General features: G+C 40.0%; 1 protein-coding gene across 1 annotated transcript; it reads right to left on the reverse strand.

Annotated features, from left to right (window-relative positions):
• Window positions 1–36664: 36664 nt before the first annotated feature.
• Window positions 36665–119610, reverse strand: FSHR (follicle stimulating hormone receptor; the record flags this gene model as incomplete). The annotated part of the gene is made up of 10 exons (XM_080342281.1): window positions 36665–37892; window positions 43860–44045; window positions 48939–49013; window positions 49130–49198; window positions 52604–52681; window positions 54666–54737; window positions 62554–62628; window positions 63017–63091; window positions 88356–88427; window positions 119426–119610. 10 exons carry the CDS (start codon window positions 119608–119610, stop codon window positions 36665–36667), a joined length of 2115 nt encoding a protein of 704 aa, XP_080198407.1.
• Window positions 119611–144179: the final 24569 nt, after the last annotated feature.

Genomic DNA, 144179 nt, shown 5'->3' on the forward strand with positions numbered 1-144179 from the left:
TGAGGTCCCAGATCATGCAAGAAAACATCATGCTTTAGCTCATCTGTTAGAGGAAAATAGAGCATGAAAGTTGCTATGCCATTATTCTTTCTACCTTGCTTGGGTACCTACCTCACATTATTTTTAACCTCTTATTACCCTTATCTGAACCTCTGATCTTTATGTGAGTCCTCTGATTTTTTCTACCTCTCACATGTCCCATTTCTTCCCTGTCCCCATCCCATATCACCTTTCCCTTCCCTCATCCCTTCCTGCAAGCATTTGCATGTATCTGTCACTTTCTCTTTGCAAGTCTTCTTCTCAGATCCCATGTCCTAAAGATAAAAATACTATAATAAAACCCTTTTAGTCAGAGTCAGGCAGCAGCAACATTTTTTTTTTCTTTTCCAGGTTCCTTTCATCTCTCCAATCCTATACTGGCTGGGTGTAGGTCAGATTTGGGTGGTACTGCATGTCCCCCCCAAGCTACCCAGTGGATGTGAAACCTGGCAGGTTAGACAGCCTTTCAGTTACTTGGCCTACATATGCACTGTGCAATTTGTTTGGTCTGTGAGCATTAGGCTCTATTGTTATCTCTGAGCAGAGCTTAACTCTTCACTGGATGCTGTTGTAAAAGGTGCTGTCTCCTATTGTACTGCAGATGCCATTAACTGAAGTAATTGTTGTTTGACTCCATTGTGTGGGAAGTGCGAGAGTTCAAGGAAGCCGCCCCAAGATGACGGGACTGTCATGGTAACAGATGGAAAGGATAGTGTCTGACGGTCTAATCATGCAGCGCACAAGGTAAGTAATGAGCAGAGCCGTGTGGCACAACACGGCACCATCCCACGCTGCTGCGATGGTGAGCATCTGCAGCGAGTGATGCCGAGGAGGCTAAACGAGAAGAAAAATAAACGTGAAGGTATGGGGGATAGATACTTAGAGTTCATAGGAAAGATTATCCTGAAGAATACTAATATTCACCTGGCAGAGTGGAAATCTTAACAAACAGAGCAATTATGTCTTGAGAAGAATTTAGACATCTTCAGATAGAAGCCTCTGGATAAACAGTGGCCTGAGTATAGGTGAATGCCATTCTCATGCCCTTCCTTAAATTTCTTAATTAGTACTGTAAAGGTATCTTAATCTTAAAGTAATCAGATATGATCTTACAATTTTAAATAATTCTAAAAAAGGTAAAAATGATGTCTGTTGGCTACTGTCCAAAAGATAGTCAGACTTTTTCTCATTTGCTGGTCTAAAACCCCCAGCTCATCTCTGCTTGCATTTTCTAGCATTTCCTGGGCATCCAAACTCTAATTAGCCTGTCTAATGCTACACTGACACAGTCTGACTTCTTACTGTATGCTAAACTGATTTTTATTCTTATCCTATTATACCTATGACAACAATATGATAGATAAACCGTCTGCATCTATACCTCTACCTATCGGTTCTTACATGCTAAATAATATTCTTAGGCCTGTGATTAAAAGTTAGCTCTATACTGCTGAGTAACCAGACCACTTTGGACATTATCACAACATGTTTTGAGACTTGGATTGGTATTAGCAGGACAGTGCAGTGGTCTATCTTCCTGACAGTCCTTTCAGCTGTGCTCTGATGTCTCCAGGTGGACCTCAAAACCCTTCCTTTTACTAAGCTGAATTAACACCTAAGCATGCTGAATACTGACTTTTAAACAGAAGAGGCTGTCCCCCTTAACTTGGTTAATGCATCTTGCCTGTCTCTTTTAACTGGTGTTTTGTTGTAGTCCTACCAGGCTTAGTCAGTGGGCTGTGTTTGGTCTTGTGAGCTTCTGGAGAGACTTTCACTGTGGTGACTGTGGTTCAAATAAAGGTACTGGCTAGAATAGATTTACCATTCCCATGGAAAGACAGCAGCTCATGATGAAGCCAAAATCTGCAGATTCAAGTGAAATGGGCAGGTAACACAGACCCATCAAAGAGTATCTGAGCCAACTGCAATGGCAATAGAGTTTGTTCTTTAAATGTTGTGGGGATATCTGTTGCCCTAGGTGGAGCCTTACTATAAACCACTAGCTTTACTGATATGGAAAGAGTGTTTAGAAACTACATCCAGCCCTTTACCAATGTGTTAAATTAGTTCAAATTAAACCAATTAACTCAAGCAATAAAATCAGAGGTAGTTACATTCAGACAATATTCCTGACTGTTCATGAAAATGGAGTGAAATAAAAATTTAATTATTTTAGCTTTTAGAAGTTAGGCAAAATAAATCCTACTTAATAGCTTTTTCAAACTAGATGATAGCAGATAATAAGAGCTATGGGACAGCAGACTTGATAGTGATTGTGAGCAATAAAACCCAGAATAGTAGGCCCAAACCTCCTTCTCTGCATGTCAAAAGGAGCAAGTTTCTTTACCAAACCTGTTACTATGCAAGGACTGTGCACAACTGAGGTGCAAGATAGGGGAGACAAAGAATCATACTCCCGAGCAAATTTAAATTCTTCTAAAATGAATTCCCTATTTACATGTATCAGTTTGTAACCTCAGTTTCATGATCTTGATCTGAGTATTTATCAATAGAAGAGCGGATGACTGAACATGACTTTGAGACCAAAATCTGTGACTGTGATATTGCTGACACTGAGGTATTCTTCCTTCTACAGCTGGCTGGAGCATCAACTCCTGACTAAGCAATGTCACCATGTTGTTGCATTGGCTAGTTTAGTCCTGAGGAATAGAAGCTGCTCTCCATTATTTTGTGCTTGCAACACATACAGAAGGACACTGAAATTAAAGCCAGTATGCAATGAGCATGCAATGAATAGAATTGCTTGGGTGCCTCATAGTATCAGACAGTTTAAAGAGAGCAATTTTGTCACTTAAAATAAAGCTGTTCTCAGTTCTTCTTTCACTATCTTCCCTCTCCACCTGTGGCTTAAGTTTTTATTATTTTATCCTGTTCTTTTTCTTTCCTAACATTTTTCTCCTCTTTATCTTCCTTCTCCCCTTATGTCTCATTCCTTGTTCTTTATTGTTTTCTTTCGCTCTTCTCAGTCTTGATTTACAGTTCTTCTTTGGTTATCACATGTACTAATTCCCTACCTTTGTCCCCTATAGCTTATTTCTAGGTTAACTACTCCTTTCCACTGCACATCTGTTCCTTTGTGTCTCTACCTTCTCCTTTTTGTCCATGAGATATTAATGGACATCAGCCACCATCTACCTCTGCATGAAGGTCTCCAGTAAACATATTAGAAGAAAAGGAGCATATAAAGGACCACAGGTTCCTCCTTTGTTTTCTGGTCAATTAACTAGCTACTCTGGTGGGATGGAGATATGCAGGCAGAGTGACTGGGAGGAAGCCAGCTTAGAAAACCCTCCTCGGGACATCCCTGGAGACTGGGAAGCAGTGCTGTCTGCTTCTTTCTGCTTCTGTATTCTCCTGTAAGCATGTGCTTTTGGCCACTGTCAGAGGTAATGAGCTGGATGGCCTTTTGGTTGGCCCCAGCACGGCCAGACTTGGGGCTACCTGCGGATGGGCGGTAGAGTTGTGATGGTGAGAGTGCTCAGGCAAGGGCATCCTCTCCACTGGTGGGGTCCCGAGCTCTCAGTGAATCATCTTACTTCTTCCTCAGTGGCAGAAAGGGACTCTCATGTCAAGTTCTGACCTCCTGGAGATTTGAACAAGCATTGTCAGCCACAAACATACAGGCAAAATTTCACATAGGTAGGTGAATCTTGCAGCTCTTTTCAGACTAGAGGGACAATTCTGCCTGTCCACAATGAAATAACAGAAAAGGAAAAAGAAAAATGAATAGCACAATCCTCTAATCAGATTCCAATCATCTAAACTCAATCTCCCTCTGCTTGCTCTTGCTGATCACTTGCAAAACAGCTTTCCCCCATCAGTGACCCTAGGCCTGGGCTTGGATGTGCCCATTCCCCCTGATCAGGTCCAGCCTCAGCAGCTATGGGCAAACAGATAGAGAGGAAGATGCACATGATACTTCACTTTGGTTTACTTAACTCTTTATCAGAGCACTATGAAACACTTGGCTTCTTTACTCATGCTTTCCTCTGCTGGCCCTGGGAGTCAGAGACGTGCCACTGGTCACAGTGCAGCATCCGTAACTGAGTTTTGTTACAGGAGCAGCCCATGGTGAGTAAACTTGCAGGTCATGGATGCAGACGTGAGGCTGTATGGCATCAGCTGATGAACTAGTTCATGTAATAAGAAACCAGCAGCAGAAAAAATAGGAAACAGAATATGCTAGTGATTATTTTAAAGGAAGTCCATGGTATATTAGAAGGAAAATATTAGATTTACCAAATCTTGGTTCTAACCTACTAAAGCCCATACTGGCTCCATTTTAAATGCTGCCCAAAGCAAATTTCAGGGAGTGCTGAGCTATCTGCAAAAGAGACAACCATCAGCTACACAGACAGCAGCAGGTACCTTTGTCCCGAGCACCTTGATTGTTATAGACCCAGACATCTTTGACAAAAAAATCAGGCACCAGGATGAACACAGTGATCAGGCTGTGAACAGCAACCCTTCCTCTGGCAGGTCTGGTTGGCCACTGCCCACTGCAGCCTCCATGTATCCCCTCCAGGCTTTGTGGTTCTCAGTGAGAAATGGACACAAAAGCAACTTGTGACATCCCAGTTGGCTTATGAATACTCTTATTCTAATCACCCTGTGCATGTCTTCCTTTCAAAGAACAGTGCCATGTGCCCATGTGCCACCCCGTTGTTCCCACAGCTGCCTGGGCTGCATTTTGAGGTTTCTCTGCTGGCAGGGGGTTTGCTGGCCTGTCCTCTAATGGTGCAGAGCTACGGTCATCTTCCCATGCCCTCCATCACCTTGCTGACTGCCAGCACCTGAGTTCAGGCTTGAGAACTATGTGCTGAATATAGGAGATAGGAACTGGACTTTTGTTGAAAAGGGGATTATTATTATTATTTTTTTCCTAATGATTTATTTTAATCAGGAGGTTCTGGCAAATGTTTAGTCTAGAAACTAAAACTGCTTTCCTTCCAGAGGTAAGACAAACATTGGGTACTTAAAAATAAGCTTACAGGCACTGCAGTGATAATCTGATTTTAGAACTCAGGAGTCACTATACTGAGAATGATAGACAGGTAAGAAAATAGCTTGACTGTAGCTTTCTGTTCCAGCTGGCAAAAAGGATTCACTTACTTGCAACAGGAATTTCCAATAAATCTATATTTAGTAGCCTTCATAGTTTATCACTTGATGAAATTACTTTCCTTCGTGAATGTGCAATAAAGTCTGACAATGATATATGTAAGGACATTAAATTTTCAATGGCCATGTTATGAACAAAGGTGATCTAACAAAAAATAATATACTTTAAGGAGCAGACAGCAGAGCCTTGTCTCTGATCTCATTGACAAGGCTTAACAGTGGTAGACCTCTCTTTACATTAGTAAAATCATTCATTTATATGGATATATGAGAGAGGAGATCTTTCTTCCACAGGTCTGCTTCTTGTCTCCCACACATCCATTCAAATAGATGATTTTACTAATGTAAAGTATATTATATTTTGTCAGATCACCTTTGTTCATGAGGTCTAGTTCAGTGTAAAGCCAGGGATAGAAATTCGTTAATGAAAAAAGAGAACCAATTATGTGTGTGACACAGGCTGAAAAAATTACTATTATCCTGCCCAGAAAAAATATTCCCCTCAGTAGACTATGATTTCCCCTATGCCATTTCCCATTTATTTTTGGAAAGCTAAAATTGTGCTGTTTCTCATACAGAGAAAAAGTCTTCATGCTGGTAGTCAAGTCTCTGCGGGTTCCTGATGGTTATTATCTACTCCTCTGACATGGTTAAAGATCCAATTCTATTTTCAAAGGTAAGAAAAAGACTAGTATTTGCTTGAGGATTATGGTTTAAAGTGATCAGTGTGCTCACACGTGTTTTCTTATGACTGGATACTTTGCATATTCTCTTATGGCCTCCACTTTACCAGGGAAAACTGTCTGTTCTTGCATGGAGCTTTGCTTTTCTTTCTCTAACTGTGTGTGTTTATTGAATTTCATTTCAGGAGGACCCCTTACAGAAAGGTTTTTCGTATCCTATTTAAAAGGTGCTGCCCTTTTATCACTCGACTAAAGCTGAAATCCAATTTGAGCCCTCCTGTGTGCCACTCTTTATTTATGGTATCATTACAGTTTGTTTCAGAAGAGCAAACCCTCTGCAAAGCTTTCAGGATACTTATCTAGCAAACACTGTCACTTAGCTACGGCTGGAGTCCAATCTGAGGCCTTAAATTCTAGCCTCACATAAAGATAATGCTTTTAATCAGAAAAGTGAGACAAGTTGTAAGAGCTTGTTCGCAGTATCTGTCAGCAGGGAACTGGAGTGAAATCAGGACAAAGTCTAAGTGTCTGTTTCCAAAGATGTTCCTTTCTTGAGCTACGAATGCTTGTTAACAGCAGGACTAGATAAATGAAGGAAGAGGGAGGGCAAGCCCACACTGCTCTAGCCCTGGTTACTGCTGCACCTGTGCTCACACCATACAGAAAATGTGAGGTAGTGGGTTCTCAGCTACAGAGAGGCGAGTAGCAAAGTGCTGATGCGGTGTGGAACCTCTGCCTTGCTCTCTAGCAGTGGCTTGCACAGCTGTGTTGCAGGTTCACTACAGAAGAGGTGGAAGCTGATGGGCCAGCAAAGCTACTACAAAGTGTTGGAACATCAAGGCTGATCAGCTGCTGTGGGTGTATGGGCCACATTGTTTTCCCTCTTCTTGGAGGCCACCACAAAAATTTTGCAGAACAGGTGTCAGTTGAAGGAATTTGGAAACAGTTGATTAATCTGGCCTGCTGATTGCCTTACAATTGCACCTGACATTTCTAAGGTAGTATTCTTAGTTCACTTTCAACGTTTCCTCTTCTGTTAAGGAACAAATAAGAACTGACAGAATTGCTCATTGTGTTAATGCATGAGGTGATTTACACATATGAGAGTAAATTCCTGACTGGTACAGATCAGCCACTTTTGGTGGTAATTTCAACTGTGGTAATTTCTGCAAACTCAGAGTAGTATACTGGTGATGTATGAAAAAGAAAATTTCTTAAACAGCTCAATGCCCCACCCAAATCTCTGAAGTAAATATAAAAGCATAGCAACGTTTGTGAGCCTGATTAAATTCTACTGAAGTTAAACATTTCTTTACCATCTCCCTGTAAATTAGCGTATAGGAAAGCACCATCCTCACAGTTTAAAAGGAGCAACATTCTGGGACAAGATAAGGATAATTTTAGCAGTTATAGTTTTAAATATAAAAGATTTCATTAATCTTAAAATCTTGTTTTAGCTTTTTATAAAAATATCAATATTAATCTGCTTTGAATAAAACAAAAATCAAAAGACATGCTATTCTTAAAACGTAGCTACGCTTTAGGTATGTATTCTGCAGCATGGATCTAAAATAATTAAAATACATTTCTGAACCTCGCCGCCTTAATTTTCGTAGTAGTTTTTAGTGATATAAAAAAATAGCCGAAGTGCTTATAACCCATACTGCATTAAGGACACTCAATTTTTAAGACCTTATGTGTTCAAAATTTATACACTTCCCAGATGCAAAGAGCTGGAGTTTTTCTGTCAGCTAGAACTCTGCTATATATTGACACCAGGTACAAAAGTCTCTGCAGAAGACAATATCAATTACAAATGACACCAATAAACACTTCACACCTAATCACAGAAACAGTGTCTAGTGGGAAATGCCCCTCTCCCAGCAGATCTGGGAAAAGAGGTAATCAGCAAAGTAGGGCACAAATCGCATATATAGCTTTTCAAAAACCCCGTTTCTGGTCAAAGTGTTGAGACACTGTGCGATAAGACATCTTCTTGGGAGTTTACACGAGGCTGAATATGGCTCTTGGTCCGCATCTGCACGAGAGGTAGAAACTGAACTGAATTTGTGAAGACACTGAAGAAAATTCATTGTGTGCCTGGATGCTCTCACTCAAGAGTTTTAAGTGGCTTTAGATCTCTGTAGTTTATGCCTTGGAGAATTAAAGTGTAGTGAATTAAAGACTCTGCTGCACAAACCCAAGTGATTCATGTTGGGAAGTTTTAACCGATTAGCAGTCTGTTCCCTCCTCTAGCTGGAGACTTCTTCCAGCAGGGTCATAACTTGGCCTGCCTTCAGCCTCTCCACAGTGCCGCAGTTATCACTCTGTCTTATTAATTGCCTGTGCAATCAATTGCAGTTTGGATTACCTCTCGAGTCAATGAACTGTGGCACTAGGAATTAGACCTTCCCAGTCTTCTGCACTCTTGCTTTGGTGACAGGAATAAGTGGGGAGGACAGGCAGGTGGAAAAGGCAGTGTCCTCTGTCACACCAGCTAAATCTTCCAGAGTCTATGTGTTAGGACCCTGAAGCCATCTTAGCAGCTTCTTGCAGTCTGAATGTTCTTTGAATTATGTTCATCGCCTCCTGCCTGCAGCAAATTTGCCTTGACATTCCCGAGTACCTTTGTGGTTAAATAGACCCCTGAAAAGGGGTTTCTGCCCTAATGAGGTGAACAAGAGAGGGAGGATGCTGAGCGTTCCTGCCACCTAGGGTTACCCCAGGAATAGTCGAGTGGGAGTTCGAAGGCACTTTTGCTGTTTGCCTCATTAAATTGCCTGGTTTTCTTACTGAAGACATAAGCTTGAGACTGTTGCTATAGGCAGGGATGCTGACTGATAAAAGGTCTATAATACCCACTTCAAGAAAGAATATGCCAGTGTGAGACAGGTGTAGAAGGAGCAGAACCCCATAGGGATGTAAATTCAGAAATGGCTTAACACTGTATATTGAAGGAAACAAAATAAAAGGGAATGAGGGCGTGCATATACTTGTATTTAATTATCTCAGTGGCTCCCCTGCCTGCAGTGCCAGAGGAGGGGATGCTGTGGCTGCAGCCCCCTTCGGTGCCTGCTGAGGTTTCAACGGAGGGACCCATGCTGGCCATGGCAATAGGGCTGAGGGGCAGAAGGCAGGACAGGTCTCTGCCTCTTCTGCAGGTCAGGAACAGGAAAGCAACCATCAAGGTCACAAGATGGCCCTGAGTTAATTCTTATTTGAATTATTAGTGAAACAAACCCATACCCTCCCCTTTTAATGCAACACTTCCATGTGATGGAGAACCCAATTTACCTTTGGTAAATTGGTCCAGTGATTAAGTGCAAAAACATTGTTTAAAAACTACACTAGGTTTCGAATCTCATTTTTTCTAGCTTCAAGTTCTAGCCATTTGATCTTTGATGAATCTGACTGCTAGGTAATGGACTGAGACCTGCTCAAATTCTTTTTCACCAGGTAGGAATTTTAGGACGTATCCAAGTAGCCTCTCAGACCTGATGGCATAAATAGCTTGAGCCCTGGAATTAGTTGTTTTGAAATGTGCTTTCAAATCCCCCAGTCATTCTCAGGAAATTTATTGGAATTTTTTCTAAGTTTGCAGGTTTTTTGAGTGACAGACGCAGAATTTCCATCACAGATGGGTGAGTTTCATATGCAGGAAAAATCTAAACTCCCCACTTTTATCAATACTCTTTAATTATGCACCTAATGACTACATTTGTCCAGGCCCACTGTGCTGTGCTAAGAACTCACACTGAACTGATTATCTGCAAATCTGTCCTGCTGAAGATAATGTTTGTTTACTGTAGAGATCCAGGGGAGGATTTAAACTGCTGCTGCCTGAAAATGCAAATACTTTCTATAGGTGGCTGTGCAAAAGCATGCAAGATGCCATTCCTCTCAGTCAGGGAGCCAGGCTATCTGGCCCAGCTAATATTCTGCAGTGAATTGCTCATGTTTTAGCATGTGAAGACAAGGAGGCTGTTTTTTGCAAGTATGACGCATCCCACGCTTGGTCTGTGGACACAAGAAAGAATTTAAATAGACTCATAAGCGCCAAGGGAACAGAAAAAGACACAACACAGTAACCGGCACCACTCTCACTTGATTTCCCACAATGGCTTTGTTATCAGGACTAGGTGCACTTGTCAAATTTCCTCTCTCTTGCAGAAAAAAATGAGAAAAGTTAACAACAATACATCCCTGAGGATTGCATGCCCAAAGCTAATCTCTGCAGCTCATCCCAAGGCTCTGCAGAACTGCCTGAGGAACACCAGTTTGTGAAAGCAGAATAGTCATCATACAGTTTATTTATAACAGCAGCGAGACCTGGAGGAACAGTGATTGGGGGAAGGTGGAGCTCTCCATGGGGGTTCATATATTAAAGAATGAATATTTAGTCTTCCAGGCCTCCATTGATACTGCAAGTTTGCATCATGATAAGGTGGCTTGCCCATAACCTGCAGATATCAGAGGAGTAGCAGGTTGTATCCTGGAGGTTGTAATGTCTAACATCCTAGGGAAACGATGTGATTAACGGGGCTGGAGGCAACTCATATGTGCTGCAGCAGTGAATTGCACAAACAGTATTCAGCAAAACTAGCATGGTTAGTAATTTCATTGTAATAGGTTCATGTCACCATGCTATATGGAGATACAGAAGAACTTTCTGTGGTAAATATGCTCCGGAGGAGGAGAGGACCTCTGGGCTTAAGAATCATAGGATGTAGACCAGAGACAAGAACATGCAGGAGGAAGTACATTTAAGAAGGATTTTCAGCATGATTCTATACACCATTGCTTTTAAGTGTCTGTTCAATGAGAGAGGGAGTGTTTTATTTGTGTATGTTGGCCCTGCAGAGCTGTGGGTGACAGCACACCGGAGGGGGTGACAAGGGAGTGTATGCAGTGGGAGGGCTGGAAAGCATGGGAGTTGGGTTGGGTTTAAGACAGCTGCCCATCCTCTAGGGAGGTACCTGACTAAAGTGACCCCAAAGATTTTAAACCAGCATGCAAATGAGAGTTAATTAAGGAGCACCAACACTGTATGTCTGCTCAAGTCATATTACTTAAACTCAAGGTTACAGCAATGTAAAGAACCAAAGCACTGAGGCATTTAAAGAAAAACAATTATTTAACAGATTTTATACCAACATGAGAAGCTCAGGCAATAAACAAGAGGAACTGCACACACCCATTTGTGAAAAGAAATTGGATATCATCAGGAGTAGCGAGAGCTGGTTGGAAGACCAAGATAGCAGGACAGTCCAAATCACTGGCCATAGTCTCTGCAGGAATTTAAATTGGGAAGCCGGGCTGTGTGTATTTTGGATGCTGTGGTAGGCTGGGGGGAACTCTTTGCATCAAAGTTTTAATTTGCACCCCACAGTGATTTATTTCTGAAAGGCTAAGAGCTCTTATATGCTGATGGTCACAGGACTACCTACAGAAGGACTGGGAGGTGGTAGTTGAATGGAAGAGAAAAAGTGAAGGAGAAAGACCTTTGTCGGTCACCAAGAACATTGCCTTATAATCTAGGTGAGGTAAGCAGAGGGAATAAATAGAGGAGATAAGATTTTTGGAGCACACCTGTACTTTAACCTTAGAGTTTCTGAAAATGGAAGGTAGTTTTCTGAGAACAGAAGAAAAAAGTGTTCTATGTATCACCAAGAAAACCCTGTATTATATATTATTCTGTTGGATAAGGTTACTCGGTTACTGTAGAAGAAAGTAAAAAGTGTTGTTGAAATGTGAGTGATCAAACTCAATTGCATTTGCTGATCCTAATTGGAAGACAGATGTATCCAGCAATCTCTCTCGCTTCCTCTCTGCTCTAAAAAAGGATAATTCTCCAAAGACAAAATTATAATGAGAAAAACTGAAACAGCAGAGTACAAACAGTAGTAGAAAACTCTTCAAGAAAGGTTTATTAAATTTTAAGCCCCTGCAATTCAGCAATTGGGAAAAAACAGGCTACAACCTGCTGCAGATTAGAAGCGAGAACAGCGATTATATGTGAAACATGTATAAATGTTCATGCACATCCCCATATAGCAAACTGGAATGTAAGCCTCCTAAACTTATCAGAAAATTCAGAAAATTTGTAAAATAGGTGAAGACAGTGCTGAACAGCCTAAACCTCCTTGTTTTAAAGGGATTTTTTAAATGTATGAGGAACAGGTGAAACCTTAGCATTGGTACATGGAGGGTCATAGACAAGGATGATAAAATTACCAGCCTTGATACTAAAAAACTGGAATTTTTGTCACAATGATGCTGTTGAAGCCATGATATTTTGAAGATTTAGGTAAAGTAAATTTTGCAGGGAGTGATAAACTCTTTTATCAGACTTGCTGTCAGTATGATCAAAACTATCCATTAGCCTAATAAAGATATTATGTCTCCCTGAAAGCTTTGCCTCAGGTTGGTTCAATAATTGTTTGTTCTGTGGTCAGAAAGAAGCAGAATGATCGTTTCATGTCTAAGTGTGGTAATAAACACTTTCTCTTCTGTTCTTAATTAGGGAGGATGTTAAACAGCAACTATTGAATTTAAACATTTTAAAATCTCAGGACTATAGTACTTGTATCCAGAAGCATTGAAAGGATTGCCTGAGGATATTTATGAACTGCTTGCATTGATTTCTAGCAAGTCTTGGGGCACAAGGGCTGAAAAATGCCAGAGCTAATATTATGCCACAATTTAAAAGGGTAGACTGAATGACCCACCCAATTATAGACCAATTAATCTAGCAACTCTCTGGAGGAGACATCATGTAAAAACAGAAGAGGATCCATAAGTAATGAATTAAAAATAATAGCAGAAGTGTTGCTATAGGTTAATGAAAAATCAGTATACTCAGCTTAATGATGTCAACACAATATATTTTGATTTCTGCAAAACAGTTGAAATCTGCCATTGTGATGAAAACATTAGCAGTCTGCAAATATCATGATGGGCCCTTACTAGGTAGATCATATGCCAATTAATCCACTAACTTGCAAAATGTAACGGTGAATGGAAAACTGGTATCAAAAGGAGGGGTCTCCACAAGAACTCACTCCAGTACCAGTTTAACACTTTAGCAACTACCAATCTAGTACTATTCAGCAATTTAATGAATGATTTGAGATAATCATAATTTGCAGAGCTTGCAGTAGTGGGAAACCAGTAGAATGGTCAATAACGTTGGAGGGAAGACTAGCAGGCATACCAGATGATGTGTCTAGGTGTTGTGTTAAGAGGGTTAATTTAGCAGAAATTAAGCTCCCTTGCATCCCAGCTTGTCTTCAATGTCTCACTGTGATGCCTGGTGCAGCTGAGCTGAACACCTGAGGGATGCCAAATTACATCAAATGACCTCAAGTCACCACTACAAGTCCTATCATGCTCAACAGCCAGTCCAGTATTACGTTGAATTCACATGATTTACAGATTCACTAACAGTGCAGGATAGTCGTGGCCATTGAATTTATGTGCCTCCACAGATTCATGAATAGTATAATATATACTTGAAGTCTGAGCACATCCAATGAGAAATTCTCACAACTAGATCTACAAATAATGAGGCTTATTAAAGCAATAGGTACATGTTCTTTCAGATTGCCATTGATAATATACACTGTATGCAGAAACACACTCTAATAGCAAAAATACACGTTAGTTGCAACAAATACGTATTCGTACCAAATATATCTAAGTTCTAAGATGACTATATAGTGCTACTACTGTAATTACAAATACAAGCTTGAAATCTAAGTGTCCTGGGGAAACACTTGGTATAATTAAGTGCACAAATCTTACCTGAAAGTGTCCTGATCCTCGAAGTCTGTTATGCTATTCCCTTGACTTCTTAGTGATGGTGTCTTCCCCCACTTTTCCCTATTGTTAGGGTATCTTATACTATTTTCTACGTTTTGGTGGAGCTTGACTGACTCTAGTCATACATACCTCTGTTGTTGATTTGTGTAAAAACTCTAACTTCCATTTTTAAGGTAAAAACTTCTCTGCACTTGCTCACGAGTAATAGGGGTGTGCTGGAAGTGTATAACTTTTGAGATGGAGGTGTGATTTGGTATTATAATGATATTACAATGAGCAAAGTTCATCCGCAGGGCAAATGTTGACGCATATTCTGGCTCAAAACTAACATTTTGGATGGAATTGAATGTTTGTATTTTTTAATTGACAGCAGCTATACCATCTAGTTCCTGTACCTGCTTTGCCCACAGGGCCTGGCCATGGTATCTCCACACTGCTCCACTCCCCTGTACTCCTCAATGCCAGCACACTGAGCTCCCCCCATACTCTACCATTCAGGCCAGGTGGGAGCGTATCCTTGGTAATTAGTTTCAATAATTTGCCCCCTTGGTAATCATTCCATGCTAGGGAGGAAGTATGACAGGCACCTCAATAACAGTGTTGCATCTTCCAATGAAATAACACTGAGATCTCGTCAGGACTTGTGGTGGAAGGTGCGTTGAACACGTGTGCCAGCCAGGCTGCTGGGGCAGAGCAGGTGGATGTGGTGCTTATGTGCAGAGAGGAGAGTCTGTTACGTGTGGATGGGGATGCAGCAGCAGTTCTCTGTGGAGCTGCAGCAATGTGGTTAACACTGCACTGCACCGCATCCTGTCCTGATATCCTGACTGCAAAGCACTGAGATACTGGAGAGGGTTCGGAAAAGAGCAACTAGATCACATGTAAGTCTGAAAACATGCCCTGAAGGTAGTAAACCTGCAGTGCAAGTGAGCTTCTAATCAGAAGGGCCCAATCAACTGCCATTAAACTTTTTTAAAAAAGAGGGATTAAAGTGTGGGTTTTAAAAATGATTTATTTTTAATTTTTCTTTTTATTAGGGTGTGTCTAGTTTATCTAAGCTAAAGATATGAACTGTTCTTTGCATAGGTCTACCCAAAGGAGAAGATGATGCTGGAAAAGCCAGCTTTGTAATGCAGCAGGGAGAAAGAACAAGAATACAGATGGGAGAGATATTAAGAATGGGCATAAATATATAAATAAGAACCCATGTAGGCATCTTATGTTGGGGTCACTACACTGCTTGGACTTCTAACCACACTCAGTTACCTTTCCAGTGGACTCAGCATGAGTGCAACAGAACTGTAAGTTTGCTGCAGATGATGCTGGGTGAGCCTGTGCCATGCAGACACCCCTATCAGAATTGCCTTTCCTGGCCTTAAAATCTCAGAGGTGAGGGATGTCTCACTGGTTTGAATGAGCTGGGGCTTCAGCCTGAAGAGGTGAGTAAGCTCAGTTGGCAAAATAGTGGGAATCTGCTGGAAGGTTTGGGTTTAAGGGTGTCTGTACAGTGAAGGGTTGGGCTCTTCCGAAGAAGCAGTTCATTTGTACTGCTGTTTGCAATGGCAGAATCAATTCAATTGTTTTTTTCCTCCAGAATTCTAATGATCCTGTACAGATTTGACTTTGACATTATGGGAAAGTGGTTCTTTCTTATGAACACAAGTGCTCAGCTTGGAAATCTCAAACCACCTTTACAATCTCCATCTCTGCAATAAAAGTCTCCGGATGGCAAAACTGCAGAGCACCCATCTAGATTTTATGAAATCAAACCCTTAGGCGAAACTCATTAAAAAAAGCAGTTGGAAAGGCATGATTTTATTTTGAAGTACTTTCTGTTTTGCTATGCATTAAAATATATTTTACTCTAATCTATTCCTATTTTTGCAAGTAGAATCTAAAAGGAGATAATATCATGCAAAGAGTGCAGTGACCCGATACATTTACTATTACCTTTTACTCATAGAAGCCAAATGAAATGAGAGTGTTTTCAATTCCATGTAAATAAATATGTATTTTAATAACAGTTAATGTCAGTTCATAAAGGGAAGCACACTAGGAGGGCTTTTTAAGAGAAGATTACACTCTTGGTGCAAAATCCTTTCCTAGAAAGTGATTGAAAAGATAAATGAACTTACAAAATATCATCTCCAACACAGGAAAATCTCAGTTCCATTTTGTTCTTCCTCCCTTAGGAAAGTGAAAAGGCATTATTAGGGCATATCAATCAATTTTGGTAGCACCTTTATTGCCTAGTGTTATCACTGTGTACATACGGATAATTTCTCCGTATATTTTTGTTACATAGTACATCTTACCAGTCTCTGCTTCCTCCATGTAGAAGTTATCACAAAAAGTGCAGGTTTTGAATAATGTATGTGCACAAAGCACTCAGTGATGCTTTAACATTATCCACCACTAGCAGAATCTGCAAGAAATATAAAGAGAAGGTCCCTTTCTTTTGGGTAACATAACCACATAACATTAGTCCTAGTCAGTACTTCTCATTGGCTTTGCCTTCAAATTGTGTAAGTCTCTTTCAGGAGAAACATGTCATGCAGTGGTGCACAAAGAGAAAAGTACAGGTGTAACTAGAAATTAAAAAAACCCTGTACTTTATCACAGATCTGCTATCAGACACCTGTTTGAGCCAGAGTTCAGTACTGTTTGGATCTTGGGTTTTACCTCAGTTCATGACAGATGTAAAGTCAAGGTCTAAAGTATGAGTGGTTGTCCCAGCATCTCCTTCAGCGCCCACATTTAATGCTTACTTAACCTGAAATAACCTTGAGTGAGTCAATGCTACCATACAGGAAGGTGGGACTGCAAGGAACCAGCTGTGTCTTTACGACTGGTCCTTCACCAATGCAGACAACTATATTTTAGGCACTTTATTATAGAGAAATACTGAACACCTTTTGCATGTACCGTTCCTTTTCTCACCAGCTACAAAACTAACTGCAGAAATGTGGTAAGAGACTAAAATCTCCAAATGCAGTGCACCATAGGACAGTTGAGGATGCTTTCAGTGTCCCAAGTCTTGCAAAAGTGAAGTTTTAGTTGGAAAAACTCCCAGATTGTCATGAAGTAGCCCAGACCAAGAAAAAGATGTAAAACAAGGAAGCTAAAAGCAGTTAGCTGGGAAACAATGGTCATCGCAAGCTGATCTGGAGAAACTTCACCCCTGCTCTGAAAGCAAAAGGAACTTTTAGGCTAATGGACCACTATGGTGATGCACAAACCCCTTGGTTGACAGATAGGGGCTGTGACCAGTGAGACACCTTGGTATGGACCACTACCATAAATGACCACAGCTCAGACTCAATTATGGTATAAATGGAGCCACCAGACACCCTTATTGAGCTTGTCTTCCTTGGAACAGGGGGTCTGCAATTGGAGACTCTCCTCCTTAGTCTGGCCATCTAAGGAACATTCCCTGGAGGCTGAGACAGCATGCTGATCAGGTAAGCAATCATCTGGGTACCCTCAAGAGTTCTCAATTTGAAATAGAGTGGGAAGATGCACATTCTGAATCATCACTCTAGAGTTTTGGGATTTGATCCCCTTGAGTCTGAGTCAGCTGTGTAGTAATTGAGTGTAGCCAGTATCCAAACCTGTGTTGTGAAATGTTACCAAAGTGCTGAATAATTTTGGATAAACCACATTCGTAGTTGATTTTCTGCTAAACAGTTCTAGTTAGAGTCAAGTCTGTTTGGAACTTGTTGCCTAAATTGACTTTTGGGGTGCCTCTGTGACATGAATTTAAGCCTGAACGGATGAGGGAAATGCACCAGCTGGACAGCTGGGGGATTTTAGTATCACTGAGCACATGCTACACCATCTATGGTGGACAAGCTCTTGTGCTTCAGAAGAAGGTGGAAAAAGCCCAGCTCTTCAGGAGCAAAAGACTCCCACATCCCATGTCCTAGTACTCTCAGAGTTGTGGCATGTGTAAGTGCAAGACAGAGGAAGCATGGGCAAGCACTGTTAACAAGCAAGCTCTGATCATCTCCCAGCCCTGCAGATACGGGGAAATTGGAGGTCTCAGGATTGATACAAAAATCCTATGTTTTAATCCCTTCTTTGTACAATCCCTTCCATAAATTTATCATCCTTATTTTTAAACAATTGGAGGTCAAAGCTCCCCCTATCTGCTTCAGTTTCATTTTTTGGTTAATCAGAACGAGTTCTCCAATTTCCATTCTAAATTTGTTCTTAATTCACTCATATCCATTTGATTTCATATCAGTATTATTCTTAATTATTCTTTTCTTGGTATGTAGTTTCAAATCCATTTATAAATAGTCATGATAATGGTGATGTCACCATGAAAACTCTACTGTCGAAGAACGGAATTGGGACAGCCCACATCTTTTGGCAATGAGTAGTAACTGTTGACTGACTGTGACTACTTCTGGAACTTAGATTTTTTGGCTAGTACTGCTGAAACACTCAAATCATCTCAACACAAACCTCCTGCAAGTTAGAGGTGAGAAGATTATATAAATAGGGCCAGGATTAGCATTTTGGAGACCTGGGCTACATGCATAATCACAGTATCACAGTAGTTTTGGGACTGGAAGGGACCTCAAAAGATCATCTAGTCTAATCCCCCTGCTGGAGCAGGAACGCCTAGGTGAGGTCGCACAGGAACATGTCCAGGTGGGTTTTGAATGTCTCCAGAGAAGGAGACTCCACAACCCCCCTGGGCAGCCTGTTCCAGTGCTCTGGCACCCTTACTGAGAAGAAGTTTCTTCTCATATTTAAGTGGAACCTCTTGTGTTCCAGCTTGATCCCATTACCCCTTGTCCTATCATTGTTTGCCACCGAGAAGAGCCTGGCTCCATCCTCGTGGCACTCACCCCTAATATATTTATAAACATTAATAAGGTCACCCCTCAGTCTCCTCTTCTCCAAACTAAAGAGACCCAGCTCCCTCAGCCTTTCTTCATAAGGGAGGTGCTCCACTCCCTTAATCATCTTTGTTGCCCTATGCTGGACCCTCTCCAGCAGTTCCCTGTCCTTCTTGAACTGAGGGGCCCAGAGCTGGACACACTATTCCAGATGTGGTCTCACCAGGGCAGAGTAGAGGGGAAGGAGGACCTCTCTGGACCTGCTAACCACCCCCCTTCTAATACACCCCAGGATGCCATTGGCCTTCCTGGCCACAAGGGCACAGTGCTGGCTCATGGTCATTCTGTTGTCCACCATAATATCTGCATTAGCATTTTAGAGCAGAGCCAGAATGTGTTCTGAAATTAATTTCCTGACCATCAATCCTCACTCCACTTTTGGTTACCACTGTGGAGTAGTCTTGGACCATGTGGACTTTTAAGAGCAAATTAGAGACATGCACCTAATGCCCTCTTCTAATATGGGTGGACTACCATGGGACCAGACTAGAAACAAATAATAGCAGAGAATATCCATGTGAGTGTTGTGAACTGCATGTAAATATCATGGACCTCTGGTCTTTAAATATTCCTACTTTCAATTCCACTCCCCCTGCGCCGTGCTACCCGATAAGCCTGGGGTGTCCTGCATGACCACAGCAAGGGGTTTCAAGGATCTGTGCCCCACTCTTGCCATCTGTAAGACAGGGCTAACTTGTGTTTTTTCTTGAGGTTGTTAGAATTATCAGTGACTTCTGCTTCACACTTGCAACAGTGATCATAGAAATTCTTATATCCTCTTCCTTTTTGTGACAGCAGAAATTTGCCGTTGCTGTTAATTAGCAACCAGCTGAGCAGAGGAAGGAAGAAAATTGCTGACAATTAATTTACTGACAAAACGATGATTTTTAAGAATTAAAACCAATTAAATGCTTGGTTTAACTTTATTAACTCTTTTTTTTAAATGAAACAGTTTGTTTCAATATTTTATATTACTTGTAAAAATTTCCACAAGGCATGTTATTTTTCATATGAAATTAATACAATTTTTGTTTTTAAATGTAAACCTTGTTGTATAACAGAAGTGTATATCCAGAGCATTTCTTTTTAGGTCATATATATATATATATATATATATATATATATATATATATATATATATATTTACTTCAGCCAGTATGTATATTTTCTAGAGTTTTTCTTTATTGTTTTTCAGATACAAGTGTAAATTCTGACCTAACCTGAAACAAATTTCTTAAAAGTTTTCAGATCAATCAGGAAATCAAGAAGAAGAAAAAAAGTCTATTTCCCAAGCTATCCAACAAAACACTGAAAACCAGCCAAATAAGCAACGAGAGAGATTGCTTTAAACAGAAAAAATCCCCACATAACCTCAGTATTCTGCGTGAGCCTCCTGTGGTTACACTACATCACTGGAGTGCAGCTTTGCATCCTAGAACAACAGTCCTTGGTGCACTAATACATCATTAATGTGTCTGCTTTTGCCTCTGAGCTGGCAGAGCATCTCTGCTTGAGACCATGAGATGTGCCCACTGGGGGAAGAGGGTTTGCAGCTTAATGCAACCCTGGCTTGGGTGAGTATCTGTCCTTCCCCAGAAGTCACTGTAAGCAACCGGGTCTCACATGCAGATGTGCTGAATACATTCACACTTCTAAAGCATTCATCTTTGCACTGACTTAGACTTAGTTAACAACTTTAATGAACTGTCTTAGCACAGTTTGACAATAGTTCCAAATTAGGCCTTCCCCCCCCCCACCTTTCTGTCTCCTGGTGTTATGAAGCAAAGACTATGTCTAAATTTTTTTTTTTTATTCTTATGTTTGCAACTTGAAATTATTAAATTCAGTAACTCCTCTCTACCCAGCAGTGAGAAAGACTTTCCACCAAACTCAAAAGTCATGTGAAAATCAACTGGTTTCTGGTTCCTGACTAGCTCCAGCAGGACTGTTTTTGAGATCTATTAGAGACTGCAAATCTTCAGCAGAAATTGAAAATGGAATAATTTAGCTGCCTCCAGAGCAGCACAAATTTCTGATGTCAGAATCTCATTGATTTGTTTCAAGATCATCAATAAAAGTCACATGGAAAGTATCTTAGGCTTGCATTTGTCTGAGCTTGCATGCAGGAGTTGGTGGAAATAGTCTTGATGCCAGTCCCTGTTAGATATTTTTTTATGTACCAGATTCTTTATTTCCTTGTAGTTTTTAGGCTCTCAGTGAGCTGAATGTAAAAGGCTGCCCAGATCTGGAAACCACAATTGCCCAACCTGCCTACAGGAATGGACACACTGATTAATCGTAGGGAGACAATTACTTAATACAAGATTTGATGCCATAGAGCATATATTCCAATAAGGACAGGCCAGTCACTTCAGATTCTAGAAGAAATGCAATAATATAATGTGTAGCAATATTTCCAAAATAAGACAATTTTTTTTCCTGTGACCCTCCAATCAAACGGATCATAGAGAAGAGAGATGTTTTTCAAAATTGTTTGGGCTTAGTATAGCCAGGGGGGACAGTGCTGGGTGGAGCTGGATGACTCTCACTGCTATACTGCTTTGTGCCAGCATCAGTTATTTTTGTGCTTGTCCTTGAGGCAGCAAAACAGCTGAGGAGCCTTAAGGTAGCCCTGAGAAGAATATAATCTTTTAGTAACCTGGAAAGCATTATGTGCATACCTAATGGACAACTGGATTGTTTTGTCCTGATTTACACCAGGATTTAGGCAATGAGTTGCATAGATTTATTCCTTTGCAGGGTTAAGATTAACCCCCTACACTGATCATGTTGCCAGTGTGATATTCTGTATGTTCATATGATAAATCCTGTGTATCATGAAAGCTTCAATGATGAAGGATGTGAGGTAGGATGTCTTCATTGCTCTCACAAGATCAGTGTCAAAGGAAGAAAATATTAAGGGATAAACCCACACATGCTAAAAGTACATGAACAAAGCACACTTTACGTTGCAGGTATTTCTTCTCTCATTTAATGAAATGTGGCCACTGCTATTGCAATGAATCATTAGTCTATTGTAGGAAAGGCAACAAAATACAGTCATTCCATTTTGCACCCACATTTTCCTATTACACAACAAAAGCAAGTTCATTCCTCAAAAAGCTGGTATGCTCTGTAACACTGCTTCTGAGAAGAAAGAAGTATTTCCCAGGGCAGAGCCTCTTCTTACAGTTCTGGAGATGACTACAGCTCTGATGGGAGAAACCAGTCCATGGGAGCCCCCTCTTCCTCAGGGACTGACTTTTCCTTCTGTGGCCGTATTTTGCTGCTGCAGGCAACCTGGCTGCACATTTTTCTTGGAGCCTGATGGTTCATTGTTGTGGATCTGGTATATTTGGTGCAAAAGAGATATTCTCCTGGCACCTTTCCCTTCTGGGTGTCAAAATGCACTGAAGAGTTGTGTAATTTGTTTTGCAGTGTATCTCCATTTTGGAACATATTATTACTTTTAATCTAGCAGTGTGGTGGGTGTTTGGGGTTCATGCTGAGCAGAATGCTTGCATACATGCTCTCCCTGAGATTTCACACAAATATGTCAACCTTTCCAAGAATAGCTCCGGGAACATGGTGGTGTTTAAAGTTTCATTTTGTGGGAGTTTTCCTGATGGTGGTTTAGTTTTCAGCTTTTTTTTTCAAATTTTTCAAAGAAAACATCTCTTTATATCATTATCATTCATAAATAAAGTGTGAACTTGCCAGGGCAATATATGACACTAAAATGCTTGGTATTTTACTAGATAACAGTGGTACAGCTAGCAATTCAGAAATGTTATTTCTTTGATTATTACTTTTTCAAAATATAAACTTGTTTTCTTATTAAAGAAGATATGATACCAATTTCTCAGCATAATCGCTATATCTGATATCATTAAATCAATCAAGAGTAAATCTTCAGTGAACATCATCACTGCAGCCCTTTTAAACTGTTTACAAAACTCGTAACCTGGGCATCCACTTTTGTCCAAGGACATATGAAAAAATACTTATTTCCTTGGTCTTCTGAAGGCAACTCTGAGGATCATCTTCCTCCAGAGGAGGAACTTAAGCTGTAGAGCATTTTGTAGGAGACACTGACAACCTCAGAGAGCTGGCACCTAGACAGGAGTCATTGCCCCAGTATATCGCACTTGATCCCTCTATGCACATCATTGTCTTTTTATTGACATAAGTAGTTTCTTGTCCGCTAAATAGAAAAATCTGGAAATACATTAAAAAATCCTTGAAAACATACTGTAAATATTTACCAATGCACACAGAGAGAAGTGAAAGCACATCTATTACAGAGCTGGAAATAAACTAATCTATTTTTCTGAATTTCCTTCTTCATGAAATTCTTATTTGAGAGGGAGGAGAAAGAGCACAAAATCACGTATTTGCAGCAGCAGGTGACAGATGATATATCAAGACAAATGTCTGCTTTTTTGCTGCAAGCAAATCTCTTCTGTAAGACTCCCATAAAGGTTCACTCGTGTGCAGCACTATCTCCAGCTTCTCACCTGGTGTTAAGTGCATCCTCACTCCTATCAGCCTCAACAGCATGGACAGTAGAAATGAAATCTGGGGGTCTTTAGCATAGCACTGGAGAAACTACAGCCCCAGTTGTGGTCAGTGATCTGGGTCTGCCTGTTTATGGCTTGGTTTTTTTTTTTTTTCCCTATGCATCTTTCAGATGTTGTTGACATGCAGAGAGCAGCCAGTGATGAGCACTGTGCTGGTAGATGGGATAAAATCAGTATCACCTGCCTGTGCTGAGGTCCTCTGATGGGCTAGCAGGGCTGGCCATGAGTCAGGGCCAACCCCATGAGCATCCCCTGCAGTCCCCTCTCAGCCTTCCATGTCAAAATTGAATATACACTGTAGATACTGGGCATCTCAGTGCTTTCATGCAGGTGGGACCACAAAACTTCTCTTGCATACCCCATTCTCTCTCTAATGAGTTATGTCCCATGAGTGAGGAGCACAAGAGCAACATGAAGAACCTCACAGGCACCAGGGTGGAAGGAGCTGGACTCTCTTATCCCTACCTGCATTTTTATCATGCTTTTTGAGATAAGCTTTCTGCTGTTGTCCTTAAGGAAGGAGTATTTCTCAGTATAGGCATGATGTAATGCTCCTTTTTCACCTCAGAAAGAAAATAGACATTACAGTCTGTACTTCAATAATATCTGTGCAGTTAAATAGCTCATTCAGCAGCTGTGTGTGGGAGCACGCTGCAGTGTCAGTCTTGGGGCAACTAATTTTTCAGGTGCAGCAGTGCTGAGGAGGAGACTCCCTGGCAGAGGGTTGACCTTGGATGGGGGGAGCAGCCAGCAGACAGTGCCGTGCCTCAGGCTGCTTTGCCTGCTGTTTGCCATCTGGGAGCGGTGGCTGACCCAGGCAAAACCTCCCCCCAAAGCGTACTGTCAACTGAGGCAGAACCACACGCTGTGGCCCTGGGTTCCTGTGCTGGCCCAGCCTTGTGAGGCTCATTGCTTCTGCCTTGGGCTGTGTGGTTCTCTCCTGAACCCGAAGATGCAGCAGGAGGGAGCTGTTGTCCCTGGCAGCTTGTGCCCTCTGCGGGGCATTTCAGACATTTCCCAAGGATGAAGCGGGTTGCAAATAGGTGGAGGGTGCCCTTCTCACCACCTTGTGACACTGAGGTACACGAAACACGGGCTGGAAATGTCAGCATCTCTCTGGGCAATGGGCATCACTGATAAGGTAAAATTTACCTTGATGTTCAGCAGCTTGAAACATTCTCATTGGCATCAGTGGCACGTTTTCTGTACACCAGGGCATGGATGAGCTGCCCATGCACCCTGATATTTCCAAGCAGGCTGGACATGCCCTTTGAGGTGCTGCTCGCACACCTCTCTGGGACTGTGGACCTCTGCTGTTTATGTATGGATTGCACTACGAGTCTGACGTTGCCACAGGGCAGGCCCATCATTTGTATGCCAGTGTTCCTGGCTGCAAGCTCTGCTGTATTCCCATAGGCAAAATGTCTGATTTTGAGATTGTTCAGAAGTTTTCAGTCACTCAGAAACTTCTGTCAGCTCCTGCTGCTCAGCCCTGGTTTTCACGTCCTTCTCTGAGCCCAAGCCTCCAGCATAAAAGCCCATTGTATTGCCACAAAGCAAGACCAGAATTTATTAGTATTTTTATTATTTTACTAGCATGAAATGACTGTTGTGAAAGCCCATCACAATAAATTCCTCTGGGATGCGATGGCCTGAATCTGATCAAAGACGTTAGTGAAGCAGAGTGATGTACATGTATGCCAGGAGTGATGCCGTCCCTGAGGACTGAAGTGGAGGAGAACAAGAGGTGACCAGCAGTGTCCTGACAGCAGCCAGCATGTGAGCGTTGCTATGGAAAAGTGATAGTGTTTTCTTTTTTTTTTAATTTTTATTTTTCAAGTGCCATACCTAAAAGCTTTGTAAGGTCAGAAGTTCTCCAGCATAATGAGCACATTTTTCTGAGGTGTGAAAGCATGAGATCTCCTAATCCATAGTGTTTTTTTTCCAACTGAACTGGTTAGCAACCAAAGAACTCCCTCCAGGTTCATGGTACCTTACTTTCCAAGAAGGAAAAATAAGACAGAGCTCAAAAAGGATCCCTGGCCTGAGCAGCTGCATAACCCACTAGGTCTTACTTCACAACCATCTCTAATGTGTCAGGACCTTAAGCCTCCGCAGAAAAATTTATTCTGTTTGTTCAAAACGGTTCAATGGTCAAGAGAAGCTCGACGGAACTTATAGAATGTATGTTGCAATGTGAAGACTATTGCCCTCGAAACTGAAAGCAATAAGTCAGGTGTATTTTTTTTTTTTTAAAGTACCATGTGCACATTTTCATTAGGCTACAGGAAAATCTCACATTCTTCTACTAGATATGCCAGAAAAAGCTAAGAGCAGAACAATTTTGGTCAAATTACTCTAAGGAAAGAAGCTTGGAGGAAGAGGATAACAGTTTCTTCACCCTCAGTCATGGCAAGAGAAAGGGTTAACCAAGCAGTCCAGAAAAGCTTGGTGAAGCTGCAGGTGTGGGAAAGGAGAGAGCAGAAAGCAATACTCACTGTTCCAAGAAGAAAGCCTGAATTCCATTCCTGGCAGATGCATGGGTCAAGTCTAGCAAGCAGAGTGATGATGTTATAAATAACGCTGAAAGGTACAACAGAAACAGATATCAAGCAGCCATGGTAGCTAATGTCATTCCATTCATATGCTAAGCACTGGATGCTGTAGAAATCCAGGACAGCTGCTTTCTACTTTCAGAGAAAAGGGAAGCTTCTGAATTATTAATATGGATGGGTTGAGACTGGATATTCTATGCAACTGCGAGTTAATCACATTAAAGGGAATGGCTAAGAAACTGTGATAAAACATCACAAGTGCAAAAATAGCACATGGTCACAAAACCATGGTGCTGGGCTAGCGCAAGTGCGTTGCACAAGCTCACCCTGTCCTGTGTCCCCACCAAGGCCAGCTGGCAAGACCCATTGAGCAGCAGGGACAGACCAGTGCCAGATCCACATCTCTGCCTGCAGGGCTTTCCTGGTAGAGAGAAAATATGCAAAGATCTGGGGAATGTGCAAAGGGGAAAAATGCATGTTCACAGCAATTGCCCAGCAATTGGCATTTCTGCTTTCTGGAGCGGCTGCTTGGTGCTAGGAGCTTGGCTGGGCCACCTGTGGAGCACAGGGCACACACATCCAGCCCATCTGGCCAGCTTGATTGTTTCTGATAGGGCTTTTAAAGCACAGAAGCTTTTTTTATGCTGGTATTGCTCTTATTAGCTGGTAAATGTCAGCCAATATCCTGTAAATAATGTGACAATCGGTTTTCTTAACTGCTAACATCTCTACCTCTAAACCTAGTTCTTCTGCAGGTTTTAGTCTGTTTTTGCAAAAGTGCACCCAAATCAGGACACAAATGCTTTCAGGGATCCTTTGGGCTTGGCTAAGGCTGCTTTTTCCAGTTCTTCATTTGATTCTCTCAAACAAATTGTCCCATCCGTCAGCCTCTTGCACACCCTCGACAATGCTGACCAAGATCAGGCTTCCTGTACTGAGTCCCGCAAACCTTCCCGCTAAGTTGTTGATGTGCTTGAGGAGTGCAGGCTGTTCCCATTAGACGTGAAACATCTGCCCTAGAGCTGCGCTCTTAGAAAGGGAAAGAAAAACAGAGTGTGTTTGTGTGTGCAGGGGAAGAGGGGAGGGAAATGCATGTGTAGAAGGGAGGAAGACAATGTTGAAATGCTTCCTCTGATGAAAAGTCATCTCTGAAGTAAATGAAAACTGTCAGTATCTCTTTCACAGTGCCTCTCGTTTTTAAAGAGAATTTTATTGATTGCAATATTTTTCTGTTTCAGACATTACTTTGTAACTCCCTAACTGGTGTCCCTTACAGGCAAGAAAAGTGCTGAGGCAAGAGTGAGATGGAAAGCATTGGTTCGAAGAGGTGTAATAGGGAGGGAAAGAGCAGAAGCAGAAGCAGATAAGGGGACGTATGCTTTGAGAGGTGGTGGAGGAAAACAGGTAACTTGATTACAGAAGAGAAATGTGGTGCAGCTTAGGGAATGGGGAAAGAGGCACGACAAAACAGATCTGTAATGATGGCAGAGCTGTAGGCACACAGATGCTGCCTGCTCCTTGTAACTGGCTGCTTTCTCCTGCTCTGAGCAAGTGCATGCTTTAACTTTTAAAATGCTACACATAGACAATATGTAGGCTTGGGATGGAAGTGGAGGTGCTATTCTCCCTCCTCCCAAAAAGCCAGGGTCAGCCCTCAAGAAGCTGTGAGGTTCAACTTGCTCCTGCAGATCCCACAGATCACACCGTTGGGTAGTTACTGGTGTTCAAGCATCTTATTTTTGTGTCCTGGCTCTTAACAAGTAGCAAGAACAATGCGGTAGCAAAGCACAACATAAGTTTATTTCCCCAGCTCCATTCTTGCTCCCTTGCTCGTCATACATATTTACATCAAACCTGCTGGGAAATTTTGCACCAGGAGGAAGGAGCTCTGTGAAATGCCAGCTGGCTGCCCGCTCTCCTCTATGCAGCCCCCACTCTCTGCTCTGCTTTTACATCCCCGCAGTAGGTGGGACAATATATGCTCAATTATTTCACATGCTTTTCTCTGCAATTTACTCTCGTGTGGCACATGATCAAAAGCAATTCTGCAAAAGCGCTGAGGGCTTGCTCTCGTTTTGCAGCTCCTAACGTGCTGCCTGGGGAAAGTATGCCTTGCATATACATGTGTAAGTTTGTCACGCTGTACAGCTCCAATGACCTCCAAGGAGTTAAGAAGAGGCTCGAGACACTCCACAGACACTGCTGTCATTGTTGATTTTGATGCTATTGCCCAGGAAGTAACGAGGGATGGAGTCCCAGCACGCCTGTTGCTGCAGACATGAGGTTAGAAAAGAGTTTACTCTCTTGCTAGTAGAAACATTTGTACTCTTTGTAGGCACAGGAACACCATGACAGTTGGCAAATGGAATGCTCATTGCAGACACGCTTTCTGGCAGTAGGAAGGGCTTGGTTAGAAATGGACCAGTTTCATGAAAACTGAAGGCAAAGATGGAGATAAATCCTGGAAGTGATGAGGCAGTGGGATATTTGCTTTAAACAATGGTGAAGGTGATGTTGGTGACGAAACAAGTTTTCTTATTGTATGTGCATAAATTTGGCTATAATTCAGCAGAGGATCTCATTTGGTTTGTTTCTAGGTAAGAATACAGATAAATCCCTGCCAGAAGTGATGGCCAGCCCAGCTCCTTGGCTTTTGAGAGGACAGAAGATTTTGTGGGGTCTCTCCTGCCCTCTCGCTGCCTTTCAGCCCTTAAACTACCCCCTGCAGAGGGGAGGGTGCTTGCTTGGAGACGCTGGGAGCTGGGACACCCAGTTTGAATGCATCTTCCCTTTGCTCAGGCTTGCTTTCCTCTGATTTTTTCCATACTGCTAGAGGAGACAGAATCTCAGGTGCTTCTGTAGCCTGTTTGTCTCCTTTTTGGGACTTTGAGCTCAAAAAAGAATGTCCCAATCTCAGGTAATAAGCAGGAGTCTTCTGTCTTCTGGGGAAGAATTTTATGATTTTTTTTTTTTTTTTTTTTAATAGAATGTAGTTCTGGTGCTATTTTGTGATGCAGACCCTCAGAGCCAAAAGGGCATATAAACAAATGTGTGTTAGGAATGGCTGGGGGTGATGGGGCAGGTGTGGGCAATTTTTCACAGGCGAAAGGCAAGCATTCCCTCCTCAACATGCAATTCACTGCAGTGCAGAGGGCCAGCACAACACTTAACACATCATGTCAGCCCTGCTCTAAAGGTCATTTATTGTGGAAATAGTCCTTGTGGTGGTTCTCTGAAAAGGGATGAATATTAGCATTGGTGCAGAGTGTTGCTTGCAGAAGACCCAGCTTAGAAAAATTAAATAACGTTTTTTTATGAGGCTTCTCAGTGCAATTCTTTTCAGTCTCCTCATAAGAATAATTTGTATAGTCTTATTATAAGTAAGAGAAATCTCATTCTTCCTGTTTTCCCCCTCCTTCCTCGACACTGTTTCTTCAGAGTTTGCCAACATTAAAAAATGGATAAAGCCTTTGAAAGCCTCGCTAGGACTGTCTCAGACAGCCATCTTCTCTTTGCTGCATGAAGAGCACAGGACATGGAACATTATGCTCCAATACCACCCGGTTTCTGCATGCAACCTTAAGAAAATTGCTCTATTTCTGACATATAGCAAAAATTCTTGTTAAGTGCTCCATCTTGTTTTCCTGGCTCCATCCATTCGTCTCTCCATCTCTCGCTTCCTCCTTTTCTCCCTCCTTCCCCCCCACTTTACTTTCATTTGTGATTCTTCCCACTCTGCTAGCAGTGAGTGCTTCTCCAGGCTTCCCTTTGAAAGCCTTTTTATTCATCTGGTCTTTCGGGGAGAGAGGGACAGGTGGAAAACCATGAGGGTAAGAAGGGCATTGCTGGGGCCTCATCTTTGTGTAAGTAAGTATTATTAGTAATTAAAATAGGACAGAGGATCATATTGTCTCGTGCAAAAGTAAACCCTTTCCCTGAAAGAGTTTTCTGATACTAAAGCAATGCTAAAACTCAGGCCTTCAAAGGAAGTCTCCCTGTGAATGTCCATGAATCCTGGCTACCTAATTCCTTAGGAAGATCTCTCTTTACATTCTTCACTATTGTAAACATGAAACTGTTAATTGGAACTTTGCAAGAGTGAGGAAAGTCCAAAAACTCGATGAGGAAGAAAACATGCTTTGTGCGCACAGCCTCAGCTCACTCACAGCCTTAAGCATCACCATCTGTGTCTGCTAGGCAAGAGGACGCCAGACAGAGCACTGGCTTTGTCTCTCGCATATTGGAAAAGTGACACAGAATCTTTAATTATGAAAGAAGTAACCAGAAGCCACCTGGGCTACAACTCGTATGGGACCCCTCACAGAAATAAAATAAATACGTTTGTTAATGAATTATTCCTAAAGTGGAAACAAACTAAAAGATTCCTGTATTTTCCAGAAATTAGGTCAGACCTAATTAGTTGCATAGTTAGTTGCCTGATTACTTAACTAGTTAATTGTTATTGACCTTTTTAAACTTGTGGTGACCAATGCATGCATGCCTCACAGGAGAGGTTCCACAGTGCTTTACTGACTGCAGCTCTGATGTGGCAAGTTCTGGGACACAGCTTAGCAATGGTGATGCTACGTGGTATACGGAGGTTTACTTGAAGCAAGAAGGAAAGAGGCCAAATTGTAATTGCATATATTGTGATTTGGCTGCCCTTCAAGGGCTCTTCGAGGTCTCTGAGCAACGATGAGGCTGTTCTGAACACAGGTTGCTTGTTTCCTCCCCAGTTTCACAAGACTTTACAGATGACTCTCTTCATAGACAAAAGCAGATCTCCTGCTGGCACTGGTGAACATCAAAACAGGACTAGCATCTACAATCAGGGCAGGCAAAATGAGAAGTCACTTTGGAGGGGCTGAGAAGGACAATGCTTGTGTGGTTCACACAGGTGCACAAGGGACAGCAGGACCAAGACAAAGACACTGCCATGCTGGTACCTTCATTAGCAGTGTGCTGTAGGACAGCACTGAAGCTGAGCATTAGTTATGACAGTGTCAAATGCATGGAAAAATTCTATAGGCAGAATGATACCATGAGGTAAACAACACCTTTAATGTGAAAAAGTAGAATACTGACTTGTTGAAAGCTTTTCCAGTGACTAATGAGGGTTTCAGTTGTGACTCCAGTGGAGTCATGCAAAAAGATGACACCGTCCATGGGAGGAAGGAAAACTGATACTAAAAGTGGTGGTGTGGGCAGTGGCAGTTGTTGAAGGAGGACAGAACAAGTCATCCAGGAGAAAGGTAATGTTGGGTAGCAGGAGATGCTGAAGTCACTGGAAAAAAACCCCTAACCTTGGTGAAATCAATGTAGTGCAAATGCAGTGCCTGGATATGCTGCTTCTAGAAGAAAGTCTAGTTCAACTAATTTGTTTTTATTTAAAATTTTATGTAAAAATTAGATTTTTTTTTTCCCCCAAAAAAGTCCAGGGAAGATGCAGAAGGCATGGAGAGGGATCTGTACATTTCATTCTGATTTATTGAAGTCAGCTGGCTCAAACATTGACTGTTTCAAAACAGAATGTTCTAAGCTTGGGAAAGGGCCAGTTATCCTCACAGCAGTCACTCAAACAAGTAACTAAAATAGGAGATAGAAACTGGAAGGCAGCGTAAGAAGACATGGGCACCCTAGTACACAGAGAGCAACAAGCAGACTTCTGATCTTCCAACTGCTGGTTCATCAAGAAATATTTCTAAGGGATGGGGAATCTGTTCATATATGACTGCAGGTAAAAGCAGAGGATTTCTAAGCACAGGCAGCATGAACCATTATCAGGGAAAGGACCGAGATGGGGCAAAGCTGAGGCAATGAAGAAACAAGAATATATATGTCCAATGGGCACATGCCTGTCTGTGCAGAGTAGGCAAGAAAAGAAGAAGAAACTGGGAGAATATAAAGGTAATTAGGCATTTGTAGCTCAGAACCAACACACAGAATTGCAACACAAAGGTGACTGGTGATGGTGCAGTGTGGACCTTGGATGTCCCCTGAAGAAGCTGCTGTCTCTTTTTCTGGAGATGGCATACGCATACTATTTCTATCAGTGTTCTGCTTTTTTGCTTTAACATAGTTCTTTAACAATGAAATAAAAACCTGTGACTTGAACTTCCTTTTGAGTTTCTCCTGCCACAGGATTTTGCCATGGAAATTTCCATTGCTTGTTACCTGGGAACTGTACTTCAGCAAAAATGGCCCTTTTAATGCAGAATTTTTTCTCTGGATATTTCAATGACTCAACAAAAAGGCCTATATTGCTCCGTCCCGCCCTGCAATCTTCCACCCACTTATAAAGACAGCATATGCCCATCTGTGCTCTGCTCTCATTGTGATCTTGCTAATTTTTCCTGTTCTTTTTTGGTGTGGGTAAATTTTGCTGCAGGTGTCCTGGCTGGGGCAACAAAGATCCAGGTAACACATGGCAAAGCCTGTATGAGACAGAAAAAAGAAAATACGATATTTTAGTTACAACAAGGTTAAGTGAAGCATTCATCTGATGTGTTGGATCTGGAAACATATTTTTGCCTCGCCCAGCATCATTTCTCTTGGAAAACCAATGCTTTACATCAGGTTTTTGATGGGTTTGGGGGGAGGGTGGGTATGGGGGGCAAAGAGTCCTCTGTAGTTTCTTAATGATTGAAATCCATTCCTGAGTACTTTCATCCCTAATTACAGGTCACCTACTGGCTCAAGAACAACTGTTAATGAAGAGTTTAATTATCCAGATGACAACTATAAAATCTTGCTCCTGTGCTTGAATATTTTAAAGTAACAAGGCCCAGATTTTTGAATATGTGCTTGCAACCAATACTTAGACCAAAAACTCACTCTGAAGAAGAATGTGTATATGTGATTCACATTTGCATGCACAATGGGAGATTACACATACCCATATTAAAGATGCAAATCTGTGAGGAAGTTTCTATGTGCTTAATTGACCATTTGAACCAGACCCACCTTTCTTTTCTTTTTTTTTTTTTCATTCAGGGAGGGGGAGGGATAGTTAAATTATTCCTTGAGGATAAATCATTTTGCATTATTAACTCTTCTTAACAACAAAGCTGCATAAATTAAATGTAAGATTATCTACTGTGTCCTCAGTGGAATGATTAGGATGGAATCAACAGGAAAGAAATGTGGTCAAATGATTTGAAGACTTGCTAAATGAGATGCAAAGCCTCATCTTGCATTCTTAACAAGCTCAAATGTAGATCTGCCTTCTAATGAGCAAAACCTGCTTGGCATATCTGTGCAACGCCAGAGCAATGTTGTAAAGAACATGACTTGGGGTTAATTTTCTCTTCTGAGTCAGGTTTTTACTTGTATTGATACTTTTGACCAGCTGCTCCCATTACTTTTACCTGTGGTGGCAATTTTCATGAACTGGCCTTTGTTCCACCAAGCCAAAGTGGCCCCATTTCTCACTTCCCATCACAACACCAGATAGGTATTTCTCGGGGAGGTCAGGTATGGGTTCCCCACAGGTACACGCCTGAAGGAGTGATGCAGATGAAGAAGTTATTATGTCCACAAAGACAGCAAATTCTGCCAGCAGAGTCTCTTTATGTCACTCTGATGGTGTCACTGTAAGGGTGAAGACAGCTGTAACTCTTTAACTGGGCATTTTTGGGGCTTGGTGGAGATCAAAATGCAAGGGCCATGTAAGGGTAGGGAGGGAAACCAGAAGGCATTACAAAATTGTTAAGTGTCAGATTGTCTCTGGAGTGAGCAAGCAATGGGCTGGCTCCAAGTTAGAATAACTCCAGGGTTTTTCCTGTGAGTCAGGGCTGTGCTTTGACTTGGTTTCCTTGTTACCTGTGGCCTTTCTCTCCCCCACACGTGTACACACACAGACACACACTTCTTTGTCTGAACAGAAAACTCAACAAAAGAGAGCTTCCAAGGCCTGCTATAAAAAAAGAAGACAATTAGGGTGCATCACATAAGAAGAGCCATTTATATATATATTAAAAAGGAGAAAAACTATAAAAGTTCTGTCAGTGGTTTATATCTTATTTAATTAGAAATATGAATTGATAGAACAGCTTGGTTAAAACAAAGACAGGTCAGTGCTGCTACATTACCTGTTTAAGAGGTTTCAAACATAGCATTCTGTGCTTTGTTAACTCTCCAGGAGGCTACAGGAGGTTTTTCTTTGCAGAGTCTCTCATCAGTCGAGTTTCATCTGTAGGTCACAGTGACCTGACTGTGGAGGCTGTGCCGCATAAATGGAGCTCTCCAGATAAGCAGTAACATTTATTGCATACTTCGTCAGCATATCTCTGGCCATACACTTGTTCTCAAGGCACTTTGTTTTGATATTGGCTTTATTAGAATAGATTTCAGAAAGGGTAACGTAAAATAGTTTAAAGATTACACACACAAACATGTTGTTTGGTGCTGAGAAAATCCACACCAGACACAGGCAGCCTTTGTTACACTACAAGCATGAATAAAATGTATCCTGTATTTTTTTTGTCTTATACTGTTTTCTTCAAAGAAAAAACACTGCTTTAAAAAATTGCTATAAATAGACTGATGTCCCACACAGGGAAAGATACAGGTCCTACAATGCCCCTCACAACTTGGAAAATGCTTGAAATTAAAATCCAAAGAAGAGTGAAAGCCAAGGAGATCTGAGGACTACAAGAAGGGGTTTTTGTTTGTTTTTGCATCAACATGGTCAGCCCCCCAGCTTTGCAGCTGCTGCCACCAGTGCTCCTGTGCAGCACGTGTGGGCAGGGTGACGTGTGCCTCACGGACTTCTGTGCTGTCCTCCTGCCAGGGATGAGGTGAAGTGTAAGCTGTACTTGTTCTTCAATTATCACTCCTTGCCTCCTCTGGAGGAAGAGCCATGGGCTACATGGCTTCATCCCCTGGACCCTGGTCTGACTCTGGCTACAAGACACAACCCTGCAAGATCTCCTTTCATGGGTATTTATTTGTCAAGCATATTTAACTGGGTCCTGATTCTGTGAATGTCTGGGCAACAATTTAGCATGATGTAGATGAGCTGGACCAAACTCATGTCCATGACTTAGGTGTGAGAGAACTTACAAGACTGGCTTCTAGGCTATGCCTGAACTTTTCTGAACTGCCAGGTCTCATCCTATTGCCTTTGCAAATGGTCAGGACCCAGGCAAGAACGGGATTTGGCCTATTTATCAGCCAAAATGGGCTAGTATTTGCCACAAAATGCCCCTCATTTTTGGCTCAAGAAGAGAATCGAGCTTTTTTAAATGCAACTAGAATATTTGTCATTTTGGAACATCATCTTTCAGACACTTCCATCAGGATGTATTTTAATGTCTGTACATCAGTACACTGTATATGACATAAAACATTTGTGAAGAAGTGATTCCTCTGAGCAGTCAGAACAGCTTCCCAGAGACGAACTGTGTCTCCTGTTTTGCTGTTTCATTATTCCTTCTTCTGGATCTCGGAGGGAGTGTTACTTGTGTTGAGCGATGAAATTTCCGCCCCAAAACCCTGTTTTATGCACTAGAAAGCTGGTACTTCCTTCCCTGGTTAGGACAAAATGAATAATCATCTCCTGGAGTTATTCACATTAGACTCAGATGTTGAAATGTGAAGCTGATGGCAGGAGAAATTAGGGGTAGAAGCTTCAAGAATTATTGCTGAAGTTTTAGGAGTTGCAGGCAGGAAATATTCAAAGCACATCACAATTAAATGTGAAGACTGCAGAGATTTATAAAATCTCATGGGGCAAACCTGTGAACTGTTTGTGAGGTGGGAATGAAGCCCAGGCTCCTGTCTTGCTGTTTTCTTTATGCTCACATAAGGATTTTTTTTCTTTTTTGTTATTTCAGCATATGCAGTGTATGGTTTTTTTCAGGTCTTTCAATCTAGACCATCTTCTGATGGCATGCACATGAAGGTTTTTTTTTAGAAGGGAAGGGGAAAGACAACTTTTGGGATTTTGGAAAACCTTTTGTTCATGTTTTCAAAAGCCATATCTGGATCCGTTGTTCCTTACATAGCCCAGACAAAGCCATGCACTATTACTGCTGTATAGCAAACCTGCCTCATGTATCACGTTACGGCAGCCCGTTGGCCCATCTTCCCATACCCAAAGGACCCAGGCACACAAAAGCGATTTTGACTCATCTTTGTGAGACCAACTTGAGAAAACACCCCTATTATTTTTAAGGGTTTCTCCTGCTCTTGGTCTTGCTATTTCTCACCTTGAAAACAGACCCCAAAACAAACTCCTTGTTCTAAACCCAGATTAAATCTGGTTCTTGGAGCCTGCCAGTCTAGATGAACACAAATCCTATGCAAAATTACACTTTTGTGCAGAGTAGGACAGGTCCATGCAGTGTGGAACAGCAAATATCAGCATAGCTGGAGTTGTCTCCTGCCCCTCTGCTGTGGTCAACAGAAATGGAAACAACACAAGATATTCTCATTCCTGGTACGTCTGTCCTGAAGGGGGGCTTTAAGTTGGCCTTCTGTCTCCTGTAACCCCAGGGGATATGATTAATGAAAAGAGCTGATTATCTGTCATTGCTATAACATGCTTCACAGACAAAAAAATTAATTCTACTTATTTTTGTTTTCGACTGTATATAACCACTACTTAGTTCTCAATAAGCAGCTAACATCTTCCTAGAATAAAGGGAATCTCTGTCTGTATGGTGGGAATTACCAGTTTATGATCTTATTCATTTCTTGAGACAATTCGACAAGGACACTTTGGCTCATACTGAAGTTTTGTTCTTTGTCCTTCAAGAAATGATGAAGATGATGTATCATCTCTGATGGATGTTCATTGAACAAAAATAACAAAGCAGAAACATTTTTTTTTCTCATAAAAATAAGTTTCCATATTATGCTAAAGTCATTATTCAAATTCACAGTTGAAAGTGATTATCACACTGCCTCAGACACAAATTCATGCAAGAATTTCAGTTCAAGTGATTCAGAGGAACCGATGAATAAATAGTCCCATCACTGTTTTTTGATGCAGGAGGGCAATGGCCATTTCTTGTGTGGAAATTATGAGCCGATGAGGACGTCTCTGTTCTGTAAATCTGGGCTTGCATTTCGCAGCAACCAAACTTGCTCAACAGAATGAAGAAATCCCTGCGGAAAGTCTTGGTGAAAATGGCATAGAGGAAAGGGTTAGCACAGGAATTGATAGGGTAAAACAAAACCAGAAGGATCTTGGATTTGGACACTGTGATGAGAGGAACCTTGAGTGAGGCTGATATTGCAAAAAAAGATATTGGTGCCATGCAGAGGAAGTCCGTAAAGATCAGTATGGCCATGCGCTTCGCAATCTTGGTGTCGCTGTTTGAAGAGATGACATTAGGGTTTCTTACAGTAAAGTAGATGCAGATGTAGCAGCCACATATGACCACAAATGCGAGTACATTCAACACTAAAAGAAATATAACATAAGCCTGAGAAAATGGTGTTTCTATATCCATGGGCAAACAGATGCTGACCTTCATGTAGCTACTGACACCAAATATAGGAAGAAGTGCCACTGTGAAAGCAAACATCCAGCCAAAAATCATTATAATCACAGCATGATGAAATCGAACCTTGCGGTCCAGTTGCATGGCATAGGTGATGGTGTGCCACCTTTCCAGAGTTATCACAGTCAACGTGTAGACTGAGAGTTCACTTGCAAACACTGTAAAAAATCCTGCAGCATTGCATCCTGCCCCAGTTTGCCAGTCTATGGCATAGTTATAATACTGGCTTTTGGTCTGGATATCTACAGATGCAATAAACATGAGATATATACCTATGCAGAGGTCTGCAAATGCAAGATTGCACATTAGAAAACGAGGTACGGTGAATTTGTATTGACTGCTTATTAAAATAATTAGGACAACAATGTTCCCAGTGATAGCTAAAATGCTGATAAACCATATCAGGACTCTCAGAATGTTGTATCCCATGATATCTTCACATGGATTGAAAGCATCGGGTTTAGGTGAACAAGCTACATTAACTATTTCATTGCATAAACCATAGTCAAATTCGCTGTCTGCTGGGTCAAATCCTATGCCGTAGTTGGAAGTATAATCGTCAGCTGCAGATCGTCTATGCATCTTGTTGCCAGGCTGCTCATCGAGGTCTTGCTTGGCCTGAGATATGCTACATATTGGATGTAATTCAGTGCTGAAATAGTAAAAAGAGTAGCGTTGGAAACTAAGAGACGTGGCACAAGGCATACAATAAACACAAAATCATTCCGTTTCCATTAACAGCTCAATTTTTCTGTTTAGATTAATACATGGACTGCCTCACAGCTTGAAATTAATAGTCTGGCTGGTCCCTATTTGTAAAATTTTACATGAAAGTGTAAATGATTTGGAAACGTCATAAAATGTGATGGAAAGGAAAGCCTGATGTTTACTTCATTAGTAATAATGACACAGTCATCCACCTGGACATGTGCAGTCTGTAAGAATCTGTCCTTATGTCAACAGAATTTCTCACATAACCTGTCAGTGATAAGCTGATTCTTGCATGGAAGAAACATGTGATGATGAATTCCTACATAAGAGTGAACTTTGAAGAATGAGTCAATTCAGCTGTGCCTGTAAGGAGTCTGTATAATCATAGTAATGCAACTGTCCCTTAGTATTACTCTCAAATTCCTTTTTTCCTGAAGTTTTTGGCAGTCAGTGTGCCATATTCAATCTTGTAACTCCTTCAGGGCACAGAACAGCTCCAGTTTGTGCCATCCATTTTGAGTATCTCATATCATATTGCTAACTAGCCATTAACACAAATAAACAGCATAAACAAGTTCATGCAGTCTTCCAGTTAATTTCTAGAAGCCAGATGCCAACACATACACAAACACAAGACATGGTAGAACATTTTGCTTAAAAGCTGTTTTTCAAAGAAAATACATTTGAAACCAAGTGAAGTGAAGCAAAGCCAAAACAAATGAAATCACACCACACTGAACCAACCCAGTATTTCTGTAGAATCAGTAGTTGCTTTTGTTTCTTTCAGAAAGTATTTTTTAAACATTTTGCATATTTTAGAAAAGGTAGATAAAGGATATAAATGAAAAGAGTTTAAAGAGAAAATGTCTTTGAAAGTGAAATTAGTATTTTTTGCCAGTTTTGTGTTTATTTCCTAGAGGATTAACTCTATGCCCTTCTTCATGCATATACCAAAGTAAGAAACAGATGTTTTGGCTGAGGAGGATGATCAGCTCCATCAAATCAATAGATATCAAGGTGTGTTAACAAAATATAAATGATCAGACTTTATGAACTGCTTCTCCTAGGTCTCCTTTGAAAACTGGTGTCCCGGAAACTTGCATCTATAGCTTTACATAAACTGGATCCAAACCTAGTCCAAATTAGGGAATGAAACAGTTGACAATGTGTTGCAAAACCAGCATGGTTCAGCTCTGTCTACTTTCATCTGCAGCCTGGAGAGGAATTTAGTTGTATAACTTCTAGGATGGGACCCCAGCTTATCTTCCACCCTGACTTGTAGTGCAGTTGAGAGAAGAGCTTTCTAGGCAAGTTAGGCTGAAATTGTTAAACAATTGGCAGCAACTTAAAAGGGAAAATTCTTTCTCGTAACCTAGTTTTACCCTTTGACTTTGTGCACTCACTACATCTTCCAAAAATCGAGTTTAAAAGGTCTGCAAGAAAGGAAAACTAATGAAGGCCCAGCACCAGAAGGTGAGGGACATTTCCTATGAGGTTCTGAGCATCCTCTGCTATTATCAATATTTTTTATCTTGCCTGTCAACTGAGGCAGAAAACTGATTTTCTGTGAGGTCATATATGCTCTATGGAGGTCACAATAGCAATAACAAGGCATTACATTTTACTCCCCTGTGTTCTGCTCGCATAAGGATGAGTGAGGGGTCCAGTGTATTGATCGATATATCAACACTTTTCTAACTGAAAGGGAATATATGCTTCCAAGGAGCAATAATAGGAGTATAAGTCTCTTAATTTTGAGTGCAACAGACACATGAAGGCACTGAAAGCTATTGTAATTGGTGATTCTTCTTTAATGAACTGAGAGAAATATTTTTATCTGGTCATTTCTCAGCCATGAGTTAAAAATAAACCTTTTCCCAAATTATGGATGCGCTGCCTGGAGCTAAATCTGTCCCCTGATAAGACTGCTATGTAAGCCAAATTAGATGTTTCCGATTATTACAATTTATTCATTCTTAAATTATTTTACAGCCAGCAGCCCCAAATAAATTCAGGTTCCCACAGAGTTGGCTGGTCTGTTTTTCTCTGAGGATGGGTGGTGAGGAGTCTTCTGGCTGGTTACCTGTACCACGAGCAGATAAGATGGACAGTTGCAAACTCCAGAAGGAAAGAAAAGCCATCCTTTGGTACTGACTGCTTACCAGTTCTTTGCCTTGGGATATTTGCCCTTAGGGTTGTATAGTACATTCAGAACAACAAGTTAAAATATTTTTGGCAATGAATGCTTGCTTCCTTTTGAGAGAGTAGGTAGCATAGTTCATTTATTCAGTGTGTTTGTAACCCTCTGTTACCATTTAAAAGTGCTTTGCTGAAGTAAATCCTCTAAAAAACAAACTAGAGAAGGGACAATTTGAAGAATATCATTAAAATAGGCAGAGTGTTCTGAAAAAATTAGACAAAAATTACTACCTTCGTACAAGGGGTTATTTTATGTTCTTTGTCTGGCTCTGGTGACAGCAAGATCTCATGTGTTGAGAAACAGGCTCAGCAGGATAAACAGTCCTGACGTAGGTTCTGTATCGAGTCCTATCTCAAATCAATCATCCTCACTGAAAAGTGACTTCAGGTGAGTTGTGAGCAACTCATATTATGTTCTCATGAGACAAGGCCCAAACACAACTCCTGCTGATGCCACTTTTTTTTTTTAAAAATAGGATTTCAAGTGACAGCTCCTCCAAAGAATAATGACCGACTGGAAGGACAGAGTCGTATCAATGTCATTCTTTTAGGCAGAAAGTGATCTTTATGTCAAAGAAAGCCAAAAGCTTGCTGGAGTTCATAATGGTCTCTGTCAAGGTGAAGGTTTTAACATCTAGCCTCTGCCCTACCCACACTTCAAGGATATTATTTTCCAGTCACAGAAAAACGTGAGTGAAGTTCAATATACTGTATTGGGCTTGTCCTAAGAAATAAGTTTATCATCTGTAAGGCCAGCACCACAATATTCCAGTGTAATAAAACTACAGATCAATATTTATCATATAATCCTTCTTGGAATGGGAAACCAAACATTGTCTAAGCTTCAGTTTATGTCTCAGTCTGGCAGAGCTGTGGTTGATGCAACATCCTCCAAAATTTAGGAAGCACTGTTGCTGTAACAGGCTTAAGCTTCCTATTATCACAACAGAGACTGTTTGCTGAAGCAGATGGATTTGAGAGAGTTTATTGAGCATGATCCACTGTGTCAACTTATTTCACCTAAGGTTTTCAAGTGCTGCAAAAGTCTCCAAGAGGCGAAATCTTACATAAGCAGGGCAGCCAGATAGGGCCCACACATCCTTCTATTAATTCCTTCCCAAATTTCCAACGTGAACGTAAACCGCTGCTGTGATACTTAGAAATGCAATTCTGAGAGTGAGAAGACATACTTTTCATCATCCCTGGATTACCTGGAAGTATTCTGAGACCCAAACAGGCATGGGAGAATGGCCCTCTCCTGTGGACGTGCATGGCAGGTGAGGTCACATCAGGCTTACCACCACAAGGAATGCCTGCTGCTCTGAACCGAGCACAGCTCTCACAGCTCTCACCAAAGAGATAATGCACATCGTGTGATCAAGCACTGCAAAGTATTAATAACTCTTAAACAACCTGAGAAGTCTTCAATGCACATACAGCTTGTGCCAGCTGTCAAGAAAATTGCTTTGAAATGAAAGTGGGTGTAGCTACTGTATGTGTGACTAATCTCTGCTGAAGTATATGGTAATGCATTTGATATTCAAACTGAACTAAAATGCATCCATTTTCTTGCTTTAAGCTAGAGGGAGGACATTACTCTCCCACTAATTGCAGTACAAGACACATGACTGTATGAAAGAAATTGCCATTTTTAATTATGTTTTAAAGCAGTTAACAGGAAGAGTTGATATAGATAATAGATTCTAATAATTTTGCATTTATGCTTAATATTTTTAAAAGATGTGTCTGGTAAGTATTAAAGAAATTATAAATACATCCAAATTTGTTCTGTTGACCAGGATGATACAGTTCACATGCACATGTATTTCAGTAGTCATACATCATGTATCATAAAGAAGAGTATCTCCAGCTTGCATTCTATTTCCTAGCCTTGCATCACACCTGATACTATAGGGGACTGTGAAATTGTGACCAGACTTGCTCCAGAAGCAGCCCCACTGCCGTGTGGTGAACTAGCCCAGCTCGCTGGCCCTTGGTACTTGAGTTATGTGAGCTCTACACAGTTAATTGACATTTCTTTTCAAATTTGCACTTGTCCAGGCAGTGGAAAGAGCTAGCAGTGTCCTCCTTAGGTTCTTACCTGCTAGAGCAGAGGCATCCAAAAGTAGGGCTATACTAAGGGGCAGGGGAGTCCTGTGGGCTTTGGTTCCCTGAGCCAAGTATGACGTGAAAGTTATTTAAAGTCCAAATTAGGTGACTAGATACTAAGAGCTTACAAAACAGTCAGGGCCATTTCCTCTTTTACTTTTCCTTCAATAGCAACTCTTTATCTGTTTTTGAAAAGTCCAGTTGCCTAATTTCTGGGATTTGGGTCTTGATTTGGCCCAAGGAGCTCAGAAGCCAAGTACCTTCAAAAATACAAACCATAATGGTCCATTTGCAGATTCAGAGCTAAGCATGCTCCCATTGGACTCTTAAGCAAACACCACTTTTCCACCAGTGCTACCAAGCACTGCACCTGCATAAGCCTGCAGAAGTATGTGAAAATGTCTCTGGCTGATAAACTGTCCTATCAAAACTTTTAGCATTTTGGATCAAAAAGGGACAATGGGGGATGTATTCTGTCAGATACTTTCCTGCACTTTCCACCATCAGACTTGCACTCTTTCCGCAGTTAATTTTGCAAACTCATGTAGGTGCTATTTATTAGCTATCAGCACAAGCAAGATCAGTTATCTTTCATAGCCTGGTAACAATACAATGCTAAAAGTAACATAAATGGCTATTATAACTATTCAAATTGAAGTAGTTTATGCTTTCTCTGCATAGTTCTACTTTTATTTGAAGTTTTAGGCAATTTCTGAAGACAATGTCTTGAATTATAACAATGATCTGCATTTTTTTTTCTGCCATGGCAAATTCCAAGTCTTTGAGGACATCCAGTAAATGAAGAACTTCAAACAATAACCGGGGTTTCCGCAGGTACCAGTTCCTCATGTTTTCCAGTGTCACAAGTTCAGAAGGTTCATTAGCTAGTTCATGTGTACATTTAAAGTCTATCTGAGCAGCCCAAAATACCCAATGAGAATCACTGATACCTGAAATCTCACAGCAACTTGCTAATGAAAAATAAATACAAGCATGAAAATTTATTTTGGGAGTCTAAAAAGACAGTCCACCCTCCCACCCCCTGCTGTTTATTTGGGTAAAAGGGTTAACCATTTCAGAAATCATGTCCAAAAACTTTTGTGTATGTAGACTGCACAGACAACGTGTCCGTAGTGCTTGGTTGGACAGTGTTCCAACATCAGTGTGGCTTTGTGAGAAAAGAGTTTAAGATCACTCAGCGGTCCTGTTACCCTCCTGAATTGACAGCCAAGGATTAACCAGCTTCTCTGCAAACACAGCTTTCCCTCCAGCTACCTCCTGAAAGTTATCAGACTTTTCCTGTTGAAAGTCTTCAGTGTGGCTTCAGGATGATCCAGCATGACAGGTCCAAATGAAAGATGGACCTATGACAGGTAGGGGCTAGAGCTGGAGCTGGGAAAATTGCTGATGCTAACACAGTTATCAAAATATATTACTCCTGTGTGGCATGCATAAACCTGTATGTGTTATAAATTTATTTATTTATATCCATTTACTTACTTGCACTGAAGAGACCTTTTTCTATGCAGATTTTGAGGAACTTTAATTTACTATCAACTGTTGAGAAGCAGCAAAAAGAAAAAGAAATGAAATCACTTACTTTTGTCTTCTCCAGTTTGTAAATGCACAGCAATGGCTAGGATATGTGAAGTTTGCCTCAATCAGAGATCTAAATTTGCTTAAATCAGGAAGCTTTTTTAAATTGTATGTAGACCTTGCTCTTAGCTTCTTAATGAATTCTAATCCATGACTTGGCAGGAAACTGATTCTCGTCCTTGAAATATCCCTTTAAGAAAACATATGAAAATCTCAGTTAAAAGAAACTTCACTGCTGCCAGATGGTGGACATGTGTTTTAGACTGTCCTGCTTCTTTTCAGAGTAGTGACTGGACAGAGATCAGCTGGAAATCTATGCTGAAAAGAGGTTTCAGGGATAAATTAGGTGTTCCTCCAGGAAACCTGATGTAATATTAATTGCAAACAACAATCAAGTGATGTTAGTTTGGTCAGAGAGAAAAGAAAAAAATCCCATAATTCTCTGGGTAAGAATTAACAGGGACATAAACCATTAGTGCCATATGATTCTAGGTTTAGTATTACCCGGTAATGCAACAGTCATCCCAGAACACCATTACTACAGAACACTGTTACTGCTAAAAAGGCTGATGAAATCACAACAGAACTTTACTATGTGAACATCACATCATGGAAAGGCTGCGGTGGAAAAGGCAGAGAGAAGCTCACAGGGCAGGTACAGATGAGAGGAGAGGTTTAGGATATCAGGTTTTGTACTCATTAGGAAGAAAAAGATTAAAGAGAGACAGGGGTGACATGGTTCAAACTGTGAGGAACAAAAATAACAAAACATTTCCAGAGGTAAAAAAACCAAAGAGAGCACGGACTGAAGTGAAGAAAGGGGCAAGATTACAGGAGGTTAGGAGAGAAGTATTTCTGTAGAAGGCAGTTACTGTGTGGGACAGGCTATCAAAGGCAACGATGGAAGCAGCAGCTACTAATGTATTAAAGAGAGCATTAGCGGGGCTTTTAAAAGGAAACACATTGTGCAAACACTAAATCTTGACTTGTATCATGCAGGTGGCGAAAGGGAAGAAGAACCAAATGTGCTTCATCACAAGGCTAAGAGATATTTAGGAACCCATCCCCATGGCTCCAAGGTGTAACAGCTGGGGCAAAATGTTCCCACATTTCCCTCACTGGGGCACAAACTGTGTCCTTCAGACTGTGAGAGCAGGAGCGCTCACTCCTTTCTCTTAAGAGCAATAGTAAAAATGAACTGCACAAAATCATCCTGTCCCCCCTTAGTTCCTGCGCTCTTATGGCCTGAGGTTTATACAGGATGCAGTGTTTGCTGAGGTTGCTCTGCTCTTTATGTGCTGACAAAATAAAGGAATTTTCCCTAATCAAGAAACAGGACTGACAATATTTGTCATTTTCTCCATGCTCCCTCCAAGGTATGGTTTCCAATTTATCTATAACAGTATGATGTCAGGACAACATGTTATTTGCTGTCTATTACCCAACATGCACAAATTGTTTTCATTATTGTATTAATACAGTACAGTGATACTATGTGAAGGGGAGACCAGGTTTTACCTATATGCAATAGAGTTGAGGGAGTTGCTGCATATCATATGCACATTTGCACCTCTGTTCTCCATTCTAAGAAACAAAATTAATACCAGGAAATGACTCTGTTTGAACTCATGGCCTTTAGCTTAGAGTGGCCCAATCTAACAATTCATAGGCAGCTAATAAAGCAGTTGGTAGTGGGTAAAGATGACCTTTGTGTCCATTCTGTGCCCATCCTGTGCCCACAGCTGAGGCTTTGCATCCAGCCTCTGGAGGAATGTACCACCTTCAAAAACTGGACTGTGAACTGTGGCAGCAGAGGAGCAAACACAGAACCCACTCTGCTACCTGACCTGGGGCCAGGACTTCTACTGGAAGGGCAAGACAGACCTATGGAGTCAGAAATGCTTTGAACATCTACAGATCAGGCTGAGAGAAGCCATGCTGTGGTCCTGAGGTTGTTCTGGGCCTCAGCTGTTGCAGGAGCTAAAAAAAAGCAGCCAATGAAAAATTTTAGGCTACCGTTTTCTGACTTAGACACTCGAAGAGGTAATTAGGTTGCAGTGAGTAACCTTGGTTGTTCCGTGGACTGACTATTGACCTTAGCATACTGCCTAATGAAAACTGTCACCTAGGGTATCTACTCATGACTGAACAACTAAAGAGCAATTTTTGGCTTAAGTCCACAGAAAGCATCACTCATGGCATCATTAAGACCCTGTGAAACTTCACAAGAGCTCATAATTCTGAAAAAGAGCATGCAAAATGTTTTATTTGGCTTGTTAGATAAAATATTAACCAAGTCCAAACTGTTATTACATTCAGTGAAAATAACAAGTAAACAGGAATAGGAACATCACTTAAAAATTGCTAAAATCTTACTGGATCTCTGGGAATCTCCAAATAATTTCATTAATATTAAATATTTTTCCATGAAAATATTTTTTTTTTTTCTTTTTGTACTCTTTATTGCACATAACAGAAGCAAATTAGGGAAAGTGCTTTGCATTTTTCTGCAGGGTTTTTTGCTATGTCTGGTAGGGATAGTTATCAATGCACCACTGACAAGGTCCTGAACAGCAAACACAGACATTGTGCAGGTGGTTTAGTAACTTACTCCACTGAGTCGCCGCATGCAGACATCAGCGCAGAGGTTCTTTGGGCCATTGCTCTCAAGTTAGAGGCTTGATAAATTAAATAAGCACGATGAACAAGATGATAAAGTGGCACTAGAAAATCAAACCAGAAAGCATTGGTGACTGGAATACATGGTCTCATACTATTATTGCTTGGATGCTAGTCATCAGCCTTGACAGCAGCCAGTGCAGGAATAAAAAAAAGGAACCTGACTTCTCTTCCAGTCACTTCCCTTTCCCACTGGGAGGCTCTGTTGGATTAATAAAAATGCTGGTCAGCTGATGGAGTTTGAAATGTACACACAGAAATGGCAAGAAATGGCTGGAGAAGCAGCAATCAGAGAGGGGCAGACTGACTGGTGAGAACAATTTTCTCCTTTTATCTAAACGGATCTCTGGCTGTGCTTCAGGGACTCAGCTGTCAAGGTGGGGATCTACTGGAGCTCTCCTGTGGCCCCTATGTGTGGGTTTCCTGTTGAAGCCAAATTGCAAGGATAGGATGGACCAGAGCCATACCTCAGCCTGCATCCAAGTCAGGACATAGCCAGGGAACTCCTAAGGACTTCAGTAAAAGCTAGTGCAAGCCACTACAGATCTGCCAGCACCAGAAAATGATTAAATGAAACAATATGGCTGAAAACAGAAGCTATGAACCTCCAGGTTGGAAATACAGTGCATTTCTGTATAGAAGGGATGTTTATAAGTGTGGGAGTAAATAGTCATTTGATTTAGTTGCCTGCTGTCAGCACTGAAATCCTTTAACTCAAAACTTGAAGTCTTTCCAAAAGAGATATTTTAATTCTGCCAAGAGTTGTAAGCCTCAGAGAGGAAATGATTTCTGAAACTGTAGCCTGTACAAGGGCTAAGGTTGCTGCTTTCTGACATTATAATTTGTGTTTGTGTTTCTTTCACATTATTGTAATATGCTGAGTTATAAAATAGAAGTTGTGTTAATTGACTCTAGAGCATTGGTTCAGGAAGACCAAGAGTTAAAACATCCTGACATTCATTCTAATAAAATATTGAAGTCTGCAACACAGATTATATTGCAACAACACTATTTGTCCCAAAAAAGATATGATTATGGGTCAATCATTTCCACAAGTGAAAGTGCATTCCTGGTGTACACTACAGTGATGGATGAGTGAGAAAGCTCTTCTTTCTTGACCTCAGTCAGGATAAAAAGGTAATTTCCCATCCATAAAATAATGGATGTATTGGTAATGGAACAGAAAACTTCTCACACAGATAAACTATCAAATGAACCTGAACTACAGCCAAAGCAATTTGATAAACCTCCAGAATATTATTGTATCAGCTACAGCTTGCAGAGAAAATGAATTTACTTTTTGCTACAGGAAACAATGCTTTTCCAAAGAAACATCAATGATATTACTGCTGAAAAGATGCTCCACTGGCAGTCTTTTCTAAAGAAAGAAGACACTTTGAAGGAGTGAGGGAAGAGCAGCAGAATGCAGTAACCCATACCATAGGTTTTCATATCACAGGTGCACTGTCCATCACAATGTGGAAAAAAGGCCTTCGGAAGAGCTCTCATCTGAACTCAAGGTTAACTCAAGCCATTTTTCTCCCTCTTTTTCAGATTTCTAGCTAACGTCTGTGTAAAAAGTTCCTACATCTCCAATGACCTGTTTTCACCCTTTGTGGGTGACTCCTAGCCCTCTGTGGACATCCAGAGTAGGTGGGAAGAGAAAAAGGCTCTAAAGAATTGGTAAGACAAAAAATTATTCCTGTGTCTCTGTTGCAGCTCTTATGTGTTGTGGTTTGTGTTCAGAAACACAAGCAGTTGTGCTCACTCACAGACATTTCCAGACTTCATGGCAAACCATGGTTTGAGGTAATGGTGACTGAGATTCATGAGCGTCCTACTGCTGAATTATCTACTGCTGAGTTCTCGCTTTCCAGCTTATCACCCACCAAAAACATCCTGCCGTAGCTGCGTGATACATCTCACACTTTTCTCTACAGGGTATGGGACATCCCAATCCCTGTCCCTGTAGGGTAGGGATTTTGGCTTTAGAATTAAGCTCTAGAGATGCAGGGGCAGATCTAGAGTAGTAAGCAACTCAGATTTAAGCACTGAGGATCCACTCACCTTCTCTTGATTTTGTTCAAACAAAAAACTAACAACATTTTTCTCTGGAAAATATGAAGCAGAATTACTCTCTTAAAGAGCTTAACTGCAGAGAGAAATGTAGATCTAAATCGCTGAACAAAAATTCTCCCCAAAATTTGAGGAAAAAGTGAAAATGTGAATCTAGACCAAAATTTCAGATATAGCTTCCGGTTTTTTTTTAATGGTCAGAAGTACGCCTCCAGTTTTGAACTCCAGGATTTGTGAGATGTTGAAATCCAGACTGGCATTCACATGTTCCTCTTTGTTCTTTTCAAGGGGATTATTAATGATAAAATAATATCTGAATATTACTTACAAAACAACAGGCCCATTGGCTCCTTGGAAGACTTCATTTGGTAATTTTTCGAGGTTGTGATTATCACTTAGATTTCTGAAAGACACAACGATATCAATGCTAAAACAAAATGAGATTAAAAAAAATAGCTTGCAACCATTACTACCTTATAATAATTGCTTTTCAGAATAGTAAACAACAGAAATAGTTACAGCTCATCCAGGTAGGTTCCATTAAATGCATGATTTTCGATTTCCCGAATCCCGTTTTTATTTAGCCACCTGCAATACAGAAAAAAAAAGAAAAAAAAAAAACCAACTTTGTTCTTATTCATGCTTCATAACTAAAATATATGTAATTCAACAAATATAATTATTAAATGGATATTAAAATGGCGAAATTTCTATGAATACCAGCTGGTAAGATCCCAATAGTTGGAGGAAGGCTTTGGAGAATACAGATGTGAATAGAACACAAGTGCTACCATCAGAGATGACAGCTAGAGTGAGTTTCTGAAGCAAGGGCAGAGCTGATGCAGAGACTGGTGCTGTTCATGTCCCCCCTGGGAAGGCTGCAGCAGAGTCAGTGAGGTTTTTCCAGGTTAATCCCAGGAGGGGTGAGACCAGAATCTTTCCTACTGGTGCTGTCAGTGCTGATTAGGTTTACTTTTTTCAAGATGCTTAACCTTTGTCAGTTATTAGAGAAAAAGACCTCTCCCTGCCTGTGGTGGTGTCACGTCCTCATCAGGGCAGGCAGAGGAGGGAGGGTGACCGTCCTCAAGTTGGGCAAGAAGGGGGTGGCAGTGATGCCAAACTGTCCAGGAAGCAGCTGATTCCTCCTGCATCTGCTACCTCGACAAATTCTGCTCCCTGTCTGCCCTGCTGCCCCAGCCTCACCTCCCTGGGATCTGTCCCCTGAGAGGAGACGTGGGTAGTGAACCTGGGAATTGAAGCTCCTGAGGCTTTCTGCCAAGTTTTTATGCAGGTGCATTAACTAATTAATGTTTAACATCTTTCTCTCTCTTCCCTTCAAAGTCCTAAAAATTTACATTTGGGTCAGTTATATTTATCATCTTTATGGTGCAATCTTTCATCTTGCTTTAGGTGTCATTTTGCAGCTCATGCCCTCTCCAACAGGCAACGGCAGGTCTGATTGATGGCAAAAATGGCATGATTTAATTAAACTGTCAGCAAAACTGGATGCTTTGTTTCTAATTCACACTGAAAACTGAGCATGCAAGTGACCCACTTATCTAAGGTCTGACGTGGTGAGATAAGGTCAGCATGGAAATCAGCTATGGGTCTGGTTGAAATGATTATGCTTTTGACCAATATAGGCAGATGTACATAGCTCCGTGTCTATAATGTCTGTCAGGTCAGATCAGGAGAACTGTCACCGTCCCTTTCACTTGCAAGCACTATTAGACAGGAGTGAGCAGGCACAGAGAGACATGTCCCTGCTTGCTGCATTTAAAACAGTTATTCTCTTACATTGATCTTATCCATCCATACCTGCCAGGCTGATACATATGCTTTTAATCACAGTATTAGCACTCACTGCATTCTCTCAATGAACATGATGCTAATGCAATGAGATACTAAGGTCATAAAATCAGAATCACTGATTTTCAGAGCCATACAGGGTAGACTTTACACTCCTGACAACTGGTTATTCACATTCAAGTAGTAAGAAGAGCAAACAAAATTTTACCTAAATCCCAAGACCTCATTATATTTTATATAGACAAGTTTCTATTGAGACAAATTGTCCCCTCACTTCAACCAGCATCCTTACTGACAATGGAGGCAGGGGTCCAGAGCTTGGACATATGGGCTTTTTACTCCCTATTTGGTGGCTGTAGTGGTATTTTTAAAACACGTTTTAAAATTCATGTGGCGCAGGATGCCACTGCCCCTGAAGTACTATTTACACCCTATTTGGGGGCAGAAAAGCTCTATCTTAGGTTCTAAGTGGCATGTTGACCTGGAAGCAAGGAGAATTTCTTCTATAAATTTGTAGCACCTCTTTACCAAATGTATCCACAGTCTTGAGCAGATCCCATGCATAGTGTAAGATCAGATCCAACCGAAATTACTGACTTAAACGTTCTTGGAGCCTGCCACAGCGAAACCTGCTAAAATTAGATGTCCCCAGAATGTGGAAGTTCAGTGGGTCCTAGGCATTTTTAATGCCATCTTAGCATGCCAGATTTCATAAAATTATTTTGCTGTAACAGTAACTTACATTGCATTGCATAGTGACTCCAGGTTTTTATAGGAAGGCAGAAAATTTGCATCTAAAATGAGGCAAGGTCATCATAGCACAAGGAAAGCCTCATCAGAGACTCTCAAAGAGCACAAGCAGGGCCCTTTTCCCAAGGGAGAACTGCAGCAGAGTCAGGGCATTGCCTGACCAGGTGAGTGGTGGCCAGGTCTGCTTGCTCCTGCACACTCAGGTGGGCACACAGAGCCCACAGCCATTGGGCTGTTGCAAGGCAAAGCAGCTGGAAGAGGACACAATCCCCTCACAGGCCAATTTTACTAGCAAACCAGCAGCCTTAAGTCCTCAGAGAAGACTACCCTTCGACACCCAGGCAGTAATCATGTAAGCAATGGCTTACATCCTAGGGAGAAAGGGAAGCCAATTCCATGCTGCTCAAGTAGCACAGAGAGGTCAAATCACAGTAAAAATCAGGTATTTATCTCACCCCTCAGTGGTATTATGGAAACAAGCTCTGAAAATACAAAGTCCCACCTGAGTAGCAAATACTGGGATCACAGGAGAAAAGGTAAACTAGTCCATTTAGGGTATCATGACTTGAACATATAAACTGAGAAAACTGTGTGTGTGTTTGAAACTTCAGGGAACTTGACAGAGGTTGTGCATAACTGGTGGAGACAAAGGCGAGATAACAGCTAAATGACTTGTTACTGGCCTCTTTTCAAAGAATGATGGTCTGACCTTACTACCACGAAAATAATGTGAGTCCAATCAGTCAATCAGATCTCATTTGACTGCTTCAGCATGCGAGGTAAACTGCACACACTCTCTGTGAAATTTTTCCAGTCTGGGCACTGGGTAGATGAAATGAAGGCAGCTTGTTAGCAAGCAAACAGCACATTTTGATATAGCAACAGAAAGGATCAAAAAAAGCCAGATAGTCCATTAAAAAACATGACTGTTCAAGTCAAATGTAGTCATCCAACCACGCAGCTTGAAACTGCATTGTGAACCAGCCTGTATCAATGCATTAACATTGTGTACAAATATACCACATTTCCACAAGATCTACATATATTTTGCCTGAGTAATAAACATCTTCGAATCATGTGTCTAACTGTAAATATTTATGAGTCATGCCACCCTTTTGAATACAATTTCTATTGCATGGAACTGTTGTTGTAGGTGGAATATGTTTAACCTTGGCATCAGTAATTACTAAATTTTCTCTATGCTGTGCTTCTAAAATAAAGACCAGGATCTGAATACAGCAACAAAAAAACCCACAAAAGCTTTCATTTTTTCATGGCCAGAAAACAAAATACAGAGATTTCAGGAGAAGTCTGAAATCTCAAACTGAATTTGTAAGTGTATAAAATAGTCCCCATCTCCTGGTTTCCTTGACCCTAATCTGGAGAAGAAGTGACCTAACGAGGAAAATAATGGATTTGCTGTGTCTTACTCACAGAATCACACTTTCAGAACTCAGGCCCATGAATGAATTTCGTTCGATTGTACGTATATTGATGTTGTCTTGAATATCTCTGAAAAATAGAATATGACAGAAATTACATCTTCTTGTACATCTATGATTCTTTCAATTCAATATGTTATTTCAAATACAATATTTTTCCTAATAGACAGTCCAAGGAAATATTGTATGCAGAGGTTGACTACTTAAGTTTTTAAGACGTTTTGTCTGCAGAGCACAAATGTTATAATAAAGGTGGGACCATCCCCATACTTCCCTCCCAAATAAGCTGAAGCTATTAAAATGCATAAAAGCACAGATCTTAGAAACCTGAGGTAGATTAAATAGTTCCTCCAGCAAATATACTACCCAGAAAATGCAAACTGAGGAGTTTTGAGGCCATCCCTTCTCACAGCCTCCGAACCAGAAGAAGGAAAATCCATTAGCCTTTTTGGCCTGATTCAGCAGGGTACCTACCAGCCCATGAATAATTCCCCTGCTGATGTCAATGGGGTTGCTTATAAGCTTTGTATGTGCTTAAGAACTTAAGACACGGGACTCTTGTCAATGTGGTTTGTTGAACTGACAAGTTCAGTCTTTCAGCAGTTTTGACTGATATGAGAAAAGGAACGGCAGATATACATTCTGTTGCTTGCTCAAAATAGACCTCAAAGAAGTTAAACAGTATTACTCATAATTTAGACTCAGGATATGGTTGCTTTCATGCTGTTTCTGTTGGAAAGCACAGAACAAAATTAATTATCTGCAAAGCTTGAAATTAGGCTTGGTTCCAAAATTATCTCATGCTGAGAGTTGAATATGGCTACAACTCTGTATTAGCTGACACACAGAGGTCTCATTCTGCACAAGACCCATCAAGACCAATCTTTGAGTATTGGCACAACAGGAATTTTCTTATTGGCCTTGGTGGGGTCAGGATTTGAAACAAGGTCTAGTTTTGGACTTAAGCAGTATAAAGGGCTAGTTATTCTTACAGAAAAGTGAGGCATTTCACCTGAAAAAACCCAAACCTCTTGCTCATCAGGACACGGTAATTCAAATCTAGTTAAGACTGATGATGAACTTACAAGTATACAGGGGAAGGCTCTGTAGCTCTGTATCTGTTGCATTTGCTTGATAGTTTCAGGGAGCCCTGAAATGCAGTCCTCAAAATTACAGTTGTTAAATCTATTACAGCAATTTATTCCTTATGTTATAGGTATGCATGCTATATTCACGCTTCCCTCTCTATGTTTTCTATGCATTTTTATTCATATCAATGGCCTTTGCTAAGACAATTGCAGGATTAAAGTTTCTGCACCTTGAAATCTTCTAATCAAAATTTGAGCACGCAGAACTTTGCCTGTGCATTAACAAATTCTCTTGTTCAATGGTAGGAAAGAAATAGTTGCTTATCTCCTGAGTTTTCTGCTTATCCTAATAACTGGTTGACAAATTTCTGTCCAGATTTTTTTCAGAAAAGAAAATCCAAACTTTTGCTGACATGCATTTTTTAAAGAAAAATGGAGCTTTTACAGGAAAAAAAGTGCCTATTTTCACACAAGGTTTTACTTTTTTTTTTTTCCCTATTACCATTGACATTTTCCATAGAAAAATATATTTTGTTCTCTGGACAGTTTCTCATAAGCATGGCAGAGATATTTCCACAGGTCCGAGATCAGCAATTCTTGCCATGCAAGCCAGAGAACTGTCAGCAGGTGGGAACAAATTTTCACTACCACCAGCCTGGTTTGGATTTCAACTGGTGAGAGAGGAGTAAAAGTCTGTTTATCCATCCCCTGGGCCATCCAGGCACACACTTAGAGGAAGAGCGGTCTGTAAAGTGCAACCTATAACACTTTGTAGAAATAAGACCCGGGGAGAACTGAGATCTTTCAGGCCACATTATAATGGATGCCTACAAAATTACAACCCAAAATGCTACCATGAAGCTAATAAGTGAACACAAGGGGAATCAAATCTTGAAAGGTGTTGTTGAAGCTGGAAAACATTCAAAGGGATCTTTTAAAAAGTGAAAAGTGGACATTAAAACTTACAGTAAGACTTTCTGGAAAGAGTGCACCTTAAGAACAGCAGGTAAAAACCGAAGGCCAGTGTTTGATATTAACCTAAGGTGTAGAGAACAGATGAAGATTATTCACTCTTCCCCAGGAACAAAACAATAATTAATAAAGAGGAAAGAACATTGGACTTAAAATGGTAGCCACAAAAGGCAAAGTTTAGCCACATACAGGGGTTTTGCTCATGGTAAACTTGGCATTGTAATGTAACAAGGGTTTTTGGCAAATCATGAGCCCCACTGAAACCAAGGGAGAAATCCTGCCCTGGATAATTGCACAGTCCCTCCTGATGATCTCAGGAAACTGTCAATATTAATTTCACAACCACATCCTAAGAAATCAACTGCACAGACACAGAATAATTATTTTCATAGTAGCTCTTTTAAGACAAAAGTATCAACTCACCACAATTTCAACTTTCTACTGCAATAAAGGATACATTAATTCCATTGGAAATAACATTATTTCATGAAAATAAGGGAGAATTAGGAAGCTTTATTCCCCAGCACCTCCCATAGCAAGGAAGCAGATACATGGAAACATTTCAGCATCTTGCATGACTAGAAATGGGCCCAAGTCTCTGTGTTTATCATCTGCTTCCAGCCTCTCACCACGTTGAACATCACTGGCTTCTGCATTGCAGTTCCTGTCCGTGAAACACCGTCCCCGGAATGATAACTCTGAAAGATAACTCTGTGCCTACAACCAGAGGGGAAACAGGGCCATGGGTATCCACAGAGCCGCATTGTGTCCAATTTTAGCAAATGTTGTTACCCAGAGCAGTAACAAAGGCAGGACAAGCGTGATGCTGCCATGCAGCAGGAGGCAGCTGGTGGCTGCTGATGTCTGGGAGGGCTGAGCGCAGGAGGCAGGCAGAGTTGGGTCAGGCTGATGCTACCAAACAAAGACAAAATTTGGATCCTTGAAAGGATAGTTATCTCTTTGTATTTTTAATATGTTGGATGGTAGAGAAGGTAACATTTCATTGAGAGCGTTGGAAAAACCTTAGTAGTACATGGAAAATATTTTTTATCCTGACACTTAAACAGAACAATGTTCTTTCACTACTGGATGTGATTTCTTTTTTCAAGATTAATTCCTGAATAATTGAATGATGAAGAAAAGCACTGTCTGAGACTGGAAAAAAGAACAGGATTCATTTGATGTTTATTATGAGCCTAGATTATTTCAGGAGAGTTGTAACCTTTCGAGTTTCACAAAGTGAACTGAAGCTAAACACCTATACATGACAACCAGATCCTAAATTTGGGCACTGAGGGTGACACAGAAGTCATTCACTTGCATAGGTATTGCTCTGATCTCCCTGAGGTGGTATCTGGATATCCTCAATGTACACATTGCAAAGCCAGCTTGTCATCTGTCTCATATGCACAAAAAAAAGTAAAGTATAGTGAACATTCAAGAAGCCAAGTTGGGAAAGTTGCTGAAATGTCATGGCTGTTTCATCTCAGGAGTCAGAGTAGTCCGACATTGCATTAGTTTAAAAATAACAGTTATCACATATGACCAAGAAAGCTCTACAAAAACACATTTCAAAAATATTACATATAGTTAAATAGAAAGCATGATTAATGAAGTAGGTGGATTTCACAAGGCCCTTATTATTTAAAGTACTTCTGCACTTGTATTTCGTGAAAGGAGAATTAGAAGCAACAAACGAAGAACCTGTAACTCCCTCCTTACAGTATTTTAAAGTACACTCTCTAAATTACTGGAGATGTACAGGAATTTAGTTGAAAGCTGCCTTTAATTTTAAATGAGTCATATGCTAAAAATTTATGTAATTATTTCTACAAGCCACTTGTTAAACAGGAGTTATGCTATGCTTTTGCCTTAGTAGAAGCGAACTGCTGCCATGTCTTGTGTCGTTATTGCAGGACGGAGGAGAAGATATGAGAAGCTTTCCTTTCTACAGTACTTTGCCAAGAAAATCTCCAGCATCGTGCCGCAGTAATGAAAGATGACGATACTCTAATATATGATACTCAAATACTGCCTCCAATGCAACTTACTCCCAATGTATCAAAATAACACACTAGTTAGAAGGGCTTTCACCATACATGTATGAAGAAACATATCCAGGATCTTTGGTTGATGCCATAGTCCAGTCCTTATCTTTTCAGTAATCCAAAAGTGTTCAGTGCTCAATTTGTACCGGTGTCATCTGAGCAGTATGAGATGAAGAGCAAAGTATCTTTGACAAATTATTACATTTTGAAGTAAATCTACAGGTGGCACAAAGCACTGATTGCACAGAGATACAGAACAGTGATTAGGAGCAGGAGAGGATGTTCTTTTAATTAATTGCAGAAAAAGAACTAAAAAGATATTTAGTTAGACTGCAGCCTAGATCCTCCCTCTCTTTTTATTCAACCAGCAAATCTCCAGAGGACTTTAAGTGGATAATCTTGTTAGGATGTAGATAATCCAATTTACTGAATATCTTTCCTGCAGGACAGTTTTGTCAATATATTTACCATATAACATATACATCCTTAGTAGCCTCAGTTTAAACAAGTGTCCTCTTTAATCTGTGTTATAACTGAGTCCCCCCTTGCCATGCATAAACAGCTCAGTAAGAACCTGTTTTTCAGACCGCTGATGGCTGCTTTCCAAAGCATTAATTGTCTTTCTGAAAAGGCTTACTGCAGTCAGCACTTAAGAAACCAGAGCACCCTGATCAGCAGAGAAAAAAAAAATCTTTCAGGAACTAATTCCTAGAAGATTCTGGCTGCTTATCTCCAGATATAGCAACAAGCCTGCTCTTTTTAATGCCAAATTGGTTGGAACTACTCTGACAAAACTGGGAACACAGTTGACCTCATCAACTTATTGTGGGATTTGCTAAATTGCAAACCCGAAGTGGGCAGAGATAAATACAACATAACTCAGGAAGCATTATTTTTGTATCCCTTAATCATGCTGGTTACTTTATACTGCATGTGAGCCTGACTTCACCCAGAGATTCCTCTGACTCACATGTACCAGCCTTGCAGGCTAAACTGAGACTATAATCCACAATGCTAACTCCTGGGGCAAAATCTTTAACTGTGAGGCTGCCATGCAAAAGGAAGGAAAAGAGCATTGCTTCTTTTTATTGAAGAGGCAACTCCATGCAAAGGGTCCGATAGATACTCTGTGGACTTGGGTGCATTTGCCGCAAATACAGATTTGGGTTTAGGAAGCATACCAGGAACACGTGTGTCAGATCCTCCACAAAATAAGACCAGGTAGGTGCAAGCATCTGCAAGACTCTGGAGTTGGGCTCTGTGCTCCACATGCAAACTATTTTGCAGGTAAACTACATGCTTTTGTGACCTAAATTTCCCTTCCCCTCCAACAATCCAACTGTATGCCCTCAAAATTGATCTGAAAAGAGTGCTAAATTTAAATCTTTCTATTTTAAGGTGAGATTGCTTAATGCAAGATGTCGACACATCCACTGTTAAAAAGAACCAAAGGACACAGATTACACATGAGAACTAATTCTGGAAAGAAAATAGGTTTGAAAAGCCATTATGACATTATTAAACAGACAATGCCACAGCTCTTCTTAATGAGAACCAGATAAATAATCTTGTACCCATGAAAAGGTCAATAAGTTACCATTTTGAAGCAGTCGGTGTCTTTGGCATATATCCAGGAAGACCAATTAACAATTTTTTTCACTGCTTCTAAAAGACTGGTAAGAAATTTAAGGTTGTATTTTTCTAGAAGATTTAGAGCATTTCAGCATTGCATTTTTTAGCATTTTTCTCTCAGTGTTTTTGCCATACTAGTAATGATGATGCAGGAGACAAAGGGAGTAGGCTAAGTGTGGAATCTGTACTCAAGCTGGCAGAGATAAAAGCCTATTAATGTTCGGCAGCTAGTGTCTGTAATGAGCCTTTGAAGTTGATGAGAGGACTGACAAGGCTAGCCAGAGCTTCTTGCTTGCCTATAAATGAGACCTAGTAGCTATGCAACTATTTTTGAAGCAGCACAGAGAAATCCTTGCAAGCAACATGTTGCAAAGGTCATTAAACTGATGGGCTGTGGTGTCTGGGCTCAATCTCAGGCATTAACATCAATTCAGTTTTCTCTCTCTCTCTCTTTTTTTTTTTTTTTTTTTAACTGCCAGTAAATATATATTTTGCTGTGAGACTTTCTGAACTCCAGCAGTTCTGTCACAGCCATGACACTGTTGTGAGGAAGCAAACGGTGCATCTTATGTGCTGGCAGACTTCTACTACACCTTGAAACTTCAGAACTAAATGAGCCCTATAATGGGCAGGTTCTTGAGTCCCCTTGCTTTGGCATGCTGGTTGCAGCTGGGTCTTACGATGCCTCTTTACACGGAGATATTGGTGTGCCTGTGCCAGCTGTTCAGCCTGGTAGTTCAGACTCGGAAGAGCTACAGAGGTCTATGGCAGCGTCTGCAGCAGAAGATTGGGCTAAGGACCTCTCTGAGTACAGGCCTCCATCTCCAGCTCTGCTGCCTTGATGTGGACTATTTGGGAAGCTGGCATGGATCCCAGCTGGGGAGAAGGTACACCACATGGGCGACAGCAATATATCCCAGTGGGACCAGCATCAGGTTTGCTTTTCCACTCACACGCGACTCTGTGTATGGTTGGACAGAATCTCCTAATCTTTTGTGTTAAAAGCTATTTATGAAATCACTTGCTATTCCTTTCTAACTTCCAGCAGGTAATGGGAGAATTAGTCTGTGATGTACAGAGGTTTGTTAGTTTCCCTTCACGGTCTTAAAATTTTTATCATTTCTCAAATAGTTGTTAATAGCATTTCTATTTACAGAAACACTTAACCTCTTTTCTAAATTATTTTAAACCCTAGTCCCACATGTTTACAATATTTTACTTCTATATTGTGTAAAAAAACAAACAAAAAAAAACCCCCAAAACACAACAACCAAAAAACAAACACAAACCCCATCAATCTGTTAACTTCCCTCGGTATCTTGCCTTATGTTTTCACTAACTGACCCTTCCTCATATTTCACATGAAGGTGAATATCAGGACTGGGTTATTTTTACCAGCTCCCATTTTGCAGCCTTCCATCAAAGTTTCTGCTTTCTCATTAGATTAAGTCATATTCTTTCAAACAGCATAACTCTCTGCCTTTTAAAGGGGGATTTCTAAAAGGGGAAGCACCAGTGAGTGGAACAAGGGGATGGAGAAAGTGGCAATCTTTCCTACAAAAATGTGCCAAGAGGGAGCATGAAGGTACAACTGAGTGACCTGAGCACAATGTCATTTGGCATCACACCTGGCTGAGTGCTACTTGGAAGGGTCCTACAGGGAGCTCTGGCTCCTGACCCCCATGGTGTGAATCAATGTAGCTCAACTGAAGCCAAAGGTGTTGCACTGATTTATACCCCGAGCTATACTACCTCAAATCTTGTCCTTAGCATGAAAGACACATTCATCTGCTCAGATGCTCAAAGTCATGAAGCTTGCACCTGATGTACTACTTACAGTCAAGCAAGTTTTTGTTTGTTGGTTGGTTGGTTTCATTTTGTTTTTCAAAAAACAACAGCACAGAAAGCATGCAGCATAAATCCATTAGTGGAGTAAACACCAAAGATGAACTTTATCAGTTTAAATTAGAGAAAAGCTTTAGCACAAGAATGAATCTGACAGAAGTGTCCACAAATAAAATTTGAGAAAATTTCCTAGCCACCAAATTATTGAGTTTCTGGAAAAGCCTCCCCTGGAAAAAAGAAAGAAAGCAGAAAACAATGGAGAGCATGAAAAATTTCAATAAAGCACTTAATTACTGGGATTCATTGAGTCGAGCCAGTAAGAAACTGGATACAGTAGTCTGGGGAGTCTCCTCCTGTCCTGTGTGCCCACAAGATAGAATACCTTAAAAAGTACTCAATATATATTTTCCTCTGATTTCAATCAGTGAGTAGAAATAGCTAAAGAGGAGAGGGGAATGGTTAGTTTGACAAGCAATCCTCCATATTTCTATTTTGTTGCTTCTATATGTAGAGCTGCTGCAGCTGAATTTTTATGCAGGTAGCATGTCTGAATATGTGAGCCAACATGTATGGGAGCATGTAATAGCAAATGTTCAAAAGAGGGAGCATCCACTAAAGTAATGAGAAAAACCTCCACTATTTCAGATATTTAAAGTAGGGATTTACCCTTTCCTTGCAACCTATAGTTTGTGTGTCCCACGTTTAAAAAAATCACTGAAATTAGTTTGCTTATCATGTGTTCACAATTCTTCTTGCTGTTCTTCAATTTTGTATGAGATAAATGTGCCCTCATTCTTTCTAACCATCTGTACACCTGACAACTGTACTACCCATAACAGCTTGTTCCGGGGATTTTACATGGAACAAACAAATGCTGTGTTTTTGTTCATAGGTAGCCAGAATTACTCAAAGACAGCAGTCGCCACTGAATGACTCAGGCTTGAAACCAAAGGAAAAAGGCATATGGTATCTTTCTCATGACAGTGCAAATTTAAAACTTTATTTCCCTTCTGCCAAGAGAAAAGTCTGTGTTTCAGTTATGGACATAAAAAATTAATCAAGGTGCCTGGTGAATTTGATAAAGTAGACACTAGTAAAAATACTGGAAAGAACGATAATCCTACTGCAACTCTGGCCACTTATTCCAGTTCAATGAGGGTTTAAATTACAATGGTTTGTGTAGTGCTAAATACAACTTATCTCTTAAATTCCAAACCTTAAATCTCAAATCTTAAAGTTCAAATTAAAACTGACACTTCTTGGCATTTTTGAGCTCAGAACCTGCCAGATGCTAGTGATTTTCAGAGACCTTAAATGCTCATTAGCTTACTGGGAGCTATGCTTATTAGACCACTGACCTGATTTCACCCCATCTTTAAGAAATATCTAACCAGACAATTAAGCACTTACTCTTACGTACTCAAATGTAGAAATTATGATCATGGTTCTTGGATGAGTAAGGCTTCTTGTCTAAGTAAGGAAAACAAGGTTAGGTATATGTGCTCAGGTGAACGGACACACAAAAGTTAAGCTAATATGCTGCTGGGTGTATATGTCATTGTTCAGCAAAGAACACTGTAGGAGCTTATTTAAGCTATGGCCATTAAGAACGATTACTGTTCAACAGAGTTCATTGGACTTCATTGATGTATTATGAAGAGGGGAGATTATTAGTCATGTTAAGATCAGGCAGGCACTAAAAGATGTGAAAATATTTTCGGGTAACAGTTTATTTCAAGGATGGATTCAATTATCACTGAATTGTGACAGCAACACCATGGGAGCAGATGTGGCAACCACAGTTGTGCAAGTAGCATTTTTGATGAGGCTGGCTAATGAAATAGAATCATACTATACACCCAAATGTTGGTATTCTAAGCTTTTAATCATCTCACAACAAGTGTTAATGAAAATCATTGCTATAGCACTGCCATTGCTAAAGAAAAGAGTTTTTGGGTGCTTAATATAATGTGTATGAAGTATAACAGGAAGCAGAGCCACAGCAAAGAGAGATCTTGTCCCAAAGCTTTGAGGAGGAATTTCAACCTAAAGTTGTTTTTAAAGTCAGAAAAAAAAGGCCCAGCTCCTTTTCTCAACACTCAGTGTCAACCTTTTGCTTAGAAAGGCTCAAGGATCTTATGCGTGTGTGAATACTCCATGTAGGGTATTATCTTCAGCTTTCCTGAGGTCTGTGCATTGTTCTGGGGATGAAAATATGGATTCACAATGTACAACTAGCAGGGGGAGCGAGGGCATTATCCTGCTTTATGACCAGAAGTGGTCAGTACAGGTTGAACAGAAATATGCCTGCATCATTTAAAATTACTGTAGTACTTGCAAAGAACAAAAGATCTCACAAATATCTGAGGCTCGGAAGGTGTTGGAAGGCATCTTGATCAATGTACACAAGGTTGTTGGCCTTCTCAATTCTTCTGCAAAGAAAAAATGAAACATCAGCAAAGTATATCAATATATTGATCTTAATGTATCTGTGGTTGCCCCATGATGCAGTGGTACTATATGCTGATATTTTCTTCTTGACAGCAGATCTGCATTATTTCAAATAGCAGTCTACCACTGACCAGCAGACACCACCACCTTTTGATATCAGCAATGGTTTGAAGATAAATTTCAGGCTGAGCAGGGAAAGAAAGAGACAGTTAGGTAAGAAGAAGAAAAAGACAAAGGAAGATTTCAAATGTTTCTTTATCACCATGAATTCTTCAGAGCTTACCTGAACCAAACAGTAAAACCTTTGATACTAGCCTATAATGAACCTTTATAATTGTCTTCTTTGAATTTAGATTGCTCGTTACTTACATTTCATGTAGTTTGGGAAGGCTGGAAAACACATTTGCTTCTATGACCTCCAAGGCATCATTCTGTGAGATCTCTCTGAAAAATAGTTTGAAAGTGATAGAATCATAGAATGGTTTGGCTTGGAAGGGAACTTAAAGATCACCTAGTTCGAACCCCACCTGCCATTGACCTGGCCTTCAACACTTCCAGGGATGGAGCATGGACAACGTCTCTGGGAAACCTATTCCAGTGCCTCATCACCAAGTCAAGATATTTCAAGACATGGTGAAGCACAGAATGGACAAGTGAAAAATTCACAAGGGTCTTCTTCCTAGATTACTGATGAGTTTTAAAAACAAGGTGGATGTCAGGGAAGAGAACAGAGGTTCAGTCCTGCACCTCCTGCTGTCACCATTCCCTGTGTATTAGAAGGCAGCACCCGTCCATCATTGGCTATTGGATCTCTGACATCACTAATTACTGACAAAGTTAAATTAAAGCTTTTAATTCAGTGAAGAAAAGAGGACGTGAAAAGTGACTGAAATAGAGAAGAGAGCTAAAAAATTACCAAGAAACATGACACAACTTCAGCAGTAGGACATGATGTTGTCTTGACCTGACATAAATTACAGAAATTAAAATTTAGTCACCAGCAGACACATCCTTATTAGCAGGAGCTGGAGACCACAGGTATTAAAAAGTCTACCTTGGAGAAAACCTTATTTAATCTCTTTTGTATACAATTAATGTCCACTTCCAGCCATAGAACTGCAGAATAAAAATGACCATTTTTCTCTTATCAACAGAATGCATCTCCTGCTGGTCCAGAATATATATTTTTTTCCTCCCTTAATCTGCGAGATGGCAAAGAGATGGCTCAGGCTCTTGTGTAATGCAGAACTCAGGAGTTCTCTTGGTGAATCAGAGGGTAATTACTGCAGTGCAACCTGCCCTGATTATATCCCTTATGCTGGCAGTGTCCAGGAAAGTTGAGGTAAAGACAGCTGTGCCAGAAGAATTAGAAATTGTGCAAAAATTCTATTTCCCAGGCTGAGGTCAGCTGTAGGAAATAAAATTTATAATATAGATATAACTCAGTGATAATGTAATGGTCTATTGGATTTTATTGGCAAAGTAATTCTGCACATCTTTGAAATGAAACCTTGGATAAATAGTCAGATTACAAACTGGCCAGCACTTGTTGCTGGATATCTTGTTCTTTTGAAATTATATTGATTGCAAATAGATTCTAACAGGCCTGAGGTAAAATAATAGATTGTAATGATAGGTACAGAGCTAAAAAATAACCACAAAAATTATTACAAGCAATATAAAATGTCTTCTACTTCCTTCTCACAACTGAATCATACCTGACAAATTACCTGTCAATTTAAGATACACAAAAGCCTTGCAAAAGAAGTTAAGTTACTCATCTGACCTTTTCCGCTTTAAAAAATGCCTCAGTGGTTTGATATTTTTTAATTTTAATAAGAAGCTCTCCCTCCTGTTTCCTCAAAGTTTTTTACAGAAGAAACTCAGCTCTCCTTTGGTCTGAGAGCTCTACACTCACTGGAAAAAAAGAAAATAAAAGTACCTGACATTTGACAATAAGTAGGTAGGGTGCAATGAGATCTGGGTGTGTTTAGCAGTGCTGAAGCACCAGCTCACAAGTGGACATGTTTCTCTTCATTATTTAGGTTTCCCCAGCAACAAAATACTTTGACTGAGACTGGGATTCCTTCATGCCATGCAAGGTACATGGTCATTGCAAAGGATGTTTCAAAGACTTTTTATGGTCTTCCTGTTAAAAATAATCCATTATCAGATACACAGTAGAAGCAACAACTCCCTACACTGTACTTATAGGACAGTACAATTCATTTGCTTAACTACAGTCTAGAAGATGGGAGGCATCTCAGACTTTTAAAATTCAGATTAGTTTTGCTTGTGCTCTCTTTGGATGGTCAGCAGTATATTTGCCATTCCCCACAATTTAAAAAGCAGCTGTCTAGGAAAAAAAATCACAGGAAGAGCAAAACTTCTAATATCAACAAATCCATTTAGCTAGAAGAGATTTCATGCCACTGAACAGCTTAGAGGAAAGTGTTGCAGATTTGTTGGCCTTATATGGGTAAAAAAAAGTTTATTAAGAAACCATAATACAGTAGTGACCTCACCTGACAAATAGGGTAATCATTTTTTATGATCCAATCTGCTATCTAACTTTGACTCAACTTAGTTGATACTTCTCTTTCAATGGAATGATTAAAACTGAGTGTTTCTGCATCAGTAAAGTGTTTTGGCTTCCTAAGATTGGGGTGGGTTATGGGCTTTGTTTTGGTTTGGAAAATGGAAGATACTGATTCGATTAAAGTAGGGCACGAGCTGGCTACGGCACTTGGGAAGGCTTGAAGAACACATATTTAAGAAAGGAACGAAAGAGAGGTGGGAAGATATGAATCTCTAAATGATTTTTAAAAGAATTAAATGACACTTGTAGGAGGGGAGTGTTTCTGCAATTTGGGGAAATGCTTGGCTTTCATTCTAATATTCCTATTCACAGGTACAAAAGCTACAGAATTATTTTTTTTTTTGTCTATTTCAAATGATTTTTGCAGTCTTCCAGCTCAGGCAAACAACTGCTACAGCCATTGTGGTTATAGACAAGTGAAGGGAACAAAAGAGAAACTCATCAATGGCAGAAGGCAGGAATCCTGCTGGTTTTGTGCTTTTTCTTCTGTGTTCAGGGGACAGCAGGGGATGAGGGAAAAGGACAAGACCCTCTCTCCCCAGCAATGAATTGTGCATCCTCTGCCACACTCTCCAGGAAATCCTGTTAGTGATGACCTTACTTATCACTGTTCTTCACAAATGAATCCCAGTTTACAGCACTAAAGTGTTGTTTTCTGACAGAAGGCCGTCGCTATTCTTGTCCTTTGGGGTGTACACATACCTGTTACAAGCTGTCATTCAGGTAAGAAGGATAAATTAAAAAAAAAATAGTTCAGTTCAGATCAGTCACAGACTGTGAACAGTGGGTAAGCACTAGTCGGCATTTTGGTTGCACAGTTTGCACAAACAATTTATTCATACCTGGCAAAAAAATGCACACCCTGCTCATGGGAAACCAAAAGAACATAAGCTTGGATACAGCTGTCTCTGGTATTAAAAGTACCAACCACTGCTGCTCACATCAAACAACCAACTCGTCAGACTCAGATCCTCTGTAGAGGACAACAAATAATATATGCAGCAGCAGGTACAAACAGAAAAAAGGAGATTGCTGGCTAGTATTTGTGCAAGTGATTTGTCTTACAGTATAAATACACACAGACAGATGATTGCTCATAATGTGTGTCTTATTATATGTCATCACGAGACAAGATGGGACTGTTATTACATTGTTTGTTTGCAATGAATGATACTATTAGCTTTACTGCTAGCTTTCACAGCAAATACAGATCACAATTTAGGCATCATTTCTGATGCATGTAAGCCTTTGAATAGATGATATGCAAAACAATCAAGGACAATTTCTTAAAGAAAAGCAAACCTCCAAAGCCCCAAACCACCCAGTGATTGCAAAGTGCTTGGGCATCTGCTAAACTTAGTTTCCACTCCCTGCACAGCTCTATTGAAGTGAACAGTGATCCTCAAAAGCGTTAATTGTTTACTCAAACGCAACCTAAAAGAGGAAAATCTATTCAGTAAGAATGTTTTATATATGCATAAAGGATGATTGGTTTTATTTTTCTTCAAAAAGAATGTGAGACTTCAAGGTGTGACAACATTACACCACTAAGGAAATTCCTCTAATTAGCCACTAACGTAACAAACTAATTGTTATTACTTAATCACAAGCATCTCACTACAGTGCAGCATTTCCGTGTGCAAGAGGCAGAGCCAGTGACAGCAGTGAGAGACAGAAAACAAAGAGAAGGAAGGTGCTGCCTAGTGGCAGTACAGTCTCAGCTCAGCTCAGCCTGCAAAGCTGCCCTTAGGCAGGGCTGGGAGTACATCTTCATGACATCTGTGACAGAGCTCAGCTTGAAGTGTAGGAAGTATTCCTCTTCAAACCAGCTGCACTCAAAGCTCGACCCATAAAAATCAATATACATTGAAATGGCCTTTTAAACAATTCTATTAGCAAGGAATTTATAGTTCATGGCAGTTTCTTTGAAGTCCGCTAAAGAAAAAGTCTCTTAGACTAATCAAAGTCTTATAGCAAAAGCAAGACTATATTAAACTCACAAACTAATGGTCTTGCAGCCAAGTGGTCTCACATTTCAAAATAATGAAAGAATAAAAAACTGGACATTTATATGTCTTTTATGATAAGATTTCCTTTCAGGATCAGAGCAGGGAACACAGACAGGGACAGGGTCACAGAATCACAGAATGTTAGGGATTGCTACAAAAATGTATCTATTTAAAACAAATATGTGTGTATGTATGTGCGAATATATACGGATACAGAAGTTTAATATAGATGAGTAAGTGGCAACTTGTGTCGAAGAAAAGCAAAGTATTCTCATTGCAGAAGACCACCTTAGAGGCAGATTACTAATTGTAATACTAGCAGCAGGACTGGCACAGAGTAACTGGTGCCCAACTGGTGAGCTTGGCTCTATGACAACTACAGCAAATGTGGGATTTATGGTTTTCTGGATTTTGTCTCCCTATGGCAGACTAGCAGAGGGGGCTGTCTGGTTTGTTGAGGTTTCTCAGGCACCTTTTTGGTGCATGCACCTTGCCCACAGACATAGCACCTGGTGTAAAGGGGGAATTTCATTGCCCTCCTCTGTAGCACTGGATGTGAACCCTCCTTGCAAACTCCTGCATCTTTCCTTAGATTCCCTTCCAGAGTAGGTACGTACGTAAGCTATACACTTGATACATCATAATTGGGCTTTTTGGCCTTTTATGATGAGCCTTTGGGACATTTTTTTTGTGGCATAAGTATTCTGTGGATTCCTGTGAACGATTTTCGCTCTATAGGTACCTACAATTAGCAGTGATACTGGAGGTGTCAGGTACTGATTCCCAGAGCAGCTGGCCTTGCTGGGCTCTCTGCAGTGCAACAAATCATTTCCATTGCTTTGCATTGATTTAAGGGAAAAAGTAAGAGGGAAAAAAAAAAAAAAAAAAGAGCAAAAATTTTTATCTTCCTGCCGCTTTCTTTAAATATAAATGCTCTTTAGAAAAATTTGCCCGGTCAGTTTTACTTGATAGTTTGACGGATGCCACAATTTAGGTCAAGCTTAAGAAGGAATTAGCAGTGGTGTGGTGTCACACAGGTAATCCTGCCCAACATTCATTGGGTGAACATCCCTGGGAACAGCCTGTGATGTGTCTGTGAACCGAAAAATTTAACACCTGGCTACCTCGGTCTCCACGTTGTAGATGGAGGAGCTCTTATTTCTTTCAATCTGATCAGAAACAAGCCAGTTTGAAATCACATTTTGAAAACTTCCCTCTAGAGTGACAGCCAAATGCTACTACATTGATTTAAGCAGGTTACAAAAGAAAAGCTATTTTTCTTAAAAGTATTAGAGACTTCTGACCTTTTTAAAGATAGATATTTGACACTTTCTCCTGCCACTTCCCTTGTGAACATGAAAAACATGTCTCCCTGCCATGATTTATTGAACACCAGGGAGTTACAGGCTAATATATCTTAGCAGTTATTGACATTTCAAAGATGAATTCAAACACTGCCTCTTCTCATCATCTCTTTACTTTGCTGAAGATATATACACACGTTGTACTGACCTGACTAAATAAGTGGGATAGTCATTTAACCAATTGAGTATTAACGATGATTTCACACTTAGAGAAAAATAATGTATATGTAAGTCTTTGAAGGAGATTATCAGGAGGCACCAATACTGTGTTTTCCTGCCTTCTCCACAGGGCATGACACCGTATTCTCAAATAAATCAGTGCAAGCATGGGAAAAATAAAATGTAATTTTTCACAGAGCAGACAGAAGCAAAGGAGATTTTACTTCTATTGGTGCTTTAGCAGGATGCCAGAAATCCAGATGAAAGTCTGTTGAGAGTTTGGTTGCATCAAATTAATTGTCCATCTAACAGTTTTAAACTGGTCTCTCTAATCAGAAAAAGTGTGCTATTCATTTGCAGAATTGGAATATTATAAGAATTGGGTCTGATAGCAGAAGCTACATCATTATAAGAATTGATTTTATAATAAGTACAGTTTGGGGGGATAGATATCTTCTCATACTCTGGCACTAAGGGATGTATCATACTAGTTTTAGTTTATTGCCAGAAAAGTTGAAAATGTGGGAAGCTTTGTAGAGTCAAACAAGCAAGGACTGAATGTTTGGAGGAAATGGCAGCTTTCTGCAGAAATGCTGGCTTCATGTAGGCAACCCAGAGAGATGGGTTTTTAATTCAGTGCCTTCCAGTCACTGGGGCAGATATACCCTCTGCCCCCTGCATTCAGGCATCGTGACGTTTTACCTTTGACTATGAAAGCTTCTAGGGAAGGCAGAAAAATGTCTCTAAAATAAAGACACACAGCCTAGCAATGTCATTTCTTTCTCAGACATGAGGGGTTCCAGAAGATCTTGAGATCATGCTGGCAGACAAAGATGGTTGTTCAGCCAAGTGGGGGACCTGCCGGTTCAAAGATGCTGACATAAGCTTCATGCCCACCTTGTAACTCCTTACATGGAAATGGGCTAGAAGCATTTATTTCCACTTATCTTTTATTAGTTCTCTCTTGGCTTTGATAGCCAGCTAACGATTAATAGTTTTATTCATATGAACTAGGGAGATGAGATTACATTTGGGATAATCGCTCAGACTGCCGGAGTAAATGGGAACCCTCAGTTCAGAGGAGACTGAATCCTGCCTGACCTGGATATTCTTCGTGGGGCAAAATGTGATTCAAACAAATTTCTGGGGAAAATGAATAGGCAAACTGTCTTGGAGTGGGAGAATGTATGTCTTCCAGGACCCAAAGTCTAGTGACAGACTTTGCAAAAAGTCCATCTTGAAGCAGATGCTTCCAGACACTTCAACAGACAGTTATGGAATACTTTAAGAAAGCCCACATGGGCAAGAGTTGCCTCTGGCGGACAGTTCATTACTAACCCAAATGTGTTACAAAAACAGGAAGATCCAGAATAACAAGTGCCTCAGATATGCATGATTAAACTATTTAGGTAAGAAGGAAAATTGTGAGAAAACCCCTCTCACTCCTCAGTTCTTGCATTAAAAATGTTCCCAGGTTTATTAGAGGACTCTGAGAATTCACCAGAGCAAATCTTGCAGTATGTTACACGCACTTCAGTGAAAATAAATCCCCATGATTTGACCCATCATGAGAAAAAAATTAACATTGCCTAATGTTAAACACAATTACTAATAAAGACACCATCTTCCAGCTAACACCATCCAATACATCTTTCAAATGTCCTCCTGAAGGGATTTAAGCTTCTGTTATTTAACGTTACCTTCTTTGTGTGAAATATCTTTTTCCAGCACAAATATTTCTTTCTGTCTTCTTTTCTGTTTGCATTCATTCTTCCCTTCCATAACAACTACTTACTATTCTTGTGGTTTGTGTATAATTGAGGCCTTGACCCTACAAATTCTGATACTTGAGCTTTGACTCTTTTCTCAGCCAAGACCCCATTGCATAAATATTTCGTGACTGAGGTCCTCAGATATAACCTACCTGGGAAAGGAATCTTCTTTTATGTTTCTGAAGTTGAAACCAAACCTCTGCCTTGTAGCAGACTGCTAGAGAAAACACAAGCACTAGCAAGAAGATATTGAGCCAAGACCCTTACAAAACAAGCGTGCAACAAGAGTTATTTATATGATTGCAATGCTATGCTATTATAAACAGAAAAACTTACCACTAAGCCCAAATCTGCAGGTTCTATGTTGGAGGATGCATAGATGACATACTACAGAAACATGGGAATGACATACAATCCCTAATCCTTTTGCCAAGGGGCTAATGGCAACAATGAGGAGTTTGATTCAATATATGTAGAATCTCATTTGACAAATAATTGAACAGATCTCCACTATGAAACCCTGGAAAATCACATGCTTCTACCTGAGTTTCCCTGAGAAAAATAACCCTCTTGATCTGCAAATTCTGCAAGACTGTACACAGATAAGAAAGTCTTAATGGGGTGAATGGAACATGTCCTAATACTTAGGCCAAAATCTAATTCATTAATATGTTTCTATGCTTGTGTGTGCATGCACACAGTATTGTAATAAAAGCAATGAAAACAATAGGCCCATGGCCACATGATGGTGCTTAGTCACTAACATCAATGAACAGCAGCCTTTCTGCACATCAACTCCATTTACAAGGAAATTGCTCAAGTACTCCAAGAAGGGCTTCTGCCAGAACTGTGCTGTGTAACACAGGCTTGTAGAAACACTACACAAACCCAGGTTTCCCACTATCATCTACTGTTACAGTGCTTTTATATGAAAGGCCTCAGGCTGGAGCCAGCCCTTTGATGGAGAGGCTTCAGTACTGATTCCCCCAGAGGAGTCTCCGTAGGAATGAGGCAAAACCCTTGAGAACCCGAAGGCAATTCCTGGCCACATGGGAACAACCTGTTTTTCCCACATAAGAGCACTTTGATCTCCCTGGGAGCCTGTTTCCTCCATGCTATCCTGGGTCATATCTAACTGGGGACATAGGAAGAAGCTGGAGCTAGACAAGGTGCAAAAAACATTATCTGAAGTAGTTCTTCATCAAGGGAAAAGAGGAATCTTCATCCCCAGCCACACCACTTGAAGAAGGAGGCTGAACAAGAAACGTGGTTTGAATAAAAAAACATGATGTTTTATTTAGAAGTTACTCTGTCTATTCCTTTGCTCTACTGCATTGCATATACTTACGATATTCTTCTGTCTGGCCTCCTCTATTGATGTAAATAAAATGGAACAGACAGTGTTTTTACAGCACACAAGGCTAGCAAAACCTTTTTTGTTTCCAGTAAAACACTTGGAAAAATACTACTGATAAGGGGCGGGAGGTAAAAAATGCTGAAGAGATCCCAAACCACAAAAATCATCATTTGGAAAAGTCATGTTGATGAAATACACCTAAAAATTTTTTAGAAATAAAATTAAATCCATCATTTCTCACTACTACCATTACTTTATTTGAGACTGAAAGAGATCTCAGACTTTGCAGCAGAAAGCATGGAAATCCATTGGTTTTATTTCATATATTAGATCTTCAATTCCATTAACATTCTACATTTTAGAGGAGTGTATATTATCTTGTAATTTTAAATAAGTATTGTCACTAGAAAGCACACAGCTCAATATGCAAAAGGACACAGAAGTACACAAACTTGAAGGCAGTCCCACAAGAGCAATTTAGGTTTCAGATTTACAGTTTTGTGTATATGTTAAATACTGAATTTAAAATTAAAAGACCTGCTATACTCTTTCTTCTGTCAGACTGAAAACAAAACATGTGGTTTTGGATTATTTTAATGGGAAAACGAAGACACAAATATAACGCATAGTGTGGAACAATATCAGAGCTCCCTCTGAAAGATGTTCTGTCTTGAACTTCCTGAAACCCCTAAGGTTTTGGCCTGGAGTACTGGACAGGAGTGTGTTTTTCTTACATACAGAAAGGTACACCATAGAGAAAGCAACCAGCAGTGCTAGCACACACCTCATTTTTCTACACAAAAGTAACAAGGTTTCAGTATACTCTTGGTATGATCTCTGCAGGCTCTGCAGGACAGCTGTGGTTAAGAAATTCCCCAGGTGAATCCCTTGTGCCCCATGGGAGCCTTTGGTGAGGACAGATTAGGCAGCAGCTAGGTAGTAGTGCTTTTAATTTGTGTTTCCCCTGGGGGATGAATTACTAGTAGCATTAAGTGAGTGCTGCAAAATAGCAGGCTCAGGACTTGTCTCTACAGGAGTAACACAAAGCCCCAGACCAGATGCTATGGTTTTATTGCTGGAGTAACTTTATTCTGATTTAGTTAATCCTAATCCATTTAAGCACTTTTTTTTTTTTCTTCTTTTTTCCTTTAAATGGTACTTTGTAATTTCTAATCAATTTTATATCTTTTTTTTCAGTTAAACTAACACAACTCTGTAAGCATGCAAGTCCCAAGAAGGCATAGGGAGCATACTCCATTTATTTATGAGACCTGTTAAAAGAGATTCATGCTACACAGTGGCTGCATTTCTGCTCCCTTTTTTCTTTGTGTGCTGCTAAGTGCAATTTAAGGACATTCTTCCAGTGAAGACTGAGAGGAGCAGAGAAACTCACGTTCACACAGATATGACCTGAATTCAACACACTCCTATCTCTCATCTAGTCCTGTGACTCTCCTAGATACATTTTGCCTCATCATTCAACCGTGCAGAAAGCCAGCAACAAGATGCATACTCTTATATCCTCCTCCTCCTTAAAGACGTGTAGATAGAGAATCATTAGGAGAGCTGAGATTTTTGCGTGACATGACTAGTTAGTAGGGTGCCAAAGGAGGAGAAGGAAGAACCCTATTAAACAGGGAAGAGTGCCGTTCAATGCCCCTAAGGAGGGTCACATTTAGTTAAAAATAAGGTGAAAAAACTCTATTAGAAGTGACTGGCAAGATCTTCCATTTATCCACAGATGAGGCTGGGGGCAGCCTCAGCTGGAGCAACCATGAGACGGTGGAGTTCAGAATCCTGGTGGAAGAAGGAGGACAGTAAGTAGGATTGCAGCCATGGACTTCAGCAGGGTGAACTTTGGCCTCTTCGGTGTCCTACTTGGAAGAATCCCATGAGATAGGGCTCTAGAACATAGGAGGGTCCAAGAGAGCTGGCTAATATTCGAACATCACTTCCTCCAAGCTCAAGACTGATGCATCCCTATGAGCAAGAAGTCAAGTAAAGGAAGTAGCAGGCCAGCATGGATGAATAAAGAGCTCCTGCTGAAACTCAGGTGGAAGAACAATTTTTATTTAGTGTGGAAAAAGGGAAGACCACCTGGGAGGAATATAAGGAGACTGTTAAAATATACAGGAATGTGGTGAGGAAGGGTAAGTGTCACTTGGAATTAAATCTGTCCAGGGATGTCAAGAACAACAAGAATGGCTTCTTCAAATACATCAGCAGGAAAAGGAAGGTTAGGGAAAATGTAGGTCCACTGCTCAATGAAGTGGGTGCCCTGGTGACAGATGATACAGAGGAGGCAGAGTTACTGAATGCCTTCTTCACTTCCATCTTTACCACTAAGACTGGCCCTCAGGTATCTCAGACCCTGGAGGTAAGAGAGAAAGTCTGCCAAAAGGAAGACTTCTCCTTGGTTGAGGAGGATCAGATTAGAGATTATTTAGGGAAACTGGACATCTGCAAATCCATGGGCCTTGATGGGATGCACCCATGAGTGCTGAGAGAGCTGGCAGATGTTTTTGCTAATCTGCTCTGCATCATCTTTGAAAGGTTGTGGAGAACAGGAGAGGTGCCTGAGGACTAGAAGAAAGACAACATCACCTCAGTCTTCAAAAAAGGCAAGAAATACAATCAAGGAAACTACAGGCCAGTCAGCTTCACCTCCAACCCTGGAAAGGTGATGGAACAGCTCATTTTGGATGTCAACTCCAAGCATGTGGAGGAAAAGAAGGTTATCAGCAGTAGACAGCATGGGTTCACCAAGGGAAAATAATGTTTTACGAATCTGATAGCCTTCTATGATGGTATGATTGGCTGGGTAGATGAGGCAAGACCAATGACTGTTGCCTACCCAGTAAGGCTTTTGATACCATCTCTTGCAACGTCTTCATAAGTAAGCTTGGAAAATGTGGGTTGGATGAGTGCAGAGTGAGATGGATCATGAACTGGCTGGATGGCAGAGCTCAGAGGGTTGTGATCAATAGTGCAGAGTCTAGTTGGAGGCCTCTAGTTAGTGGGGTTCACCTGGGGTCAGTACTGGGTCCAGTCTTGTTCAGCCTGTTCATCAATGACCCGAATGAAGAGACTAAGTGCACCTTCAGCAAGTTTGCTACCAAAGTTACCAAAGTGGGAGGAAGGGCTGACACACCAGAAGGCTGTGCTGCCATTCAGTAAGACCTGGACAGGCTGGAGGATTGGGTAGAGAACCTGATGAAATTCAGCAAGGGCAAGCTTAGAAATAACCTCAGGCACCAGTACAATTTAGGGGTAGACCTGCTGGAAAGCAGCACTGCAGAGAGGGACTTGGGAGTTCTGGTTTACAACAGGTTGGCCATGAGTCAACAATGTGCCCTTGTGACCAAGAAGGTCAATGGTATCCTGGGGTGCATCAGGAAAAATGTGACCAGCAGGTCAAGGGACTCTGCTCTGGTGAGGCCACATATGGAGTACTGTGTCCAGTTCTGGGCTTCCCAGTTTAATGAAGACAAGGAATTACTGGAGAGAGTTCAGCGGATAGCTATGAGGATAATTAGGGGTCTGGAGCATCTTTCTTATGAGGAAAGACTGAGAGAGCTGAGTCTGAGAAGAGAGGGCTGAGAGGGGATCTTATGCTTACAAATGTCTCAAGGGCAGGTGTCAAGAGGATGGGACCAGCCTCTGTTTAGTGGTGCTCAATGATAGGATGAGAGGCAACAGGTACAGACTGAAGCATAAGAGGTTCCATCTGAATATGAGGAGAAAATTCTTTATTTTGAGGGTTCCAGAACACTGGAACAGGCTGCCCAGAGATGTTGTGGAGTCTCCTTCTCTGGAGACATTCAAAACCCTCCTGGATGTGTTTCTGTGTGATCTAGGTGAACCTGCTTTAGCAGTGGGGTTGTACTAGATGATCTCAAGAGGTTTCTTCCAACCCAAACCATTCTGTAATTCTGTGAGGCACAGCAAAGCCAAAGCCATCCAGCCTTCCTATAGTGCCCCACAATGGAGCATCGTCACCCACTTAGACATCAGCTCCATTGCAGAGCCATTTTAAAGTCTGGCCAAAAGAGGCTGCTGCCAAAAGCCAGCTGTAGTTGCTCTAGCTTGCAATGAATCACCATCTCCTGAGGGCACAGGCTGAGATCACAGTCTCATGATATGCAAGCCATCAACCTACCTGTGTGAAAATAAACCTTTCAACACACATGTGTGGACAGGATATGAACAAGTGACCTAGAAATTTGAGGTGTTTCAACCCTCCTCCTCAGTCATTCTTCTGCCACATGAAGCTTGTTGTGACATATTTTGTGTGGGTCGTATGGTGGGGGATGTGGAGAACAACCCAAAGTCTACTTTGTCATTTAGTCCTAAAATTATGCATAATTCACCCAACAGAGAAATAAAAGAACAAAATGACTATGAAAGAGGAAAATGTGGTAGCAAGGGTAAAACTTTTTTGCTACATATTGTATCTTCATTTGAATTCCAGAATAAATCTGAATGAATTATATTTTTTAATTTGTTTAACTATGCTAATAGTCACCATGCACTAGTGGTTTTAGCAGTGTTTTCTCTTTATGTGTATGACTCAAGAATTACCATAGCAACTTGCTTCCTAATTAGCCTACAGTTACTAACAATCAATACGATCAGACAAGGTCAGTGCTGGAGTAAACTCTATAGCTTATTTGAAAAGGCTCCTGAGAGTCAATAATGGCAAGAAGAAGAGGAGCAGGCTCCTGGACAATCTTCTCTAAAGGATGGTAACTGTTCTGCAATTACTCACTCTTCTATGAACAAAAGAGGCCACGGCAAATGAGAGCTTTGCCACTCACCCAGATTGCAGAAAGCTTTCAGCCTACTAACAAATTCACAAAACGTGGAGAACAGAAGCATCCTTAGATCTGCATATAAAAAGAGACCTTACTCTCACATTTCTGGGACTGATGTTGACTACACACCGTCACAATCAAGAATAAATATGTTATAGTTTTTATCAATGTAGCTACATCTACAATCAATCTTGCTGTGTGGGAGTGATCCCTGAAACCTCAAATAAGGTGAGACTGGACAGTTCATGGGAGATGCTCCCTGGGATTTAAGCCTGTGCAGCGCTTAGCTGAGATCCCATTAGGAAGTCCTCCCTCCAGAGACCTGAGCAATTGCCCATTGGTGGCACTAATTTCCCCTCATTTTTACAGCCTGTTCCATTAACCTGTTATCTATTACCCTGAAAGCACAGTGCATGGCAGCACAGTAGGATGAAGACATAATGTGCTATTCAGAGGTACTCTGAATCCTGGCAATACGAAACAGGCTCTGGTACTCATCAGTAGCAACAGATGAAAGCTCATGAAAAGCCGCTTGCTAGCACGTTTAAGTCTGCTACCAAGTAACACAGGCAAAACCAAGCTTATTTTAAAATAAACAGTGTGCGTTGTCGATTATGCCCAAGCACGTGGCTGTCACATATGAACTGTGTTCTATTTACTTGCCTCTGTAAAAATGTACTGCCTCTTGTGTCTCTCCCCTGTTCCCTGCTGGAGGTTACGTGTCCACTAGACCTGTGCTTTCGACCTCTGCTCATCCCAGCTCGCAGTGCCGGGTGCCCAAACAGCGGGCTGGGCTTGGGGAATGGAGGAATCACGACACAGTACACAGGGAAAATGTAATGATGAGACAGTCTGGATAGTGCCGTACGATGGCACTTCAGGCCTAGAGGTTTGAAGCAATATGTCTAGATCTTCCTCTGTACAAAATGCCCCAAAGAAGGAAAAAATGAATTTCAAACTCAAAAAAGACATTTTCTATCAGAATATGAACTAGGACAAATAACTTAAAGCAGAAAAAATGCAAAGGAAATTGGTTAGATGGAAGGGAATGAAGAAGACTTTATACCCACTCTTCCCTGACATTCAGTGCCTTTGGAGGAGGTTTGGAGTTCCTCAGTGACTTATTTTGAGTTGCAGTAAGCTCTGACCAGACCTCCTGCAAAACCCCATTCACCACCTCTGGGCTGCTCCCTGCTCCCCAACACAGTCTCAGAGTGGCACATATTCTTCTCTGGCCTGCAAACCTGCTGCCACTTGTAGCACCTCACAGTTGCTCCCCTCTGAACATGCTCATTAGCCCACAAAGGCAGTACCCAGTCCCACTTCCTCCAGGGAGCTCTAATGCTGCCAGTTTTCCTAAAGAGCATTAGCTAATTGCCAACAGAAGTAATAAATAAGGAAATCCTTTTCACCATATTGTGCTTGCCCCTTCTCACAGCACAGATGGGAAAAGCCAAAATCTTAAAAATCCAGCACACAAGCATTAAAAACATGGAAAATAAAGCTGGGAAACATTTCATCATAAAATCTTATTCAAAATAAAAGATAAGATTGATGAAAGGATTAGGCATGTCTAATGAGAACCTTCACTTCGTAATTACAGTAGAAAGGATGAACGTTTCCAGATACAGATTTAAATCTTTATGTTCTTGAGCAGACAAGCAAGACAACAAATGATCCTTCCAAATAACAAAGACTAGTTTAATTCAGTCCACAAGTGAAATTCTGCATTATTCCTTGTTTTATTGGAAAAACTTAACAGCACAAAGGCAACACTGAGAGACCATTCTAAGAGTTTGTGTTGAACAGGCTGTTATTTATTAGGTGCATTCCTCCTCAGAGGAGGAGAACACCCTATGAGACGGACAAAATAAATTCTCCATATTGATTAGCTGTTCCATAACTGTTCCAGAAATGTTCACTTGAATGTCCTCCTTCAACAACTGGAACCAGCAGCTCTCATGGATGAGGTCCTGAACCAGGAGAGCCACCAACCTGTCCCTCTTCTCAGCTTCTAATCCTTTGCTGACTGCATTGGCAAATGCACAGACACCAACAGTTTTTCAGCAGTCTGCATTTATCTCACAATCACTTGTTATTTCCATCTGTGGTGTTGGCTCCCCAAGCACTTGAAACATTTTATGGCTTAGTATCTGTCTTCCATTCTAAATTCAAGCAATTTAAGTCTTTTCCAGACTACTCTATATGTATATACACACATATGCATGTATGCATGTATGTATATGCACATACACATTCTACCATGCAGTAAGCAGTTAACTCACAGAGGGTACACCACTCTTATTTGCTAAGAATCAAGCACATATCTGGAGCTCTTCATCAAAAACATGTTCCTGCTTGAGAAATCAAAACAATTACTGACATTATTTTGTGACCAAATTGTTCTTGGCTTGATCACAAAACAAACAATGGGCACAACAAATCTCTAGTTTTACACCTGGGATGGATTTGGGCCAGCAGTGTCTTTGATAGAAAAATCAAAATGCAGCTCACTAATAATGATAAAATGCTAAACTGCCTCTCCACTGAGCAAAGCAGCCATCAAAATAATGATTAAATCCACATCAATCATTTCGCATAATAAAAATAAAGGCCATGGAGTAATAATGTCAGAGAATCAACATCTCCTGCTTAGAAAATAAATGTCTTGACTTCATCTCAACATTTGTTTCCCATAAATGCTGAGGTTTGTACTAGCATTTGTATAGAGACAGGAAACAATTCTTCATTGCAACATGCCAATTCCACTAACATTATTTCTAAAATAAACAGAAAAGCTGAATAAAATTAATATGGGAAGGTGTTTCTGAAATCCTCCTGAAATTGAATTACCATTTCCAATCTGGTGCCAGCCTTCCTCCTTCTAACAAACAATATTTAGTAGCAGCAACAATAAATATTGAAGAAAATCCCATTTAGAGCAAATCGGGCACAATTTCAAGTAGGTCATACATTTTGCACTCAGTCACTGGTACAGATAGATATACACAGAAGATTAATAGAAAAAAAAAATCCTATAAAACCCCATTTTCTCAAGAAAAAAAGAACTTTCCCTTCTAATTATTATTATTATTATTATTATTATTTTTCCTCCATATTAAAGCAAAGGCAGAAGATAGATGTATTCAATGCCCCTTGGGATATGCTGTCACCTGAATTCCCACCGACTCACACCAGCACAGCACCACAGTGCATCGGGAGACGCGGACCCTAACTAGCCTGCTTGGCAGGTGGTGGAGGTGAAGGTGTTATATATTTGAGCTGAACAACCAAGTGAAGTGCAAGCACTGTAATTCTGAATGCATGTGTTTCCTCTCAGAATTGTTTTGTTATTCGATTTTACACAAGAAAGCAGACTTTTTTTTTTTTTTAAGAAAGAAGCTCTTTCAAAATAATCCTCTTACAACTCTTAAAAAAATTGTTGACTTTACTGCTACTTAAATGATTTTGTTTTAATCTTGTGTTTTCAATTCCCTGCATTTTCAAGTCAATACATTTTATTTTACATTCTTTCCAGAAATTTCGGTGTTAATATCTAATTAATATACAATTTTTATTTTTTACATTTTTTTAGGGATATTAGAACCAAATATCCTCATTTTAACAAGAAAAAGGTAATTATTTTAATCAGAGCCATATTCTGAAACACCATGAGAAGAAACAACTTTTGCCTTGTATGACCTATGAATTACATTTGAAAACGTAAAACCTAATTAGAATCACCAATTATGAGTTCTGATTTCATTTTCTGATATACATATATAAGTTTAATAAATGTATTGTTCACCCAGCATAAGAACTGGTTTATGTTTCTTAGCAAAGGTGTACTTTTATATTTATAAAGTAATTTAGAATGTCACTGATTCTACTTTGAAATTACAAAAAATCTCAAAATAAACCACAACTTAAAACTTCCTTTACTTCAAACTAGAGTGAAGCTCTTGGAAGGAAGAGATAGAACCTGAAGAAGTGAAGTGGCACTTTTTTTAGGAAAAAAATTTGACTGGGCCGGCAGCCATCTTACATTTTACAAAACCAGTTCTGGCTCCTCTTGAAACAAGAAAATCACTCCAAAGCCCTTGAGATTAATCTCAGAAATTTGGCCAGTTAGCAAACACATCAGACTCTTCAGTATGCATAAAACGTATCCCGCAGGAGAAAAGAAGAAAGATTATAGTATTAATTCTGCACCACAGGATGACTGTCAATTCTGAGGCTCCCTGCTACATTTGCGAGTTGCAATAATCAGCCTCATGCTTCTGATGCAAGGACCTGGAGTGAGGCTGCCTTCCAAAACTGAATGGAGAAAGTAAATACCTCTGCATGAACAGCCACAGCATGCCAAACCTGAAGTCCATCCAGCCCACGTGTCTTGCTCTGATGGTGGTAGGGGAGGCCAGTGCAAGGGCAGGGCAGGCCTATTGATAAAGCTCCTCTAAATACTCAGTCAACTTTTTTTTGTGATTTACAGCTCAAGGCTTTGTGTTTAGTATGTAAGTAGGCGAGACACATTTTCTTCCCCTGATTTTATGAGGAAGATTCTTGATATCAACAAGGTCCTGAAGCAGAGTTCCCTTGCTGAACCATGCATTGTGTGAAGAAGTATCGCCTTCAGTTTTTTTGATTTATCACTTACTAGTTTTATCTGAAATCCTGTTCTCTGGTAATAGCATTGGGAAGGGCATGAATAGTCATTGCTGTCCACCTTCCCCATACTAAACCTGACTGTACAGACCACATCAATATCACCTGTCAAAGGTCTTCCATCCAGACGGAGGAGTCTTGTCCTGCTCCATTATTCCTCTGGTGGAAAGCAGTATGTATTCATCTGGGTGGATAGTTCCCATTTTTTTCCCCATGATTTTTAAAATAATTCCTAACATTTCCATTTGGAGACATTTTTTGATCATGGTGTTAAGACATTTTCTTTTCAAAAATGTTCATTTGACCCTCAAATCTCATTTTGAATTAATGGGACTAATTCAGAGCCCACACTGAGATACACAAAAGAGCTACGTTCATTTAAGCCTGCACTTAATTGTATCGGGTTTGTTTGTGTAGAGGAAGGCAGAAGAACATTGAGTCAAAGTTTCCTCCTAAAGAAGAGTGGGAACTCACACAAACATTTGCCCACTTTTCATCTTTTATGAATTCAGGTAATGAGCAGTGAGTTGCTGATGTGGATAATAAATGTCTACTTCACATTGTTGTGATTGCACAGTAACTGTGAGCTGAAGATCTCTTCCACAGATAAGATTTGGCAGGCAAAAGGAGAATGCCAGATGATGGTGTAGGGAAACATTTATAGATTATAATAAAACCACCTAGTCTTTGTTCATTACTAATTACATTTAGAACATGCTGCATAGCTTCTACTTGCAGGAAATGAATTAAGAACACACCAGGCTTCCTATGTATTCATACCAAACATTTTAGCTTGCTATCCAAGGGATGATATTTGCAAAGGCTGTAGAAGGGTCATCTGAAGTGATTCCAGTCCTTTGAGAAAAAGATGTACCCAAGCTGCTTATGGCCATATGGACATACAGCAGCACAAAGCAGTGCTTTGCCCAACTCCTCCACTGACAACGTCTTAGGGAACACCTTGGAGAAGCTTGGATAGCTGTTTGCATTTCAAATCCCATTTGTGGCAACCCATTTCAAAGGGCAGAGTGTAGCAATGGGCAAATTTAGACTGGCACTCTGGATGCTGTTGGGCTAAGGAATGTGTATGGCACATATAGCAGAGAATGAACTTTCTTGCATGATTTTACTGCTGAACCAGAGGCTTGAAGTGCAAACAACCCCTCTAGTATAGAAAAGAGCCAGTTCAAAACCACTGACCTCTATCAAACATGGACAGTCAGGAGAGACATGAGCATTTTGGACCTGGTGAGTCCACCCAGAGGAACCAGGAAGCCTCCTGTGGTTGCTCAGTGTCCAACAACCAGCCCGCAGTGCCTGGGCAGCCTTTAGTGCCTGCTGGCTTACATAGGGTTAGACCAGGCAGACAGAGAGTGAGGAAAGTCCTCTATCATAACAGTGGCTCCATTAAAACATTTATTCTTTGTTATGTCAGCCTGAACTTTGAATTTCTTTGCTAGTGCTGGTTACTTGCCTTAATGTTTTTGAACTGTAGTCTTCTATTCCCTGAGAGAAAATGCATACTTAGACTAATTTAAATGCATTAAGTAGCATACTTATTTTCATGTCCTGCCCTTAAGATGCAGAATGTTACACATAACTTCCTATAATGTAAATTAGAATTTAATATCCATGGAGTTGCACCTTAAGAATAGGCCCTGGAGTATTTATTACCGAAGTATGATTGTTACCTGATAGAGTACATATTTTTGTACACAGAATGCACCATGCCCCCCTTTCACCTTAGGGATGTAAATAAATATTTTTGTAAACCTGCACTATTTAACTTATCTATCACAGCAGATCCTGCAAATCCATATTTTGCTTCTTGCAAAAAAAAAAAAAAGCAGACTTATCCAAATGATGCAACCAAAGATAGAAAGTATCTCCTGCCTAGAACCATTTCCCAAATGTCTTGGTTACACTGAATCCCAACCATTTTCTCAAAATAAATTTAATTATCTTATTTAATCACATCCTTTTCCTACTAAATGAGGCATCATGTGATACAATGTGCAAGAAAAATTGGAGAAGCTGCAAAATACTGACCAGCTTTCTTGGTAGTAGAAGGCACAGACTGCTCATCCTTAGATGATGATGGGATTACTACTTCTCCCTCTTCCTTCCTGTATTTTTGGGCCATATCCTGCCACGTGTTACAGAATCACATGCTGGAGCTGAAAGAAACTGCTTTCAGGAGCACATGGGATGATGGACATCCCTTAGCTATTTGCTATCCCAGGCAGCTTTGATGGCTACTTCTGAAGAGGTCTGGATAGTGAATCTGCCAATCTGCCAGGTTGCTAAAACTTGCTAAATAAAGTGAAGACTTGCCACTATGCCAAATTCTCCTGATGAGATTTTTACAGTCAAACCAATAATCTTGCTCCTTCCCCACTCATAGGAAGAGAGACGTGCCTTGAAATAGCAATGTATTTTAGCACATGCCTCAAAATATTGTATTGATCAGTCTCCAATGTCCTTAAAGTACCACAACTCAGTTTAGATGAAACATAAAATGTAAGTCAGTCTGATCTAAGTCAAAGTAAAGTGTGACCTGCTTTTTAGCATACAGAGGCAAACAGGATAGGTTTTAGCATCATATATCAGGTTGACTGTTGTATATGAAATAAGCTGGTGCTCATGTATCTAGGTCACAGACCAGCAGCTTTTCTTCATGTGAACTGTCACTGGATCAACAGTCTTAGCAAGAAAAACATAAAAGCTTGGATGAACTGAGTGATTAAGTAAATACATGATTCAAAGCTATTTTCTCTCGAAATTCATGATGTAACTATAGACAGCTGGTGCGCGTATTCCTACTGTCTTCCACAGACAGAAGACTTCAGTTTCCAGGAGGGTCAACTCTGTCAGATTCCCTCAACCCAAAAAGTTTTAACTTTCCAGGATTTTCAGAGCTTATCAAGGATTTAGCTCACCAAGCTCTGTTAACCACAACATGGTTCATGTTTTTAAAATGTATCTTTGCCAAAATATGTTAAAGAAATGTCCTTCTCCTATTACTCCAAAACACAAAACAAGGACAATAATGGTGGGACTTTTTTGTCGTGATATCTACTAGTTCGAGAAATGCTTCATCCAAGTGGCTGGATTTCCTTGGGCCACACACAGTTTAGAGAGTGAATGATGAAACAAAGCATTATGTTTTAGTTTAAACTCTTGAAAAGAATAAATAACTGATGATGAATTTTCAAGTGGACTGTGCCTCAGGATACAAATGTGAAGCCTCTTCGGCTTGCATTGGGTAAAACAATCAGACCAAACTGCCTGTAAATACAAAGCCCTGATCAGGTCTTGTTAGACCAACGTTTGCAGATCTAGTTTGCTACCTTGTAGTAACAAGAGGCAACTTAACAAGAGAAAAAGAGAGGCATAATATTGCGTTGGACAGTCTCTCCTCCAAATTAAGCACTTTTAGTGCAGGGTGAAGATGACAGAGCAGCTGTAGAGCATGTTTGATTGATTTTTGCCTGATATGTGCCCACATGGCACTGCTTCTTACTTTAGTAACTGAAGCATTAATTAGTTCTGGGAATGTAAACAGGTTGGTTAAACAGAAGTCCAGATGAGCTGCCATATTCCAGTTGTATAAGACTTAGAAGCGGGCTAACCATGTTTTGAGAATAACTAATCTGCTGAATAACTATTTGTTAAATTAACATGAAGTCAGAGCTGTTAAAAAGTTGGAGACCAACTAGTAATAAGCTGGTTAGGCTGTTCCTCAGGTCTGTGGGTTTCTGAAGTAGTTTTCTATAAGAATATTCAAGTTGCACCTTTAGTAGGAGAAAGCTCAGATGACTACAGCCTGTCAGTTTATTCCATAACTTTAAACATTTCATCTAAGAAGCAAAGAAGTTCTTTCTGCTAGATCATATGTTAGGAAAGTTGTTTCTCTGCATGAAAGTCTGCAGAATTGACATTTCATGGTTTTCCAGTAACTTAAAGAATTTAGATGGGTGACAAGCTAGAGATGGGCTCTCATTATTTCAAAAATTCAGAATGGCTAAAGCATTCCAGTGACAATTTTATTCTTCTCCCCATGTGTGTATTTGGCCAAAATTGATGAAAAATAAAAGATTTTGGCTTGGTATCTAAAACTGGACATTCACAAGGGAGTTCAGATCAGGTAGTCCATGATGATATTTCCAGGTCACACTACGGTTTTTCCATTAGGAGTCGTGGTCACTGCTGTGCATTTTGAAAAGTCCTTTGACAGTCCAAATGGAAAACAAACAGGATCTTTCCTGACTACCATGACTGAGTCTGACTGGAAGTATCAGACTAGAAGTATTTGATATTTTGTGGCAAAGGACATTTGTTCAAAGCTCTCAACTACTCAGGTGCTTAAGAAGAAACTAAAATGTATCCAGAAAGCAGGAACACTGGAAAATGTTATTGAATGATTTTTCTTTCAAAACTAGAAATTTTTGGTCATTGCATTCGAAAGTTTTCCTTCACTTTTAATGTAAATACAAGAGAACTGAGATTCTCATGGAGGACTCATCTCTGGTTTAACTTGTATTGAAACAGCTCATCCTAAATGGATGATGCCAAAGACCATGATTCCCTGAAACTTTTGTGCTTTAAAACCTACCCCTTTCTCAGAAACACAGTTAGAAATGATCTAGTAATGATTAAAATAATGTGTACAGATATGTTGGACTATATAAGATACTGGTTTTCTTCCGTAATACACTCGGGAAATTTTGTCACTCTCTTTATCTTTAGTCCATTTAGCTCTAGGTGAGTACATACATATACTTACACTGAAGTATCTCATTTGTATACTTCAGGCTATCCACATTTTACCATATGGAGGTATCACATTATTATTAGATGTTTTCCTTAAATAGACTACAGTTTACTTTAATCTTCTTTCTGTGCATGATCTTGCAAGATTAAAAAGGCTTTCATATAAAGGCTGTGTTTTTATATGCAAATCTATCATTTGATTACACATTTTTGTCCCTACATTATCATGAATATTTCTGATGAATGTTTTATGGGTTAGGTTTAGGATTTGTGAGCTATTTCAAATTTTATCTGTTTACCATGTCATCTGCAAATACCGAAAATTTGTTGATGTTTATTGGTCTCATTTACATATTTATCACAATCGTATTTTCAAGGATGTTTTGCTATAAACTATATCTCCATTTCTCCTCCATGTACTAATAGTACATAGATACATTTTCAAACCAAGCTAATTTCCATAAATACTTTTTTTGGTTGTCAGTAAATCACCACTTAGAGACATCCTATTCACTGCAACTGCTACCTTCATACGTATCTGACATATGGTTTCTGAGTAATTAAAGATAATAGGAGAAGTTTACAATGCACTTTTGCAACCCACTTCATAGTCCACAAAGCTCAATGATTTTCCACAAGAACTAGGCTACAATAAAACCTGCGGGACTGGGGAGAAGCAAGTGTCAACAAAAGGTGTGGACAAAGAGCTGATCTTATTCCTCACTGGTAACTCTTGGCCACAAAACAAACAAACCAAGCAAAACCAAAACAAAACAACCAAACCAACAATAACAACAAAAACCCAAACCAATCAACCAACCAAAACTCTACAAAACCAAACCCAAACCAAACTGAAACAAAACCAACAAACTTTGTTTTCTCAAGAAAAATGACTGCTCACTGTGGTGCTTGGTGGGGTTACGAGGGTCCAGATCCATGAGTGGGATACAGCAACTAGAGGCTTTTTAGTGTGTACCATGTGCCAATAGAAGACTCTTGAGCCTACGGCAATGCCCTGAAATGGATCTCACGCTTCAGAAAAAGTCAGATGCCATGTGAGCTTTACCACTTGCTGCTGACCAGCAGCTCTTCAATCCTTCTTGCACATTCACTGCTTGTTCTTCATCCATCCATACTTCCATAGGTTCAAAGTCCTTGTCCTTTCCTCACCATACCTTCTGGTGTATTCACCTTATTGCTAAATTCTTTACTTATGCAAGAGTATGAAGGAAAAGGGTAGAAATGATGTAGAGAAATGTCAGCAATCAAGTCCTTTTTAGTTTTGCCATTATACTCAGAGCACTAAAAAAGGCACTGATGTTAAAATACTTTTTCCCACTCAGAATTGCCTTGGATGAATAGCCTGTTAGTGACCCTCTCCTGTCACGGTACAAGTCCTGGGTGTGCTTCTGAACAAAATACTGTGATTTCCTTATACACAAAATAATTCAGAAGAAGTGTACATGTCCCTGAATTGGACAGTGACATTTATAATTTCTGGTGCTAGCACCAGTTAACGGATGAATTTTATGTGACTAAAGTATAGTAGGAAACACTTTACTAAGGATTTTTCCTTCTAGTGATGGAGGGCTGCAATACATTCACAATAGTATACTAATGAATGCATGATACATCTGTTCATCAAAGGTGCTCATCATTACATCTCCAGGCTAAAATTCACAGATATTAAATGCTTACACCCTTTATGTGCTAAGATCTTCAGGCCTATCACCATTAAGAAACTTCTGTCACACATCATGCTAGCCGACTCTGAACATACAAACAACAATCTTACTTCTTCATTAGTGAAAAAAGATTTAGCTGCCCTTTTACCAACAGCAGCACTTTCCTCCCTGATCTTCCACTGACTTATTAAGGTCTATTATGAAGTTCTCAAAATAATCATTTTTCTGTGATCTTTTGTTATGGCACTTTATTTATTAATTGCAACGAGACTCCATGCTGAACAAAATCTTTGATCAAGGACTGTCCGCTTGCTGATACAGAAATATGTTTATGACAAAAGTGTTTTGGAACATGTTCTTAAAAAAAGGTTTCAAATTTTTTAAACAGAAATATGATGAAGCTCAGAAATAGGGGCTTGCTCACAGGCAGTAAAAGGAGCTACAATAAGAAACTGTTGTTTCGAGTAAAATATAATAGTTGCTTCCTAGTAAATATTGACACAATACGTACATTTTCTCTAGGTCACCCAGTCCTGTGAAGGCTCCTTTTGGAATGACTCTTATCTTGGTGAGGACAAATCTCCTGAAAAAAAAGAGCAAATGGGGTGATTATTCACTATTTACAACATTGGACTGTGTGGCAGCTTTGTCAGCACAGGAGAAGCCATTATCACTGGTACAAGCACTGTTTCCAGCCTGAAGGTTTTGGCATCTCAATACAGCTGTCAAGTTCAAAGGCTTCATGGGACTCCAACTGCCTGCCCAGACTGAAATTACAGCACAGCGTTGGGCTGCTCAGCATCTGCAGCTGCTCAGGGGAAAAAAGCATCTGTCAGTAGTTGCAATTTCCCTGTTTGCTTCAATAAGAAATCCAGACCCGATTACCACAGCTTTGCTGCATGCTGGGAGGAGACAGGAGCTTTCTCATCTCGACCTCTCTTTTGAGAGATACTCAAGCACAGGGTGAAGCAGCCCTGTGGAGCCAGGCTGGGGTGAGCTGCTTACACAAAGCTGTAAGCTGGCACATGCATGCTCATGCAAGATAAGACTTAACCTGCTGCACAGATAATTTAAGGAGTCAGTTACTATCTCCCATCAGTGCAACGTTAATACCTTTTATTGCTTCTCAGTCTCTCTTCAAATTATTTCATAATGTGCCATAAATTAGGACTTCGGAATACACAACTCGATCACGCAACAAGACAACATTGTAATCATTTTTAAAGGTCACAGAATATGCTTTATGAAAAAAATGTTTAAAATATCAGATAAATATTTTTGTTAACCTGGATTCATCTTCTTCTATTACAATAAACAAACAGGATGAGAGAACTTCTGATGGCACTCAGAAGATCAAAGGGAGGATATCTACTACTCCTTGGAGAAATAAAGTGTTATCTGGGTAATAATTTTCTTTCACAAATTTAATCATTCATAGGCAGTGAGCACAAACAATGTCTTGTATTAATGTGATCTGCTGATCATGATACATGCTTCATATGATATGATTAGATGCCAGGTCAAGAAAGTGGAACTGAGACATGAGAAAGCCCATGGAGATTTTGTGGGGAGAAAGACTGTATTTTTATATTTGTTGCTGAGAATAAAGGCAATATTTAAACTTTGCAGTATTAAACATGAAGCAGATAAAATAAGCAAGACATCAGATAATACTGGCTGTATTGAACAATAGCTGTTAAAAAAGAGTTTGTTTGTTTTTTATAAAAAAACAACACCTGTGTTACATACATGAATATCACCCTGTGGTTCAGTTTCTTAGTCTATTTTCCCATGGCGATGAAAATGAATTGTTTTCTGAATTACTACAGAGGTATATATATATTTTTTTTTTAAGTGAGCATGCCTACTAGGGCATCCCTCATTTTTGTCACTCATAAAAGGTGTTGCATGGCTACTTGGGATTGCCTTTCAGCTCGTGTCTTTTCTGCCTTATTATAAGGTGTGCAGGAAGACAGAGATGGTAAGTCAACCTGGTTTTACCTGCTGTGTAGTCCTGCAATTTTTAACTGAATATCTCAAAACTAGAGACTTGCTTTCTTACCATTCACATGAAGTATTCTTACAATCCTCACCTATTTTTATTACAGCTGACAAGTTTAGAATTTTCATGAGATTATCATGTTCTAATTCAATTCATAGGGAAAAAAGTATTATTCTGATAGAATAACACTGCGAAAAGTTCCTGTTTTTTAATTGTAGGTCTTTAGGAGAAATACCACCTCATTGAGGTTCCCAAATATGAGTTAATATTTACCTAAGTGGGAAACAGTCAATGCATGTCTCACCTAGCTCTACAGATAAAACCACTGATTACACCAGAATTGAATTTGGCCCTATGCTTTTTTAAACATTGAAAATGATGATATTCTCAGTCCTGAAAGATGATAAAGTCAATTTGATATTTCATTATTCTTAGACTGTCATTAATGTAAGACAGAAAGAGCTTGAACACACTATCATACAAGAATTACAGTATTGAAATCATTATGCAAATGTTAGAAGGATTAAAGAGCTTCCAGAAGAGGCTGAACCTGGATTAGGTGATTTGTAAAATCCTACTGAAAACACAGCTAGGGTAACGCATGCAAAACTGTGGCTGTGCTTTCAGAACGCAGACAGGTAGAATGAATCCTTGCACAACATCCAGCAGGCTTAGTATGACAAAGCTGAACCATCAGGAAACCCTTTAACTTTGATCTGCTTTGAAACATTTCCTAAACCTTCCTTTGTGGAAATGCAAACCTAATTTTGGAGCCCTAGAAAGCAGGCTCTGTCTGAAAATCCACCTACTTTTTAATTTAATTTTATTTTATTTTTTTTTATGGCAATGTTCTAAAATGAATTCTCTCTCTACAGGTGAAGATCATGAGGAGGTTTGCAATTCTTTAATTAAACACTGGCCTATGCCACACTTCACCACAACAAGTATTTACAGCCTGATCCTTAATTACAAGAAGGGAATCTCATTCAAAATTGATGTTACATATATGAGGAAAGCCACAAGTGCATGGAAGTAAAAATCAAACCTTTATTGAATATCCTGCTATCCTGCACTAATTAGGTACCAGAATTCAGAAGCCACATGTCTAATGTCCTGGAGCAGTTAAAGCAGAATTGAAGCTTAATAGCTGAAATATCACATTCCACTTTAAAAAATTAAGGTTAACTGTTTTTAAACATCCCTGAGTAGGCTAATAAAATCGGCTTTAATGGTATAACGAACACTGAAAATTAGAATCAGCTACTTGTTGAATTATCAATTGTATATTGAATAGGAGTCTATTATAACTAGGCAAATGCTGTATTGTCAATAAATCTTACCAATTAGGCTCCAAGAATCAATCTGTACTTAACCTGAGATACTGGCTGTTCAGTACCAATTCTTTCTGAGACACATGGAGAAATAATTGAAAAGTATTTCTTTGGTTTTGTTGCTGGAACTATTTTAGAGTCAAAGAGATGAATACAGCCCACTGTCATTCAAGCATTTTTCATGTCAAGACAAACAAGTAAAGAATCCTTTCTAAAAACATGTGCTTAATGGACAGATGCAGTATTTGATGCTAAAAAATCATGTTAGCACTTAAGCACCAGCAAGGAAAGCACTGAAAAACCTAACCACTCAGTTCATGGTGTGGAATTGAAAATCCAGAGCCAGGTGCCTGACCTAAGTTTCAAGAAAGGTTAGACTGAAGGTTAGGTGACCCAAAAATCTCTGCACAGAGCTAGCGTCCAGGAAACGCCAAGTCTCATCTCCCAGAGCTTTCAGCTCTGCATCGGAGTTGGAGGGGTAGCATCAACCTCAAAACACACAGGGAGTGCCCACTGGCAGCAGCCTTTGCTGGGAGAGAGGAAGACATCATGGTCATGAGCATCATGGTCATCAGCAAGTTTGTTGATGACACGAAGCTGGGAGGAGTGACTGACACACCAGAAGGCTGTGCTGCCATCCAGCAAGACATGGACAGGCTGGAGAGTTGGACAGGGAAAAATTTCATTAAATATAACAAGGGCAAGTGTAGAGTCTTGCATCTGGGTAAGAACAACCCCAGCTTCCATTATAAATTGGGGAATGCAGCATAGGGGAAAGGGTCCTGGAGTCCTGGTGGACAGCAGGATGACCATGAGCCAGCACTGTGCCCTTGTGGCCAGGAAGGCCAATGGCATCCTGGGGTTTATTAGAAGGGAGGTGGTTAGTAGGTCCAGAGAGGTTCTCCTTCCCCTTTACTCTGCCCTGGTGAGACCACATCTGGAATATTGTGTCCAGTTCTGGGCCCCTCATTTCAGGAAGGACAGGGAACTGCTGGAGAGGGTCCAGTGGAGAACAAAGATGATTAAAGGAGTGGAGCATCTCCCATATGAGGAAACACTGAGTGAGCTGGGTCTCTTTAGCTTGGAGAAGAGGAGACTGAGGGATGACCTTATTAATGTTTACAAATATATAAAAGGTGAATGTCAGGAGGATGGAGCCAGGCTCTTCTCAGTGACAACCAACGGTAGGACAGGGGGTAATGGGTTCGAATTGGAACACAAGAGGTTCCACTTGAATTTGAGAAAAAAACTTCTTCTCAGTGAGGGTGACAGAACACTGGAACAGGCTGCCCAGGGACTTTGTGGAGTCTCCTACTCTGGAGACATTCAAAACTCACCTGGACACCTTCCTGTGTAACCTCATCTGGCTATTCCTGCTCTGGCAGGGAGATTGGACTGGATGATCTTTTGAGGTCCCTTCCAATCCCTAACATTCTGTGATTCTCCAACGCAGCCCTGGCAGCCAAATCACAGACACAGGGAAAAGAGTCTTGGATTCAATTCATCCCTCACCTTGAGTGACTTTTTAAAGTCCAAAGTTGAGTGATGGTGATGTTATTTGGGTTACAGTAGGTCCCAGAAGTCTTAACAAGGACTCCAGCGTTGGCGTCATGAAAAACTGAACAAGTTGGGGAGCAGAAACAAGCACAGAAAAGAAAACAAGCCCCACATGGTGATCTTGCATCATGAGAAGGCAATACATATGGCTAGAAATAGAAGAATGGCAATATTTACTATGATAATTCCATATGTACAGAAGTGTAAGTTAGATTTAAGTCTGGTCCACTGCTCCTATACACACCCTGATATCCAGGAGTGGTTTCTAAATCCTGATTTAAACACATCTGTTTAAAGTGATTCTTGGGGAATGTTTTGCTATGGACTGAAGGTGCCTGTTACAGTTGTACAATCACACTTATACTTCATCTATTTTATGTGTGTATTATGAATGATAACATAAATATTTACTTAAATACGTAGTATTTCTTAATATTTAACTCATTTTTACCTACTTCCGTTTTTCTGATCAGTGAGAGTAATTGTTTTCTGCTGTGCAATGAAATCTTTTTACATCTGGAAGTACATGTAAGCTTACATTCAGACTATCTTTCACTGGATTGAACATGCACAGTTCCCACAGGTTTTTCTATTTTTCAATTTAAGTGGTTTTTATGCCTTTTTATTATATTATTTTAGTTTGTTTCATATATGAGTGTGAGTAAATTCTTCTGTTACAAAACTACTAAAAAGCTGTTGCTAATTAAGGTTAAACCTCTCAGGACTAGAGCAGAACTGTCTCCTACTGATTTGGTTATTTATACAGATATATCTAAACCTGGTTATTTAAAATGGTGCAGTCTCAGTTAATATGAAACCACTTTTTATCACCACGAAGAGCAAACAACCCACATACATCTTGTTTCTGTATGGCTGTGTCTAATAGAAATATCATAATGCCAAATTAGTCTCAAAGCCTATAGATTAAAGGATGCAAACAACAGAAATTAGTATGTACTTATAAAATGTTCCTAAATAAACCTCTAACATTTCCAGTTATGAAGAGATTTACTGAACTTTTCCTAAAATTGAGTCTTCTGCAGCTATTCTTTTGTAATTCAGACAGACAGAGTGTAAGACATGAAGGGAAAAAAACCCTCCAGAAAAATAAATATCTTCCATCTAGCCCCACATGAATCCCGTGACAGAAATCAGACAGAGCTGATCACTAAGGGATGGAGGACTGGATGGAGTTATTCAGGTATCTGGGGATCGAGATACAGGTGATTAAAAAGACTTGGTAAGTTACAAGTTCAAAAAAAGTAGACCCATACAGGTAATTTCTGCTAAATATCTCTCAAGAAGTGTGCATAGGAAACACGTGAAGCGTGCATATTGAGAAAACCAGTGTAAATACACCATGTTTGTGAGGTTAGCCATTTATGTGTGAGATTATGTATTTTGCATATTCATCAAATGAGTTCACAGGCCCTGGTCCCACAAGCTTTTTCATGTACAATTATGAAGATGCTCTTTGGCATAAATTCTTCACCAGAACTTACTCCAGCACTATGCCCCCTCCTTCCAGACCCCTTCTTTGGCAAACGCCCACCACCACCAGCAATAACCTTACACAACAAAGGACTCCACTGATCATCAGAAATTAGACTAGTTAAGAAAAAAAGTAATTTTTGCTTCATAAAGCACAGCTGAATTTATATCTTTCAAAACAGTCTTTAAAGCTCATTTCTCAGATCTACTTAAGTCACACACAGTTAATCAGAAAGTGTGTGCATTGTACAATTATCTTCCCAGGCTCATGTAAATTGCAAATTCATGATGTTAAAATGAACTATATGAGGCAGATACTATAAACTTTATAACTTAAGGACCACAAGAAAATAAAATAAAAAGGAAAGAAGATTTGGTAACTGTAATGCTAAATCAACCAAATTCAGTTCCAAAGACATAAATGTGATAGGATTTCGAAGAACATTTTACTTTCATCTCAGAGCTAACAGACTGATGTTATCACCTTCTAATCCTCTGCAGTAAAGTGTATTTTGTCAATCAAAGATTTACAGTGAAATTTAATTTACTCTTTGTAAGTTTTTTGGTTGTTTCTTTGTTTTTGCTTCTTGCTTTGGAGGTATGCTGGTGGTTCCAGAACAGGAAACAAATGAGTCTTTGCTTTTCATCAGGAGAAAACAAAGCGATGCCATGACCTATTTAGTGTGTTCTCGATTAAATGCAAACCTGCTCCCTGTTTTGTTTTGTTTTGTTTTTTGTTTTGCTTTGTTTTTTGTTTTGCTTTGTTTTTTGTTTTGTTTTTACTTTTTTTACTTGATTAGTCAATGCAACAGTGAAGGACTATTTTGCTTTTCATGCTGTAACAGGAGACAAAAAGATATTACAGGCGTGTCCGAGCTGGTATAATTCAATCAAGTTGTGTCATTTTGGCCCTAAACTTTTGTCCTAATTCTCACTGGAATGAATACTGAGATTTCTTTGAGCTAAATGCAATTTAATTTAAATTTATGAAGGACATTTACAAGCCTTGAGGTCATTGAAATGGGTTCACATTGCCATATGACTTCACTATGACTAGTGCAGGGGTGTCAAAGTAATTTTCACCTGAGGCCATATCAGTCTCGTGTTTGCCTTCAAACAGTCAAATGGCATTATACAGCTGTATAAACGTAGGAGTAGCTACATTTATACAGTCATAAAATGCCATTCGGCCCTTTGAAGGCAACCGCAAGGCTGATGTGGCCTTGAGTGAAAATGAGTATGACACCCATGGACCAGAATCTTGTACTAGGAAACATCTCACTAGGAAGGGGCATATGCAGGTATACATGAAAATGAAAATACTTTTCCTAATCAGCTGCCTACGTGGAAGATCTCTCTAATCTATTAAGCAGCTTGTAGCTGCTTTCAGACATCGCTATGGTTTCCCTTTCCTAACAGCAGGTGGAAAGGAGTCCAAAACTCATAAATCAGATGCTAAAGCATGAGGCTTCAAAAATCATCCAGATAAATGCAAAAAGAATGCATTTATTTGCTTTTTGGTTTTAAAGTCTTTAGAGTGAATTCATAGGCTGCAAAGCTGTTTTTCAACACTCAGAACGCTTTAATTTAAAAACAGAGGATATTAATTGCCTCAATTCCAGGAGGTGCTGAGGTTGGGCCTTCATAAGACTGACAGGATCATGAAGAATAGCACTGGTAGTGCCAAAACACCACTCCCACCATTCTCCTGCCTTGTCTTTTCAGAGATCTATGCCAATACCTTAAGTGTAAACCAAAGCCAAGCAGAATATTTTTCCAATAGTGACTATGTCTGTAACTACAGATGCACTTCAAAAAGGGTACTCTGATGATACAGGCATGCTTGAATAACAGAAGAAGAGCTTCGCAACTCATTTTTTCAACCAAGATACGATCCATGCGTTTGACAGTATGAGAGCCTCTACTTTACGTGCATGTAAATGGACTTAGAGAGTCTGTAATCATTTGCTAATATGCCCAATCTGTCTTGAAGCATCTAATCACTGTATTCACTTAATATGTTTAAATTAGCTGCTCATCCCCCTCAAATGTTTGTGAAATGACATGTTATCTAGACTGTGCAGCTGGTTTATTCTTTTTGTGGGATAATAAAAGCAGGTAAAGGTGAGTATTCTGAGGAAAAATTAGGCAATATACATTTTATGGGGAAGACAGAAAACAAAGACCCTCCTGTACTGGGTCTGGCTAGGAGAGTGTTAATTTTGTCATGGCAGCTCCTGTGGTGCTGTGGTTTTGATTTTTGACCAAACCCATAATGGTAACACTCTAGTCTTCTAGTTTTCACTGAACAGTGTTTGTACAGCATCAAGACCACCTCTATCTCTTACTTCGAGCAGCAAATAGACTAGGGGGTGGGCTATAGGCTAGGGGGCACACAACTGGTCTGGTGACCTGAACTAACCAGTGAGATTATTCTATACCATCTAACGTCATGCCCAGCAATACAAGGGAAGTCCGTTCCATCTGACTAAAAAATGCAGGATAGCTCTGGGAGGGAGCATGTCCTTCTTTCAGGTATGCTACTTGGGGATCTCTTCAGGTCTGGGAGTGGTTTCAGCAACTTCTCTGAGAAAGAAAATATTTTGGTTTGTGTCTTGTTAAAAAAAAGCAGTTCAGAGACAAAGTAAATACAATAAGAACTGTGATGATAAAGTTATTAGCGATGCCCATCCTCTTTGCAGGTCTGAATCTAAAAGGCAATATGCACAAGAGCTCATGAAGAATCACTCCTTAATCCTTACCAGTGGCCTCCCTTAAAAATTAATTTCCTTTTCTTATTTGAATTAGATTAAAAAGATAATGAACAATACTGATGGCATTCCTATTCTAAATTTAGTGAATATTTGCTCAGCTTAATAATGCCATCCAGCCACAAAAAGCTGAAGGGAAGCATTTTAAGATCACACAGCCGATGTCCTGCTGGCATTTCACTTGTAAAGTGCCCACAATACCGTAACATGGATAACAAAATGCCCATTTCCCCAACAGACCTGTGAAGTTGCTCACACAGGCATACAGCAAAGTTGCTGTGGGGTTTGTTTTTTCCCCAGGACCTTGCTTATGTCAACTTATAAGTTGCACACAGTACCTCTCAGCAGCTAACAGCTGATAAGGAGAGATAAGGAAGGACAGAAAAGTGTTGTGAGGGGAAAAAAAAAGCATCTAAAAGACTGTGAAAGTGGTCAAGCAACAGTCTTGTAAAGCTTATTCTCCCTCCCCTCCGCCTTAGTTTTCCAAAACGATAGTATGTTTAGTCTCAGCATTGATACATTTTCATTTCTGGACAAAGCATATACTGTCCTCAGTAACACTGCACACCCCCCCACGATGTTGCAGATGGCTTCTTTCCGAGGTTACATGTGCAGGCAGTTAAAAATAAAGGTCCAAGATGCTTTTTAATACCTCTGCTTGAATAGGGTGGAATGAATCTGGAGATAGGGGAGTAAAAAAGAGAGAAAGAAAAAAAATGACAACAAAAAATCCAACAAACCACCAAGATGGAGGGGAAAAAAAAGATAAGACTGTAAAATTCCCAGTCAGAAAAAGAGATGAAACACCAGGACTTTTACTCTACCTGAGGTGTTTAATGATCTACACTTCATGCAATTATTTCATTGTACTTAGTCTGGGTTGCTCTACGCTGAGATAAAGCTGCAGAGAAATGGAGTTGTGACTATTCAGACCAGTTGTCTGTGTGTGTTAACTCTTTTTGCAATGTGTCTGACAAACAGTTTCATTGAAGATTTAGGTGCAAGTAGCAGTAACATACAAGATATGTAAAAAACACAAAAGACATCTGCCCTGAGCAAACCTGCTGCAAAGCACCCTGTGACATAAGGATATTGGTCCCTTCAGGAGATCCAGGTGGCTGCAAGTCAAAGGGCAAAGTTTGCATCCTGTATCCTTGCAGCAGACGGCAAAGCAATGTGGGAAGGATCTCCTCCTTTGTTTAAGCTTGCCCAGAGCTTGAGCAAAGCAAAGCAAAGCTAAGCTGGAGCTCCGGATTCCTCTGCAGCACATGTACACAGAGAAAAAGGTTTGCCACTGAACACAAATTGCAACGACAAACAAGTCCTCTTTAGCTCTATGAGCAGAATCATAGTTATCACGTTCACATCCAGGAAGAGTTTAACCGCCAGGAATGAGTTACCTATCAAAAAAGGCCAGCGGTAGACTTGAAAGCATGGTTAAAATTGCTTCTATTAATGTAAAAGGCAAGCTGTGAAAAGTGTCTTGTGTAAGATAAATAACACAAGTGAACAAAGTTATCCTGTCTTGGTTACAGAAAGCTAGAAAATAGTGATTGCTTTATTTTTACAAGCAGCTATCCTTTATTAGTATAGATTATCCTGTAAGACACTACCTTACATTTAGAAGAGCACATCCTCGTTCCTCACAGCTACTCACACAGGACATTGAGAAATGCACAGTATTTGAAAAATGTGCAGGTTCCTTAAAATCTGACCTTGATATCTGCAACCATCTTTATGGTCAGGAGCCATTAAAAGTTCATTCACTCCGGCCACACTCTCAGCATTGCATCTATTTTTATTAATATCTCTGCATACTTTCCTAACAAAAGGAGTATTGTACAAGCATTTTGTTCTTGCACAAAGAGCATTTTACTTTGTGTTCTTTCCCATGGGCAACTTGTCAAGACAAATAGGGTTATGGAAAATGGTCACAGTCCAACCATATGGGGGGCTTTTTAGATATTGTCTTCAAAACTTTCTTCCCCTCTTTTGATTCAGAGCAAGAATAGCCGTCCTGCTCACACACAGCCAGTGACTTCAACTCTACTCCTGTCTCAAGAATGTATCAAAAAAGATCTTATTCCACAGCAGGGAGAGAACAGTGGTTTCTTCGCCGCCTGAGGTCATATCAGAAAGGTGACAAGTGTTCTTTGTGTGTAGTGTTTCTACCCCTAGGACCACAGGACTTTCAACGTTGGCAGGACCTTCATACTTTGTGCTATTTTTAGTGACTCTGACAAATTGTCTAGAAACAAAATTCCTTAATTTCTATGCTGGATGCCTTAGTGAAGGTAAAAGAGAACGTCAAACTTTCCTGCAAATTGTCTTGTTGAACCATCACTACTGATAGTTGAAATAACAGAAACACCAAATAACTTCCCTCTGTCACTTTAACTTGTTTGACAAATTCATTAGAAAGAGCTAGTATGCTTTTTACCTCCTTTCTCGTCCATATCCTCATAGGCACTATGCCTACATTGCTTAATGGGACACAACTGAAACATCACAAAATATTAATAAAATGAAAGATACTCACTAATTCCCTAATTAGCACACAGCCTAATAAGTAACAGGGTTCCCATTAAATATTTGGATTAATCTGGATACATCCAAAGGCTTGTTTGAAGTTGTAATGAGATCTCTGATGCTCCTTGATGCCAAAGCGGTCAGAAACCATTTAAGAAATAGCACTTGGAGACTTGATCATACTATGTTTTTCCCTCCAGATCTGAATATGAGCTTTGTAAAACTAAATATTATCTTCGCTATCTGATACCTGCTGTATTTTCCAAAGAGCAGCATGAGTGCCAAACACAGCTAACTCAACTGGCAGTCTAGGGAAAGCAGCATCTCCCGAAGTGGGGGTCTTGGATGCAAATAGCATGTACCCCACTGTTCTGAGAGCACCAGCTAGACTAGTGCTGACATAACTATGCTGAAATACAGAAATATGCTAGGCTTATGCCATACGGTCCCACTTTTTCATTGTGGTGAGTGGAGCATTTCCTTGCTTTTGCATACTGGAGTGCACATTTAAATTTTAAATATTTATGTTTTGAAATAACAGTAAAAGTGACAAAGGTGAAAAATCCCCACCTTTTGTTACTCTAGCATTATGCAAAGAAGTAAAATGTCCTGTTTATCCCTTCTGGTCACACCTTCCTCTAATCTGTATATCTTCACTGGCTGTTCCCAGGGGGGACAGGAGCTGGCTCCTAGAATTGATGCTGCCTGTGCAAGAGAATGAACCACAGAGCACACTGAGAATGGGAGTACCCATGGGATTAATGTGAGCAACTGGCTCCCATGTGTGTAAGAGGGCTCACAATATAATGCACCCTGTGCATCGTATTCAAGTCCTGTAAACATTGCTGTTTACTGCCATTGCTTACCATGCATCTGTGTGTTGCTGATGCTCTTCCTAGCCACACAGTTTCCATATCAAGAATTTTCTCAGGTCATCTATTAGTGATTGCTAAGGGAAACATTCACAGGTATATGAATTTCAGGAGGATGGACTCTTTCAATTTCATCCTGTGCTCTCCTGAGAGCATCTCTTCTCCCTCACAGTGTTTCTCTGTTATTGAGATCTCTTCCCCACAGACAAAACCAATTTGACAGAAAGGAAAAGACAAAGCAAGGAATCCTTATTACTTATCCTTGCACTAAAGGAGAAAAAAAAAAATCCCTAGTATTTTATCAAGAATTAGCTTGCCACCCCAAATGCTTAGTTTATCTGTCTACCTGCCACTAACCATGGATTTACTTTCATATGTTAAAGTGATGTTCCTGAATAAATAAAGCAAGACAGCTAGTGCACCAAGTATTCTTAAAAATACTGACTGTACTGACTGTCCTTTAAGATTAACAGGTCTTTTCCCAGTAATACACAGGACAAAGCTTGCACTCGTGTCAAGCAAGGATCCTTAATGCATTTGAAAGTGAATATTATTGTTTCAGAAAGATGCTAGCTTGATCACAGTGACAACTGAAACACTAGCTTATGTTCAGAATAAAGATGTGCTTAATGCTTTAGCCTTCAGAGTGCTTCTCAAAAGTGAACCCCCTGTGGACCACTTGAAAATAATACATATAGTCCTCTTAAAAAGAGTGACCGAACAGTGAAAGAGAGACTGGAAAAACTTGACCTGCTCATGGCACAACTGCAGGTTACGAAAGAGCTCAGCGGTTACACCTTGGCAAATAAACCTTTTGCAACCTCCAACCTCAGTGGACGAAACCTTGGACTTCTACCCCATTCCTACACACCCTTCCATCAGCTCCCTTGAACTGACTGTGTCATCAGCTCTCTAAATTACTGTGGTGATAGGCATCTTCTTGTGCAAAATTGGATTAAAGATGACAGGAAGAAACAAGAATAGATATACCAGACATTTGAGTGAAGAAAGGTCATGAATAGCATCCCATGGAGACCTGCACAGGGCCTGCATACCAAAGTCTTAAGCAATCTGGAAGGTGAGTGAGGAGTAAGGTGACAAACATGTACCATGAACAGGGTAGTAAGACAAGAGCTGTATGAGAAGATTTGCGAAGCAGAAGGAGTTCAGTCTTCATGCAGCATGTAGTTCAACAATGCAACTCCTTGCTACAGGACATTGTGGATGGTAGACATTCTAGAAGGAATGGACAAACACATGAAAGCAAAATATGTGAAGAGGATTGACTACTGAGATATTACTTAAGATGTGCCTGAGCCAGACAGAGCTGGAGAGGCACAGGTCTCTGCTGAGACCGACATCAGAGCAGCAAAGTTCCTGCACTGCTACCAGCCTGAGACAGTTCTGCCAAAATGAGGAGACAAACTCATATCAGCACAAGCAAACACCAATGATTTTGGCACTCTTTGAAACAACTGATCTCTGTCTTGATTGGAATGTTGAAGCGCTCAACATTTACAGCTAGTGTAAGATTTTGTACATTGTGGAAGAAGGGGCTGCTCCTTTGGATGAATCAATTCAAGGATTAGTCCCCTCCCTTTGCCAGAAAATCAAAGAGTAAAACTGAAACAGGGGTAATGTTTTCAGTGATGAATTCAGACTCCTATTTCACTGCACAGAATCGGCTTTGCTAGACATTTCCAAACATAAATGTGACAAGAAGTCTCCAGGCCTATTTAACAATAAAAATATTAACTTAATGTTTTGGCTCTTCACAAATTCTTTTGCTAGGTCATTTTGATAATCTTTGTAAAATAAGGAGAAATGTGCTGCCACTGCAAAATCTCAAGTTGTCCCTTACTGTCTGCCCTACCCCCACTTTGGAATGTGGACTACAAAGCAGACTCAGGCTCATAATACTCTAAATGCTTAACGGTTTTGTGTCACTTGTTTGCTACCTTCTTTTTCTAAAACCTTCCTTCCCCCTCTCTATGATAAAAAACCCCAGTGGTTCCCATAGTCTTTGAATAGAGGGTGCAGTTCTGATCCCTTTCATTTCAAATAAGCTAGATGAGTTTTGGGAAAGGTAAAAAGGACGGCAATAAGGCTGATCAAAGTCACAATATGGCTTCCATAAGAGAAATAGCCGTTTTGTCTGTGACTTTCATTGTGGAAAGCCTAAGGGGATGCTAGAGGTCCACAATATGTCTCAGAGAAGGTGGACAAGGACTGATGTTTTATCAGCTCTTCCATTACAAAATCTTAAAGGTGAAGACAGAGGCTTCGAAGCAAACAAGAGGACCTGGGTCTTCACATGGTGCACATGGGCTACCAGAACTCCTTCATGCAGCCTGCCTGGGCGCAAGAAGCTGATGTGAGCTCACGGGTAGAACGCATGCCTAATTTGAGGAGAGATAAATTAGGGTTACTAAACACACAACAAGAATTTCAGGCAGACCCCTGTGTTGGAGTTAGTTGGAGGCTGGAGGAGCATTGTGGTAATAGATTGTGAATGTTTGCCCTATTCTTAATCTACCCTTAGCTGCTCTTAAGAATGCCTGTTGTACACACGATACTTGGTCTGCCTTACCATAGCCATGGCTTATATTGCAGGGAGAGAGAAGGCAAGGGAGCAGCTCCCTTCCTAGAGAGGGAAATCTGCCTCTGCTGAGCTGTACTCCTGCCTGGAGGTCTGGGGACAAGACAGGGCATTATGTAAAGAGGATCTAGCATGCCCTTGTTGGTACCGGTGGGCCAAATTTGAGCCGCTGACCACTTGCAGAAGATCCTTATTGGGCTACACAACATCTCTGTGAAGCCTCAGGGCAGGATACACTATAAGCAAGCTGAAAGGCTTCACTTTCTTACAGTATCTGGACAGCTGAGGCTCTGCTTAAACGTTGCTTGTAGCAAGTATCCAATCAATACTCTACCTGTGGTTCTCAAGTCAAAACAAAGACAGCTTTCTACTGTACTACATAAGGAATTTCTAACCTACAAATAAATATTCAGTAATACTGACTCCATCTTTCAGTGTCCATATGGTTTGTGAAGTAAAGCATAACACTTTTAAAAACAGACCAGAGCTTTGGAGGCTGTCACCCTATACTTGTTTTCTTTATGATGATATCAAGCCTCATGTTTTGCCTGATAAATTCCAGCTGATAGTTATGACATATTGCAGAAGAAATCATAGGCTTTAGACTGTCAGCAAGACCAAGCAGACCTCAGGATAAATTAAGAATGGACTGATTTTTTTTTACTATGGAAAGAATATGTCACAGTGGCAAACACAGAGAGATGGAGTAGACACAATATGCAGTCCCTGTGTAACCAAGACACACAGAGAGCTTTTAACCATCTGAAAAATTTGAAGGTTGAAGATTTAAACAATTGTGTTAAACTAAGGGAAAAAAGACTACAATGAGATCACTAGCAAAATGCATGGACACTAAATAAATACCACTAAATCATTAAATGATGATCCTTGGTCAGACTCAAATCCAGCCTGGTGCTGAAAGGTGCCTAGCTCTTTAAAGCTTTATTTTTTATCTGTTTTTAATAGTAAGGGATTTATTTGATTTCTCTAAGTCTGAAAAAAAAAGGTATTTATTTTTTGAGAACTATCCCCCAGCCGTTAGACAAACCTGTGCTTCCCAGGAAGAAGCGGTGAAAGGATTTCCTCTGCTGGGCCTTAATTCAGGAACAGGGTAAGTCCTGTTAACTCCAGTATGGCAAGATGAGTGCATTTAAGCAAATACTCAGATTTGTTTTCTAGCATAAAGGTAGTGCTTTGATTTAAGACAATAGAGAACAATACACAGCGGGCCACCATCTGAGGAAAAACCTGGAAGAATAAGAGCCAGGTAAACCTTCCTGAGCTGACTTCATATATCAGAAAAATGAATCTAGACCCCCCCAGCTCTCACCGCAGGTGAGAAATTAAAGGTCTTTTTTTTTTCTCAGAGAGCAGCAGAGGACAAAAAAAAAATAATGAAACACAGAACAGAACTCTGCTTGAAAACAGAGTGAAAATAAATCAGCGGTGAATGGATTAGCTTCAGATCAGACTGCCTGGAGCAGACTGATCTGGAACAGTAGAGGACTCAGGGCTTGTGTTTTTTAAATTAGTTTTAATAAATAGAATCAATAGCTCAAATTATGGAGAAGGACAAAAGCACAGATCACATCGATCAAGGCTGTAGCTTATCATTATCAGCCAAGGGGTGTCTTCTCTTGTCTGAAAGAGATAAGGTGGCACAAGAATCCACTTGCAAGCTTTTAAGTATCTCTCCCAGAACAGCTGTATATGGAGTTGGATACAGAGCCTGAAAATGCTCCTGGTTATCCACTCTCCCTCTTTCTTTTTTCCTTTTCCCAGAGGGAAAAAACAAACAAAACACACACATATACACACACAAAACCAACCAATCAACCAAACAACCAAACAACACGACCAAAACCACCTATATATAAACATAAATCAGCAAATTTATTTTTTTTTTTTTTTTCTGAAGATGCAGGAATTTACAGGGAGGATTCTATGATTCCATGATGGATCGAAATAGACAAACAAGCACAAAGTATGCATTACACATAGAATTTAATGCTCAGTTGAAGAGATTCTTGTTCAAATCACTTGAAAAGTGTCTTTCCACTTATTAGGTTAGGAAGAGGTGTTGGAGAGCATTCAGGAGTCCTCTCTACCCAAAATAGTCAACCAAGGATTATCCACTGGAGGGCAGCAAGGGGAACAGCGTTAACTGCAACCAGGCTTTTGGCAATGGGAAGGGACATTTGCACACAGGCATCTTGTTTTCCTCCTTATTTTTGTTTGTTTTGTTTATTTGTTTGTTGTTTTGTTTTGTTTTTCCCAGGAGGACTTTGCTCTGGCAAAGCTGTAGTGTCTCAGTGCAAGGCTGGCTGCTCTAAGAGGGGGCCAAGAGCAGATACCTGCTCTGCATGAGGTGTCTTCCCTGGGCACACAGCTGCATGGGCGCTCACAGCAAGAGAGGGTTTCCAGGTCTGTCATGGCAATGTAAGGGACAGAACACAGACTCTTCATCTACATACCACCTACAAGGGTAGGAGAAAAAGGAGAAGGCCAGCTGCCTTCTTACTTCAGATATTAGGGGGATGACCCTACTTCAGTTAAGCTCATTTCAATTAATAGTGGCCTCTTCCTCCAATAATGAAACTCTGGAAAATCATATTGCAGTTCCAAACAGCTTTTCAAGTCTCAGTTGGACCCCAGGTCACCAGCCCCCGGTCTGCATGTGGAATGCTTGAACATTTCACCAAGACATCACCATGAGCTCCTCTTTCATCTCAGGGGTTTTATCCCAAACACCCCAAGCATCAGCTCTGGAACACAATTGCTGCAAAGGAAAATAAATCACTGAAAAACTACTTTACCCCCGCCCCCCTCCAATACAACTTTCTTATATAATATTAAGCCAAATACAAACTACCAGCCCTGAATATATTTCATCAAATACAGTGGAACTGAAGAGGTTTTTGGCATACCACATGACACCCTAGAGGTGTGAGAACAATGCACAGTGCTGATAACCTCTGCTAACTCCCATTCATTTTCAGGTTGAAAAGCTGGCATCAGTTATGTGGGCTTTGTGCCCACATATAGCACATAAGAGTCTTTTCCATTGTTGTGGTTGAATTATAGATAAACAGCAAAAGAGGAATAATAATCTCATAATAATAGAATATATGGCAGATGTACTACTGAAAGTCATTCACACGCTCCAGTGATGAGCATAGTTCACAACCTATCTGGAATAGCCTTCCATCTTGCTAATAAATATACAAAGACTTTTTAATCTTCAAGGACATAATATCGAACATCTGACAGAAAATTCAGTATAGATCCCTAAGCGGTTTTTATTACTTTTCAATTGGAATTAGATTTCAGAATGTTTTATAGCAAGTAGTGCCTTTGCCAGAAGACACAGAACTATCTTGGCCGAAGTAGTTAGCAGTTAACTGCAAGTCCAACAAAAGAAACAAAATACCAATTATGATTCAAGTATAATGTAAGTTATTTTTTATTAAGTGGGGAAGAATTGATTTTCCTAGCAGTGTCACTTACACTGCAATGATTATTGCACGTAAGACAACTTAAGAAAATGATGCAAAAACAAATTAGATGGGCTGCAGATCATTGGCTTATCTTGACTGCTCACCTTGAGGACAGAGTTAGGGAAACATAATATACAGTACTGATTGTCAGAGTGTTGAAAACTGCTGTTCTTCCACCTCCCTGATATTTCATATTAAAATTTCGAAACAGAAATATATATTTCTATCAGGGGTAAAGTATGAAGCAGCACACCTTGCCAGTGTAAGGACATTTGCTTAATTAAAAGCAATGATAACTTGCTGTGACGGAAGATAATTAAAGAGGTATAAGTTATATAAAAATTCATCTTTGTCCAATGCTCTCATTTTATATACACATCTATTCAAGAATCATACGAGAAAAATTTTGCCCCAGCTCCATGGCTTCTGTTAGCTGACACTTCAGTACAGATGACCGAGTGCTAAAGCAATGCCGTGAAAGACTGGGCAAAATATTATGGCATGATCTAATGAAAATCAACAGGAGTTCTTCCACTGACTTTTCAATATATATTGGATGTAGCTTTTATCACACACGTAGGCCTGAAGAATGGGAACAGAGGTTAACCAATCAGCGACGTAATGATAATTACTTGATATGGAAATGGAATCATCTGAATCAGAATTTGCAACAAAAAGAAATTTGGCCTCACATTCTTCTCTGGCGACATCCACAATCAGCCAAAGTACTGTACATTAACTGCTGCACGTCCTATCTAGCTGATAAAATTTGCTGCAGGAGGCTTGGTTAACCATGTTTGGTTTTGCTTTAGGGCCAGTAAAAATGACAGTCCGTGTCACCACTGAACCTGAAACATCATTGAGAAGTTTCACACATATCCTTCCAGAATAATTTAGTTTTTCTTCAGATTAATTTCAAAGGTCTGCATCATTACTTTAGCATCTCCTCTAATTGCAACTTCCTTGCAGGATCTCCCACTCTTTACTCTGTTTTACATGGTTAAAAGTCTCTTAAGATTTAAAAATGAATATGCCTTCCAAAAAATGAAAGAATGCATGAATTTTGTGGTTGATTACTTTGTCAAGAAAATGCACCCCTATTTTACGTTCCTTGAGCTGTCAGGGTAGACGTAGTGCTTGGTATTTCAGTGCTTTTGATTTTTTCATCTCACTACGCAGCCACTTTTTTTTCTTTCCTTTCTCTTTGTAAATATAACATCTGTATCTATTCTTGTAAATGGATTGTTCAAACAGTAGGCATGATACCAGCCATTCTGTCTCACTTTCTCAGATAAAGGCACACTTTTGGCAATGAGAAAATGAACTCTTGCTCCAAGTTTGACAGTTGTAAAAGATGTTTATTTCCTAGGGCTTTGTTTATAAGACTGCAGTGTTTAAAGGATTATTTTATGCTGCTTTTGGCAAAAATCACAGTACTGCTGTTATTATTGTTCACCAAAACAATATTTAGGACATATGCATTGGGTTGCAGAAAAGCAAATAATATGCAAGGAATGTATAGAAAGACATGACCAACTTACTGTCTGCCTTTGTGTATGCTTTTTGATTTTCCTGCCTCCTTCTTTCAAGGGTAACTATGAAACACACAAATGTTTCAGCTGATTATCCCTTTATCTGGCAGAAGTAGCCTCTAACATACTGAGCATTGCTATTTCAGCATTGAGATAGCAGGGAATGGTTAGCGATCAGTTTGACACCTTTTTTTTTTTTCCCCAGAAAGTATTTTCCATCATCACCTCTTCAATAAGGTCAACAAAAGGGAAAAACATTTGGATAACCATGCAAACCGAGTATGACTTGGAAGCATGTCGTAAGGCAGGCTAGCAGAGGAAGCATGGCCATTGGGTTCTGTTACAGCAGTTACTGAAATACAGATACTGATGCTGGCAAAGGACTTTCCAACTGGTGAAACTCAACATCATGGAAACACCTACAGTGACACTATGCTTGACAGTGCAGGCGAAATTTAGATCTCCATGTAGTCTAGGTACACCGTCTTCCTTCTTTCGAAGGTTTTAAGAAAAGCAGTTGATGTCATATTCAAAATTAAGTCTTCTGGGACTTGTGGGCTTCTAGGATAGAGAGCCAACCTGAATCAGTTGAGCTCAGACTAGCAAAACTATGAGTATTTCTATGCAACAGAGGCTAACGCCCAAAGTTCTTCATAAATTAGGATACTAGCATAAGGTGCTTTATAGAAATGTATGACCTCCTTTATATGATGAACATTGTAAAGATGTACTCTAGCCAACAAATCTGGCACCACTAATAAAAACAGCAACCTGCCATCCCTCCAAAGCAGACGTTAACAAGCTTTCTGTGGAATGCAGAAAATCTTCAAGGAGACGCAAGCAGGAACTTCTGAAGCACTAACTGCCTCATTCCCTATTTTAGCTGATAACCAATCCTATGCGTGCTCAGCCTGGAGGACATTAAACAGATGAATCTATACCTAGAACCAAGGCCGCCTCTTGGCAGCCTGAGGGGAAAAAAAAGTCTTTCAAAGCCTTGAACAAAGAGCCAGTGTCCCCATTCCCTAGCACCACTGGAGCATTTCTTCCAGACAGCATTTGCACCTTTGATGGCCAGAAAAATGTCAAGCCCTAGCTGCTGCTGGTTCACACCCCTGAAGCTACAAGGCTGCCCTCGCTGGACCAGGACACCAGTATGTCCAAGGGCAATCACTCCTTGGCAGACGCTTTGTGGAAATTCACATTTTTGTGTCCAGGCCTCGCAGTGCTCCTGTAAAGATGGATGGGCTCAAACTTTTAGAGTAAAGTGCTCAAAAAAACAACCTGATTTCTGGAGTGTGGACCCACCCTGAGCTGTACCAGTGTAAGATAACAATAACACATAAGGAAATTAAGGAATCCAGAGTTATATTGTTTGCTACATAAATAGTGAATATATAAAAAAAAGATCCTGTAGGCACATCATTCTTATATTTATGAAAGACTTTAGCTAAGGAGACATATACAGACAGTAGCTAAACTTATAAAAGGGTGAAACCTTCCAATGAGTGCTCCATAGGCAGTCCTACTGACCACTTCCTCAAACCAGTCTAATTCCTCATAGAGAGAGTTGTTCTGTTGAGGCATTTCTTGTTTTGTTCCCATTTTCTGACACAGTCTGTACTTCTTTTGTGACTCTCCACTTGCCAAAAAAAACCCCAACAAACCCCAAAAATTTCCATAGCAGCTCTGTTGGCCAAAGAAAACTTTGGGGATATGGCAGGTTTTTTAGCATCAACCCACTGTTTTCCCATAGCAGGATGTTTTATAGCCTCTCTTCTTAGACCTTGCTTGTTCAGAAATTCCTCTGTGTCTATAACCATTTCTACTGAGATACTGGACTCTGAGGAAATACTCAGTAGTTAATAAGAATTAAAAAGTGAATTTGACTTCCCTGTGCTCCTGTGGTTTTTTTTGCAGCAGTGAAGAGATTGCAAACTCCAGAGAAAGCAACACAGGCAGCATTTCCACTGCTGGAGTCAGATTTACTTTCTGATCTCAGTGAGTGTCTGTGCCTGTCACAGACACAAGTGCTTCCCATTGAACAGGGTGCCCTTTGACAGTCTTTGAACACCTTTACTGGGCTACTGAAGGCAATAGCCTAATATATTTGTATCAAGTGATGGTACAAGTGAATAAAGAAATCAAAACTTAACCCTGATGTTTGCACTAAAATACAAACCTTTCAAAGCCAAGGGTAGAAAGAATGTTATACCAGGGATCATTTCTAAGCACAAAGATGGCAGAGAATTAAAAAGAAAACCTCCAAAAAACCCCAAACAAACAAACAAAAGCCATTAAAAGTCTTTCAGAAGGTGTGTGAAGAAAACCATAATAATCCTCAGACTGCCTACATGACAATCATTTGCAGTGAAGAAAACTGAGCTCAAATAACTACTTCCTATCCCATGCTCCTGATTTTGGAAAAAAAGACAGGCAGACAGTCCCTTCTTCCACTGCTACTCTCTCCCAGCTAAGCCTTGGCCTTTTTATCAGTTACAGCTACATATACATGTTTCCGCTTTTTATTCTCATCTTCTTTGCCTGGAGCTGAACCAGTGGAGGAAGAGGTTAAACACACAGACAACCCAAGCATGTGTGCAGGTGTGTGCACACATGCTGTTCCCTTCACTTCTTTGGAGTAAGGGTGAGAGGAGGCTGCTTTATGGGCATCCCACTGCATCTTGCTGTTCTATGTTGAGGTCACAAATATAGGACACCAGAAGGTCTCCTGAGAAAACGAGCACCACTTTCTCTTTCAGTCTTCAGACAGTCGATCCAGTTCTTCTTTACACACTACTATTTCAAATGAAAAAAACAACAAAAAAAATCTGCTGACTGTCATTTGAAAGCATATTCCCTCCTCACTCCAATCTCAAACAAAAGATGAATCAAACAAACATTGAAAACTTGGAAGTTTTCCCCACTGAATGTTTATACACTTATTTTTTTGGAAAACCACTACAGATTCATAGATTTATTACAAATAAATATTTACAAATTAATTCCAATTAACTGACTGTGTTTGGACAAGGATTTGTATCAGAAAGTACATCCTCTTATGTACTATGGGGAAAGTTTCTGTCAGTATGACCATTACAAGAACAATGTTCCACAAGTGTTCAGAAAACAGGATTTCCAGGAATATACTAAAATGCTGACTAGTAACTGCATTCTGGTGTAGAGAAGGGAGAAGGCAGAGGTTAAAGCTTCAGTCCATGGCTCAAACAGCCAGTACATGCTTAAAGTTGAGGCTGCCCTGTCTGTAGCAAGTGTTGAATATGCTATATTCAAGGATATAGCATTATTTAGCTAATCAAAGCAAAGATAGAGGCTCAGGAAGCTAAATGTAATTATGAAAAACAAAGACTTTCACAATGAATTGGGCTGAATACTGTTTTCATTTCACTCAGAAATATATATTACTCTGCATATAATAGCAGTCTCTAAATTCTTTAGCTAGCCAGGAGCAAATACATCTGAGTGGCTGGATAAGGTAATGGAAGATAAGAAGCATACATACCTTCAAGGCTGAGCTTCCAGAACACCTAAGGAAAACATTAAGCAAAAGCAAAAAAATCACAAGCTTTCTTGACCCTGGACCCCCAAAATCAAGGAAGCTGTAAATAAGTAAAGCCAGAAATAGGGCTCATTATTGCACTGTATTCAAGACAATTAGAAGAAATAATTTTCTGTACTCTTATATAAAATCCAGGCTTAACTCAACTCTGACCTATAATTTGAAATAAGCTTCATTTTAATGAGTTAAATTTCACTGCTAATAAGATCAGTCCAATCAAACTACAGGCAAAGAGTGTGAAATAATTTACAGGTTTTGTCTGAAAAGGTCAAGGTCTTAAACAAAGAAAAGTGGCTTTTCCTACAAAAAGTGCTTGCCTCTTGCTGTGTAAAACTAACAGACTACTATGAAAAAGAATACCTGTCTTTTATGCCCAAATTGTCTTGTTTACCAAACACATGTACATATTAATTACCAATCAGCTGCTGACAAAATGAACAACACATGGCTGACAGAAGTCCCAGTTGCCAGACAGTGAAAATGAACTTGGTTCTTTCCACTGAAGTTAATGAAGCTATGACAATTTAAATTAGCTGTGAACCTACCCCAATTATCTTTTAGCTTGCCTGCACAAGGACACTCAGTAAAGTTAAGCAGAACTAACTAAAAAACTGTCAAGTTAGAAGAGAGTGAGGCATGTTGAACTTTGCATGGATTTCTTTTGCTCCTCAGTTGGGTGTCTAAAAGGTTTGTTTATTTTTATTTTCTGTCCTAGATAATTTGGCTTAGCTTTGCAGGACCCCTTCCTCCATACAAACTGCTGACGCTTAGAGCAGCTGTCCCCTTTGGGATGTATATTCACTTGGCATCACCCTTCTGTGCAACTGTTCTCTCTGTTCTTCTGGCATTTCTCATCCACCTTCCATTTTCATTCTTGCTGAGGTCTCCACGCACCCAGTATTTTCAGTGATACACCAGCCCAGTGAGACCCCATGGCACCTGTGAAGGAAACCTTTGAGCTGCACAGCAGACTTTCTTCTGCTGGTTTATCAGGGGACACATTTTGTGTGTGATATTCTTCTAGAAGAATTAAATTTGGAGCTTTTAAAAACATCTTCTGCTGGAGGTCTCTTCTCCATTACATCTCAGAAATGCTGCTGGGAACAGCAAGTTTTATTATTATTATTTTTGTTGTTGTTATTATTATTATTATTATTAAAATTTAAATTTAAGGGACATGGCCTGCATTTTGAGGGAGATAATGAGCTTTATTCTTCAGGACTGGCATGCTGATATGACTTTGCTATGGGCCAGATGCAGAAAACGACTAACTCATATTCCTAAGCAATCATTTATAAACTGGAGTGAGGAGCTGAAGGCATATGGCATGGACAAATGCAGATACTAGGATAATGGATGAGTTGTCTTGGCTTTGTGGCTCTTACAGTATAGCAGCTTGTACCCTGCTGGGTCAGAGCATAAGGGGCACACACAGATACTTCTGCACCCCCCTCATGCATAAATACCCTGAGCTCCCTGTACAAGGGATGGGAGAACAACTCAGTGAAGCTGAACAACTGTAACAGAAACAGGTAAGCACTTTAATGTCTTTCAAACTCATAAAAGCACTTTTCAGAACTTCTCCCTAGAGCTCTGACTGTGCTCTGCTCTCCCAGATAGTGATATTCACATCTGAGTATCAAGGGGATTGCCTGGGCGAAAGTGTCTTGGCCTCCCTGGGTCAGATGAGGGACAAAGTTAATACATTTTAATATTGGAAAAGAGAAAACAACCAGCATTTTAATTCTGTGTGGTGAAAACTGATGAGTTGTGAGAAGCTGTAGTAAGGCTAGTAAATGAAGCTAGGAAATCATCCACACTGTTGAAGGGTTTAGTGTGACATATCATTCGGAGAAAAGGAAATTAACTGCTGCATGACACTGGTGAATTCATCATTCCTCAAATCTGTTTTATGATACATGTTCTTGTTGGAGAAGAGCTAGACCTTCATCCTATATTTAATGTCCCCTAGACTTACCAACTTCTCGATTTTAAACACATTTTAGTTTAAAACTACTTATTTCTGACCTAACCAGAGATTTTCTCTCTTGCTGTCCCTCTACACAAAACCTTGGTATTTTCTAGTTTGCATCTCATGAATAACATTACTGTCAAACTCTCCTAGGTTATATTTATATGAAAAAATATTTGAATGGAGAGGCACCCAAGATGAAGGCAAAATATTCAAGATAAGAAAATGTAACACCTACAAATGACTAGTTTAATCTTCCAAACGCTTTAGAAAAACATGGATGATAATCTCATTCAATAGGCAATTTTGATTTTCTGTAGGAGGTGAAGCAAGAAGCACCTATAATGTCTAACAGAGAGGCTTTATTTTGGGATCTAGAGCTGATCAGACCCAGGAACCCATTTCTCCTGGTATCAGGTGTGTGGGGACATGACAGGGTTTTTTTTGTGTATGTCTGTGAGACAGAGGTTGCCAGAAAATCAAAAGTTGTACATGGCGAGAATCTGTCTGCAGCTGACTCCAGTGAAGGCCATCAGCCAGCATGGACTTTGCTACCCTCTCAATGCCACCAGCAAACAAAATCAAGTCTTGCTTTTCACTGTGTTTCCCTGGAAAATCTTAGTGATTTAACAAGTCATATACTTGCCATTACATTTTAAGAGAATACACATTCATTTGAAATATACATTATATATATATAGACACTTTTATACATCTTCAGACTCAATGATACATCTGTCATAGATGCATTGAGCTGTAGCTGTTATAAGTCAGGTGAAAGTCGTACATATATATTTATTGCCACAGTATCATGAGAAAGTCAGCAGAGAGTACTGCCCTGCAAAGTAACTCCTATTGTGTGCAGCAGACCTCCTTGTGTTGAAAAGCTCCTAAAGCTTTGGAAACTGCATGTTTCTATAGAGATATATACTTGAGAGTTTATACTAGCTGAGGATCTACCCTGCAGAGTTTATTATCCTTTATTGTCACCTTCTTCCTTTTCTTTTTTCCGTCTTATGCTCTGCCTATTTCTTTTCATCCTACCAATGAAAATGTCAAATGCAGAATCCAGCCAGTGGTTGTACAGCAACTTCTATAGCTTTCTGCTTCAAAGTATGAACTAATAATAAATCTAGGAAGAGAAGAACATAACATTAACTGCAGACTTTTTTCTTACCCTAGCAGAAAAAAAGCAAGTTTAAATATTTAAAAAAAAAAGTGAATGTTTTAGATAGCATGTAATATGTTCCCAGTATGCTCTGCTGTGCAAATATTCTCATCCCTTTCTGATAATATGTGGGCTTCTTGATTAACTGTATGATTAATGACAGTAACAAATGGACTTGAAAGTTTCATGGGTCTTCATTTTTTTAGCTTACTTTATCCTTTTCTCATTGTCTGTCTTAGATGAAGGTCAGTCCACCAGTACAAACACCTGAGCAAGAACTGTGATTGTTTGCAAGTTTCACTGTAGTTTCAACTTTAAGTGTGAAAGCATAAAAAAATCCTAATTGCAGCTGTCAATAACAGTGTCGCAGCTACTGTTCACATCATTTGCAGCTTCTGTCACAGGGAAGCACATCTGACTCACTCAGTGCTTAACACAGAACTTGCTATTTCAAGGCAGCAACTGTTTTAGTGGTTAGATATCTACTCAGCCTTGACTTGATAATCTAAAATAAATAACCTTGAGCGATTGTACAAAAACACCTATGCAGAGAGCAAGTGAAAACCCCCCACTGTTCATAGTTTGCAGATGCTTGGGAGAAAACACTCTATATAACTCTGAACCTCTCTGACAATGGCTAAACTGGCTAATGAAGTGAGAGAATGGTCTTTAACATACAAAAGACCACATGATCAACTCTAGGCCTTATTTATTTTATCTGCAGTTTCCTCTTAGGTAACACCTTGACAGATGGGTGGAAATGATGGACCGTTTCTGTTGTCAATTATTTCAGTCATCTCAGTTGCTCCTTTCTAAAACTGGCACCACTCTCCCACTGAAGTCTCTGGCACGCTAACACGTTAAATAATTCCTTTTAATTAGCTGAGTCACAGATCCAAGTTTGCAATTTCCATTCTCAGGAAATGTTTCTTATATTGTCTTCATGATGTAGAAACAGTCAGGCAAAGGGAACCAGCCAGTCAACATGCTTCAGCGTGTATGCCAGATACGGAGGGCTAAACAGTAAGGGGGGAAGGTTTAGGAGCAGGAGAAAGTTAGGAAAGTAACTGAGTTGAAGGCAGTTCCTCTTCAAAACAAACACAATATGATCCAATCTGATTTCCTGATACCTTTTTTATCACAGTATTAGTTACATTATGTAGGTAAAATGCTGATATTAACATTTCTCTCACATAATTCTGCAGGATTGCAAGCAGAATTGGACCAAACAGCCATTTTTCACCCCCCTTTTTAAGCTGCCTTTTACTCTTGCTTTACTTTGTCAAATCAGAGGTATAGTCCACTGCCCAAATGGTTGTGCCTAGCTGTAGGGGTAGAGCTCTCTATTTCCCTGCGATACTGCAAGAGTGATTTCAAGCACTGCTGAGAAAAGAAACCCAAAAGCAAGGAAGGGTACTGTAAGAGAATGGCATTTCTAGCTGTATTCCCAGTTGATATTTATATGTTTCTGCTTAAAGTAGTTTGCTAAAACTTAAGAAGGATCCCTTCTATTCTGAGAGTAAGGTATTTCTGTTTGCATTACTTTCTTAAAGCAAGATCTCTGATTAAATTAAATCTTAGTGAATATTAAGGATGGATTACAAAACTTGACACTGAATTTTAAAACTGTTTTAAATCTGCAAGAATTAAACTGCAACTCAGGGACTACTGAGTTGCTCCCCTTCTTATACTCTGTGAGGCAATTAATAGTTAATACTTTTACACAAATGATCATATGTTTCCCATCTGAAATTTTGGCCTCTGCTTTCTGGATTTCCTCCAGAGTTCTAAGTTAGAGCCATCTACATTTCTCAAAGGCATTTTGGCATCTATAAAAAAATGCCAATAATTCTTCTATCCAACTCCTCTTCCAGGCAAAGATTATAATGTAAAACAGCTAATAAACACAGTTTTGTTAGCAAACACTCAAGACATGCCAGCTGCAGAGTGCTTGTAAATCTGCAAAAAGCAACATACAAACCAAGCTGTAACTGTCCACTTGTAAGATTTTGGCCTGTAAGTGAAAAAGTAGATGTGGCAGCAAAAAGAGTAATGAAAACCCATGGTTTCTAATCCCTGCTCTGTTTCCACATGGCAAGTATAAACTGAGATCCCTCACCATAAGTGGCTGTCAGCCCTCCCATTTGCAACACCCTTGCTAAAGCAGATGAGAATCCAACCAGGAGCAAAACCCTGGCTCTTGTACCGTGCCACAGAGCTCATGTTCACTGTGGAGCATAAGCTCTCACTGTCGGGAAACCAACCACAAAGAAACCCATCATTGGCAGCAGTGTCAGCAGTCAGCCCTTGAAAAATAAAAGATAATAACAATAATTTGCAAAATCAGCTACGGCAAAAGTAGAGATAATGGTTCTTGAGGGCAATATTTTTACCTTTATCCTGAATTTTTTTACCAAGTAACAGAGCAGGCTGCCACATGCCAGCGTCACAACTTAAGAAACAGCTGTAGTGGAACAGAAACACACAGCAACCGGAGAAGTGTTTGAGGCTTTTGTTCTCCCTCCAAAGCTTTCACCAGCCTGCTATTCAGCATGTAAAAGGCCCTAGGAAAGGACACTAGGATAGCTTAGGAAAGCTATCAAGGCCACATAAGAGAGATGAAGAGTTCCAAGTGTACTGAAGAAAACCCCCTCCTTTATATGAAACAAAATGAGACAACATCCTGCACTCCCAGAACGAGCTTTTGAGTGAAAAAGTACCTTACAGGAGCTGTGCTTGTGTCCTATACAGGGTCCTTAGACATGGTGGCCATTTATGTTCAAGTTGCTACACCAATTTTAAAACCCTTTTGACTCATTGAGGCTTTTTGAAGAAACATAAAGCAAGCTTATTTGGTTACCTGGAGCAGCAAAGTCTATTGTAGCCACCTGAATCACCCCACTAGGCACTCAGCAGAGAGATGCATAGGAAGACACCTTTCTAGAATCCCCCTGTTTTGACCTTAAAGTTTATCTATCACTTAATAGCTCTCCAGCTAATGTATCTGGCTTTAGTAACTTTAACATTCTGTATGCTCAAAGCAACTCTACAGAGTTTTCATGGACAAATTCTCAAGTTGTGCTGAAATCAATCCCAAGTCTATACTGCTTTAACAGGACCTTCAAGGAACCAAAAGCTGGCATAAATGAGAGGAGACTCAAGTCGAGAGATTCTAACACCTGTATTTGTATGATGCCGCCAGAAGAAAGGATTCACTTGCTGGTTTTGAACACATCAGCATTGTAGTCAGCCTGTTTCAGAGAATACACACTCATGCTGAGGAACCCACAAATTAGCATCGTCAACAAACCCTTGAGAAGTTAACAAGGATTTACTGCAAACAATTTCACTAACAGGTGCTTTTTGGTGATATAAAACTCTACTTCTTTGCAGAAATAATTATAAACTTCTTTTGCTTAATCCCTAGAAGGCAGACCTTAACTGTGTAATCTAAAGAAACAATCAAAGCAAAATTAAACAAAATTAGCACTAGATGCCTGGAGCACAGTTCACTCAGGATTTAGATGACCTAAATCACAGATGGATTATTTTTCCTTCTAGTTGCGAGAATGATTTAAACTTTTGCTGACCTTCTGTGGTTAATTCAGACATTTTTGTCAAGTTTTCACCACAGTCCTCTAATTCAGTGAGCATAACAACTCCCCTTTCTGAATGAAACAAAACTTCTGCCCTAGGAAAACTGTAGCATAGTAACCACAGATACATTGTGGTGTGTAAAATTAAGATAGGCACCTATTTACCCAACTAGTGATAAATTATTCTTCTTTGTATCCTCCCTCCAAACTTGCCACTCCAGCTATTAATCAAAGGGTTTATCCAGGACTACTCCTTTCATTTTTGCTTTGGTTCATAATAATGTCAGACAGCTGTGCGTATAGGCAAGGGGTGATATAACTTTCTTAAAAAAAGAAATAAAATTAAAACAATCACTTGCATTGTTACATACACGTCAGTGTGTAAGCTCTTCTGCTTGCCTGTGATGCTGACACAAAAACCAGCTGTCATTTGGTATTGCTAACATTGCTTTATGGAAAACAAAAGAAGCTTTAAGTTAGATAAAACTCTTCCTAGAGTAACACAGTATGGTATCTTTACATGGTTCACTCTCTCCAACTGCCGTTATGCTGCTCCTCTGATAAAGGAGGATCACTGTCTGAACGTTTATCAGAGACCCTTCTGTAAAGCCTTCATGATTTCAGCGAGAAAACATTAAGTTTCTTCTTGGCAAACAAGCACAAACCTTTGGAAAGCTCCCGCAGTACAAACACAAACGCCCATCATCAAGTTGTTTGGGGCAGACAAGTTGTGCTACGTGTTTCGACAGCGCTGAAGCAAGCTGTAAAGGAAGCTTAGACTTTATGCTTCAAATTACTGTCACAGCATCAAGGAGGCTTGTTTAAAATTTAGCCTGCGCTTTGCATTATAATGTACATATCTTTTCTTAACAGAGATCTTAAAATGAGCACGATCGGAGTAACGGAGAGGAGCTTCAAGAAGTAATTAAGCGAGTGTCAGAGGAAGGGCTGTGCTTTCCAAACAGCTGGTGTAAGCCTCCTGAGCGACTCACTCCAAACCTGACCCTTGCCTTGCCACGCAGCAGCTTGTTTTGAGAGCCAGCAACAGGGCTGCTGCTCAGAACCACCCCCTCTCCCTACTTACAGTTCGGTGGTGTTGGTGGGGATGTCCCGGGGAACCTGGACCACCTTGCTCTCCTGACAAATGAAGACCCTGCCCATACAGTGACAGGTGTGGTGCGGACATCCCGAGCTGCCCGCCAGGAACATCAGCAAACACGCAAGGACCAGAGACATCTCTGTCTTCACATCTGTGCCTGTCTCCTTCATGTCCAAGGGAGAAATGCAGAGACCTCCTAGCCCAACTCCCTGAATGGAAGATCCGCCCTATGGGCTGGGATGAACCACGTGGCTTTTTTGGGGGATGAATTCTCAGCAAAATGCGGTTCATGGCCCCAAGATCCTTTATGACCTTAAAGTAGGGATAGAGATGAGCAATGCTGATTTTCCATGACATAAATATTTTAGATTTAAAGTGGTGTTGAAATCACTGGCCTCAGCTTAAGTAGCCAGGGCACTTTTGACACACTGGGTTTCTGCACCAGAAAAAGGTCCTTCGTTCTCAGCTGTGTTATTTTGTATGCTTTGCTTGGTGAGACCAAGGGACAGCAAAACATTTTTAGTTTCTACAGACCAGGCACTTTTGTCCCTGAAGGAGAAACACCATTTATGCTCCCCTTCATGGATCCAGGAGCCCTTGCTTTTGTGTTGCTTGTAGGCAAAGGAAATATATATTTTTTATAGGGTATATAATCTATTTGATAGGTTAAAAGCTATACACTCCTAAAGCCAGGGCTAAATAACACGCCTTTATTTTCAAATGTAACTATTCTTCATGGACTTTATGATTCATCTCTTTTCCTTAGCACCTTTATAGGAATCCAAACAGGAGAAAATGCCACATATCCAATGATCCCTGATCCCTAGGGACTTGTAAGATAATTTTGTCATCTAGAAAAAAAAAAAACCAGAAATAAACAGAATGGCTGTTTGTGGCACAATGGGAGGAAAACAGCATCAAGAATATAATTATAAGGCCTGGACATTGAATCTTCTTTGTTTTGTTTACCTTTTGACTGTGCTAAAATATCTTTCTTTTTACAAATATTAATTCTTGGGAATGGGACTCTTGAGGAAGGGACTCTTAGTCATGCTGCAGCAGGCTCTTATCTGGAACCAGGGCTTGTCCACAAGACAGGTAAAATGAGAATTTTGGGATAAAAAGTGATTATTTTTTCTTTCTCCTTTTAAATTGCAAATAGGTGTTTCAGACACACAGAGCTTTTAAGTCACATATATTTTAAGTGAGTACTGGACCTGGATTGCCATGGGTAATTTTGCTGAACTTAATTTGTATTCAATCCTTCACATTGCTCAGAAGGGTTTTAATTTTGTTAAAAGTAGTGGTAGGTGTTTTTTTGTTTTTTAGTTTTTTCTTTTTTTAAAAATTCTGCCATAATAAAAAAGCATATGAGAATGTAATGAGACACACAACAGCATCTTTTCTCTGAAGTTTGCTGGTTGAAAGATTCTACCATTCTCACTTTTAAAATAAGCATAAAAATGGTGATGTTTCTGAAAAGAACTTATTAGGATTTTCAAAACAAAGTCAAATGATTATTTAAGTTTCCTGAAGAGTTACCCTAATTTTGACAAATCTCACCAAATATTTGTTGTTTTTCCCCACTCACATAAACCTACTCAAGATGAGAACAATGATATTTATTTGTATTAAAAAGGTAAAGAAAAATCATGACAGTCTCTTCTTAACAAAGACAGGCTTATAATGAATGGTAAGAGTATTTATTTAGCTATATGTATAAAAGAGTCTGTTTTGCTAAGGTGTTAAATGAGTTTCATAAGAATGACAGTGACTACCAAAAAAAATATTTTCTAGAATATTAATATTTTCTTCTTTTTTATATATACTATTTCCTTTGAAATACCTTAGACCTACAAAATCTTCTGAATTCCACCTTTGCTTTTCTTCATACTCAATAGGACAAAAACTGCAGAAGTCCTATGGTCAAAGAAATTCCCACATAGTAAAAAATTGCTATAGTCTACTGCATGTTGGACTAACTATATACTTCAGGATTTAAACAAATGCCAGGAAGACAACTCATTCGAGGCTTTTCCCATTTTGTCTTTTCAATAGCAAGTCTCTACTTTCTAGACCTGTAACTGAAGTAGGCTGAAACCCCACCCAAAGCATAAGGTAAAGCCTGAGGGATATGCAGGGCACTATAACATTTGGTTACAAATGCTTGTAATCCGTATCTCTTCATCCTGAAATACATCAATGTAAATTGTTATGTTATATTGATCAAATGGATATTAATAATGATGACATAGTTTAAAAAGTGGTAACATTTTCTGAATGTCAAAATAATTTTCTCTGATATGAAGACATTTCAAATTTATTAACTTTGAGTTCCATATATCAAACTACAAACAGTAGTACTAACATTTCTCCTACACGCAAAATCTGGAGGTTAAAAAATATCACTAGGGCTACCAGAGGTCTTTCCAATTATTAGTGGCTTTCAAGCCTATGCCAAGTATGCTTTATTTTAACAAAACTAGTAAAACAGATGTTTCAAAGCATCAGGTCAGACTCATGAGCAAATCATGAGCATAATGAAGAAAGTCTGAAGGGAGGTTAACTCCTTCCTGGTTTTGTTTGGTAAGGCCATTTTAGCAGTACAGTACACATTTTTCTGCTTTCATTTACAATAATTAATAGTGAGATGCTGATTACTGAGTAGTAGTAAAAAACAACAAATACTTTTAAAAATCAAATCCCAAGATTCTCTTGAAATACTGTAGAGATAATATTCCTAGGGAAATATCCAGCTAAATCCATTAAATTCAAAAAATCAGAATAGTATTCCAAATGCAACTGACATTTCATTCATAATAGAGCAAACACTAATTCAAGACCACACTAAAACTATCTCAGGATAAATGGACATTCAAAAGGATTTTCAAATTCTTTTGTGTATGTGATCTAAGGTCTTGAAGAATAGACTCTGGTGTTTTTTAATTTTGTGAAATGTGAATCTTTCTCCTGATTTCTGTTCATGACTGCCAAGTGACACACAGCCACATCACTACAGTCCCCTGGATGGATTAATTGACTGATGATCTTGTCTTAACAGCTGTGTTATAAGTTCAAGAACACAACAGTCTCCTCTCGGGAAGAAAATCTATGTAAGGGAAGGGAAAAAATGCCAAGATAACTCCTGGTCTCTTCCTGGGAGGTTGCACTCACACGCCCTTCTTGACAACCAGGTCGGAGCTACTATCATGCTTGAAAACCCAGAGGACCTGTTGCAGGGGATCTGTGAGGCCTACTTAAAGCTAGTCATAAATCTGCCCCACAGATTACCCCTGCCGTCACAGGGTTTCATACTTTTCCTCGGTAGCTTGTTCAAAGCAACATAGGAGGTAAACTTATGGCTCCATAGACCTGCACCAGGTACATGCTGTGCCACCTTCAGAGCATCATGTGCTAGGAGCAAGGACCTGTCTTGTGGAGATGGCTGACTGTGATGCACTGTCATGGACATGCATACTGTTGAAAGTACAAACGCAGAGATAATGGTGCTTTCAGATATTTATAAGAGCTTTATCTTTGCATCCCTTTGCAAAAGCACTATGTTGCAGCTGGCAAATTGGTCTTGAGAGTGTTAACTGTTTTCCTGAGTAAGGAAACAGAAATTTCCCCAAATTGAAGCACTGCAGCAGCAGACATGCAATTAAGTGAATTATGACAGAAACTGAACAATGATATTATAGATTGTGTAACTCAGTGACTTCTGGGATAGACAATTAATTCAAGGTTATGTGTTCACCGAGGGATCTTTTTTAAGATAATAGTAAAGGAGTCTGGTTGATAGAACTGACCTCTTAAATTAGCAGTGGTCTAATTCTGCGAGCATTGAGCCAGAGGAACTGAGGTGTTCTGAAGATCCCATTCTCTGACCAAGCAGCAGTACCTGTCATGGGCCACACTGTCATTTGGATTTCCGGGGAAACAGTGGGAATGAACCACCCTAGCTCTCTGCCTCTTGCCCCCATTAAACTTGCTCCAAATATACTGTAATGACTAATCCTTCCACCATGGTGCAGACCTGGTTGGCTCAGCATCAAAATCCGGCTGTTGGAGCTGTGGGAACAGCTCTTTTCTGTAAGACAGGAAGCTTACCAGGTGCTGGAGTGTATCAACCCACAGGCAAGCAAGTTTGCAGCAGTTTCTGCTTGTGTTTGTCTCTTTTGAAGAAAACATGACAGCTAATTAAATAAATATTGTTTCTGCTGATGTTTCTCAGGCTCAGAATAATGTTTAACTACTGAATGCCACTGTAAGACTGGCTTTGCTTAACCAAAAGGGTTCTATAAAAATGTGTAGACAATTAAATTGACTTTATCCACACATGACATACAAACCACATCCAAAATATCTATCCTTCTAAGAATGAAGATTTCTCTCTCTGTTGGTGATATCCAGCACATAGGTTTTTCCTAGGACTTTATAGGCAGCAGTAGCATCTATTGTCCTACCATGCTATGATCAGAAAAAGATGTTTTCTTTTCTAGAAAAGCTTGCAGTGTAAGACATAACAGATAGACGCCCAAGAGGAAATTAATGAGGGAGTTTGACACATCATTGATTCACTGTTTATGAATGACCAACTTGGGTTTTAAAACACCACAGCACTAATGCCAACAGAGCATCTACCTGACAAAAATATAGTGTTTTAGTCTTCTTTCCAGAAATAGTCTTTATTTCTGAACAGGTTTTTTTTTTCCAGTTTCATCATTTTCCATGAACAGGGATTATTTTTAAATACATTTGAATGGCCAGACTTTATGTGTGCCTTCACTGTTGAGAACAGAAAACATTTAACCAGTCTAATAAAAGCAGTGGCTTATTGCTATCTCAGTTCTTTTAGCCAGCTGCTCACATGAAACCTTAACTCTAAAAAAGTGAAATGGCAAAAGTAAATTAGCCACCAGAGGGAGCACACTCACTCGAGAAATCACGCTCTTATATAAGGAAAGGTTTAAACATTGTGTGGAATTACATTCATGCAGATTTCCTTTGACTGATTTTTGACTTCAAAACTTGGCTGTGGTTAGTCTCTGTATTAAATAGCACCTCTACAGACCGCAGAGCAGCACGCTGCACAGCATTATGTTGAATGCAGCAATAGCTGACCAGAGTGTCTCCCGCTTCCCTCCTGTTATCCATCCCCCCTCCTTAAAACCTTATTAGCATCTGCCTATTTGTTTGACTAGGGAAGGACACTGCACAGCATGGAAGGGCCTCGGACCCTTCTAAAATTTTTGCTGACTCTTCTCAGCTGTGAGCATCTGCTTGTGTTACGATCTGGGGGAGCAGGGGAGTTATGACTTGCTTTATTTCACTCTGCCCCAGTGCTTTTGTGGCTTTGATGGCTGAGAAGCTCCCACTCAGGCCTTTATCTACACAATTTTTCAGAGGCAGTCTGAGGATACAAGCACCTCATGTATTTTAGGACCACAGATGTATGCAAGAGGAAACACTGAGAATAGTCCTTGCCTCCCCATCTAGTTCTGCTCCTCAGGTTCAGGTCTGTTCATTCCCTGTTGATAATAAAAGACGCAGCCCATCTGCTAGGTTTCTATCACACGTCTGTAAAACCACAGTTATAGAAGTACTTTTTCTTCGCACTGTCCGCGAGTGGGCTTGACTAGACCAAAATAATGCACAAGAGACACTGAAGCCTGCCTAGAATCTCATTTTGCTTCATACATTCTTCCCCAGCGCTTCGCCCAGACAGCAAATCAAATCTGAAGGCCAGAGATATAAGGCAAGAGAAGCCTTGCCTCACTGTAGTGTTAAGTAGACCCCTGCCTATGGACAACAATAATCATCCACTAGTCATTTTAACACCAGCAGAGCAATAGTTAAAGTGGGAAGACATCAGAACACTTGTGTATGCAAATCACATTAAAACCCCACAAGAATTAAGAATCTGATTTCCAGTTTCCAGGGAGCCTAGACACACTGGAAGAACGGTCTGATGAGAGCCTCATGAAATCCAACAGTGACAAATACAAAGCCCCTCTCAAAGGAGGAGGAACCCCTTGCAGTGATACAAGGCTGTGCACTGCCAGGCCAGGGAGCAGCCCTGCCAGTGAACTGAAAGAAGTGATTATTCCCCTTTACTCAGAACTTGTTAGACTACATCGACAGTACTGCACCCAGTATGGGACCTCCAACAGAAGGGGGACTTCATGTAGCTGGAGGGAGTTCAGGGAAGACCACCAAGGTGGTCAGGGCAGGACCTCTTGCCATGTGAGATGAAGCTGTGAGACCATGGCTTTTTCAGCCTGGGGAAGGCATGGCCTGGAGGGACCCAACAACACCTTAGAGGAGGTAATCAAAAGGTGGACCCAGTCTTCTTGCAGAGGTGTGGGATGGGAGAACAAGAGGAAACAGGTTGAAACAAGCTGACATTCAGACTGGCTACAAAGAGATAATTTTCACCTTGAGGACAGTCAAGAAGTGGCACAGTTTGCTTAAAGAGGTTGTGCTGTCTTCTTCCATAGAGGTTCAAAAGACCAGGTTGAATAAGCCCCTGAGCAACCAGATCTGACCTCACAGCTGACCTCACTTTGAGCAGGTGAGGGAACCACATACCTCCCAAGGTCCCTTTTCCACCTGAATTTTGTGATTCTACTTATGGCTCAGAAAACAAAACAAAACAAAACAAAACAACAACAACAAAAAAAACCAACAACTCCCTAGAATTTTTAAAATAGAAACTCTTCACACTTTTCCCAAACCCATACTGTCAGTTGCTTTTGAGCATCGTTACAATATATTACTCAGATATTAGTCTTTAATCCATAAATAAAGGAGAAATTATTGTCAGCATGAAAAAATAGATTGGCAATGCTTCCTGTCCAATGCTTCCTGTTCCAAATTCATGAGTCCACCATTCAGGAAGCTCTACTTCTTATTCACTGAAATTCAGGAGACCATGAATACTACAATTTATCTTGTAATAAAATGAATGAAAGAAACTTTAATGATGCCTCCACAACATGTCACATCAGTAGCATCTCGTATGAAAGAAAGAGAGCAGTGTGGTAGAGAATACATGAGGAGTTTCAAGGATTGAAGCGTAGAGATGTCTGTAAAGCAAAAACTTGCTTAACCCCTCTTGTACTTACAACCTGCCCATAGAAAGAGATAACGATCTGTTCTGTGGCCAGAGCAACTAAGTTTGCTGAAATCCATTTAGACTGGGGAGCATTTCAGGCATTGAAATGCGTTAAAGAGATGTGAAATGGAAATATCTTGACACCATACCACAGATCACCTAACTTTCTACTTCTATGTCTTTATTTTCAAGGTACTCTGCAATGCGTAAAACTATACCTTCTATTTTCTGGACCTCATACAGCTGAGGAGAAACCATCCCTACATAAGAAAAGGAAGAGCTCAGCCCTGATTGATACATGAAAGGTACTAAATGTCCTTCCGGGAAATTAATTTTGTTCTGACATTTAATGAAGAAAAATTGGAGAGGTAAGAATTACAAATTAACTTTTGTTAAGGCCTCTAAAGAAGATGCAAATGACTAACTAATCCCCGTAGCAGATTGAAGAAAAAGGAGGAAAAAAAAGAAAGTCTTGTGTAAGTAGTGTAGGTCATTAATACTGATAGAAGAAGACTAAAAAAGTTGCTCAATTACTTTGCAAGAGTTACAGTGTGTTGTATACTTCTTACCTTCATGACAGGTAGGCTAAATAAGCTGCTTGAGGTGATAATTAGGAACCAGAGTCACTGAGTCTTTTTTTAACACTATACATTGAGAATTAATATTTCACCTTTGTTTTAAAGTATCCTTACAAGGACATCCCAGGTTTTTCCTACTCTTGCTGAAGCTTTTGCAGCAAATTAAAATATGTATGTATATATATATATATATATATATATGTAGATATTACTGCATTTATTGACTGATATGAAGCTTCATTAAAACCTGAGTATTGAAGCCATATCTGACAGATGTTTTCCTCTTCTGCTCTTCCCTGCTTTTCCTGCTGGGACACCACTGCTGCTGTGGAACAGTACTGTTTTCCACAAACAGATTCACTAAAGTTAATAAGATTATTTGTGGAACAAGGCTCTGTCAAAACTGACTAAAAATTCAGAATCTATCCCTTAGCATATAAAAATTATGAAGAATGACATATACACTTAAATGTGATCAAATGAGCATTGAAAGGAAGGATGGGCACGTCTAAGTGTTTATGCAGCTGGAGTCCTGGCAAAATAAAAAAGGATCTGATGCCAGTTGCTTCAGAAATCTTGATTTGGTGCTATAGAACTGTCCAGTGATATATTACTCCTTGGAATAGTTATTCTTTGACAATTTTTCTGCCAGAAAGTATGTTATTTTGCATGGAAAGTGACAAAGAGAAGTCTCTGATTTTCGACCTGCCTGCAAGTGCTCTCAGCACACAGGGATCAGGTAAGCCACAGCTGTCTGCAAAAGGAGAAGTCCTGCCATTGCTCTTAAAGCAAAGAAAGAAAAGGCAGGAAGAGTAATGAAATTCTGCAGATGATGAAAAAGAAGGTTCTCCATCTCTCTCAGGTACTTCATAGTCCTCACTACTGTGTTGTCAAAGCGCCTTTAAATTCTAATAGCCACTTTTGTCCCCACTTACATAGCACAGAAAGACCCCTAGCATCATTTTACAGATGCTGCTGGTTAAGCATCAGGAAAAATATTGATACATCTACAGACTGGTGATGTATGCATCCACCAAGGTGCAGAGCAGAGATCCCCAGAGGCAGGTCCCAGGGAGGTTCAGTTCTGTGTAATACAAGCATGTCCCCACTGTGATGTGCCCAAGCCAGGAAGCTGCGCTTTGGGGCCTCGCACTGTAAACCCAAACACAGAACTCCTGACCTCTGCCTGGCCCACCTGCAGCCACTTCTGGCACCTGCACTTTGCTGCTCTGCACATCCAACTCTTACAGGGCAATGGAGAAGCAATGCTGCTGCCTCTGCCCTGGACAACTCACCAGCAGCCTTCGGGGGATGCCTGAGGAAGGACAGAGATGCACCGAGTTTTCCCCTCACATCCCAGACAACACCTCAGTTTCCCTTTGTCTCTAAAACATCATCACAGCCAACATTTACATTGGATTTACTTGCTATTCAAAGGATTCAAACAAACTTCACAGCCACACTTGAAGTTCCAGCAGATGTATATCTACCCAAATTGAAAACTGACAAGTGTACCAGAAAATCCTGACCTTACTGTATGAAAAAAAATGTGCTAACAGATTTGGGTTAGCCTGCCTACCTGCACACCCTGACAGATTGATTGCATGTCTTCCACTCAGAAAGGCTCTTCTGGCTGCTGCCACCCTTATGATGGTACTGGGATATGGTTCACTGATGGGTTAGGGGAGAAAAGTGTTAGATATCCAAAAGAGATATAAATCTATTGAACACTGTAAACTCAAAGCAGAAAGAAAGGCCATATTCCACCAACATATTTCATTTTTCTTACCCCTGCTACAATTTTCCGTTTGACTCACATGATGTGGTTTAGCATGATACAATTTATCAACAAATGACACATCCTATTGTACTACATCTGTCTGAGATGAAAAAAAAAAGTACTTTTTGGACTAAGCTGACAACAATGCAGGCACAACAACCCAAACTGCCTGTGGAAGGCTGCAACACTATTTTAGCTTTCATGATCACATTTCTTTGCCTTTTTTTAGGATGGACCACAAAGGCAAAGCACAATCTGTTAAATGCTGCCAAGTGATGTGATGAAGACCAAACCTTGGCTGATTATTGCTAGCCCAGGTGAAGTTCAAATTGTCTGGAGACCAAAGTTCTCACAGGTGAGGTTTTGTACTCTGTCTCTTAAAAAGTATCTACAGGGTATTTTACAAGCCTGTTCTGCATGTGTTCCAAGCTGAGCAGTTATCTCATTAGGACTCATTAGTTCACGCTCAGTGCTAACCAGTTTTACTCACATAACTCCTGATTAGCCTGGCATGTGTGTAGTGTGACATTGCCCCTCCTTGCAAAATAATGTGTGTTGTTCCCCTGGAGGAAGAGAGTCGAGTTGCCAGCCCTCAGGGAGATCACTGTTGCTTGCCTTAATACAAAGTAAAAGAAAATTAAATTGCACCCTCCTAAACCACAGCAACTTTGTGAAGTAGAAAGAAGGCTCTGAACCGCATATGGATGCCCTCTTACAGAATGCAGGAAGGCTGAAAATTTCCTCATAGATTCCCCACCTCAGCATAATCTGTTAAACCTGGGCTTGCAGTGCTGTCCTAAGGAGCCAGTTATGTTCACCAGTCTGCATGAGCAAAGCAGTTTCTGTCTGCTCAAACTAGGGTTACTGTTGGAACCAATTTAAGCCGTCCATCCCTTCCATGCATGACAGTATAACCATAAGGGTCAGTAAAGATTTATTCCCAAACTGTGCTGACATTCACCAAACTCTCCAGGTTTTCTATTTTTGTGCTATCTCTCACAGCCCCTTTAAATGTTTCATTGTCTATGCAAAAACCGTGAAACAAACTTGATTCCAACAACGGATCCATTGAGTTAATATAGACACATTATTTATTCCAGCTGAAGATGAATGTGACAATAGAAGAAGTGGAGAAGTACCAATAAGATAAAGCTAATATTGTGGAATATGAAGGAATATAAGTGAGAAGGAGCCAGGCCATATTTCCATTGACTTCAGTACAGCTCTGCCAGAGCACTGCTGCTGCAGATTTGGCCTGCAGCAGTCTGGGTAAACAGCTAAGCCTCTGGATCAGACATCAAATAGGCAACAAATCTTAGAGAATGGTGATATGGATATGCTCCTTGGCTCTAATATAATCAGCTTTTATGGAGAGCTTTCCATTGCTTGCTCTTATGGCCTAATTGCAAGGCATTATCTGGCCAAACAGTGGATGAAAGTAGCATGTAATAATGATTGCCTGCAAGAACCTCAGATAGTGCAGCACATAAGATGAGGAGTTATTCTTACCTCACTTATTACCCAGGAGCTGATTCAAGGAGTAGTTACAGTTGAGCCATTAAGCCACTGGCCACCCTAATATATCTCAATTCAAATTCATTATAGGAGTGATTTTACCAAATGCTAGCAGTGACACTGAACTGTGGGAAGAGGATTGAATTTTGAATAAAGAAGAAAATGAGTAAAAAAGGTTATCTTGGGGAAAAGAACTCTTTAAGAAACTAAAATCTTTAGCCTCTGCATGGTTGTGATGCAACCCTACCATACTGCTGTAACAGGAGGAAAAGCCTATGCCTAAAGAAAAAGGAACAATAACAATCTAAGTACCTGAGGGACTATAAAGGTGCACAAATTTTGGGGGGGAACAGAAACCCAGCCCAAATGTATCCTTCAGGCAGGATACTTGGCCAGTTCTAAAGCTAGCACCAGCTGACAAAGCAACAAAAAGTCATCCAACTTCTGGGCAAAAAAGCATGCCAGCTCCAGCAGGAAAAAGTTCTCAAGGCTGATCATGGCCAATATTCACACGTTCACATCCTACTACAAAACTCTGGCTTTCATCACTGACAGTCCACAGCTGTCATAGGGAGCATTCTCCAACATGCGTAGGAGAAGGTGACGTTTCTGCCATGTATGAAGGTGACAGCACCAAATTTAAGCATTGCATCTGTTTCATCTCTTTTCTTATTTTTTTCCAACTGGTCTGTCAGAGGGCAATGTGGTACCTTTCTATCAGAAGGGTAGCTCCACTGTTTGCTCCTTCTTAGTCTTCAGATCCCATGATGAGACTAGAGTGCCAAATTCATTAAAAAACCACAAACATTTATCAGATACAAAACTCTGAATCCATGCCATTTGGCAAAAATCTTGAATCAATAGATCCTCCAGTCCCAACTGTACTTGGCTACTCAGCTCAGCCTAATTCTGAAGCCAGAAGCAACCTTTAAAGGGAACCGACTCTGGTACAGCATGGGATAGGGGTAGGCCAGATATTGAGAAAGGTTCAGCATTCAGCTTTTCTTCTATCTAGTTTTAAATGCTTCTTTCCAGGAAGAGGATGAGGAAAGGCTTGTAGAGGATGATTAGCTCCAGAAATATGGTTAGAAAAGGCAGAGAACGAAATAATCACACTGCGCCACATCCATGGACCCTTTTAGATAAGGATATCCCTTAGGAAGCATATCTGTCACTGACTGCCCTACGAGGCTAGTGAGAGTGACTGCTCTGTGCTCAGAGGAATCAGAGACACAGTGAGGGCAGAAAATATAAGTGCACCAGTTAACCTGAGCTCCTGATAAGTGGTAGTCTCTTGCAAAAACTAAAAGGTCACCCAGGAAGTCTATGAGAACTCCTAAGTCAAGTAGTTCAGTTACTAATGGCAATATGTAACCATATTAACCACTTAAAACATCCTCCAATCTAAAGAAAGGGTGTCATATCAGGCCTTAAAAAAAGGTCTCAGGGAGACCTGGGGAATCAGAGGCCTGTAATCGTGATGGCAACACTGAGTTAACTAACATACAGAAACAGAGGCAGCTACAAAGTATGGGGAAGTGTTAGGCTTGTAAGGAACTGCAAAGGGAAATCCTGCCTTATGGATCCTCACAACAAGGAAAGATCTAGTTAATATAATCTATTTGTATTTCCAAAAAGCTTTTGATAAAGTCCTTCATCAAAGGATAAAAGGAAGCCAAATCGCTGTGGGAGAAATGGGACAATTCTGACCTGGACAAAAAAATAGCTAGGACACAGGAACCAAAGTGAAGAGGCTGGTAAAAACAAACAAACAAACAAACAAACAAACAAACAGATTTAAAAGAAATCTACAAATCTACAAAATAAGGAGTGGCATGAAGGTGATATACGGTAATAAAATTTTTACCATATGTTTTGTTCCAAGAACTACGGGACATCAAATGAAGCCGAAGCTAAACCAGAAGAGCAATAGATAGCAGACCTGTGTAATTCCTTCTTAAAGCATATTGTAGGTGCAAGAGTGGACACTGATTCAAGGAAAGACTGGATGACTATTTGGAAGAGAGATGATTTATGGTTGCTAAACAGACAAGCAACAGGAGACTTAGGGAATCCAGAGAGCTTTATAAAGTTGGAGGCTGAGACAATATTGAGGGAAAGTATGACATGAGTTTGCCTACTCTTCCAATTCTTAAGTGTCCATTTATCATCACTCCTGGAGACAGAATAGCAGACCTTTGGTGTGATCATTGTGACCATTTCAGACATGGGAAACTCTACAATGGCCAATCCTGACTTAAAAAGAATTAGCTTTCTACAATAGCCAAGGACCTTCTACCATGTAAATTGGAATACTTTACGTTAATCTCCCAAGTTTTCTCCCTGACATACTCACTATCCTATAGAGAAGTCATAACACTGAAATATGTTGGTACTGGTTAACTCTAGGAATGGGAAAATCTTTCTAGTAGTTACCTCTTGAGTCATAGATGCCTACTGTCTCCAGATTCACATAAACACAGTGGTTCATTACTAAGAGGTGAAGTCACTGCTTGTCAAGTACACATCTAATTTTATGTGTATTTAAATGACAACTCATCCTTAAACTTGGATACTTGCTTGACAACATTCCTTGGTTAGGGACTTCCACTGGCAAGGGAGAACTTCCTCTGTTTTGAAGAAATGAATCAAAGTGTTTTTTTCCCTTCTCCTTTGTTAAGCTCATCTACTTCTGAGCATTTAAAACTGAAGGACCACCTCTGGTCTCTTGATGCACTGAGTGAACAACAGGAGAAAGATGTTTGTCTGACTGTTCACTTCAAGTTTGCTTGTAGAAAAAGGAAGCTAGACTATCTGAATTAAGATGTGGAACAACCACAGCCCTGCCTTAAGCATTATTACTAGCAAATTATCACCGGCATAGAAATCATCAGAGCAAACTTAATCTATGAAACATATCATTATATATGTCCCCTGCTCTAGGTTCTTTTACAGAAACACAATGCCATAGGACATGCCATGGTCTTTTGATGGCTTCTCTTTTCAGACTGGTATAGAAATGAATTTCACATTTCTGTTCAGTGAAATATTGAGATAAAATGCAAAAAGGATATGCTTTTTTTTTTTTTTTCAGAACTAGTTTGTCTTAAAAGCAGGATGTGGTTGTGAAAAGGAGAGATATATTTTTAGGAACTGTAGAGTTTCCTGAAAGAAAAAGGCATAGCAAGTAGAATGACTAGAGGCAAATGCCTCAATCCAGTACTTCTGATGTATTTTAACTTCATGCTTTTTATCCTTTGATAATGATTCACTGAATTTTAGTAGTTCTGCAAAATTATGAACTGATAGCAATCTGTATAGAAACACTATGTGAACTTCTGCATTTTCCTACAGAGCTCTGCATCTGACTCAGTCCTGCTGTGTTAGGGACCAACTACTGTGCTAGACTATGGAATTTTTTCATTAATATTTACCCTGCTTTTTGTTTTGTTTTGTTTTGTTGTAGCCTAATTTATTTTGTAAATAAATGCTGATGGTATTTTTCATATGTGGCACTCCTTGCCATTGTGTGCCTAACAACTGTATGAGCAAAACAGTATCTGTCCACAGTCTCTGGGAAACTCTATAAAAGCAAGTGTGCACATAAAATCCTACCCTTTCTAGGGGTCCTGCAGCTTCTAGAAGACTTAACTTTGATATATCAAGCTCTTACCAATGAGGTGGTTTTACTCCCTAAGGCCAAGGTACTCAAATCTTGCCACTGGAAATAAAAAGTTTCAGTTCAGTGCAGCTGTACAACCTCCTAAGTGTACTGCATTAATTTATTTTGCATAGGCCTACACTTATTTTTCCTAGGGCTGTAATGCCCGCTGCCACAAGCTGGCTCACATTAAAGCATGCTAGACACCACAAGCAATGTCACTGCTGGTGAGAGACATCAGCAAAAAGCTGATGCAGGCCACATAGTACATCCTTTGCTGAACATGTCTTGTCATTTTCAACTATGTTTTATGACCCTGTAAGGAGACAGGACTTGAAGAGACGTTTGGAGGGAGGAGAGACGATGTCTTCCCTGGGGATGATCTGGATACATTCCAGGAGAGAAAGCTGCAACCATGCATGGTGTGGCAGGAGCAGCAGCAGGAAAGCAGCACAGCCTCAGGCAGGAGGCCTGCAGCACACACATGGGCTGGGCAGAGCTTGCTGCCATTTATAAAGTAACAGAAACCAAGCCTAGAAAACCAGATCAATATGTAAGGGCATAGGGCATGGAAAAACTATATACAAAACTTAGTCTTTTCTGTCTGTTCTATTTACTTTGGTGTTTCTCTACTAAATATACTTTAATTTCTAATAAAATCTGCCTTTTACATATTTTTTTATTATTGTTTCCATCTCCTTTGAGACATTCTCACTACTACAGATTCTCAAAGCCCTGGCCATCTAGGGTTTCTGTTGCCCAGAGGCTGCAGGTTATCTGTTTAAGGAGGTAATACACAGATGTGTGTACAGCCTCTGGCTTTGTCAGCTCTCTGTCACCTGCTTATGGAAGGTCTGTATCCAAGCAGCAAAAAAAAAAAAAAGATCAAAGCTCTGTGTTTGCAGATTCATTTTGGGGCATTTTACTCCTGAGCTCTGCATACTCAACATTTTTGCTCCTATAGGATGACCCTCCAGAGATGCCTTAGACATCTGTCCGATTATGGAGCATGAATCAAAACAGTTTCTGCATGCTGGATGCAGGGCTTGATGGACAATCACATAATGAAGGAACGTGATCAAAAAATGAACACATTTGATAGACAGAAAGAAGAGGAATGATGGCGGCAAAAGTTAACGTTCAGACTCCTCAAAATAAATACATCATCAGGGTTAGCAGCTTCTAATGAATTTGGTGATCCTATTTAGGAGTGGAAATGCTGTTTGCTGCTTGGCATTTCAGTACTTACATAATTTATAGTCTATTATTTGATAATGTGTTGGAGCAAGTTGTTGTCTCTGGCACCATCAAAGCTGTCTGCTAATTCACTGCTTGACCTTCTCTACATGCATGTAAAATGGAAAAGAAATGGCTGCACACTGCAGCAGTTCCAAAAATGGCTTAGTGTTCAGACACTTTGATTTGGATGAACTTCACCATCCAACTATAGTTTTATTTATATACGTTTAGAAAAAAGTAACAAACAGTTGGTAACACAATATTTTAAAAGACTGACACATTTCTGTTCCATTTGGCTTCTCAGCCAAGTATCGTTTTATAACCTAGGCAGTACAAGTGTCCTGGCATTAGCGTGTAAGTAGACACATCATTCTAGTACCCCGTGTCTATGAGCCACCTGTGTAGCCAAAGGTCTCTTGTCCTAGGTGTTCAAAGGTGTTAATCCTTGAACATCAGAGGACATATGCTAAAAGCTAGCTCACATAATGAGGAAGGATTCTGCTTTTATATAGGAACATTTACAGAAGTATTTCAGCTTCTGTATGTGGAACATAAAGAGTTTGCATCCAGTTTTCAGAGAAGGTAAAAACATTAGTTGTAAGGCATCTGCAGTTGATCCAAAGCACCATGTAAAACAGACAAAAATATCATTCTGGAGAATGCTTTGCTTCATGCATTCACTGTAATGGAGAGAACAGAAAGTATCGTTAGACCATGACAGATGGAAGAAAACTGTAATTCTGTCCATAGATGGGGGCTCCACAGTGGTTACAAGGTTCTCAGCATACTCTACAGTAAGCAGCTGGGAAACAATTTGTGTGTGCCACAAGGTCACAGTGCAAATAAGAAGAATCAATTTTTGATCATCAGTAGATCCCCACCAACTTCAGTTTGGACTGCAAGACTATGGACTCCATCTGCAGAGAGAGGCAAAAACTATTAATACTTACATAACTCTGCTGATGCAGGCTCATATGGATGTTTTCATGAGGTGACCCACCCCTCCCAGACTTCACCCTACAGTCCACAACTACCCCCACTGCTCATCAGCTGCCCCAAATTGAAGCTGCATTCCATGTTTTTGTTCCTTTTTCATTTCAGTTTTGTGTCTAATCTGATAGAAACATAAGTAGAGCAATGTACTGAGAGAGGGAAGGAAAATTTAAATAACTTGTCAGTGCCAAATTTGTTGAAAGGGTTATTCAATCAGAGATGCCTGTTGGGGGCATAAGATAGAGAAGGCTGCATTGTGGCAGGGTTTTCTTGATGATGGTTTTCCCAAGTCTGACTTCTCTTTTCCCCTGTGAGTCACTTTTATGTTTTAGAGAAACAGTTGTGAGCCACAAATACGTGTTAACTGGAATTGATCAAGGACAAAATGAATAATTTACTATCTGAAGAAGAGATCAACTATATTGGTACAGACTTTTTAGTGAAGATTTTTTTTCCCTGATGTTACAACCATTCTGTTTCAGCTGCATTTACATGTAGCAAGAGTGCTGCTTTGTTTCTAAACTGGCACATCCCAGCAGAATTCCCCACCTTTTTTTCTTTCAACACTTCTCATCTTAAAGAGCATGAATTATTCACAAAGAATTCCATATATCTTCAAAACATTTCTGTTAAATAAAACTGCATATTTAATTTTTTTCCCTGTTGATTATCCACAATGAAGAATAATGATTTGAATTTTTGAAAACTATTAATCCCAAGTATCTCTCTACATATGGCTACACCCACTTTCCTGCTTTTTGTCAGACCTGGGAACAGGTCTGACAGTTTGTGTCACTTTGGCACAACAACTTACATTTTTCTAGATTTCTCTGTTACATCTATTTCTGTGACAGCAGTATCAGAAGTTTTTAAGAGTCAAAACAACAACAAATAAAACCCACAGAGTAAAAGGTTGAATAAGACACAAGAATTCTTCAGGCAACCAAATAGTTGCAAATAACTAAGCACAGGCAACCTAATTGATCACAAAATGTATACAAGTGTAGTCAAAATATCAACTTGAACTCTGCCTTTTTTTGTTGAGCCTTTTAAAAAGTTCTTGTTTTAAAATATACATAAAATCTACATTCATAATGAAGCTCCAACCTCATCTGGAAAACTTGCCTCTCCTCAGTCTAGCTTGACTTTTTTCAGTCTATGCACATTTTATACAATGCCAGAGGGACCAGTATTGAGACTTAGCTACTCTTGTAGCCAAAGAATACAACCAGCTAATCCAAAACACTTACAATAGAAAAGGCAGACAATGATGTCTGGGAATCACCTTATAGAGGAAATCTAGTGAGTGGTGGGGATTCATGTCTTGGACTAGGTCACTGAAATTCTACAACAGCTCTATGGACTGAATCTTATATTCCAGTCCAGCATCCAGACTCCATTTCACCAAACAGATTTTAAAATCCTATTTGTGTTAAAAAGGTGGGTATTTTTACAGTGGGTGTGAAAAGAGAGGGAGCATCTTCCCAGAAAAGAACGATTACCCATAACAGTCACACAACTCTAGGGGCACACTTGCACTGATGTGATATTCATCAGGATCTGTCTGGCATTGACTCGGACTGCTGTCCTGGTGCATAGTGAACAGCCTTTCCTAGAAAGAGTAAGCATGCTGTTTGCGAAAGTACTAAACACTTATAGAAAATAGAGCTTATAAGCTACTGTCTCTGTCCCAGAGATATTCTCTCTGTTAAGACCTGAGGTGAATAAAACACAAAAAGGAAGAATTTGAGGGAAGAACCATAACATCAACCTATATATTTTAGGTGGAGCCTATGCTGCATTTGCAGCACGTCTGAAGTAAGCCATTAAATAAAGAGCAACTTAGATTTACCAGCATGAAACTCTAGTTTTATGAGTCAACATGTGTTATGTGAAATGTGGTGGAGGCAGTCTAGTGAGACACACAGCAAGGCAGGGAAGGTGATTAGCATAAAGTGGCTGGCCATGCTGAATTTCTAACAAATAATCTGGAACACAAATTCAGGGAAAACAAAGTCTACATGCAGAACTACTGATAGCTGCTAAAAGATAAACAAACAAAAGAGGGGGGCAGTGTTAGCCATCACATTGGGAAGGAAAAAAAAGATAAACATCATTGCCAAGAAAAATAACTGGAACAATAGACATCTGATAGAAGCATTGAATAAGCATTGTGAACCCAAACAGACTAAGGCAGAAGTGACCTACCGTGTACTTACACAAAAATAAGTAGCAGGGATTTTAAACCTCAGAAGTGAAAACTTGTTCATTTACCCGTAGTTTTGGAAATGACTCATTACCAACCTAGAATACCAGCTACAGGAGAGTTGGTGGAGAGAGCAAAGCTTTCCCTTTGAAGAGGCTCCTCCAAGTACTGCCATCCCACTTGGACCACCTGACCCTTTACAGAAAACAGCAAACCCACAGTATGAGGGGAAACCAAACCAAACCAAAACAAAATAGAACACAAAACCCAAACCCTATGCAAATAAATAGGTTTAAACTAAAGACAACCATGGACAAGAGAGGTGAGAGAGAGGGGAAAGGAGGATGTGAAATGGGAGCCATCTGCCACCCCAGTGCTGCAGCTGTTTAAGGAAGAAAGGAGTGAGCAGGGCATACACAGACCAAGGACGCAGAGGCTTTGGTTCAGAGGATGGTGTCTGCAGTGCAATTTCAGTGAAAGCAAGGACTCTCAAAGAGTATGCACAGCCAAAGGCAGTCACCTATAATTCATCTGCCGTATTTACAGCTATACTATTATGTGAATGACTGTTTTCATTCCAGCTGGATTGTGGTGCCAGATGCAATGTCATTAAAAAAACAATGATGAGCCACAATCTTAGACTGGGCAAGTGTGACCAACTGCAGGTGATGGGAAATAAGTCTTCTGAGGCCAGCTGGCAGGAACAGGATGTGGCTAAATGCTGCACAAAATAAAATATGATCTTGTTTAGAGTTTACATTAGCTTAGAGAAGTGTTGTGTAGAGCAATCAGCTTGCTACATAGGTGTCAATGACTGGGAGATGCTGTGTGCAGATGTCAGGTCTGGTCCAAGTAGCTGCTCAAACCAAGGGCAAAAGGGAAATTGCAGTGGGACTGGTATATATGAGGCAGCTCTGGACTCTGGGCAGCAGTGGAGGCTTTAGGACTGCAGTATCCCTGACCCAAATATTTAAGTGAATGCCACCAGTGGCAAGAAAATATTGAAGAACTTTAATTTGGAAGTAAGAATTACTACAAAAGGATTTGAACAATCCAGAGGACCAACAAGACACTGCCAAAGGACTAGGCAGTGTCCCTACCCACTTACTGTATGGAAGTGACTGCTGCCATCACTGGCTTAAGGGACACCGGGATGTGGTTGTGTGCCAAAATGTCTGTGTCCATAGTGCAGCCTAGGAACTGGTAATCTTCATGTCAGCAATTAGGAAAAGGCAGAGAACAACTCCTCTAAAATTTAGAAAGATTTCTATGGGGAAAAAAAAAACCCAACAAAGTAGCATAGAATGGAAAGTGTTCCAACTGCTTGCTGCAGAAGAATTTCTTGGAAGCACCAGGAAAGGCACCAGAGCCATTCCTAGGCTGACTTACTACAGTTATGGCACCTTTACAAACAGATTTCTTCACAAACAACCCATTTAGTTTTAAAAGCCTACAGATCATTTGACAGCTAAATAGCGTGGGAGTGCTCACTGCTGGTACTGCACATGCATCGTGCATGAAGGCAGCATCATTTTGCAGTGTATCTTTCACTGGTACTAAATCCTTCTTACAATGGAAGAAGATGTAATCTTAATATGATCCCAGAGCTTTAAAAGTTTTATTGTTATATTTATTGACAATTCATAACAAAGTGTCTTCTACTATTACTGCCTCACTTTTGCATTATAAATGCAGAAATTTTTGCTTTTTTGTTTTAATTATTTATTTTCAGATTTATTTCTTAGTTGTTTAATAACCACAGGGACTGCATACATTAGAAAAAAAAAAATAAACTTCAGAACTTTCACAGACTGCTTAATTAAGGGATTCATTAATTAAACCACAAATGCATGTGGGATCTAATATGGAGTCATCGAAGGAGGATGGTGAAATACTTCACTGATTGTGTGGCAACAGTCCAGTAAGTACGAGCATAAATGATGGTATCAGTTTGCTATAGGATCTTCACAATTCCTGAAGCAGCCCATTCTGGTGTCACTGTTAGTATAGTTCATAAACTTGTAGATATCTTTCAAGACAGCCAGTTAAGCACCTTCATATAAGAACATTCATGAGTTTTCTTTGTTAATGTGTTTAAATTAAAATCCTTTTAACTTTGGCTTTACATCACATTTCATGTTTGCATACTAAATTGCAGGCTCTTGTACTTAATCATTACATCATCACAATAACGCAATGCTGGATGGGTGTTATGCCACCCTTTTTTCCTTGAGAGATTTCATTGAACATGTGAAACCAAGACTCTCACAGAAATCTATTTCACTCTGCAGTGACTTCGAACTCCTCCTCGTGGTGTAACATGTGGTTCTCATTACCATGCAGTAATTTGTTTATAGTAGTTATAACAGAAACATCTTTAAAATTCAGTTTCCAAGAGCTATCATTCCTAGCTGAACACAGAGACCTCCAATGACTGAGCATTAGCATAATGTAGAATTCAAATATATATGAAACAACAATATAACCTAAATATATATATATTTATAGTGATATCTTACTACCCATGGGCTTTTTCTGCAAGGAGACCTAGGACTTCTCCTGATTCATAAACAGTAAGGATGCCATTGACAAACACATTTACTCTTGCACTGTTCCTGGGAGCTCGGTATGTGCCATTAACCATCACAACAAAGCAGATAAAGAATAATACACGTTAACCACTAAAAAAAAAAACCAAACCACAATTCTTTTACTTTTCTCAACCATTACATTTCTTTCCTGCCATGAATGCATTTAAGTGGTTATCTGAAGATGTCTTTTATCACAAAAATACAAACTGGATCAGATGGAGTGAAGGGGAATACAATTAGGCTTCCTTTGTGCTAATGAAATTCATTATCACTAAAAAGTAAGGTACTAAAGGTTTGGATCCTCATACAAACCTCCTGAATATGTGGTCTGCATCTGTATTGCCGTTCCCAAGCCACAAGCATGTCATGTCAGGGTCTGGACACAATTGGTTTTCCTAAGCAAGCCTGATTGTCCTTGTGTGTGTTTACAAATATTTTTCAGGTACTTTGGAAGAAAATACATTAGAAGAGGACTTGTGCTTAAACTTTGAGGCCTTTTGCTTTGACTGTTTGATACTCCCTAAGTTGGTGTGGTATGAAAAATAAAATTATGTGACTCCTAGTATAAATAAATATTTGGTATATGGTCCCCTGTGTTTTATAAGATTTGTAAATGTTCCAACTGGACAAAGTTATGCAAGGAATGGCATATTAATAATAACTTTAATTCATGCTGATTATTCAGGGAAAAAAACACTGAAAAATCAGATATTAGAAAAAAAAAAGAAAACCTAAATATTTTGGTTTTCTAGCCAATGCAAAGACAGAGAATATTCTGATACATTTCACTATATTGACAGAACCTTCTACCAATCACCACCTTTTTCAGAATAGAGAAATCAGATCCCTTCCTGGGGACAGCAAAATAGGATATAAAAAAATAAACTCCTATATCTCAAGAACAAAGTGTTTTATTCCCTTTCACTTCAAGAACACTAACAATATATTCAATTTGAGATTTCTTTTTCCCAAAGTGCTGGGTAAGCACATTAAGGAGGAGTTATTTCATTAGCCTGTGGAAAGCAACATCTTTTTCAACTGAGGGGGCACCGCCTCCCACAGAGCTATGTAACAAGGCAACACAGAACCACTGAACTATTATCTCCCCCACCACTAGAGAATCCTGCTGCATCAAATTTTTCTCCCAGGTGACATAAAAAGATAGAACTATTTTTTCAGTCCATTTATTTTGGGATTTTTTTTTAAGCACCAGTGAAATGCTTTCTGTAACCACAGGTTGTAAGCAGATCCTCGTGGTGCATCCACGCTGGTAACAACTGTTCCTCAGGCTCTGTCACAGAAATCGTTTTCCCTAGGGCTGAACCAGAGTGAAGACAGGCTCTAGGCTCTGATACATGAACCTTGCTCACCCAAGGTGTCACACAAGTGTCCCCCTAATTAAAAGGGACCAACCAGAAGCAGGGATGGCTCAGCAAGGTGTGTCTATACCACAGCAGCACTGATTTATTAACTTACTGATGATTTTAAAGTCCCAATTTAAAGCTGTCCAGTAATGCAAGAAATGCAAGTTTGAGATGTCTAAGTCACACTGCCCTAGCACCATGACTACAGAATTCAGGCATGCCAGGAGCATCTTGCAGAGATACAGGTGCATTTGCTGGAGGATGCTTTTCAGAGACCTCACTTGCTGTATACTCCAAAAATAACCTCTTCTCCTTCCTCCTTTACCCGTCTAAGTCAATGGTGACAAGCTGGCAAGACCATCACAAAGAATGGGATGTAATAAACTTCACAGAGATCTCTCACAACCATTAACAGGGATATTCTGATACAGATCTAATATAAAAGCTATTCTATAGGACATTCTGCAAGATGGGGTGTGTATGTACATATATTACTTTGCTTATCCTTGTATTTTCACTTGTTAATTAATTTACTCTGAAACTTGCTGATACTTTTAATAAATCTTTGCAATTTATAAATTCAAAATTCAAATACAAATATATTCTCAATATATACCAAATTCCTAGTCTTGAATACATTCCTTTTATGGGAGAAATATAGCCATAAATTGAGATTATTGGCATATGGGGTAGTCTTACAAAGAAATAAAGTGGCTGACTTCTACCTTTTAATTAAAACAACAAAGCAATGAGAAAAATGCTTTTAATAGCTCTTAATATTCTTCCACCTGGTCCCTTAAAAAACAAAATCAGGTTTTGAACACCATATGCTGAGCTGACAAAATAGAAAAATCTGTTTGATAAATTGCTGGTGAGCAGTGACACAGAACACATTCATAACTTTTCTTTTTTTTTAAAATTATATGACTGCAGTACGGCACTCTGGTGGTTTCAATGGTAAGATATTAAAAAAACAGGACAATTGAAAGAACCACTCATTCTCTTCCTGGAAGATCATATTTTCTATGCACTTGCGTCTATACCTTAACAGACAAGTGTGAAATACAATTACCCTTATAATCTAGTCAGAATGTAATCATTGCTTTGGTCTTTGTGACAAGATGTTATTTAGCAGTGTGCTGTGTGCAGTCTATGGCAGGTGTCAAAGACAAAGGAAAAGCACTTGTGAAAATTATAAAAATTGGATGTGCTTGTACTCCTCCTGTCTCACCTTCCTCTCCCCTCACTGCCTCACTGCCCTTATACTGGTCACTGCCCTAGTCCATGAAGATGCCCTTCCTCTGAGGAGCAGAGGATGCTTCAGTAGCCAGAATTCTTGCTGGCCTGAGCCCTGTGGTGCTACTGACTGACAGGTGTGTCACAAGTCACTCCACATACTGCTGCTCTGACGATTGTGGCGGCCTTCTCTCTCCATCTGCTGATGGTGCTTGTGTGTGATTTCTCCCCCCACACCATGCTCCTCCCTCCCCATTTTCGAGCGTGCCGTCAAATTGCAGTTGCCCTAATAAGCCAAATCTGGTCTTCTCTGAGGCACATGTAGCAACACCTAATGATGGATTGTTATATCTTTCAACCTGGATGACAGGAATTGTGGGGTCTCAAGTCTTTCATTTTTCATTTCCCGCAGCCATGACAAAGACCATAAGGACTTTGGGAAGCAAACTTACGGTCAAC

This window comes from Nesoenas mayeri (assembly GCF_963082525.1).
Source record: "Nesoenas mayeri genome assembly, chromosome: 3".
In the NCBI taxonomy this organism is placed as follows: domain Eukaryota; kingdom Metazoa; phylum Chordata; class Aves; order Columbiformes; family Columbidae; genus Nesoenas; species Nesoenas mayeri.